Raw genomic sequence first — 142,054 nt, forward strand, 5'->3', positions numbered from 1 at the left:
TCCGCCTCTGTCAGGTGTGGTTTTCACACAAGGGATCCCCAGCACTTCCACAAACACAGGTGTGTTTGTCACCCTTTAAGACGAGCATCTTTACTGCTCCCAGTGCCAGGTCATTGGACATGCCAGGCTAGGTGAGATCGCTCTTTGACTACATGACGATTTATAGCTAAGCTAATCCTCACCCCACTCCCTGGTACCAGACTTTCTCACCCCATGTTGCCCCCAGGGGAGAGTCCTGAAAACTGCCGACCTGACCTTTGGAAACTGCCTGCCAGCCCCTTCCCAGCCGGGGTCCCACCTCAGCCTCCACGTCCCCTGACTCTTTACCCCCATGCGTAAATTCTGCCCCCACCCAAATCCTACCTCTCACTCCTCCAGGCATGTTCCCAACACGTCCGTGTCCCGTCTAAGGTACAGGGTCCAATTCCATTTTCTGATTGCCTCTGTTAGAAACTGAACTTCAGTTTCCTACCTGGCATATTATATCAATATGTACTTAGACTCCACAAATAAAGTAAAGGATAAGTAACAGAAAGAGGGAAAATTTAAGGAAGGAATTTTCTTTCTCTATAGGTTAGATGTCGGGGAGAGGGAGCTTTTCCGATATCTCATTTGAGGATGAAACGGTTGGTTCAGTGAGGCCCTCAGACTCTGGCCTGTCCCTCATCAGACATGTGTGACCTCAGACGTCATTTGAAGTCTCCGAGCCTCTCTTTGCTCGGCCGTAAACATGGATTGACGCTCCCACTTCCCTCTTGGGGTTTTGATTCAATGCTGTGAAACTTGCGGGGAGCCTAGAGCAGTGCCTCGTGCATAGAAAGCTATGTGTTGTTATTCTTAGGATGAGAATTCCATCAACCAACTAAAAAAACAACCAAGTTGAAAAAAGTGTGCAAAGATGTAAACAGGTAGTTCAGAGAAGTGAAAATGGCTCATAAACAGATGACTAATGCTCTAGGTACTAAAAAACAAAGGATGATAAATAAAAATTCTTATAGAAGGCAAAAATGTGAAAAAATAGAGACAGTCTAGTGCTGGCAAGGGTCAAGGGGACTTGTGAGCCTAAATTGGTATCAATGAAAATGATAAAGGCACATACCTGCCCTGATCCCGAAATTCACCAACTGTGGAAACACACATGTACACAAAGATACACACACACACACACACACACATATAAGGGTGTTCCCTTGCAGTGTTGTTTGCAGTTGAGAGAGCTTAAAAATGACCTCAATGTACATCAGGGACGGCGCTTTAGAAAATTATGGTGAATTTGTACTGTGGAATACTTTACGGCCATTTAAAAAGAAAGAAGTGAATCTATAGGTCCTGACATGGGAGGACATTTACAACATACTTTTAACTGGAAAAAGGTTTCTGTGCGATATGTATAATCTGATCCCATTTTTATACAGAAACAAACAGTTATATATGTGTGTGCACGTGTAGATGTGTTTCTGTGTTCATGAAAAGAGCATGGGAAAATACCAGGGAACTGTTAGTGGTAGTTTCAGCTGGGGAGTAGAAATTGGGAGGGTGAAGGGGGACTGGTCCACATTTTCCTTTAAATACTTCTGTATTTTTTAAAAAATATATTTTTAAACAAAGAAAACAAAAAAGAAAGCCCAAGGAAATGAAGAGCAAAGACTAATCTTTATAGCACAGGATTATTGAGAAGATGAAATGAGATCATGCTTGGCAAACATCTAACACAGTGCCTGATGCTTACTAAGTACCCAATAAATGCTTCTGTCCTCTTGGCCCTCCCTCCATAGACTCTGGGCCACCCTGCCCCTCTGAGTCCATCCCGGTGTTTTCCCCAGACCGCGAGCTCAGTAAACACGCAATGGTGATCACAAGCTGGACAGCACACCAGGCGCTGTGTGCACCACCCCAGTGCCTGCCCTCATGGAGCCCCTGGTCTGGGGAACCCACCCTGTTTCATCTCCCAGCCGTTCCCTGGGTCCTTTCTTCTTGGTCTCCTTGTAAAAGGCTGCCTTCCTTCACTGGTTGCTGCCGGCCACACCTCCTGTCTCCCAGAAGGAGCCTCTCACCACCTCCCAGCGTGGGGCCGGCTTTGTCACCAAGCACATTCCAAGGGTGAATCTTATCATTTGGGTCAGGTCTGCTCACTGGTTTGTTTCTTTTCTGTTTCCGCTCACGGCCAGGCTTTCCCACTCCCGGGCGGGTGTGTGGGCTTTCCTGGGTCCCTTCCCCCACTAGCTTCCACCTGGCTTTGATGAATTCCATCATGTCTGCTTAAAATCATTTCACTTCCAATTTGCTAATTTAATTCTAGTCTTACAGAATTTTGGCAACCCTGCCAAATTGGGTGCCAGATGCAGATTTAATGAGCGTATTTTCAGTTCTTTTTTTTCTTGTCTGCATGGAGATGCCGAAGAGAACGGGTTCTGGAACTAGTCCCCAGGGGGCTCCCTGGAACACCCCACCCAACGTTTGACCTTGAGGCCCCGGGCATGACCTTCCAGCCAGGTCTCTCCCAGTCTGACAGGTGGAGTTCATGTCTGCTCCCCTGGGAAGGGAGCTGTTATTGCATCATCCTCCCAGTCCTAGAAGCCTCAACCCAGTTCCCATCGTTTGGGCTTCACAGGAAGTGTATTTGGAGAAAATTACTTATTTCCTTCAGCCCATGTCTTCCAGCAGCCATGTGCAGCTCAACAGATGTTCACGGATTCGTCTCTTTTACAAACACATACTGAGCATTTTCTGGAGTGATTTCTCAAAGTGTGGTCTGTTGACAACCTGCAGTGGAATTCTGGGTGGGGGGGGGAGGGGACGGATAATGCATATTCCTGGGCCCTACCCACAGCTGTAGCATCAGCCTGGATTCCACCCCTGAGGGGATGCTAGTGCCTCCAGCAATTCCAAGTGTTACCTCATTTCAAACTCATACGGACCCCTTACGGAGACATTTTAATCTCCAAGAGAAAGAGTCAGAGAAGTCAAACGGGTGGCTCAGGATCCACAGTGGCGAGTAGCAAAGCTGGGACTTGGCGTGAGCCTTTCGGTTCTCAGTGTAGGGCTCTTGCCGTCTCTGGTCACGGTGGCTCAGGGCTGAGAGCTGTTGTTCTCGATCCCAGCGGATTCACAGCAGGCCTGTACCTGCCCTCGTGCATCCACACACACCCTGCTTCACAGACGAGGACACGGAGACCACGTTCCCACTGCCAAGCCGGCAAGTCTGCAGCGCTGTCAAAGCAGGGGCCACGACTCACACCACATCTGGTTCTAAATTCTGTGCCAAGAGATGCAAAGGGCTGAATGGTGGAAAATGGACGTTCCCTCGAGGACCAGGAGAAATGGGCAGAGCTCTCCAGTTCCGGCACTGAGGCCTGCCCTGCTGCTGGGCGAGTCATCTATTCCTGAGCCTCAGGCTGGTCGTCAGTACAGGATAGGGTTGGCTACGGTCGGTGATTTCCAAACTTCTTTGGAAAGTTCTCACTTCTTTGTGGCCCCAATAAAATCTTGTACAGTATGTACAGAGAGACAAAACTGGAGATTCCTGGAGTGGCTCAGAGCTTTCCAGGAGACAATTTGGAACATCTCATTTAGCATTAGCATGGGTCATCTGTGTGCGTCCTCCGGCCACCCCGCCCCACAACATGACAGGTGGCTACAGCCTAGCCTTGGGGTCTGGCACCTCGGGCTCCTGTCCGGGCCCTACCACTTTCTGGCTGTGTGACCCTGGCAAGTTGTTTCCCTTCTTTGAGTCTCTGTTTCTTCCCTGTGAAGTGGGGACCATAGCAGTTGAGGTGAGGATGAAATGAACTAGTGCATGCACAGTGCCTTGCATGTATCAATAGAAGGTATGGTGACTCTTGTTTTCCTTTGATGGGATAGGATGTGAAACATGAGAAGTTAACAGTCATGGCAGAGATTTCCCAGGGCCCTAGAAACACCATGTCGTATGAGTGAGTGCTGTGGACGGTGAGGCCCGGATATTTGTGGGTCTATATATTTCAGCAAATTTTTTAGCCCCTGCAGGGGGTGAGATCTTCTAAGAGAGAAACTCCCTGGTGGAGTGAGGGGCATGGTTTCGACCGAGATTCCCAGGTGGGAGTCCCAGAGTGGGAATGCCGAACAGGCTGGCAGGGCTCACCTGGAGCAGAGGCAGGGCGGGGAACAGCTGAGCTGGTGTGAGTGGGCCTCTGGCTGCTTCCTTCCGTGGGGCCTGCTGCCTCAGGGCAGGGCCCAGTCACATCCCAGAGGCCCAAGGACGGGGCAAGATCAGAGCATCATGGGCTTCAAGCCCACGGGGGTGCCCAGTGGATCCCAGTGCTGGTGGCGAGAGGTCAGAGAAGGAAAGGTTGGGACACTGCAGGGAGCGGCTGGAACCTCCCGTGCCCACAGTGCCACAGGGTTGGGGACAGAGTGAGAGAGTGAGTGGCACCGAGGAGGGGATGTTTTCCAGCTCAGTGGGACTATTTCTGGCTCTGCTCCTGTTCCCGCAGTCACTGTGGAAACTGCACGTGCCCAGTTCAGTGTGGAAACATGACGAGTTTTTCAAGAGTGATGTACACTAAGCAGCCAGCCAGGAAGCTGCCGCCACTGCTGCTGGCAGGGTGAGAGTGTGTGTCTGCCCGCCCCGGCTCCCCACCCCACCCCCATCTCCTTCTCTCTCTGCCTGGGCTGCCTTTCTCCTGGAGCTGTATTTGGGGGAGGTGTGTTCTGTGCAGCGTGGTAGGTAGGCAGAAAAACGGCCTTCAGAAGACGTCCCCATCCTCATTCGTAGAACCTGGGAATACATTACATGGCAAAGAGGAATTAAGATTGCAGACGGAATTATGGTTGCTAATTAGCTAAATTTTATTTTTAAATAAATTTATTTATTGATGGCTGTGTCAGGTCTTCGTTGCTGCGCACGGGTTTTCTCTAGTTGCAGCAAGCGGGGGCTACTCTTCGTTGCGGTGCACGGGCTTCTCATTGCGGTGGCTTCTCTTGTTGCGGGGCATGGGCTCCAGGCATGCGGGCTTCAGTAGTTGTGGCATGTGGGCTCAGTAGTTGTGGCTCGTGGGCTCTAGAGCACAGGCTCAGTAGTTGTGGCACACGGGCTCAGTTGCTCCGCGGCACGTGGGATCTTCCTGGACCAGGGCTCGAACCCATGTCCCCTGCATTGGCAGGCAGATTCTTAACCACTGTGTCACCAGGGAAGTCTCTAGCTGACTTTTAAATAGGGAGATTATCCTGGATTGTCCACTTGAGCCCTGTGCAATCACAAAGGGCTTTAGATGTGGAAGGGGAAGGAGACTCATTGTCAGGGATGTGATGTGAGGGAGGCTCCACTGCCGTGGCTGTCTTTGAGGACGGAGGAGGGGGCCGCGAGCCCAGGAATGCAGGCAGCTCCAAGAAGCTGGAAATGGTGAGGAAATGGACTCTCCCTAGAACCTCCAGAAGAAACAGAGCCCTGCCGCACCTTGATTATTGCCCAGTGACCCGTTTCGGACTTGTGACCTCCAGAACTGTAAGAGAAGGCGTTTGCGTTGTTTTAAGCCACTGCGTTTGATGGTTGTATGTTACAGCAGCAGCAGCAGGCAGTGACCGGGGAGGCTGAGACTATCATGGGGAGAGGTCCGCAGAGAGGAAAGCTGCAGCCACGATCTTTTGTTTTCCTGAGGTCTGATCATTGCCTGTTACCTCACTCTGGACACGGGTCCCCTCTGGCCAGCTTGCTCTCTGAGTGGGCAAGTGACTGTCCCCTCTGCTTCCTCCAGGCTCCCTGTCCTGTCCCCTCTAAGTGACTTCTCATTCCTCTGACACTTGGTGCCGCTCCTGGGGCTTGTCACTTGGGGACCTTGTGTTGTCTGCTTTAGCCACCAGCACGCTGCTGCCCCTACTCCCACACCCCTCCCCCCCACCAGCCACTCGCTGGGCATTGCCAGAACCTAGGGGAGGAATCAGTGACTTCTGCCTGTTGAAGCCGGTTGTGCTCCCAACTGGTCAGAGCCACGCTCTGTGCTGTGTGCTGAAAGGGCCTGGACTTGAACACAGGGTGCCTGGGGTTCGGTCCTGGCTGTGGCACCCGGTAACTCCAGCCCTCGGCTGATCACATCCCTCCTTCCTCATGGAGAGGCTGGAGGGAAACAGGATTGGTGTGAAAGCCTTTGACAACACTGCTGTCCGGGTGAGCGTGGCTGTCAGTGTTACTTTTCTCTCCCAGAGCTGAGTCCAGAAGTAATAGCTCCTCTTCCCACTGTGTCATATGTCACCACCCTGCCTGGAGCCCTTCTCCCCTTGCTTTAGACACTTCCCGCATGCCTAGACCTGGGGAAGCCTAGAGAAAATGTGGAGAACCAGTGCTGGGATGTGGGTGAGGCGAGTGAGGTGCCCAGGGTGCAAAATTTCAGGAGGTCCTCACCCTCAGCGTCACGCAAACGTGGTAGGGAAGTCTAACCCCACACTCCCTTAATAGACGAGGAAGCTGAGGCCTAGAGAGTGGAATGCCTTGCTCCAGGGCACATGGGGGGCTGGCGGTAGAGCTGGGACCAGAACCCAGGTCTCTCCCCTTCAGCTCCAGGACAGGTCCGCTCTTCTTCCAATTAGATGCATGAGTGAGTGGCTGAATGACTTTATTACTCCAGCATATATTTATGGAGTGCTTATTCTGTGTTAATAGTGTGCTAGGGGCTGGGCTTCAGTTTGGGAACAAGGCAAGCAGGGTCTGGTCCTCCCCTGAGAATTTATATTCTGTGAGGAAAGAATAAGTAATGAGGCAGTTAGTTCTTTAATTACAACGATGATGAATGCTATCCAGGGGTTGGAAGTCATGGGCTGTGAATGGTTGTGCAGGTTGTGCACTGCACAAGTGCATGTAGCAGTCCTATCGTGGGGCCTCCATTAAGGAGGTTACAGTATAATTTGGAAGACAGGACTAGTATATCTGTAAAGTACCAGTACAAAATCATGAGTACTGGTTTTAACCACCATCATTGTGTTTAAAACAACAGGCTGGAAGGAGGGCCCAGAATTGCAGCCCTTGTTCCTTCTTCTCCAGGGCTCTGGGCCCTCACCTTCTTTCCCTCCCTGTTTGATAGTCAGATCACATGCAGTCAGCCCTCACTGGGAGTCTCAGAGGAGGAGCCCTGCAGCCAGAAGGGCCTGGGAGACCAGGAGGAATGAGGCATTGCCCTCTCTTGCGGGGCAGAGCTCCTGTTGTCCTGGACAGGGTTCAAAGGCAAGGAGTCCTGTGATGGCAGAATAGGCTGGAATCTTCAGAAGTAAAAGCTTCTCTGCCTGGACAAAGTCCAGCTCTCAGCATCATCTATTTTCTAGAATGGTGGGCCTGGAAGGAGTCTGGCTTCTAGGAATTAGGTGTCTCCCTGCCACCAGCGCACTGCATGGCTTTGCACCCCGCGCATCTCCGGATGTTTCCACAGGCATGGAGAAAGCGCGTGGAAAAGCATGGGGAGGTGGATGTTGCTTTACTAAAGTATCTTGCCTGTCTGTCAGGCAAGCCAGCTCCTGAGCAGCCGTGGTGTGATGTCCTGGGGGCCAGCAGCACCCCTCCCACACACTAGTTGGGGGACTTCAACAAGCCCCTCACCTCCCTGAACCTCACTTTATCTGTAAGACAAGAGTGAGAAAGATCTATCTCACCCAACTGTTAAATTTGAAAAGAAGGTCCAATGTGTGCAAGGGCGTTTTAAGTCTCTGGTTTATGAGGACACAGAAATTGCCACCAAATGAGGGCATTCCTTCAAGAATCAAAAGGCCATCTAACTGAATAGATAAAGAAGATGTGGCATATATATACAATGGAATATTACTCAGCCATAAAAAGAAACGAAATTGAGTTATTTGTGAGGTGGATGGACCTAGAGTCTGTCATACAGAGTGAAGTCAGAAAGAGAAAAACAAATACCGTATGCTAGCACATATATATGGAATCTAAAAAAAAAAAAAAGGTTCTGAAGAACCTAGGGGCAGGACAGGAATAAAGACGCAGATGTAGAGAATGGACTTGAGGACATGGGGAAGGGGAAGGGGAAGGTTAAGCTGGGACGAAGTGAGAGAGTGGCATGGACATATATACACTACCAAATGTAAAACAGATAGCTAGTGGGAAGCAGCTGCATAGCACAGGGAGATCAGCTCGGTGCTTTGTGATCACCTACAGGAGAGGGATAGGGAGGGTGGGAGGGAGATGCAAGAGGGAGGGGATATGGGGATATATGTGTATGTATAGCGGATTCACTTTGTTATACAGCAGAAACTAACACAACATTGTAAAGCAATTATACTCCAATAAAGATGTTAAAAAAAAAAAGAATGCATTGTAGAGTTGCAGTAAGTTGAAAACTTAATTATAAAGATTTAAATTATTCTTGAAAAAAAAAAAAAAAAGGCCATCTAACATATTTCCTGAGTGAGAGATCCATCCTGGCTTTCAGGAGGAGCAGAGAAAGACACGTGGTACTCTGTTTTTTTTAAAATAAGGAAGAATTATTCTGACTGGTAAATAAATCAACTCCTTGGCAGGGAGTTAAAAGAGAAGGGGTCCTTAGAGATGGGCTTGTTCTAGTCTCTGGTTTGACAGAAGGGGAAACTGAGGGCTAGAGGAGAACATGATTTGTCTTCGGTCACACGGCTGGTTAATGGCAGAGCTGGGGTCCTGCCCACCTCCTGTGCCACCCCACACCCTGCCCCATATTCTGGGAATTTAGCTATTTAAAGAACAGTAGGAAGAGACAACCTGTCAGGGAAACAGGAGGGTGACCCCGGTGAGAGTAAGAGGATAGGAAGGTGGGCACAGTCCGGACAGGGGGTGAGCAGGATGGGCAGGAGGGAGGCAACAGCATGGAAGGTCTTGGTTCCGAGTGGCCAGAGGCGGAACGCCCTTCAGATTCCCCTCCTCCTGGAACCGCCCGAAGCCTCAGCCCATCTCGGGGTTCCCAGGATGTACAGCCGCCACAAAGGTAAGCCTCAGGCTGTTTGGGGTCCTAGGCTGCTGCACAAAGGGCGATGTTGGGGACCATGGACCTGCTGGTTTGGCAGAGTGACATGTTGCTTGTCCTGGAAAGTGAGTTCCTGAATGTGGTGATGTCAGGGGCAACACCCTGGAAGGCAGGCCAGTGGGGGTGTGTTTACTGGCTGTTACTCATCACTCATTCACTCCGCACACCAAGCGCTGTGCTAACAAGCACCGGAGGTACACAGACAGTACACGTTGTTCTTGCCCCAAAGGCGCTCGCCGTCTGTGGGGAAGACCGACACACAGGAAGATAACTATCACAGTGTGGTGGGGTCGGTGTTGCAGCAGAGCTCTGGCTGGAGGGTCAGGAGCAAGAGAGAAGGGGGTTCCAGCCCGGTCCCTGGATGGTGGAGGGGCTGGGGGAGAAGGAGGAACTACCAGGACCGAGCTTTCAAAGGATGGGTGGGATTTCGCCTGGCAGAGAGGGGAGGGAGGATCTTCCTGAAGAAGGGTTTGGAACCTGGGAAGAAGGTGGCGTGTCCAGGTATTAGGTAGCTGAAGAGCAAGGAGTAAGGAAGAGTGTCAGGTGATGGGTGAATCTGGAAGGTCACGGTGGCCGTATGGGGAAGAGGCTCTGACACCCACTAAAGGAACCTGGATTTCTAAGGGCGGTCAGCAAGCACTGGAAGTGGTTATGGCGCACCGTGATACTTGCTTACTCTGAGATGCAGAAACATCGCTCTGCGTGGCGGCGAGAGTGGGCCCAGTGGCAGTGGGTTGACAGGAGTCCAGGGGCTTGAGAGACTCTTACGGAGCCAATTCACTGAGAACCTGGGGACACGTGGAATGTAGGGGGCGCAGGAAAGGGAGCAATCAGCCACAGCTCCTGGACTTCTCAGGATGCCTCGGATGCTTTGCAAGGCCCCTGTGCTGAGGTTCAGGGTTCCACCCTGGGCGGTGGGCTGCTTACCTGGGACAGCAGTGGAGCCAGGACTGGGCTGGGGCTGTGAGCCCCTTGAGGTCCTGACTGACACCCCATCTGCTGGTTCCCTCAAGGAGAGCTGATAATATATGGATGCTCTGGGGCTGTTGACTCATCTTCACCAACATACCTACACTCAGGTGTGGTCAACTGAGAGAACTCAGAGTTTATCCCCTCGTTCATTGTCGTGAATTATGCTCAAAGCTCTGTGAGTGATACAGAGATGTGTCACACACATCCTAGTCCTGTCCTCAAAGGTCATGTGGTTTGTCTGTGATGCTGACAAACATTTGCATAAGTATTATGTTCCACATATACAGGGGAGAAAAGGCAAAGGCCACAATAAAGAGACCACGTGCTGTAAATGAGAGATCATTTCTGGCCAGAGAGGGGAGGGCATGGAGGGCTTCATGGAGGAGGTGGCATATGAGCTGGGCTCACATGGGTGGATGTGGTTGGATTTGGCCACAGTGAAATGGAGAAGAGCATTCCAGACAGGCAAAACTGCACAGAAGCAGGCCAACTGTGAGCATGGTAGTTTGGCAGGAGCAGGGGTTCTATAGGGGAGCATTGATGTCAGGGGCAGCCTGGCTATTAGTAGAGGAGATCTCAAGTGTAGACTTTACTCTCCAGGAAGAACCACTGAAGAATTGGGTACAGGGAGGGGCGTGGTGAGAGCTGAGTGTCAGTTTATCTGGCCTAGTGGAGAGGGTGACCTTTCAGACGCTGCTACGTACTGGTCCAGAGGAGAGGATGACTACTGAGGTCTTAGCAAGGGTGATGGAAAAAGAGGCCTCTATCCATATTTATTGACGTTTATTGAGGCTTTAGGCCAGCCACTGTTCTAAGCACTTTATGTGGATGAACTGAGTCTCCCCAAGTCCAGCCATGCGGTTGCTACTGTTATTCCCATTTTACAAATTAGTTTACCGCAACCAGAGATGTTAGGTAAATAACCTGCCTAGGCAGGTCACATAGCTAGGAAGTGGAAGAGGCAGAGATTCGAACCCAGGGGCCTGTCCTCTTAACTTCCACCCTAGAAATGGCTTCCCAAGGGGACAGAGCAGATGAAAGGTGGCCCTGCCAAGGTTGGAACGGTTTCTCCCACCTGTCAGACCCCCCCGGAATGGTGGGGCTGTCTGGCTCTGAGGGCTGACCCTGGTGCTCTTCACCCCAATAAGCAGTGGGGGCCCCTCTGGGCCTGATTGGTTCACCGATTCGAAACAGCCTACATATAGGAGGTGACAATGTAAATAACTGATGCAATGGAAACTTTCTATGGAAAAAGGTACCCACTCAAACAGCTACAAAGTCCAAAAAAAGGAAGAACAGCAGAGCAGACCCAGAGGGCTCTGTAGCAAACAGTTTCCTTTGGCACAGCCTTTTCTGTCTGCCTGAGGCTCTGAGCTGGTGGGGGAGGAAGCCAGCAGCACTGGACAGGTGGCGATCTAGACCAGAAGCTTGGCTGGATCCCTGGAGGGCCCGGGGTCATCAGGCTTCCCCTCTTAGCTAAGGAGGTAGCCATGTGGGTGCAGAAAGCAATTCTTCCTCCGAACACACACCCTGGTTCTCAGTCTCCTCCGAAGGCCTTGATTGGGGCCCCTCCCCTCTGCGGACCAGTGGTTGAGGTTTTGCAGTCCCCAGTGTCTCCCAGGGCTTCAACCTGCTTTTTTTTTCCCCCGTGCCCTCCCTGTCAATAAGTTGCATCAGTCTTGTTATGGGATCTGAAATCTTCTTATTTTAGCACACAAAATCATTGTAAATATAAGTAAAGCTAAAAGATCAGAAATAACCAAAAGAGGAAGAGGAGAAGGCCATTTTCTGGAAAGTTGACTCTATTATTTAATTCTTACACCGACCCGAGCTCTGCACTGTTGCTCCCATTTTAGAGACGAGAAGACTGAGACTTGAAGTGTTAAGTGACTTGCCTGAAGCCACACAGCAACAGAGACCAGTGGTGCCTGGTTTTATCTAACACTGAAGCCTGGGGCTCTCCTTCTGCTGTGCAAGGCTGTCCACATCTCTCTGTTTCCTCAGCTGTCAGATGGTAGCATCAGTGTGACAATGAGATGATAGAAGGACGACACTGGCACATGGTAGGCACTCAACAAATGTGGGTTACCTTCCCTACCCCTCCCTTATGCCTCTACAAACTGGGGAGATGTGATGAGCCTTCTTGTGGGGAAACAGCCCGAGTTTGGGGATCCTTGGGAGGAAGGGAGGTAACCACTGATTTTCTGGCCCGTCTTCCCTACTTGATCGAGAACACCCTGTGGCAGGGGCCAGCCCTTCTTCACCTTTGCACCCTGGGGTCTAGCCCAGTGACAGGGAGTGTCTTGTCCAAGGTGGCTGGATGCAGCTGGACCTCAAAGGTGGACCAGTCCAGTGGGCTGTTTATTGCACCCGGCTGCAGGAGATTTCCGGTGAGAGGGGGCCATCACTAGGTGTGGCCTGGTATGGCAGGAAACAACTCCTCTACCCTTCTACCCGTGGCAGCTGTCAGCACCTCAACCTCACGTGCAGGCCCTGGGGTTTCATCTGCACTTTCTCTTCCTGCCACTCTTTATTCTCTTAGACTCCTGGGCTGGGCGCCCTCTATGTGCATTCAGGGCCTTCCTCCCCCCTTCCCTGCAGTGTCTTAAAACCGTGGATGTTTCTCCTGCTAATCCCCATATAGAGTTTGTGGGACCAGATATTCTTGCCTATCACTAAACGGAATCCATTACCCTGCACTTGAAGTTCCTCTTTTTCTGTCCTCAATACAAATGGAAATATATCACCATCCCCTATTTTTAAAAACTGCTTTTACTGGAAAACATTTCCCAGGTCTTCTCAAAGTATGTCCTGTCCATATCAAAGGCTCTGAGCTCCACTGCCTCTCTGCTCATTTTTCTTGTTTGGGACACCTCACTCACTACTCCACGGGAGAGAGCAGCTTCTTGTCTGGAGAATGGGGCGAGGAACCAGGAAGAATCCAGAAGTAGCCCGTGAGCTGTCCAGTGCTTGTGGCAGTGTTCTCAGACTGAAATGCAGAAACGTGAAGCAAAGGAGCGCATCCCAGGAAAGGGAGAGCCCGAAGCCTACCACAGGGAAGGAGGCGGGAAACCTTGCAGAGCCAACCCCAAAACAGGATCCAGAAAGAGGAGAAGTGGACAGAGGGAAGACGACTTGGATGGTCTCCCACTGTAACTGAAGAAGAGCACAGGCATTAACTGAGTGCCTTTTGTATGCTGGGTCCACACTGCATCTCTCACACACTTTGTCTCATCCAGTCCTCACAACAAACCCAGGGAGGGGTGATGTTCTTCACTTTTTACTCATGAGGAAAGAGGCTCAGAGAGGTTAAGTAATTTAGCTGAGGTCGCACAGCTATTAATAGGTGAAACCAGGGTCTGAAACCAAGTTCCTGTGATATCAGGGCTGTCTCTCTGTGCTTTCCTGTGCTGCTTCCCTGGTGTTAGGTAAATGAGGCAGTAATTCTCCCCATTTCCCCTCCCAATTGCTAAATAGCCCCACATGATCCCCCGAGATTATTCCATGTGATTCTGCCATGTGAGTCCCGGTGTCTTGGATTTTTGTGTTTTCTTATTGGTTTACAGACCACCGTAACAGAAATAAAAATAAAAATGAGAAAGATCCGCCCCACAATTCTCTGCCCCAAGCAGATCAGACTCAGCTTATCCGTGTGCCAACCCCATCTGCAGATGTCCCATTCACAGTGGAGGGACAGTCTGTGTGTCAGGAGGGCAGCCGTGGCCTCAGAGCGGGCCTTGTCTGCTTTCTCTGGGATCAGGGTGTGAGGCCCCTTGCTGGAAACGCAAGCCCCCAGGCTCCCCTGCCAGCCCTTAGAAAGCCACTGTGTTGTGACCCAGTGAAGCTGGCCCTTGCAGGCATCCGGGGTTTTTCTTTAACCCTTCATCAGCTGAACTTCCCCTGCAGTGACGCCAACCCCCAGTGCCCAGGCCGGATGTGAGGCGCCCTCCACCTGCCAGCGGAGGCCGTGCTGTGATGCTTTGGTTCCACAAGGAGGGTGGGGAGGGGAGAGGACGGGCCTCCCTCCTTGTGGTTTTGGGTGGGGCCTGCAGAGGAGCTGGCCCTGGTCCTTCCTGCCCTGGGTAGATGCCACCTTGCAGATGGGCCCCTCTTGCCCTAGTAGGCCTTCCATGTTCAGCTGCTTTCTAAAAAGAAGACAGTTTTATATCATTTTAAAATTGAAATTTTTAAATTCTAAAAGTGATACATGCTTATTGTAAAAAAAAAAAAAAAGAAGAACAGTATAGAAATGTATAAAGAAGAAAATGCATGCTCTGAACCCCACTCACTGCACAGTCCCACACCTAGGATGTGCTGACTACTTAATCCTGCAGGTCCTTTGTGGCATTAAAAGCTACACAGATATGTGTGTGTCTGTGATGTTGCTTTTCCCCTTTTTTCACAACATCCCATTGAGGGGAAGTGTGTGTAGCAGCTAAGTGTGTAGGCTCCGGAGTCAGACAGGAACCAAGGTTCACCACCTGTCAGGTCTCTTCGCCTCACTAAGTCTCATGTGGAAAATGGGACCAGCAATAGTGCCTTCCATCGAGCAGGCTGTGAAAAGTAAGGGAGGTCACTGTGAGAAGTGTTGAACCCAATATTCAACACATAGATAAAGTCACAACAAATCTCTATTATTGGTAGAAGTATATATTTATTTTTAATTAAGAAAAGTTATTGTCCCATTATTATACCATTGGGTGGATTTATCATCATTTACTTATTAGGCCAATTCCCTGCTGATGGGTATTAAGGTTGTTTCCATATTCACTGATAAAAATAATGCTGCAGCCATTGTGTGTGTGTGCATCTGTGCGTATGTTGTGTAAGATGTGTGTGTATTTGTGTGTGTGCACTTGTGAAGCTGCTGGTTCAACATAAGTTTTGGTCAATCCTTCTCTCCAATACTGGATGGTAGCAGTCATTTTCGTCTTTGCCAGTCAAATCGGGGAAAAGGTGATATTGACTTTTAACATATATCCTTTAATTATTAATGAGGCCAAGCATCTTTGCATCTTTATTACACATTGTAATTTCTTGAGTAATGATCTGTTTATTTCCCCTCTCCATTTCATTAGCTGTGCATCTTTTCTTACTGTTTTGTGGGTGCTTTTTACGTATTATAGATATTGACCCTGTTTTATATATGTTGCAGATATTCATATCTAGTCTGTCATTTGCTTTGTAACTGTTAATGGGGTCTTTTGTTGTATGTAGTGCTTAATTTTTTTATGTAGTCAATTTTATTAATCTTCTTCTTTAAGAGCACTGAGATCTACTTCAGGCTTTGAACGTTATTTTCCAACACTAAATTATGTAAATATTCTAGCAGTTTTGGTGTTTTCATGGATTTGCTTATATGTTTTGTTTATATCTTTAATTCAAATAAATTTTGTTGTAAGTGTGGTACATGTACTCTATTTAAAATAGAATTCTACACCCTCCCTCACTCTGTATCCCATTTTCTTGTCATGCCATTTATTTTACCTGCATGTTTGTTTCCTGCTCATCTCCCCTGGCTAGACCCTCAGCTCTACAAAGGTAGGGACCCTTTCTGTTTTGTTCATTGCTGCATATCCAGTGCCCAGAATAGTGCCTAACATATAGTAGGCACTTAGTAAATGTTTGTCAAATGAATATACAACCAGCCAGTTGTCACAGCTCTCTTTAAGTAATCCATTCTTTCTCACTAATTTGGAATTCTATCTTTGGTAGCCTTTTCTGTTTCTTCTTTTGTTATTGATCTATTCAGATTTTCTCCCTCTTCTTTAGTTTTACAATTTATGATTTTCTAGAAAATCATCAACTTTCAAATCCACTGACATCAAGTTATGTATCACATTCTCTTAAATTTAAAACAGTGTTAATATACATGATTACAATGCCTTTCTTAATGCTTATTTGTGATTTTGCTATTCACTGCTAGTCAGATTAGCCAGTGGTTTGTCCGTGTTGTTTGTCTCAGAGAACTAATTTCTTTTGTTGTGGTTGCTGTACTTTTCTCATTCATTCATTTTTGTTTTCAACTTTATTCATTTCTTCCTTCTAGATTATTCTGGTTTATTTTATTCTTTTCCAGCTTCTTAGGTTAGATGCTTATTAATTCATTTAGTTTCAATCTTTCTTCTTTTATCATAAAAGCATTTACGGTTTGTATTTTCCTCTAAATGCAGCTTTGGTTATATTCCACGGGTTTTTAAAGTAGGTTTCTCAATGTTGTACGTTTATAAATATTCTACAGTTTCAGTTTTGCTGTCCTCTTTGACTCAAGTTTATTTAGAAAAGCAGTTTTAAATTGTCCTGTGCAGAGTTTTTTTTTGGGGGGGGGGGTTGTTTGTTTCTTTGCTACTTGTTAGTTTCCAATTCTATTGTATTGAGAACTGAGCCTGTGATATCCATGTTGGAATTTGAGATTTTCTTGTTGTCTACTACAAAGACATTTGAGATAAAGGTGTTTTGTTTCTTGAGTATATATGAAGTTAAGCTTACTATCTTCAAATCCTCTATATTTTTCTTATATAAGGTTACATGTACCATCAAATTTTGAGTAACGAGCTCAAGATCTCAAGATGTTTCCTGGGTTTTTGGTTTGTTTTGCCTTCTCCTTGTGGTCCTAAAAATGTGTTATTTCGTATACTTTATGGTTCTGTCGTACAGGGTGACGGTAAAGGTTCATGATTTTTGTGTCTTCTTGGAGAAACAGACTCATTAGCAATATAAAATGCCCCATTTATTCTAACAGTTTTGCATTTTGACTGATATTAATATTGACTTTCCTGCATTCTTTTTGTTACCATTTTGTCTATTGATGTCTCTTTGCCATTTCTTTGATTTCAACCTTTATCAATTTGTGTGTTACTTCCAAACAGCATATGGCTGGATTTTTTTCCCCCAATCTAATCTGTCCTAGAGTAATTTCATTTATTCACATTCTTGTATTTATGATATGTTTGGTCTTACTTTCATCATCTTACTTTATGTCTTTTGTTTGTTATACTTTTTCCTTTCTTGTTTTCTTTTCCCTTTCCTAACTCTTGCTGAATAATTGAATTTCTTTGCTCCCCCCAACAGTTTTAAAATGTCTGTATCTTATTTTTCTTCAGAAGTGGTTACCCTTAAATAAAAAATAAAACCCATACTTCTCTGTCAATGTCAAGAATTAAATGATATCTAATTTCCAACAAGATGAGACCATTATTATCAACATTTGTTTAGATTTGACTGTGCGTTTTTCTACTCTTAGTGTTCATCATTGTTTCCTGTGTATCCTGTCTTGACCTTTCTTGAATTACTTATTCTGATACAGTTTTTATTTTGTTGGAGTAATTCCTGGAGTAATTTTTTTTAAAGAAAAGATAAGTGGGTGGCGTACTATTTTTAGTGCTTCTCTGTTTGGCTTTGAGACTTGGCTGAGTAAGGGATCTTAGGGCTTTAACTGTTTTTCCTCAGAGCTCTGTAGTCTTGGCTCTGTTGCCCTCTAGCAGTTAATGATGCAGATGTCAAGTGCAAAGTCAATTTGATTCTCAAAATTTGTATAGAGACTGTCAGAGAGGAAGCTGAGTTTATTGCTCACTGGGTAAGGGGGATCTTCACCTCCATGGAGCCTTGGCATATCTGGAGGAGCGAGGCAAGGTCAGGATTTGTTGAGGATTGGAAGTCTTTAAAATGGGTCTGTCAGCATGAGGCTTGACTAGGATTGTGTAAGAAATACAATACAGCAGTCGCAGACCGGTAGAAACAGTGAGGAGGAATTTTGAGGCAAGGCAGGGGATTCAAAGAGCTTACGGAGCCTTCAGCACATTTCAGTAATGAACAGTCAAGCCATTTGCCAGGGCTAGAGTCTCATGAAAGCACTAAGTAATACTCATGAAGACAGTAAGGTGTGTGGACAGGTGGTTTCTGCCCCCCCCCCCACTTTGGTCTCTCTGACAACCTGAAGGATTCACTCATTATCCTTGGATTTCAGGAGTTCCATCCCTCCTGCCCTGCCCCAGCTCTGCTGCCTCTGTGTGAGTTTCCTGGGTGTTTGGCAGGTGGGCCTTTCCCTTGCCCATGTTGGGTGAGGCTGGCTGAACTCTGATTAGACTCTCTGTGCCTCCCACTTGTCTGCTTTTCCTCAGACTTGCTGGCCAGCTGGTGCTACTATGGATCTGTTCTTACTTGTACATTTCTCTTTTCATTTCAGTGGTGTCTGGGGGAGAAGAGGTAGACAGATGGGCCCAGTTTGCCATATAGAACCTCAAGTGTGTGTAACGTTCCTGGTGACCCCAATGCAGGTGTGTCCGCCGGGCTCTCCCACCTGCCACCAGAGGCCAGAGTGGCATTTAGGTTACGCTGAATGAAAGAGAGGAGAGCCGTGGCTCACTCCTCCCACCTCATCCCATCTTCTCCTCTGGCCACACCCCTGGGCCTGACCACATTACCTCACTGATTAAAACGGTTTGGTGACCTCACTCCCCTACAAGATCAAGTCCAGACTATCTCATATACCAAATTCTTTTTTTTAATACTTTTTAAAATAGATTTATTTGTTTTTATTTATTTATTTTTGGCTGTGTTGGGTCTTCATTGCTGCGCACGGGCTTTCTCTAGTTGCGGCGAGCGGGGGCTACTCTTCATTGTGGTGCGCGGGCTTCTCATTGCGGTGGCTTCTCTTGTTGCGGAGCACGGGCTCTAGGCGCGCGGGCTTCAGTAGTTGTGGCACGCAGGCTCAGTAGTTGTGGCTCGCGGGCTCTAGAGCGCAGGCTCAGTAGTTGTGGCGCACGAGCTTAGTTGCTCTGCGGCATGTGGGATCTTCCCAGACCAGAGCTCGAACCCGTGTCCCCTGCATTGGCAGGCGGATTCTTCACCACTGCGCTACCAGGGAAGCCCTATACCAAGTTCTTTCCCTGCCCAGCTCTTCCCTCATGAGCTATCACTCCCGTTACCTCCAGCCATATGGACCGCGTGCAATTTCTCGAACCTTCAGTCAGTTTGGGATCTCCTGTCTATTTACACTGCTTCCTTTGTTTGAGATGCCTTCTCTCTTTCTCGCACATTCAGACACCATCAGAATTGACTGCTCTTTTCTTTACGCCTTCACCATGTAGCAGCTTAGAACCAGTGATGCTGTAATGCATTCCTTTGATTTCTTGCCCCTCACCCATCCCCACCCCAACTGTGATCCCCTTGAAGGGAGGGAATAAATCTTTGCTGTCTTTTATCTCCAGGACCTACTACCCAGCCTGGCCCCAAGTAGGCACTGAATGCACATCTGTTAAATGAATGAACAGTGGAATAAGGTTCTAAAGAGAATTGTTCTGTGCTGTATGTGACACACCATGCCTGGCTCTAGGGGTGGGGGGATGAGTCAGACCAACCTGCCCCAGGTGTAGGCTGTCTACCGAGGCTTTAAGACTCCTGGAGTCTCTGTGCACAGGGGGTGCTGTTACTTACCCTAAGAGGCCAGCAGATGTGCTCTGGGCATTCTGGGGAAGCAAGACTTAAGTCCAGTTTGGCAGGAGCTGGGTGAGCCTTCTGAGGAAGGATGGGTAGGATTTGGCCAGGTAGACATGGTTATGGGGGGAGGGGAGTAGCATGTGAGCAAAGGCTCAGAGGTGGGAAACTGTGGACTGTGTTTATAGAATAACATGTTCTGGGATATTGGTGTTTCTATACTCGGAAGGATAGAGCCAGCTGTTTTTATTAATAATTTGAGATCTGTTGGAGGACATGAGGTCAGATCTGGAGATGATGGAAAAACATGGAGTGGTGAAAAGTTTGGGTGCCTTGGACAACAGAATTGGGAAATCATAGACAGGAGCCACAGAGCAAGTTCAACCATTCTGCTGTGTGGCGGTGTGCTGCTGCCCTGGGGTGTGGGACAGGGCTGGCTGGATTTGAGAGCAGCAGGTATAGCCGGGAGGGGACAGCAGAGGGGCTTTGGTTAGCTGTGCATTTGTAGGAATCAGCAGTAGGATGTAGTTGCCAAAACATTAACTATTCCAAGGCTGTGTCAATATAAAGCATGGTGCCCAAGTGAAGGAAGGTGACAGTGCCCCAGGCCTGCGTGCAGATTACCCCAGACCTAGATCACTAGATGCACTGGAATAGTATCCATAGTATGACATGGGCTGAACCACGTGCCAGGCATGGGTCTAGGCCCTTTACATGTACTGAATCGTTAAAACCCTGGGAGGTACTTGCCATTCTTAGCCCCCCTCATCAGGCACAGCAAGGCTCAGCAACTTTCCAAAGCAGAGGTAATGAGGAGAAGGCCCAGGCTGGAACCCAGATACCCCGGCCCTAGGTGCCCTGTTCTCAGCCACCACTCCACACCACCTCCAGCAGACATACCAGAGTACAGCTCAAGGCAGCAGCATGGATGTGACACGCTGTGCTAAAATCAACTAGAACAGCTCAGGCTTTCTAGATCATGAAACATGTTCCTCTGTATTTTCTTGTTTGACTCTTACCACAGCCTGGTAAGTTGATTATTAAAAACTGGTGCAGTAAACGTTGTTGCCTCCCTTGGCCCTGAATGCTCTGTTTTGTTTGATGGTTTGGGGAATACAATGCGCACTTATGTCTATTATTGCGTTTAATTCTCACCCAGGCCCCAATAGGGGTCACTTTTGCAGGTTGTCTGGGTTTTTCTCTTGCCGTGTAACAAATTACTCCCAACACCGCGGCTTGAAACAACCCTCCTTTGTTAGCTCGCAGTCCTATAGGTCTGAAGTCGGGCACGGAGTGGCTGGGTTCTCTGCTCAGGGCTGAAATCAAGCTATCCGTAGGCTGAGTTCTCATCTGGAGGCTCAGGGGGAAATGCTGCTTTTCCAGGCTCATTCAGTTGCTGGAATCCAGGGCCTAGGGAGTTGCAGGGAGTCAGCAGGGGGTTGCTCTCAGCTCCAAGAGGCTGCCCTCAGGTCCTTTCCACACAGCCCCCTCCACCTGCAAGTCAGCAAGTGCATGTCAAATCCTCCCCTTGATTCTAAGCCCTATGACTTCCTCTTCTGTGACCAACCAGAGAGAACTCTGCTTTTAAAGGACTTTCTCAATTAGGTCAAGCCAGGGAATAATCTCCCTATTTTAAGGTCAAGTGCGCCCTATAACAGAACCTAATTGTGAGAGTAAAATCCATTATATTCACAGGCCTAAGGATCACGTGTGATGCATACACCAGGGGGTACAGGAAACCTAAGGGCCGTCTTAGAATTCTGTCTACTTACTGGTGAAGAAATAGCGGCTTATAGAAGTTAGGTGCCAGGTACACGGTAGAATATGGTAGGTGCCAGGACCACCACGCCACACCGTCTCCCCAGGGATCATGGGGCTCTGGCCTGGAACCAAGACAAGCGGCCTGGGAGGAGTTGGGGCCTGGGCTCCTGGGACCAGGCAGACACTGTTCTATGTCTAAAGAAGTTGACCAGACAAACTCTTTGACCATGTTTTTCGACCGTCCCCTGCAGGATTCGGGGTACGAACCCGGAAGCCTCAAACTAGTTCATGGAGGAGCCTCAAGCGACACTGGCCAGGAGAGCTCTCCCTTCCAGAGGGGAGAGCAGAGCGTGAGAGGAGGCAGCTGCTGCAGGAGTGGACATGAATGCTGGTTTTCAGAGAGAACAGCGTTTTAGTTTTGGTCATCGAAAGTGGTGCCTTCAGCACAGGTAGGAAACGGGCGGTCAATGAATATGCTTGCTGGGGGCTCCATGTGGTCTTTCTTGCCTGAGCTTGCTAGAGTCCTTCCTCTTTAAAATAGATGATGATGGTGATGATGATGGTGGTGATGATTGCCTTCCTTGAGCCTCTGTGAAAGTTGGACGTCCTCGGGACTTCCTTGGTCAGGAGTAGAAACCTTGAGGGCCAACACTCTTTCACTGCCCCACACTGTCTCCCCCAAAATGCAGTCCTGTCTCCCCAGCCCCTCAGTTTCCATTCTGTCCTTGGCAACAACACCGCTTAAGGAACCACGGCCTCCCTACATGCCAACCCCACCATGCCGTCCTGCTGGCCAGCTCCACCCACTTCTCTGTGCCCCACCTCTGCCTCCCAGGATGGCTCTTGCCTAAAGAGGCCCTGCCACCCCCTCCCTAGTTAGAACATCACAGTGGGTATTGAAGACAGAGCAACATCTTTCAGGGCCCTCCCAGATATGAAGAAATGAAAGGATGTTGGGTGCTCAGCCCAGGCTGCATATTAGAATCACCTGGAGTTTTTAAAAATTCCAATAGCAGGGCCCCATCTCCAGAGAGACTGCCTGAACGGCCCTGGGAGAGGGCCCCAGCATGGCTATATATATGCTTATTTAATTTGTTTTTAGCTCTTCAGGTATGAGTTGTGGTTTCAGGTTAGAAGTTCAGGCTGTGATTCAGGTTAGGTGTGTGGTGTTAGAAGCTCTTTGGGTCGGGAATATGTCTTTGGATGTTTCGTCTGGCCGTGGAGTGCATCAGAATCACCCAGGGAGAAGGAGAGGGAGGGGGAGAGTGCCTCTGTTAAAAAAAAAATAGACTCCTTGGCCCACCCAGGCATGTTCTCTGAATCAGGCTCTCAGGAGGTGGGGACACAGGCATCTGTGTTTTTATTCTAATGCAGCCAAGGTTTGGGTGCTCTGGGGCCTCTGGAGATGCTTGTCCTGTGTTTGGGTCTGTGGGCTCCGCTGTGAGTCCCAGTGGGTGCTTCCCAGCCTGGTGTGCCGTGAGCAGTGCCCATTCCCTTCCTCCAAGCAGAAGTGTTCTCACTTACAGAGAGGAGGACAGGGACCCAGGCAGCCCTCAGAGACAGCATCTCTGTAGCTGTCTGAACTGCCCGGTGGCTGGGCCTGGGCCTCTGCCCACAGCTCTGCCGTACCACGTGGACCCCCTAGACCCAGGCCATGATGAAGGTTCTCCAGAGGAGGTGGAGGAATCATCCCCTGGACTCTGATGAAGAATGACTGGGCATCTTAGCCTCAGTTTGAGGGCATGTTTGATGTGGTACCTAATAGTGGAGGCTCTGGATCTTCCCAAGTTCAAATTCCAGTTCCAGCCTTTACTGCTTTGGGAGGCAGATTGCTTAGACTCTCTGCCTCGTCTTTCTTGCTTGGAAAATGGGAGAGTCACAGCTCTTGCCTTACAGGGCTGCTGGCGAGATACAGGTGAGGCCCTGGGATGTTGCCAGACACCTAGCAAGGGCTCCCCAACATGAGCAGCCCTCTGACTCATGCAGGCAGGTCGACCGCCACTCCGCCCTCCTCATTGCAGCACTGTGACACGTCTGCCATACTCTGCCGTCTGGTCCCGGTGCATGAGTTCCTAAGAGAGAGTCAGGGTGAAGTTAAGGGCCAATGCTGCACTTGGGGCCTGGCGCTTTGCAGACAAGACTGAGTCCTGCAGAAACCACAGTGAGGCTGGTTCTATTGCCTCTTTTGTACAGGAAACTGAGAACAGAGAGGTCCAGTAATTTAAAGACAGTCACACAGCTAGTAAGGAGCAGAACCTCTGGCTACAAAAGACCCAGTACTTTCTTCTCCACTAAGCTGCTTCCAAAAGAAAGGCAGTAACAGCTTCAAGGAGGACTTCTCCCCCAAGGGTATCTACCTTTTAATAGAAATCAGTAGCACCATAATACAAACGAATGGGTCCCCCTTCCTCGGCCTCCTGGGATACCTCATTGTACCTCGATTTAGCATTTGTCTCCTTGTGCACGTATCACAGTTAGCTGTACATGGTCTCCTCCACTAGCAGTCTCAGGGCAGGGTCTGAATTTATTCAGCTAGGTGTGCAGTAGATACTTGAACTATGCTGGAAGTAGAAACTTCTGAGGGTTGCAAGCAGAGAAATGGGGACACTGTCATGGGAAATACAGATGGGGGAATCCTCCCCAGACCTGACACTTGTCCTTCCCTACTTCACTCTCAAACTCTCTTTTTTGTCCACGGGGGCCCTGGCAGCTGCATGGAAGCATCTGTAGGGGATGGGACCGGCCCAGAGGGAAAATGAGCTGTCATTTCCAGCGAGAAATCTGGTCCCCACCCCTTCCCGTGCTCCCTCTGGGGAATACAAGCACACGTGATAAATGGGGTGCTGACTCAGTGCTTCTGGAGTGTCCAGGCACTCAGGGCCCACTGCTGGCACAGCTTCCCCCAGCCACCAGCGGGGAGGCTGGAATATATGGCATCTGAACGAGGTGGAGGGCTCAGGCCCAGGCAGGCAGGGGTGCCAGGTAGGAGCTGGCCGCGTGCCGGTCTTCGGCGGCCTTGCAGAATCCCCCGTGCCAGCGGGGCCCATTAATACCATTTGAGGCTTGGGAATGGGTATGCTGGAATTATTTGAGGGCAAGGAGTTGTGGAGTCATGGCCCCTCGCCTTTAGTACAGGCCTGGACCGGGGCTCTCTCCAGAGTAAAGGTAATTTTTGAATAAGCGATTGGAGGATGAATCTAATTTGAAGATGGGTGTGAAAGCATTTTCTTAGCAGCAAAGCTTTCTGCTAGTAGTTTTCAAACTTGTATAGTTTTAGAAACCATTTTAAAAAGTCAAATCCTGCATGGAATGCGAAGTTAAAGTGGTAGTTTATTAACACACATTTATTTTCTAAGTTTAAAATGTTAACATCTATTTATTATGAGAATCCATTAACAGAGCAATGACTCAGCTTTGATGCATAAAAACATTGAAAACTCAGGGTCTAGATCAAGTGTCAGCAAACTACAGCCCGTGGGCCTAACCCAGGCTGCTGCCTAATTTTTGTAAATGAAATTTTATTGGAACGCCGCTATGCCATTCGTTTAAACATTATTTATGGCCGCTTTCCCACTCTAATGGCAGAGTTGAGTAGTTGTGACAGAGACTGTCTGTCCCACAAAGCCAAAAATATTTACTGTTTGGCCCTGTGTAGAAGAAGTTTGCTGATCTCTGTTCTAGATGATCATTGTATCGGAATATCAGCTGTAACATCCAGGATTGCTTTGTCATTTTTGTTTTGTTTGGCTTGGTTGCACGATATTAAGAAAATTCTAAATAAGACAATGTGAATTGGTAACAGATTTCTCATAGCTGATCTTGCAGCCCAGGATGGTCTTCAGTTCAATGTTATGTAGACATTTAGGGAGGAGGAGAAGGGAATTCTGGTTTGCATCACTAACAGTGTCAAACATTTTCTTGGATTCCTTCTTATTACAGCACTCAGGAAGCACACAATCATTTATGACATCTTCATGATAATCCATGTAATCCGTTCTCATATCACTGAAAGCTTTAGCATGTACTTGTTTGTGTGGTTTTACAGAAGTGTGTATAGTCCTGAATTTTAAAAACAACAACATAAGGATGGCCAGTTAGGGCTTCCCTGGTGGCGCAGTGGTTGAGAATCTGCCTGCCAATGCAGGGGACACGGGTTCGAGCCCTGGTCTGGGAAGATCCCACATGCCGCGGAGCAACTAGGTCCGTGAGCCACAATTACTGAGCCTGCGCGTCTGGAGCCTGTGCTCCGCAACAAGAGAGGCCGCGATAATGAGAGGCCCGCGCACCGCGATGTAGAGTGGCCCCCACTTTCCGCAACTAGAGAAAGCCCTCGCACAGAAACGAAGACCCAACACAGCCATAAATAAATAAATAAATAAATAAATAAACCCAAAGTTTAAAAAAAAAAAAAAAGATGCCCAGTTAGAAGCTCCAGTCTTTCTAGTTGAAGACACATCTCAATACTGAAGTTCAAGATCCACCCAGGCCTTAGTCCGAGGTCTGTACAAACCACGTTCAGCTGGCCACCCCCGTTGGCTCGACTCCGTGTTACAGTGTGCCGTAGAACATGTTTGGAAGTTCAGGTCTGTTTTCCATAACAGTTTTAATAGGAGTCAAACTATATTTTTAGAATAAAATTCTCACACGACATTTGAAGCACCTCTGAAACGCCTCTGCAGAACACAGTTTGAAAACCGCCCCTTCGGCAAATATTAGTGTTTTTCGTTTCTGTGCTGAAGGATAACGGAGGAGCCAAGGATGCTGAGTCGGGGTTGGGAGGCAGAGGAGTAGGTAGTGAAAGACGGTGGAGGAGAGAAGTGAGGGAATGCTGTCCATGGTGGAGAGGGTCACGGGGCAGGGAGCGGGGGGTGGTCAGTAGTGGGAAAAGTACTTGGGAAACACAGAGAAGCCCCAGGAGCTCCTGCCAAAGCTGGAGGTGTCTCCTAACAGTTGTTGGTGACTTAAACACAGCTCTCCGGAGCTGCTCTAATAACTTCCAGCCATGGGCTTGGGAGAAGAGGTCCAGAAGATTAAAATATGCTCAAAGACATGGTGGGGGAGAGTGTGGAAGGCTCTTACAAGTCACTTCTAATCATCATGCCAAGGACCTCTGAGGCCACTCAGCAGATCCAGGCAGGAGAGGGGGGCAGGGGAGAGAGAGAGGGATGGCAGAGGGGTCCTCTGGGTCAGCATGCCAAGCCGGTTTATGCAGGAGAAGGACACGTGAGCGTGTGCAGTGCTTGTGAGTGACCTGGATGGGGACAGATGTCAAGGCCCCTAGGAGGTGGTGACTGGTGTTGGGCAGTGGCTTTGGGCATTCGAGGCAAAGCCCACACAGCCAGGAGTAAAACCCAGAAGTCCCGGCTCCCAGGCCCCCTGCCTTCCCCTCGGAGGGTGCAAGGAATGGAGGGGCAGGCTGGTGGCTTCGGGAGGCTGTGGGCTGGAGAGGGCCTCTCGGGGATAAAAAAGCACAAGTTCTTTCTGAGGTTTTGCTGCTCATCCCCTAGAAAAAGAACATTGTTAGATTTTAAAAGGGTGACCTCATTTTTTTCTTATTTACATAGCCCTGTTTGTTTATATAGCCCTTTAGAAATAGCAAACGTGTGCTAAGCTTAGTGCTCCCCCCACCACCAGCGGCAGAGCCACTGTGTGGGGAGAAACACCTTTTCATCTAAGAGAGGGGCAGCCTTGTTTCCGAGGACAGATGGGAGCAAAACGGGACAGGTAGGAAGTTTCGTGGTTTTTCGTGTCGCTTTTCCAAAATAGCCACATGCCTGCCTCCCACTTCCTGCCTGGCTCGACTCAGGGTAGATTTTCTCCTGCAGAGGACTTGTGTTCTGTGAATTCTCAGAGATGCTTGAAGGGATCCGTCAACAAGCAAACAGGCTCGACCCCGGAGACCTTGAGCTTGGCACTTTGCGTCCCGCCTCTGCTGCTTACCAGCTGTGTGACCTTGGGCAAGCTGCTTCACCTCTCTGTACCTCATCTGTAAAATGGGGATAACAACACTCCCTGCGGTGGCTGTGCAGATTAAATGAGGGAGTGTGTGTGAAGGGCTTAGCCCAAGGCGGTCACACAGCAACTCTTAATGAATCTCTTAATCCACAACAGCAATTGTGATATCCATCCCCCACCTGGACAGTTAGTTATGGCAGCCTCCCAGCCACCTTCCCTTCCTCCCAGCTTGTCTGCTCCAGCCCATCCCTATGTTGGCCCAAAATAATAGATAAAGCACCAATCTGACCGTACTGTCTCTTCCTTAAAATCCACCCAGAGCTTTCAAAGCCTGTGGCCAGGATCCGCGAAACTTTCTTTCGAAATGGCCAGGTGTAAATCTTTTAAGCTTTGCCAGCCGTACAGTCTCTTGCAGCTACTCACCTCCATTGTTGCTACGTGAAAGCGGCCATGGACAGTGTGTAGAAGACCTGGCGTGCCTGTATTCCAGTAAAACTTCATGAACAAAAACAGGCAGAGGGCTGGATTTGCCAACCTCTGACCTACGAGTCGGGTCCAACTCCTTAGCTCAGCATTCTTAGTCCAGCCGTTCCCGTCATCTCCATCCTTCTTCCTCCTCCTCCCTGGCTCCTGTGGAACTCCTCACACTTTAATCCTTTGCGCATTCTCTCTGGACTTTCCCCCTCTGCCTCCTGTGTGCATTAGGAAACTTTGCTCTGGGATTCTGTGGTCCCCTATCTTTACTTCTACTCTGTCTTTACTGTTAGAGAGCACCCCCAGGCAGGAATTCTGCCATTCTCCTATGACACTGCAGTGCATGTGTTGGTCTTTGTAGATGTTCAGTAAGTGTTTGTGATCAAACACAAAGATCTGCGAGAAGACGGTTGCCCTCAGGGAGCTTACAGGCTGGTTAAGAAGCTAGAATGTGAGCTGGTGAAAAGCCAGCCAGCAACCCGGGTAGGAAACGAGAGTGCATGGATTTGTCAGGATACCGATGACAAGTTGGAGGAAGGAGAAGGCATTTGAGTTGGACCTTACAGGATGGAAAAAAGACTATCAGAGAGAGGGAGGTCAGGAAGGCTTTCTGTGCTGGGGAAATGGCAAGAGAAGAGCAGACTCAGTTCTGGGTTCAGGGTGATGAATGGACAGACCAGTAGGGTGAGGGTCTGATCAGGGGTTGGGTGGGTGGTGAGGGAGTTTGGACTTCATCCTGCGAGCCAGAATTTCTCTAAGTGTGATCCACAGCTCCCTCCGCTCCAACAGAATTGCCTGGGGTGTTTCTTTAAAATGCAGCTTCTGGGGCTCTGTCTCAGACTGGAGGCTAGGAGCTGCAGGGGGTTAAGGCCATGGTCTAGAAGAAGCTGCAACATTGTTGGGGGTGATGATCATGAATATTCTTCAGACTGACGTCACCTGCGGGCATCACAGCCAGGCTGGGGAGAGTTGAGGTAGGGATGCTTGATCTTCTCCCAAAGCAGATGAGGACACCCAAGCTCAGACATGGCAAATGACTTGCCCAAGGTCACACTGTGAATTACTTGCAGTTATGGGCCTGACTAGTTCTGGAACAGGGCCTAGGGTGGTCCTGGAGGTTCCACAGAGGGGGGAGGGACAGGCATGGTGACTGTCCCAGTGCCCAGAACAGCCTGGTGCACACTGGTACTTGGTCAGCAAGTGCTGAACAAATGAGGGAATGGGTGGGGTGGGTGGATGGATGGATAGTATGGGGGCAGAGGAGAGTGGAGGTAGTTTTGAGATAGTTCTGATGTTGCAAGCCTGAAGGTTTAGGAGAATAGTGATACCAGAAGCATAGGAAAAGAAAAGATGAGTTTGGTGCTAAGCATATTGAATTTGAGAGGCCAGCAGGATGGCCAAGCCAAGAGGTTGACAGCTGGAAAGGCAGGGTTGGGGAGTTCCGGGGACAAGGCAGGTGATGTGTGCAGCTGTGGAAGCTGCTAGTAAGACAAGGTGAGAAATGTAGAGAGAGACAAGTAGGGGATTAAGGACCAAAACCTGAGGAACGAGCACAGGCATCCAGGAAAAAAAAGGTTCGGGTGAAAGAGTCAGAGAAGTGCTCAGGAGGGCCAGGAGCGGAGTCGGGATGGGCCGGGGCAGACGGAGAAAAGAGAGATTTCAACAGCCAGTCACCCGGGTAACTCAGCTTGGGCCCCTCTTTAGAATAAAACCAGCCAACCTCAAAGAAATTGTGCCATAGGTAAATAAAAATGTCAATCCAAATAAAACCAAAATCACGAGTTTCTGTTTGCTTGGGATTTGTGCTCCCTGCCGGCAGATCTGCAGGTGTGGGAGAGTGAGCGAATCCTGGACCCGCCTGTCCCACCTGTCAGGACAAGCCCTGCTGTTTTGTCTCTGCCCGGTTCTGATTGGCATGCTTCCTGGGGATCACTCTGTTGCTTGGAGCCTTCGCCTTCCTCTCCTGTGCCTCACTTTCCCGCTTCCCTTCCACCTCTCTCTTTATTCATCCAACAGATATTTATTATTGGGAATAAAGCTCTGTGCAGAGGAGCTCAGCTGAGGCCCCTAAACACAGTGGGGCCTATAAGTCACCCACTGGAGAGATTTTTAAAAAACAGAGAGAGATTCCTGAACTTGCAAATTCAAGTTGCCTAAAAGCAAGGAGCCAGCGATGCCTGGGTCCTCACAGCCCCATCTGGGCTGCTTCTGTGTGGCTGCCTCTGTGAATGAGCCATTCTGGATCAGCTCTGCCTGGGCTGGGTCTGGGAGGCACTGAGGCCCAGGTGTCAGGGTGCTTCCCCCATAAGGCCCTAAAAATATAGCATCTGGGCCAGCTCTAGCCTGGCCTCCCTGGAGCTTTCAGAGTCTCTCCTTTCATTGATCCTGCTTGTGCCACCAAACTTGTCCCCTCCCCCCACCCCTAACACACACACTCACACACACTATGTCACAGTGACACCAGGACCTCCATCACCATCATCTATCCTCAAAGGGGTAGATCACCTTTAAAATCAGCCCTGCCTGGACAGATGGTGCTGCGCACCGTTTTAAGTGACAAAACACACACATTCCTGCCTCTGAATATATTGTCACCTTATCACATATTGTTTTGCGAGATATTAAAGATATGAACATATTATCTATAAAATAAATATAAAGGTATTATCTTTTACTTATATAAAGTATGTAGTAGGTGACAAGATGACATCAGGAAAGGAAAGGAATCAGGCGGTTAGGGAGGGCTCACCAGAGAAGTGGCATTTGAGCAAAGACCTGAGGGGTGAGAGAGTGAGCCCTGGGGCACCTGGGGAAGAGTGTTCGGGCAGAGGCGGGATCCTGCCAGGTGGGAACAGCAAGGAACAGCAAGGAGACCAGTGTGGTTGGAGGGGCAGGGGTGGGGGCGGAGGAGGAAGATGGTGGCAGAGGGTGAGTGTGTGCAGATAATTGAGAAGCCGCTGGAGGTCCAAGCCCTGGAGTGACCTGATCTGCCGAATGTTCTGGAAAGCCCAGCCGGCTGTGTGTGGAGACCACACTGCAGGAAGCCAGGGCAGCATGGGAGGCTAGTGCCGGCATCAGGAAGCGATAATGTCGCAGACATTACTTTCCACAGACAGCTGTGGAAAGTGGTTGGATTATGGGTATAGTCTGAAGGCAGAGCCGACATGATCCACCAGCAGATGGGATGTGTAGTGTAAGAGAAAGAGATTAGGGAGGAGAGCCCTGCTGGTGCTCACATTTGCTCACTCTGCTCTCAGGCTAGTCAACCTCTCTAAGCCTCAGTTTCCTCATCTGGAAAATGGGGCAGTTGGATCGATAACTTCCCAGATCTCTTCTGGCTTGAAAACTCACCACTTCAGCTTAGGTCACTGGTGGCTGGCTTTAAGGATGTGGGGTGGAACTTGTGCTTTAAAAAGGGGGCTTAGACTAGACACAACTGACAAAGAAAGAAAAGGGAGGCGGGCATTCTAGGCAGAGGGAACGGCAGGAGCACAGACTAAGGGGCAGGGTCAAGAGGCCCAAGAGCGATGCTGAGGAGCAGTGAGCAGACTCCATGGCTGGGGCCGAGGACCTCGAGAGGAGGATGCCGGCGGCTACAGGGATGGGCACACTACGCCCTTTGGAATAAACCAGCAGGTTCAGGGCCCGAGCATTTTTTGCAAATACTGAGGCCCTCAATTTTGAGCCTTTTCAGATGGATACACTCAGGCAGGAAGGAACAAGGCTTGGCTGCTGTCCGGGGAGAGTTAACCTCCTGGCCCAACATTGCATAACCGCAAAGCCTGCTGAGCGCAAGGAGACTCTTCTGTGTGGCAGCCAGAGTGGCAAGCCTGGTGGCTCTGGGCTCTGGCACCGTCCCGCAGCGGAACAAACAGCCCTCCCTTCCTAGATAATGGCCCTCATTGAGCATTGTGTCCATGGCCAGCACCCAGCGCAGGGCAGCTTAGCCTGGGTAAGTTTCCTCTCTTGGCTGCTTAGCAAAATGTTTACACTAAGCCTTTCTAGTAAGACGGTTCCTACAAACCAGCAGGCGGAGAAGCTAGAGAAAAGTGCCCCCCAGCGACCCTGCTCCCAGCTCAGAGAAATGCTTTTGCACGCCCCACGTGTGAACCTGGGTTGGTCATTGCTCTCCAGGACTCTTTTGTAAAATAAGGCATTGAGCTGGAAGATGCGTGAAGGTCTGTCCGGTTCCAAAATTATTGGCATTTTCTCTAAGTGAAGAATGAGTCCATTTTCTCATTGGGTGGGGGTAGAATTAGTCTGTCCTTTAATACTTCACAAAGGGCCTTTTTCTCAGGAAGGCATGTGTGTGATTAGGGGGAGCTGAAGATAAGAACTCTGAACCCTACCGACTTGGATCTCTCCAACTGCACCGTTGGCACCAGCAAAGACGCTGCCCCTCTGTGCGTGTGTCCTTCAACGGGGAGGAGGTCACCCCAGAGGATGCTGCACTTTAAGAGGTATCTGGACCAGCCGTAGGGGACACCAAACCACGTGGACAGAGGAACATTTGGGGAAACTGGAGTAGAGAGAACTGTCATCAACCATCCTAGGGGTCATCCTGGAGAAGAGGGGTCAGAGGTGTTCTGTGGGGTCCTCGGGACAGAATCAAAACCAGTGAGTGAAAATCGCATGGCTCATCCTTAGGAAGACGCCTGGAACAATAAGCCCCATAATAATCCAGCCCAAAACACACACACCCTTTGACCCATGGTCCCACTTCTGGGAATCCGGCCTATGGAACAATAGCACCAGTCCGTAAAGATATGTGTACAAAGGATGTTTCTTGCAAAATTCCAGTGGCAAAAAAATTAGAAAAAAATATGACACTCAACAGTAGGGAAGGCTCGAAGGTATTATATTCAACCTGTGGCCCATCATTCAGCTATTAAAAAAGAATGAGGGGATTCCCTGGCAGTCCAGTAGTTAGGACTCTGCACTTTCACTGTTTCACTGCTGAGGGCCTGGGTTCAATCCCTGGTTGGGGAACTAAGATCCCGTAAGCCAAGCTGTGCGGCGTGGCCAAAAAAAAAAAGAGAGAGAGACAGACCCTGTCTCTGTTTAGAAAGGCAGTGAGTGCAGTGGTTAGGAACACAGAGGCTGGAGGCAGACTGCCAGGGTTCAGATCCGGATCCTGCAAACTGTGTTCCATGACTCTCTGACCATCAGTCTTCCCTTTGGTGAAGCAGGAATTATAATAGTGCCTGCCCTATAGGCTTGATGCAGGTGCCTGGTATATAGGAACTGCTCAAAAAATGTTGGCCTTTGACCTAGAAAGATTGTCCGTGAGAAAAGCAAGGTATGGAGAAGTGTACACAGGGTGATTCCATTTTTACAGAAACAGAAAAAATGCTTCCCCCACCCCCCTTGCAAAAAGAGGAGAGCAATGGCTGCCACCCCAGGTCTTGAGCAGCCTCCTGAGAGCAGTCCCTAAGGGAGGCTTGCGTCGTGGGCAGGAGCGTGCACCAGTGCTCTTGAAGGTCCCTTCCAGCCCTGAGACTCTGAGACGTTGTAGGCCCATCTTGGCAATCTCAGCGTACATCCTTGCCTGGCATTTGACCCAACCAAATAGTCTGCTGTTCACCATATTTATGCCAGGAAAGACTTGCCATTTTCACAGACGAGGAGCAAGGACATTGTTGGTGGCTTGGTTTTATAAAAATGCTCATTGCCCCAGTGTGGTGCTCCATCAGTGGGGCCCATGTGGATCCAGCTGGGACTCTCCAAGTGCAGCCCAGACCCCACTTGGCTTGTGTGAGCCACACCAAGGATGCCATGGCCTAGGCTTGAGATGGACTCTGCCTCGGTCGGCCTCAGTCACGCTCAGATTCACCCCTCAAGTGCCACAGGCTTCGGGAGTCGAGGGAGAGGTGGCAGGCTGAGAAGACCCTCAGCTGCGGTGTACCTGACATGGAAATCAGAACCATTTCCTCCTCTCCAGTTAGAGCCGCTTGAGATGGGCACAGAGCGTTATATTAGCAGAGAGAAAGCACACTTGTTTAAAGGGCTAGTACTAGATTTATTCATGTATTTAACAAATACATTTAAATTTTTAAAAATATTTCAACCAAACAACGACAGCAAAATACACAATAATAGAACAAACAGTGGTAAACCCACCAACCCGCTTAAAAAAGACTTCAGCAAACACAGCAGAAGCTGCTGCATAGCCTTCCATAATCGCAGGTCCCTCCCCGTGCCCCCCAGAGGTGACCATCCTCCAGAACTTGCTGTGAACATCTCAGGGTTGTTCTCTGAACACCTACTATGTGCCAGGCAGAGTGCTGGGTGCTGATTCACCCTGGGGAACAAAACAGACACGGTTCCCACCCTCATGGGGCTTGTGGAGTTGGGTGAGACCCCGGTCCCTCTATTAGAGGCTTTCGGTGAGTGCCAGTCTTTGGTTACATCGTAAATGGTCACCTGTCCATCTGGGGCAATGACAAAGGCGAGCCTGGAAGAAGTCCTGACACCTGCCCTGTCACCAGCCTTGTGACTGGGGGCAAGTCTCCTGAGTGTCGGTCTGTCACACCTGAGCTTTGAACTAGATGACATTCAAGGGCCTTCCAGCTCCACGATTATGGGGGGCATGGGGGAGCCTAAACCACATCTGCCCAGGGACCCGCTCCATCACTCTGGCAGGTGGAGGGGGTGAGGGGGAACTTGGCTGCTCATGAAAGGGGGGCGCACCCTCGTGCATCCGAAGTGAAATGGTGGCGGGGGGGGGGGCTTTTGTGCAGGACACAAACCACTAGTAGAACATGAGGTGGTTTTAGGGGAACATGGGTGAAATCCATTATTTTAAGAGTAATTTCTTACTATTAAAACAGTTAAATAAAAACCTAGAGTTGGCAGTTACACCCATGATCCCTACTGCTAAGATGAGGCTATGTTTTAACAAGTCAAATTCAAGTCAATGTAAATTAAAGTTTTATATAAATAACCGTACAGATGGTATGTGTTTCTGGCGAAACGTGACATGGTGGTCACCAAATGGCACAGCATTTCCCAAACAAGAGCTAATGATGTAAAGGGTGGGGCCCACCTGGCATCTTTAGAGACCAGCAGAGCCAGCCTGGAACTGGCACGTCACAGCCCAAGAAGTATTGGAGGAATGACTTCATGAATGGCTCCCTCTTTGAAACAGCAGGAGAGAAATTCCCTTCAGATCTTAGTGCCAAGAAGAGCTGCGCTTTTTCTGAGAAACTGCTGTGCTTATCGTCAGGACACTGAGAAGGTACGACTAACTGTGTTGTCCTTCCTTCTTTTACTGCCAGGAAGCCCTACCCTGAACCTAGGACCCAAACAGAGCCACCATGTGGGGCTCCTAAGCTACTTATCCATGTGCGTTTACCCCTTCTGCTGTAGACCTTACGTCTTCCATTTCCCCTGGGTTGATGCATAATTTTTAACCCAAGCTCCGATTTTGTTTGTGTAAACCACCTCAGGTCCTCTGTGGAATAAAGCAATTTAAAATTGGAAAAAAAAAAAAAAGGAAATTAATTAATTAATCAATTCCTGTACAAACTGCCTAAGACCAAAGCATTCTTGGCTCTACTTAGCCTGTTGGGATTTCCTGCCAGGAGGTGCTGCTTCCTGGCTAATGTCTGGGTTAGACAGAGACGGTGGCCACTGTCGGTTCTGCACCCCTAGATCTGAACCAGCCAAGCGCTGGGGACCCACTCCTCCAGGAGTTGAACTTTGAGGCCACCTCAGAAATGGGACTCTCTCTCCAGACTCAGGGCTGGGCATGGCTCTCTCCCTACCAGAGAATCGGGTTTGCAGGCAGCTGTTCCCTTGGGCATTCCTGAGGGCACTGCAGGGCTCTCAGTCCCCCTGTGTGATTGGTTCCTACCAGCTGGTTCTGCTGCTGGCCCCAGACTGTCCAGACTGTGACAACATCTCCTGTCTGACTCCCATACTGCCCAGTCCCGTACATCTGCTGCCAGACCCTATGCTGTCCTGAGGGCTCATAGCGCCCACTCCAAACTGTATGATCTCCCTGGCATTATGGCCTCAGAACCTCTGGGGGCCAGGGTGCTCTTAGAAGCACCATGAAATACTAATATTTTTAAAGCAAATGAGTAAAAACATTATGCTAAGTGAAAGAAGCCAGACACAGAAGACCATGTATTGTATGGTTCCATTTATATGAAAATGTCCAGAATAGGCAAATTCATAGAGACAGAAAGTAGATAAATTAACAGTTGCCAGGGGCTGGCGGGGAGGGGAATGTGGATTGACTGCTAAGGGGTATGGGGTTTCTTTTTGGAATGATGAAAATGTTCTGGAATTACATAATGATGGTTGCATAATCTTGTGACTATACTAAAAACCACTTAATCATATATTTAAAAGAGTGAAATTTATGGTATGTGAATTATACTAGATACCGTCTAATAGAGCAGGTTCCAAAAAGTTATGTTCATGAGAGAGACACTCAAAGTTTAGAAAATTCTATTTATTAATAGATTAATAAAGTCACTAGTCTTGAAAATGAATACACCCCCTTTTCCAGAAAGGAATCAAGGTGACTTCTGTAAACTATCCGTTAGCTAAGGTTTTCCACAATTATAACTTCATTCATTCATTCGTTCTTTCACTCACAGACACCCATGAGTGCCTACCATGGGGCAGGCACAGAGAACGTCAAGGGAGTTAAAACACAGTTCTGGGGACTTCCCTGGTGGTCCAGTGGTTAAGACTTTGCCTTCCAATGCAGGGGGTGCGGGTTCGATCCCTGGTTGGGGAGCTGGGATCCCGCATGCCTCAGGGCCAGAAGGCCAAAACACAAAACAGAAGCAATATTGTAACAAGTTCAATAAAGACTTTAAAAATGGTCCACATCAAAAAAAAAAAAAAAAAATCTTAAAAAAACAAAAAAACAGCCCTGCTCTATAAAATCTGTAGCTGGAGATACGATATGTGAAACCATCAGTACGGTGAGGGGTACAATAGAAACTGTCTTGAGCCCAGCATGTAATAGTAAGCATTCAAAAATTGGCAGCGGTCTTTGCCACAGGAGAGGGGAGCTATGAGTGACCTAGACGGGGAGATGGGTGTGATCCTGTTTGGGAAAGAGAAATCGCTCACTTGGGCCAAAACCCATTAGGAAACCCACTTGGAGAGGTTTGTGGCATGTTAGAAGGACTTGGAGTTCTTGGGAAGGGAGTGGGGAGTCCCTGCAGGCCAGTGAGCAGGGCTCTGCCTTGCCTGGCACCCAGGGAGGTGACTCAGCAGCCAGCGGTCCTGGCTGCCCTCCACCACTCCCTCCCCGGGGCATCCCTGTAGTTCCCACTTCTAGGTGCCCCAGAGCCTCCCGGTCCGTGCCCTGGAAGGGGGCACTGTATTAATCCTGCCAGACTCGTGAGGACAACATCTAGCAGAGGCCACCCCCTTTCTGCATCACAAACAAGAAACACCATTGGGTCTCCTGAGTTTCTGGGTGAAGGAAAAGAGACCAGGATTTCAGGCTCTCAAGGTCCCACCCCTGCCCATCTTCCAACCCCTGCCCATGTGTCTTTTTGAATTATGGTTTTCTCTGGGTATATGCCCAGTAGTGGGATTGCTGGGTCACATGGTAGTTCTATTTTTAGTTTTTTAAGGAACCTCCATACTGTTCTCCATAGTGGCTGTATCAATTTACATTCCCACCAACAGTGCAAGAGGTTTCCCTCTTCTCCACACCCTCTCCAGCATTTATTGTTTGCAGATTTTGTGATGATGGCCATTCTGACAGGTGTGAGGTGATATCTCATTGTAGCTTTGATTTGCATTTCTCAAATAATTAGTGATGTTGAGCATCTTTTCCCAGAGAAAACCATAATTCAAAAAGACACATGCACCCCAATGTTCATTGCAGCACTATTTACAATAACCAGGACATGGAAACAACCTAAATGTCCATCCGCAGAGGAATGGATAAAGAAGATTGGTACATATATACAATGGAATATTACTCAGCCATAAAAAGGAACAAAATTGGGTCATTTGTAGAGACGTGGATGGACCTAGAGACTGTCATACAGAGTGAAGTAAGTCAGAAAGAGAAAAACAAATATCGTATATTAATGCATATATGAAGAATCTGAAAAAATTGGTATGAACGATCTTATTTACAAAGCAAAACTAGAGACACAGACATAGAGAACAAACGTATGGATACCAAGGGGGAAAGGGGTGGGTGGGATGAATTGGGTGATTGGGATTGACATATATACACTATTGATACTATGTACAAAATAGGTAACTAATGAGAACCTACTGTATAGCACAGGGAACTCTACTCAGTGCTCTGTGGTGAATGCTCTGTGGTGACCTAAATGGGAGGGAAATCCAAAAAAGAGGGGATATATGTATACGTATAGCGGATTCACTTTGCTGTACGGTAGAAACTAACACAACATTGTAAAGCAACTATACTCCGATAAAAATTAAAAAAAAAAAGATGAAAAGTGGGGATGGTGCTGGCCTCGTAGGGCTCTGGACGGGGGCACTTAGGAAGATGATTCTAGGCCCTGATGAATTAATTTTTCACATCAACATACCGCTCCTGGTTCCTGAGTTCAGGATACCATGTTTGTCAGGGCTAAGGATGGGCCAGGAACACAGAGTCAGATCCTGGGTGCAGATCAGGGAGCAAGGTACCCTCGAAGAACATTGGTCTGAGAATGAGAGGCCTGGGCTGTGGATCCCGCCTGGTTACGTTGCAGCCCTTTGTCTGGGGAGTCCTTCAGCCTCACTGAGCCTCTGTCTCCTCATCTGCAAAATGAGATGATAAGGCCCTAACCAGAGGGTGGTCTTGAGGAACTTTTCAATTGTGAAGTGATGTTCAGACCTTGTGATTACAATCTAAGGGGGGAGAGGGAACATAAACGGTAGGCCGTCTCTGCAGGGAAGAACCTGGTACAATTAGATGAGAGGATGACTATGAAAGCCTTTACTGAGCTGTAATCATGGCACCCATACAAGGCAGCATTATTCATATTATTGTTATTATTTGAAATAGAGGTGTAAGCACAACCCAGAGGAAGGGGGAAATTGGTTCTGTCTGGGACACTGGAGGAGACCCCAGGGAGGGGCTGGCAGCATTGACAAGTAGGATTTAACCAGACAAAACAAAAGGGAAGAAAGGGGGACCAGGCAGCAGAGCCAAGGGAGGGGCTTGAACCCTGGCCAGGAGGCAGAAAGGGTCGGGGGAGTGGGGCACAGGTGAGAGGGAGTGGGAGTAGGGGGCTGGGAAGCTGGAGAGGTGGCGGGCATGGGGCCCAGGGTAGAGCGTCACAGCCAGCAGGAGGGTCAGGTACTGTACAAGAAGCCTGGAACGTCCTGGCGGCGGGGTGGTCTGTATCCACATAGGCCTCATCAGAAGGCTTGTTTGAGGGCCAGACTGAGGCCTTCTGGGGGAGTGGGCCTCAGGGCAGCTGGTAAGACCCAGGCCAGGGAGTAGGAGCATCCAGGGCGGTAAAGTCCTTAGAGCCCAACTATGGTCAATACCCTCTTTTTCAAATATGGGAACAGGCAGCACAGATGGGGGACGACTCGCTCAGGGAGCCCAGTGAGGCGGGGCAAAGCCAAGTCTCTAGATCTCCAGGCCTGAGCAAAATTCACGCCTTAAGCAAAACTCCCTTTTTTCCTATTTCCTTGATTAAATGTGCCGGTGCCATGCGTGGAGGTTATATGGGGAGGTGGCTGCAAGCAGAGCACACACTCGGGAGCCACCTGCTTGCCTGGACTCCCAGTCTTTATTGAATGTGTGCCCCTGGGCAAGTCACGTGACCTTGTGTGCCTTACTTGCCTCATCTGTCAAATGGACTTAGGGACATTACCTACCTCGTGGGGCTGTGTGTTTCAAATGCTTAGCAGAGTGCCCGGCATGTAGTCAGCGCTCAGTAACATCAGCAGCCCTTGAAGTTATCCCAGTTGATTCCCAGTTTGTCTCTTTGTCACAAAATCCGCTTCATCCTTCTCAAACCACCAGTCCCTTTATCAGTCTCCAGCTTATCTTTGCTTCTGGCTCTTTTCCTTTTTCCTGAGTTAAATGCTCTTGGCCTGAGCTTGTTTTATAGGGAGGAACTTGGAGCATGTTATAATCCATTCAATTTAGCATCTGTCTGTTCTATTCATTCACTCATTCGTTCGTGCCTGATTCCCTGGGCAGCCAGTGACCTGTGCTTAGAGCTTTGGGAAACACAGAGCCCTGATTCCCAAAGGGTTCACCTCCTGCCCTACACCCCCAGCCCATGACCTTCTGCCAGGTGGAATTTTCAAAATCATCTGGTTTGGATGGAGAAAAGGTTGTGTGGATTGCAAGAGCCTTTTTTTTTTTTCCCTGTAATGCAGTCTTAGAAAATTATGCCTGACTATGTCTTCTTGCTTGATGAGGACAGAGCACAAGAGATTTAGGGGGTGGGGGTTAGAGAAGGCTGAGAGTCGCTCCCCTCAAGGACACAACAGTGCCCCCCAAGTGCTTGCAGAGTTCAGTTGTCATCAAAAAAGGAAGACCCAGATCAGGACCCAAAGTGAGACTTCCTAACAAGAAATTGAGGTTAGAATTCAGTGAGTATTAAATTAAACCCAGCTCCCTGGGGCCCGAGAAGCTGGGCTGATTGTACACTGGCATGCGGGTTAACCTCCCCTAGGTTAAACTCACAGAGGCCCCCCCACCCTTCAGTGACCTGTATTTAAGAGTGGGGCTGTGAGCCTGGTTTTCAGGAATTAGTTATCTTGTCCCTCTCTGGCCTATCTTACAGGGTCTCTTTCAAGAGCCTGCCCTGATCCCTTTATCCAGTAAGACTCCCCTAGCCCACCTGCCTTGACCCTCTCTTGTTGTCACTAATTTACCCACCCTTTGGCCAACATTAATTGTTAAGCACCATTTATTTGTATGCCTGCTACTGTGCTAGGGATATAATGGTGAATGAGTGAGGACCTTGGCCTAGAAGAAATCTGTCTCTTAGGGGGAGAGAAGCCCATAAAGAAATAAATTACAGCATGGTGTGAGATGTACAGAAGTGTTTGACTGAATGCAAGAGGGTTGCAGAAAGCTTGCTGGAGGGTTTGATGCTTGGGGTGATGTATTAGTCGGGCCTCTCCAGAGAAACAGAACCAGCAGGACTTAAATATATATAGAAAGAGATTTATTTTAAGAAATCAGCTCACACGATTGTGGAGGCTTGGTAAGTCCCAAACCTGCAGGGTGGCTGGGAGGCTGCAGACTCAGGGGAGTTGCACTCGGAGTCCTAAGGCTGTCTGCTGGCAGAGTTCCTTCTCTCTGGGGGAGGTCAGTCTTTGTTCTGTTAGGCCTTCAACTGATTGGATGAGGCTCACCCACATTATGGAGGGTAATCTGCTTGACTCAAAGTCTACAGCTCTAAATGTTAATCTCATCTAAAGAATACCTGCATCTAGAACAATGTTTGACCCTACATCTGGGTACCATGGCCCAGCCAAGGTGCCATGACAGGTGGGTTTGGAGGACATTGAGACATTTGCCACATGTCTAGGAAGGACAGGGCATTTGGGGCAATGGGAACGGCATGTGTTCTGAGAACTCTTCAGCTCCCTGTGGCTAGAACACACAGATTGGAGGGAGAAGGGAGAGAAGAGGCTGGAGATGCAGGCAGGAGCCCACTGAAAAGACCTTTAAAGCCACACCCTGGAGCCGAAACTATGTGGGGAGCCTAGAGGGTCTTGGGAAGGGGAGTAACTACGGACTAGAACAGCCTCTGGAGCCCCTTCTCCCAGCACACTTAGTGTCGACAGCTCCATGGCCCTCAGCTCCTGGGCGACAGTGGGTGGCAGGGTACAAGGGTTGGCTAATTAGCTACCTCCAAAGGCTCTCCCCAGAATCTGAGAGAAAGCAAAAGAGCATGCCAGGTGCCCATGCAATGGCTTGCAGGCCTCTCAGACAGTCAGGTCATTGACACTACCTGGTGGGCCACCAGGCTGCCCAGGTGAACAGGACCAGCTGTTCCTGCCCTTCATGGAACCTCAGTGGGGAGGCTGGAGTTGGGAGCATTGAATGTGCTCTCTGCAAGAGTGGACACTGTGGGACCCTCAGCTGGAAGGGCCCATCTTCTCCTGGTGTGTCAGTCTCCTAGAAGGGCCATTGGCCTCTCTGCCAATGAGTCACAGCCCAAAGATTTCCTCACAGCTGGAGCACAAGTGTCCACCTCCACATGTACCCTGAGAATTATTAGATGACAGAGAAAGCCATATTTGAAAGGATGACATCATAATATTGGAAAACAAGATAGAATGCCTTCCATGAACCAAAAATGTTGATATGTCTTAGGAAGATAGGAAGCCCATGAGATGGGGTAGATGGAGAAATCAGAGCAGAAGACACTATAGCCAAGACTCTAGAAGCCTGAGTGATTTTTATCCCAGAGAAGCCAAGTATAGGTCAAGCCAAGAGCCAACAAAACAAAGAACAGGAATGGGCTGCCAGGGTTGCAGAGTCCCTTGAAGAGCTTTTCAGAAGAGGAATTCCAGTGCAACCCCTCTCACTTTCTACATGCGGAGGCAGGCAGCCAACGACAGGCCAAATCCCAAGAAATGCTCTCTAAGGAAAGTAACGGGGCCAGGATCTAAGAGACAAGCCCAGCTGAGGGAGTTCCAGAACTCCCCAGCCAACTCAGTGTTGTGGTCAGGGACAAGCAGGGAAATATGGCAGCTCTGCCTTGGAGTGAAGGATATCACTGTGCCCAGTGTGGAGTAAAGCCCTTCTTTTGGCAATTGCAGGAGTCCACTGGCCAGCTTCCCCTCCACAGTCCTTACAGGGAGACTTGCCATCATAATGCTTTACTCTTTTATAAAGAACCCTAAATAGGATGGGTTCATGATTCCATCGTCACATTCAAGGGCAAACCTGTCAGAAAAATAGACCAAAGACCTCATAGGAAGCTCTATCCAGTTTACTGTTTCACCAGTATCCTTTTTCGCTTCTTCTGCAGTAATGAAAATTTTATCAGGGTACATGGCCACCCAGCTAAAGACTACATTTCCTAGGCTTCCTTGCAGCTAGGTGTGGCTCTGTGGCGGCTGTGAACCCAAATCACAAGTACAACTCCCAGGCTTGCCCTCTCCTGTCTCTTTCCCTCTGAATAGGGTGTGGACAAAGGAGATGGAAAGCAAATGCTGTGGGTCACAGAAGAGATAGATCAAAGAAAGCCGCACTGTGAAGCCACCATATTAGCCCACAGCCACTTACACTCAGACTGTTACACAAGACACAAGTAAACTTCTCTCTTGTCTAAGCCACTCTTACAGTTGGGTCCTTGTTACAGGGGCTAGAACCTGTATCCTAACATGTATACTATCTTCACAACATAGTTCTTCATTTATAAATATGTATGGACAACTGGGGTCACCAAACATTAGAAGAAAACCAATAGCAGAAAAAGAAGGCCCAAAATGGAAAAAAAGAAAAAAAGAAGAGCTCACTCCAAAGGAAGGGAGTTCAAATATAAGTGAACCCTCAAATAAATTACCATTAGTATCCTTGGCAATAATTGAGAGATTATCTCATTTAATAGAAAGGAATCAGTAGCTATGAAGATGGAGCAATCAGAGAAAAGGAAATAATTATTGAAAATTTAAAATATGACTCCTAAAAAAATGCAGTGGGTGAACTGAATAACACAGTGAATATAGAGGAATACCAAATTGGTAATCTAGAAGTTCAAACTAAGAAAATATCCCAGAATGTAGAGCAAAACATCAAGGAGAAAAAGTTGGTGGATAGATCCAGGAGGTTCACTATCCATCAAATAGGAGATCTGGAAGCAGTGATGACAGACAGTGGCAGAGGGGGAGGGAGGCATGGAAATAGTCAAAGATGTAACAAAAGAAAATTTCCCTGGGTTGAAGAAACATGCCCAGATTTTAAAATTGAAAAACCACACTGAATTCAGGACAAGAATCAGTGAAAAGGAACATTTAGACATTCAATCTTACTGAAACTTCAGAACATCAAGGATAAAAAATGAAAAGCTTCCAGAGAGAATCAAAACTTACATCAGAGTCTCTCATCAGTAACACAAGGTGCCCAAGGACAGTGGACCAGTGCTTTCAAAATTCTGGAGGACAATGATTTTGAACTAAGAATTCTATCTCCTCAAACTTTGAAAGCAAAATAAAGACTTTTTATGTGTAAGAGTTTAGAAAGTTCAGAAATTCCCTGGTGGTCCTGTGGTTAGGACTTGGCGCTTTCACTGCTGGGGCCCGGGTTTAGTCCCTGGTTGGGGAACTAAGATCCCACAAGTTGCGTGGACAAAAAAAAGAAAGAAAGAAAGTTTATCATTCAGTCAGTCGTTCATATTTCTGGAAAAAAAAGAAAAACCCTGGAGTTATTTCTATCAATACAAAAAGGAATCCAAAAAGATGATGACATAGAATTCAAGAAGTGAAAGAAGCCATAAATACTGTGTAGGAGCATTGCTTGGTTCTTAACTTGTGGAAGACTTTTCTTCTTGCGACAAAGTCTTAGTCATGTGGAATTACATTTCTTTCTCTTGGGTCTATTCATACGAAGTGGTTCCCCAGGAAATGATCTCTTTACAATCATATTGTTTATTAACTTCAATTTTTAGAATTAACCTATAGACTAGACTTAATTATAATATGGAAGAAAATGTAAATGTTATGAAACTTGACAATATAAGAATACTGTAATAAACGTATAACAGGAATTTAAAGGTGGACAGAAGAAAGGAGGTGGAAAGGTGGGAGAGTGCACGAATTTCTTCATTGTTCATAGAAATGAGTAGATCCTGTCTAAAGTTGACAGACCAGGAAATAGCAATTTAAGTATATTATTGGAAGATGTTAAAGGCAACTGCCAGAACAACCAAAAATATATAATTGTGAGATGGTGTGGAAGGAAGTTGGGAGAGAGGGTAAATACAAAAAACAAAAAAAAAACAAAAAAAAACCCTCAGCGTTCATGGGAGAGTCAGTACTGTAACTGAGTGAGAATGGTTTCTAATTCTGGAGCCTGGAAGACATTGAACCAAAATTCAAAGGGAAATTAACAATTTTAGAAGAAACGGGCTGCACAGCCACACCGGGGCTATATCTCATCAGTACGTGTTGCCATGCAAACATGCCGTGCCTGTGACTCCAAACATCAGATGTGTCGTGACTGTGGGAAGGTTCATTCATTCACTCAGCCAGTGTTATAGGGAGCTCATTTAAATAAACAGATCTGAAGACTGACTTGATTCATATCTTCAGCTTCATGTCCCACCACTAAGCTCTACACCCCCGACCCTCTAACCACACTGACCTACCTTCTCACACACTCAGGGTTTCCCCCAGCATCATCCTGCCTTTGCTTACACTGGTCCCCTTTTCTGGTTGGTGAAATCCCGAGCGTCCTTCAGAGCCCAGTGTACCTTCTCTAAAGCCTCCCCTTCCTCCCCACCCCCAGCCTGTACTCAGAGCAGCCTCTTTCTATCATGGCATCTACCACACCTTATAATCTATTTTTGTTTGTGTCTCTCTTCTCATAGGCTTTGTATTTTTCAAGTGCAAAGTCCATGTCTTTTTTAAAATTGTGGCATAACATACATATAATTCTGAACACACATCATAAGGTTACAACTCAAATAGTTTTTACATATATACACTCATGTAATATATATGTAACCAAATCAAGATGTAGAACATTTCTATCACCCCAGAAACTCCTACGTGCCCCTTCCTAGCCAATACCTACCTGCCCCACCAGAGCTAACCACCATTCTGATTTCTAATACAATAATTAGTTTTGCTAAACTTTAATTAAATGGAATCATACAGTATTTAGCCTACTGTGTCTGAACTCCTTTGCTTATTATTTTACCTGTGAGATCCATCTGTATTTTTGTCTGTAGCAGTATTTTGTTCTTTTTAATTACTGTGTGATAATCCTTGTATGAATATACCACAACTTATTTATCTATTCTGTTTGTTGTTGGCATTTGGGTTGTTTCCAGTTTTTTGCTGTTTCATAACATAAAGCTACTATGAACATTCTTGTTTGCATTTTTTGGCAGACATTTACATGCATTTCTGTAGGAAACATTCTTAACAGTGGAATTTTTAGGTCATGGGATAGGTGTGGGTTTGGCTTTGAAGATTTTGCCAATCAACTGTCCAGATGGTTGTGTCTATTTACTTTCCCACCAACAATGTACAAGAAGAGTTCCAGTTGCTCCACATTCTTGCGTTTGGTATCATTTTGTTTGTTTCACCTTAGCCATTCTGGTGAACGTGTGGTGGATTTAATTTGTATTTCCCTAATGAATAATGGTGTTGAACACCTTTTCATATGCTTGTTGACCATTTAGATAACCTCTTTTTTAAAGTACCTGTTCAAATCTTTTGCCATTTTAACAAAATCATGGTAAAATACACAAAACATAAAATTTACCATCTTAAACCTTTTTAAGTTCAGTAGTATTATTTTCACATGGTTGTGCAATATCGGTGACTCTCCAGAACTCTTTTCATCTCGCAAAACTGAAACTCTATACTCATTAAACAACAAATCTCCATTCCCCTTTCCCTGCCAGCCCCTGGTAACCACCATTCTTTTCTGTCTCTATGAAGTCAACTCTTCTAGGTACTTTGTATAAGTGGAATCATATAGTATTTGTCTTTTTGTGACTGGTTTATTTCACTTAGCATAATGTCCTTGGGGTTCAACCATATTGTAGATGTGTCAAAATTTCCTTCCTTTTTAAGACTGGATAATATTCTATGCATGTATATACCACATTTTGTTTATTCATTCATCCGTCAGTGGACACTTGGATTATTTCTACATTTGGGCTATTGTGAATAATGCTGCTTTGAACATGGGTGTACAAATATCTCTTTGAGACTCTGCTTTCAATTCTTTGGAGTATATACCCAGAAGTGGAATTGCTGGATCATATGGTAATTCTATTTTAATTTTTTTTGAGGAACCACCATACTGTTTTCCAAAGAGGCTGAACCATTTTGGATTCCCACCAACAGTGCATAAGGTTTCTCTACATACTTGCCAATTCATGTTATTTTCTGGGTTTTTTTCTTTTTTTTTTTTTAGTAGCCCTTCTAATGTGCGTGAGGTGGTTTCTTGTAGTTTTGATTTGTATTTCCCTAATGATCAGTGATGTTAAGCATCTTTTCATGTGTTTTTTGGCCATTTGTATATCTTCTTCAGAGAAATTCAAGTCTTTTGCTCATTTTTTAATCTGGTTGTTTGGTTTTTGTTCTTGAGTTGTAGGAGTTCTTTATATATTCTTCATATGACCCCTTATCACATATATGATTTGAAAACATTTTCTCCCATTCTGTAGACTGCCTTTTCACTCTGTGGATTGTGTCCTTTGGTACACAAAAGTGTTAAATTTTGATGAAGTCCAGTTTATCTATTTTTACATTGGTTTCCTGTGCTTTAATCTCATATCCAAGAAATCATTGCTAAGTCCAACGTCATGAAGCTTTTCCCCTATGTTTTCCTCTAAGAGTTGTATAGTTTAGCTCTTATGTTTAGATCTTTGACTCATTTTAACTCTGGCCATTTTTAATTGGGTTGTGTGCCTTCTTAAAATTTATTTTTAGGAATTTTTTATATTCTGGATGAGTCCTTTGTTGAATATGTATTGCAAATATCTTCTCCCAGTCTGTGGTTTGTCTTTTTACTCTATTATTGGTATCTTCTGATGAGCAGAAGTTTTTCATTTTAATGAAGCCCAATTTATCAACCCTTTCCTTTAAGACTATGTGATTTTGTTTTTTGTGAACGGTGTAAGAAGTCTTTGCTGGCCCCAAGTTTACGAAGATATGTTCTTTTGTTTTTTTCTACAAACTTTATTGTTTAATCTTTTGTATTCAGGCCAGTCATCCTTTTCACATTAATTTTTGTGTATGCTGTAGACAAGGTTCATTCTTTTCCATATGGATATCCAGTTACATCAGTACCATTTGTTGAAAAGGCTAACATTTCCCCCACCAAATGCAATCACACCTTAGTTATAAATCAGGTGACTGTATATGTGGGGGTCTGTTTTCTTACTCTGTTGTTTCCACTGATTTTTGTTGTTGTTGTTCTCTCCCTTGTGTTGATGCCACACTATCTTGATTACTGTTGCTTTTTATAGTAAGATCTATCATTTATGTCTGTTTTCATATTACTGGCCTGGCATTGAGAAGGCCCACGTAATACTTGCAGACTGAGTGAATAAATGAAGAAATGAGTTGCAAAGCAATCATTGTAACTGCTGTATCATTACTAGTATAGTTTATAGCCATCTTGCCACATGGGCAAGAATGGTGGAGATCATAGGTATTCTCTACTTTTGTCATTGCCCACTTTGGAATACACTTTGTATGTCACCCAGTCTCTCTGGTCATTTGTCCTTATAGAGTTTATGATGTGTGCATATGTGTGTTATAGTGTGTTCTATATATTACCCTTTAGAGTGGACCAAAGGACCTTAACTACCTAGGAAGCTTGTAGGCAGGTGTGACTTTTGTACCATGGGCATTTGTATAGAAACAAAATGACATCAAAGGAACAGCTAGACCTGCTGGACACCCATGAGAGAGCAGGCCATTGGGACAAACGTGGAGGGCAGGTGTTTCTTAGGACTGGCAGAATGCGAATGGCTGGAAGACAAGTCTGCCTGACTGTGCCCGGCTTTCATTTCAGGCCTTGTTCTTCCTTAGGCTCTTTTACCCACAAGTACTTCCTGGCCCATTTAAGATAAGCAGGTCGAGTTAAGTTCAGATGCTCACCAAGTTCTTACAGGTGTCCAGAAGCCTCTTTTAATCCTTACCGGAACAAGGCGGTTATAAATAAATAACGAGATAGGTGGGTGGATAGATAACTAGATTTATAACAGTAGGTAACTTCATAAATTAATTAACTACAAGCATCTGGGTTTCACTGGGCCCTTGTTGAGTTCAGGCTACAGTTCCTGATCTTAGTTCATTTTCAGTCTCAGTGGGAACAAGACTTAAACACAGTAGCTACCTTTTTTGGTGAAAGAGGGAGAAAAGAACTCTTCACAAGGCCAGTCCACAGGATGGGAAGGAATGCTGCTAGGAACAGTATTTGGTTACCTGAAGCGTTAGGACTGTGATTCATATCTGAGTCTTGTCTGCAAGGCTGGCATGACTCCAGCTGCCTTGAGGGTCTCCACGGCAGAAGTCACCCGATGGCCCACGTTTAGGTTCCAGCTCTCCCATTACCAGCTTTGTGATTTTGTGTCTCAGTTTCCTCATCTGTAAAATGCAGATGATAATGGTCCCTGCCTGATAGAATTATTGTGTAAAACACTAAGAATGGCCCTGACACATACTAAGAGTTCAGTTGTTTGGTCTAGACACAAGGCATTGGTTAGGACCATCTTTGCCTTACTTATCACAACCACAAATAATCAGGCTAAGTCTGGGCTGCCAAAGGTCTGGCGGAGTGGAGTTCTGGCTGCATTGTTGTTTGGTCTTGACTATAAAACCTGTTCCTGCTCTCCTGGAGATGTCTCTGGAGATGGCCCCTTCCCTGTGATGTCAATTCCACCTCTATCCCTGGGCTTTCTAACAGGAAGACAAACACCAGCCAGTTATAACTCACCCGGGATTACCTAGATTTCTCTTTGCTATGAATAGAATTTGCTTCTCGACCAGTGTGTACAAATTCCAAGCCTTGTCTGGGTCTTGGGGTTGGAAGGGAGGAGGAGAAGGGAAAGTAGGAACACAGAGACAAACATCTAAGGGAAATGATTTGGGAGCTGCCCAGACAGTGAATAATCTATCACTCATTGCTGATAGAAAGCATTTATCAAGAAACTCAGCCCTGAGGTTAACAGGGTCATGCAGAGTGATTGCACATAGGGAGGCGAGTGGTGTAAGCGGAGATGGCTGTGGTTAACTGGAAAGACTTCCTGGAGGAGCTGGATGCTGGGAAAACAGGCAGAATCCACCCAGGGCCCTTCTGACCAAGGTCAATGCTCTTGGGGGTTTTCTAGGCAGTGGCCTGAACTCAGGGTTCAAATCCTACCTCTGCCCTTCCTTGTATCATCTGAAGCAATTAGCTTCACCTCTTTGAGCCTCAGTCCTCTCAAAAGGGCATCTGTATGAGGATCAATATGTCAATGTTTAGTATAGTTTGGGCACAGAGTAGACGCTCATTTAAGTAATTTTAAAATATTTTTAATATTTTACTCAGTGCTGGGTCCAGTGCCCGGCACTGAAATACAAAGGTGAATAAGGCCCAGCCACTGCCCAGTTCAGGGAGAGACAAGTTTCCCAGGAAGATACTGATGAACTGGTTAAGCCACAGGTCTGACCCAAGGCAGACATCTCAGGCTTCTCAGGGAAGCAGCACTATTTGACCTGTTGGACTAGTGGAAAACTTCTTCTTCCCAGCATAGGCAATCCATCAGACCAGAGGGTGTGAGGGGCTGGTCACCCTGGAAACCTGATCCAGCCCAGCAGCACACCCTGGGCCACCCAATAGGACCAGACTGTGCCTTCTACCTGCTTTCTGAGGGTCAGTACTGACCCCAGCTCAGTTGGAAGATCTGTTTGGCAGAACTGAGCCTTCACAGTTTGGGGCTTTTTCTTGTCGTTCTAGGACCTAGGAGGGAACTTTTGAAATCTTCTGCCCACACCCTGAACGGCCTGCACATGGGGCTCGGGAGCCCCAAAGCCCTGGAGGGGAGAGAGGCAGCAAACTCACCGTTCTCTGTGACCACATTCCGGCCTCCTGAGCACTGCATGTGTTGAACCTCCCCGCTAGACTACAATCCTTTTCTTTCAAGTCTAACCATCAAGATTTTCCCCATATTTCAAGGCCTACTTGAAGCACATGTGCTTTCAGGAAGCATTCCCTGACTCCTCTGTGAAATCAACCTCCAGACTCCTTTCTCTGTCTGTTCCCTGGGGAACATCACTGTGTTCAAGCAGAGAGGTCAAGAGCCTGTAGGTTAGAGTTAATGCAAAGTGAAAGCGCTGGGTGGAGAGAGGAGGCTGGACAGGCTGGGCGGGGCCTGATTGGGACGAAGCTGAAACACCATTGGCTGCATCTCCCTGCATTTGGGAGCTATTAAGAGTTCTTGACAGGGGGAGGGGCCTGGTGAAGTTGGCAATTGAAGAGATTTCACTTTCCACAGTAAATGGTGGGGTGGGGTGGAGGAACATTGGGGGCCTAGAGGTAAGGTGATTAGTTACAGGAGGCAATTAGAGGAGTTTCATCAGTTTCCCCAAAAATGGGGCTGTAGAAAAGTTTATGTCAGATTTTTACAAAGGGAGTTTTGTAAAACTATAGATTCTGAGGCCGTTTTCCCAGAGATTCTGTTTCAATGGATCTGGATGGGGCTGGAACCTGTGCTTTTAGAAGATGCCCCAGGACATTTCAATGGAGTGAGGGCGGACTATTCAATAATGATGTTAGGACAACTGACTAGCTATATTGAAAAGACACTAAGCTTTATCTCTACCTCACTCCTTACACAAAAATAAATGCCAGATGGAGCCAAGCTAGAAATGGAAAGGAAAGGAGGGAGGGAAGGATGGAAGGAGGAACAGAGGGGTGGAGGGACAGAGACAGGGAAGAAAAAAATAAATCATAAAGGGACTAGAAGAAAAGTGGGCGACATTCTAAAAAATAATCTTGGACACGAAACCTAAAAGTCATAAAAGGAAAGATTGATGATGCATTTGACCACATAGAAACAAAATTTGTCTGTTCAGCAAAGTTAAAGATTAATAATAAATAGAGAAATATTTGCAGTTCATATAGAAAGGATTAATATCCCCAGTATCGAAAGAGTTTGTATAAACAAATAAATATATAATTCATTAGAAACATACGCAAAGGATATGAAAAATAATTCCCTGAATGAAATAATTGTTTGATAAGCTTATGCACAGTTCTAAGCCTTGTTCTAGAGAAGAAGAAATACAGATTTAAAAAATAATAAGGTATCTCTGTGGTAAGCAGACTAATGATTACCAAAGATGTCCACATCCTAATCCCTGGAACCTGTGAATTTGTTGCCTTGCATGACAGAAGGAATGTTGTAGATGAGATTAAATCAAGGATGTGGAGGTGGGAAGATTATTCCAGATTATCCAGGTGGGGACCAACATAATCACAAGAGCCCTTATAGGTGAAAGAGAGGCAGAGCAGTCAGTGTTGGAGTGAGTCGATGTGAGAAAGATGTGGCCAGCCACTGCTGGCTTTGAAGGTGGCAGGGGCCAGGAGCCAAGGAGTGTAGGCGACCTCTAGCAGGTGGACAAAACAAGAAAATGTTGAGGATCACACAACAGAGCTGTGTCAGGGGCTTCCTGCTACAGGTAACTGGGTCCCATGCAGTCAGAGTGACTCCAGGCCTATCCCACTGCCCTTGCTGGAGGAGACACACAGAGCCTGAGAAACAGGGTAGCCGACTATGGTGAGGAGTCCAGGTACTCTGCCCCCTGGCTCTCTTCAGGTGCCCTACCTGCCATCCTACCTGCAGCCCAGATCTGTCTTCTCCTGAGGAGCTCACAGGGAAGCTGAATCAGAGTCAGGCAGTCCCTGCCATTCAGGGGAAATGGCCCCAAACAGAGAATTGGAGGACTCAGGAATTTTCTTCCGTTTGGCCTGAACACCTCCTAGCTGGCTCTCCATGGGCAGGTCATGCCTCTCCTCTGGGCCTCAGTATCCTCCCAGAAGCAAATTAAGATGATGGGTACAAAGTGCTGTGAGTCTGAGGACAGGATATTCTCATGCAATTCATCCATTTGGCTGTAATGGAGGCCAGGATTCAGGCCCCTCTGAGAGCTGTCCTGCCCTGGGTCTCACTGACCAGTCACCATTTCACAGGAACCCAGTGACCAAGAGGTACACTGGAGGCTCCAAAATCTCCAGCCTCAGTAGGAGAACCACCTAGTACAGCTTTCATGGAGGCAGCGGGATGGACCAGCCCATCTGGGAAAGCTGTGTGCCAAGATTGCAATGACTTAATCCATGAGTATCTTCAGTTCTAGCTTGAGCCCTGGGTTGGTATGAAGCATTCAATCTGAAAAGTGTCCCAGAAAGTCAGGTCCATAAGACCTGTCACCACCTGATCACTTGCCTATGCTTTTGTCCCCACTGCTGTTACCACTTGGCCCTGCCCAGCTTGGGAACCAATACCTCTCTTGTCTGGGGGACTTAGAAAGGCTATACCACTAGCTGAGTGGTTCAGCATTGTGTTGGCTTCTTTGGAGGCCCTGCTTTGACCTACAGATTCAACATCTGCTCTCATTTTTCGAGCACCAGCTGTGTACCAGACACAGGCATACCTTGAAGATGTTGTGGGTTTGGTTCCAGACCACCGCAGTAAAGCGAGTCACACAAATGTACCGGTTTCCTAGTGCATATAAAAGTTATGTTTACACTATACTGTAGTCTACTAAGTATGCAATAGCATTATGTCTAAAAAAAGCAATGTACATACCTTAATTAAAAAATACTTTATTGCTAAAAAATGCTAACCCTCTTCTGAGGCTTTAGTGAGTCATAATCTTTTTGCTGGCGGAGGGTCTTGCCTCAGTGCTGACGGCTGCTGACTGATCAGGGTGGTGATTGCTGAAGGCTGGGGCAGCTGTGGCAGTTTATTAAAATAAGACAACAGTGCAGTTTGCTGCATTAATTGACTGCTTCCTTTCACGAACAGTTTCTCTGTAGCGTGCAATGCTGTTTGGTAACAATTTACCCTCAGTAGAACTTATTTCAAAATTGGAGTCAATCTCTCAGACCCTGCTGCTGCTTTATCAACTAAGTTTGTGTAATATTTTAAATCTTTTGCCATTGTTTCACAAAATCTTTTCGATTTTGTCTTCACAATCTTCACTAAGAGTAGATTCCATCTCAAGAAACCACTTTCTTTACTCATCCCTAGGAAGCAACTCCTCATCTGTTAAAATTTTATCATGAGATTGCAGCAATTCAGTCACATCTTCAGGCTTCACTTTTAATTCTCTTGCTATTTCTACCACATCTGCAGTTACTTCCTCCACTAAAGTCTTAAACCTCTCAAAGCCATCCATGAGGGTTGGAATCAACTTCTTCCAAACTCCTATTAACGTTGGTACTTCGACCTCTTCCCATGAAATCACACATGTTCTTAATGGTATTATAATGGTGAATCCTTTCCAGAAGGTTTTCAATTTACTTTGCCCAGATCCATCAGAGGAATCACTGTCTATGGCAGCTAAAGCCTTATGAGATATATTTCTTAAATAATAAGACTTGAAAGTTGAAATTACTCCTTGACCTATGGACTGGAGAATGGATGCTGTGTTACCGGCATGAAAACAAGATTAATCTTGAACATCTCCATCAGAGCTCTTGGGTGACCAGGTTCATTGTCAATGAGCAGTAATAGTTTGGAAGGAATCTGTTTTTCTGAGCAGTAAATCTCAACACTGGGCTTAAAATATTCAGTAAACCATGTTGTAAACAGATGTGCTGTCGTCTAGGCTTTGTTGTTCCATTTATAGAGCCCAGGCAGAGTAAGATTCAGCATAATCCTTAAGAACCCTGGGATTTTTCAGAATGGGTAAATGAGCATTGGCTTCAACTTGAAGTCACCAGCTGCATTGACCCCTAACAAGAGAGTCAGCCTGTCCTTTGAAGCTTTGCAGCCAGGCACTGACTTCTCCTCTTTAGCTATGAAAGTCCTAGATGGCATCTTCTTCCAAATGAGGCTGTTTCATCTACATTGAAAATCTGTTGTTTAGTGTTGCCACCATAATGAATTATCTTAGCTAGATCTTCTGGATAACTTGCTGCAGCTTCTACATCAGCACTCGCTGCTTCGCCTTGCACTTTGATGTTATGGAGACGGCTTCTTTCCTTAGACCTCTGCTAACTTCAAAATTTTCTTCTGTAGCTTCCTCACCTCTCTCAGCCTTCATAGAATTGAAGAGAGTTAGGGCCTTGCCCTGGATTAGGCTTCAGTTTAAGGGAATATTATGGCTGGTTTGATCTTCTATCCAGACCACTCAAACTTTCTCCTTATCAGCAGTAGACTGTTTCGCTTTCTTATTCGTGTTTTCACTGAAGTAGCTCTTTTAATTTCCTTCAAAAACTTTTCCTTTGCAGTCACAGCTTGGCTAACTCTTTGGCACAAGAAGCCTAGCTTTTGACCTGTCTCAGCTTTCAACATGCCTTCCTCACTAAGCTTAATCATTTCTACCTTTTGATTTAAAGTGAGAGACGTGTGACTATTCCTGTCACTTGAACACTTAAGAGGCCACTGTAGGGCTATTAATTGGCCTAATTTCAACATTGTTGTTGTCTCAGGGGATAAGGAGGCCCAAAAAGAGGGAGAGAGATGGTGAATGGCCTGTTGGGACAGTCAGAAAGAACACACAGAACTTTTATCCATTAAGTCTGCCATCTTATACGGGCATGGTTCATGGAGCCACAAAACAATTGCAGTAGTAACATCAAAGATCACTGATCACAGATCATCATAACAAATGTAATAATAATAAAAAAGTTTGAAATATTATGAGAACTACTAAAATGTGACACATAGACAGGAAGTGAGGAAATGGTGTTGGAAAAATGGCGCTGATAGACGTGCTCGATGCAGGGTTGCCACAAACCTTCAATTTGTAAAAAATGCATTATCTGCAAAGTGCAGTAAAGCGAAGCACAGTTAAATGAGTTATGCCTGTACTTTCTATACGTGATAATCACATTGAGTGCTCACAACAGTCTGCGGCCTAAAAGCAGCAGAGCCAGGATTGGCATCCAGGCCAGTGCTCTTTCCACAAGGCCAGGGCAGCCTCTCAAACAGAAAGACTTCCCCTGATAACAGTGATGGCCATTATTTCTTGACTATTTACTACATTCCAGGAGGTACTATACTAAGCGTTGCATATGAATTAACTCAATTTAAACCACATGTGGTACTTTTATTGTCCCCATTTTATAGGTAGGGAGACTGAGGCTTAGAGAGGGTCCCAAAATTTCCAGTTAGGAGGTGGAGAAACCAGGATTCAAACACAAGCTGAGTTGCAAAGCTGCCTTTGGGGTCGCATGCTGTGTTGCCGTGTGTGGGCTTGGTGTCTGGACACCTACCCCTTCGCAAGAGCCCATCACGTCCTTTAGGCCTGGACCCCGGTCTGTGTTGCTGCATTTCCCTGTATCCCAATGTTCCCAGGCCTGGGCTCTGTCAAGCTCTTATTAGACTCCCCAGGACTAATATTGCACTGCAACCGCCTGTGTGAGTTAGTGTGTTTGTTTGACTGCTCTAAAAGGGACTGAGTAGATGTGGCTTAAGACGAGCTAGACGGTGTCATTCTCTCATGGGGGCAGGTGACCTTGCTTCACGCCATCCCTTGAGGTCAGGTTCCCTTCCATGTGGTCAGAGTTGGCTCACCACCACTACTACTTCCATGTTCCTTCCTGAGAAAATGAGGACGTGGAGGGCAGACACCTTTCTTTCTGGCCATGACCTACGAGCTACATCTGTTGGCCAGAACTAGTTGCAAGGGAAGCTGGTAGATACAGTCCAACTGGGTGACAACAGATCCAGCTGATACTCCGGGGCTTCAATTACGAAAAGAAAGGGGAGCGGCTAGTGGGAGACATTTTCAGTCTCTGCCACGTTCCCCATTCCCAGCCAGAGCCCCACCATTGGCCTTGGCCACTCTCTGTCCAGACTTCCTTCGGTGGCTCTCTGACGACCTCTTCCATTAGTCTCCAGACCCACATCTTCACACTCACCCTCTTGCCACCAGCTGAGCCCCCAGCCACTTTTACTTTTCTTTGCAGCAAAAGAATTCTGCCCCGTCTTGTACACACATACATGCACACAGAGTGTCACACACAGAGATTCTCAGAAGGGGCACTGGTTTTGGTGTTGGGTCCTTAAATAAAAACACTTACTGTTTGCCTCCTGTCCAGCCTGTGGCCTTCTGTGCTGGGTTGCAGCTTTTGAAAATAAGGGGAAGGCTTGCTTTCCTGGTGTTTTTAACATCGGTATGTTTTATTATTTATGGTCAGTAAAATTTTGACCAGATGTTGGCATATTGGGGTGCATGCATGCATGTATATGTGTAACTAAATTATAAGAACTTTATGCCCCAAGTCTGGGGCAGATTGACCTAATAGCCCCTGGACATCAGGCTCCTGTCCCTGTCTTGCCTCAGTCTTCTCTAACTTGGCCGGTGACCCAAGCTCCCTAGTCTAAAGCCCATGCAGATTCAAGTTGGCCCCCTGCCAGGACTGGTGGAATTGACCACCTGACAGAACCCACCTCCCACCTCCCCTTTGGTAGAGCCCTCTGGGAGTCCACTCTGGGCTATGGCCACATCGTCCCTGCACCTTGGATACGAAAGTGGTTTCCAGTTTGGTTTCAGAGCTTCAGGCCCCCTTGCCTCGGCCCTGTTGGCTCCTCCCTCACTTCCCACTCCCCTGAGGCCTTTTGACTCCAGCCCCAGCATCCTGCTCTCTTCCTTGTTGGGCTGTCCTAATAGCTAGGCCTATGGAAGCTTCCAGAAGTGGGAGCCAAGTTGTCTGATATGCTAACCAACTTGATCTTGAAACTCAGGTTCTCTTCATGGTTCTAAGCTGGCTTCTAAGCCAGAGCTCTGAAGGCTGTGGCCTCAGAGGCAGGCAATGTGGACCCCAGAGCCATTCTGCCACCATCAGCAGAGGACATCCATCCTCCCTCTGGCCTAAGGCTCGGGCCCCTGTTGGCCCAGCTTCTGGGCCCTGTCAAGAAAACCCTCTACCTCTGACCTCATGTCACTGGTGACTTTTACAGGTGTGCTCACCAGTTCTCTGCAGAGGCGGCTTTTTCTTCTGTTACTTCAAGTTTATATTAAAACTTTACACATACCTTCAGAAGCACAGAAGATAGAAAAGAGCCATTTTCTTAGTGTCACTTGGTCACAGTGATTGGAAACAGTCTTTCTAAAGGGATTAAAGAGTTAAGTAAACAAGTGATGATGCCAGTGTGAACTGTAATCCATTCCAAGGCTGAAGCCTTCTTAGCCCTCCTAGGTTTGCCCCAGGTCTGCACCCAGTTCTGCTGCCCCCTCCCATTGCCTCTCGTATGAAGGACCTCTGGCCTGTCATGAGGTGTGGAGCAGGGCAGCAGAGAGCACTGGCCCAGGAGCCCGAGGACCTGTGTGGCCTGAAATAGTCATTGCCCCCTGCAGCTCAGGTGCCCTCTATGCAGAACGAAGGGGTGGGCCTTTCGGCTCTCGGGCCTCACTGACCCGCTCCTTCTGGGTCGCCGATGGTGCTGACATGTCCTGGCTGCTCCTGCCCCAGAGGGTGCTGGCAGGAGGGCCCTCTTGGGAAGAGCCCTGAGCCCGGCTCACAGGTGCAGCCTGGATGCTGACCCCAGGCAGGTGGTGCTGGCCCAGTGAGTCACCTGATGACACAATAGTCACCTGTCTCCCTCATCCACCCCACCCCTCCTACCTGGCCTGGGAATCTCCAAACCCCAGCCTCTGGGCACTTCCCCACCTGCCCCTGGAGAGCCTGTGGCTCGGTGAAGGGAGAACCACAGGACTCGACGATGTAGAGTCCTCCTTGGCCAACTGACCCTCACCCAGACTGATCATTCACCACCCAGTCATGTGGAGGTTCCCTTCCATCCACTGGAAGAAGCAGAGCTTACCACTAGCTAGTATTTTGGGGGTGCTTTGAGATCCTTGCATGAAAGGGTCACTAGAAATAGTAGGTAGCGTCAACCCTTTATTATCTATACAGAGCACCCAGGGGCCTCCCCCTCCATGCCCCCCTACAGGTACAGCCAAGCCCGGGAGTTGCAGACCAGTCCGGAGCACAGTTCTGCATCTACACGGCAGATGCTGGCTGCCTCATCTGACTTTTCCATGACTCAGCACTTCTGCCCACATTAGCTTGGATAAAGGAGGCCTGGGGGTAATGCCACCAGGATGGACTCCCCAACCTCAGTCTGCTCCCCATTTCTCCTGTCCGGCAGCCACAGTGAGGTTAGGACGTACGTTAAAAGGCCCCCTTGATTGTTAAGCCTCTGGACACCCACTGATGCTCATTGCCAGGGATACAGCCACGTCCTGTAGGGCCAAGCCGGTGCCTCCATAGAACAGGGAGCCATAGACTGCAGTGCCCATTGTGCCACAGTGGTCCTAGGGGGCATTTATTCGCCGAGGTGGAGATGAGCCCTGGCTAGAGGGTGGGAGGCGGAGGGTGGTCTGCCTCAGCTACCATCACTGTGCAATTTTTGGGGAAAATCGCATCATCCTTCTAGGCCTCAGTCTCCTCATCTGTCAAGTGAGGGGATGAGACTAGGCAACCAGTCTCTAGGAATCGACAGGAGACCATGGTGTCATTTCAGTCCTCACAGCAAAGACCAAAAGTTTGTACCAGACCCCCAGACATGGTACTTGTGCCTGGTTTGGGTCACAAGGTAAATATTGACTGTAAGGGTAACCATTTGTTCTGATTTGCCTGGGACAGCCCTGGTTTATTGCTGTTGCGCCTCCATAATTATTAGTTGTACCTCTTTCCCTCTCAAAAGTGTCCTAGTTTGGATGATATCTTACATGGCCCCCCTATTGACAGTAATATGATGAAATGAGATTTCCCTGCTTTGGGAGAATGCTCTCTGCCTGAGTCAAAGGAGGGCTTTGACTGCTCAAAGAATAGCCTTTGCTGAGTTGTGACCTTCCATTGACAAAAATCAATCACTGCATTTGCTTGGAGGGATGTCATTTGAAGACATAGATGATCTCATGCATCATTCACTGCCCCTGTCTGAAGTACCACATGAAAAAGTTCTTTTCAATCAATCCTCTGCTTCCTGCAAGGAACTTATATATTTCTTCCTCTCTGGATATAAAGACCCTGTAATGGACCATATCTCTCTTTTCTCCTTGACTGCCAGGAAACTCAGTATAGCTGAACTATAGAAGCACTGTAACCCGTTATGATTGTTATACCAATATCCTTTCCATCCCACCAATCCTGACCTCCTGCCTTATTTACATTTTCCTTTGTTCTGATTTGTTATTCTTATTTACAACTTTCTTATATTTATTTATAGCTTGTCATTCTTTTAAAAATATTTATAAAATTTTGTTAGAGTTACATTGAAGTCTCTATAGAACCAAGGTGGAAAGGAAACAAAAAAGGAATAAATTTATAGAATATAATTTTTAGTTAGTTATTGAACTACCTGCCCTTCCATGGCATGTCACTATGTCCGAGGTCCTGCCATTTGAGCGAAAATTATTTGAGTCTTTCAGACTTGTTAATTTTCTGAGCACTCTGTGAAAGTAGAAGAAGGAAACTTTTCAACACTGCATCAGCAAACACCCAATGAAAATAAAGGTGAGGTCATGAAGGGAGCCTGAGATCAGGATGCCATGGGCAGAGCAAGCCTGCAGGAGAGGGACAAGGCTGCAGAGACACGGTCACCCCCACCCAGACCCTCACCCAGGGGACAGACACCTGCAAGGTGACTGGGGAATAAAATCTGGCCGTGGGGAGCCTGAGTTCAAGTGCTGGCCCTGCCTCTTAGGAACGTAGGACCTTAGCAGGCCACCCTCCCTCTGCAGTCCTTAGTTTTGTCCACTGGAAAGTAAGGTGGCTGGCGAGACAAAGTTCACAGTGACTTCCAGCTTTGAAATTCTCACCATGCTCCTGGGGAGAATGGCTCTGCAATGCCCTTGCAGCCCAGGAAGCCTAGGCTGCCCGACTTTTGGCTGGCCCTGGCAGGGCACACACACTTGGGGCTCTGCTCTGATCAGCTTTGCCCCTCAGTTTGGCAAGGACCCCCATTCTGAACTACTTCCAGGGTATCCCTGGGGCACTGACTGGACAAGGAAAGGTTGAATACCTGGAGGAAACTTCCAGAATGACCCTCCAGCTATTGCTTGGCAGATCTGGTGGTCACGCTGTGTTAGACTGTGAGCTCCCACAGGCTGGGGCAGTGGTTTTAGCTTTTCTATGAAACATTGGTTTGGGAGGTGGGTTAGCAAGGGTTAGCAAAGCCATGATTGATGCCCTTTCTGGACACCCTCAGAACCCAGGGCCAGAGAGAAATACTAACCCAAGAACAGTCCCCCTCTTAGAAAGCTCATCTCCAAATAACCCACCGGCCCCAACTCTTGCACCAGCCATGGGACCGGCCGGGGTTCATCCTACAGCATCCACATCCATTTTCATGTTGGACCCCACCGCAGCCCGAGATGCAGTTGAGGCAGGAATTGCTGTTATCCCATTTCATAGATGAGGCAACTGAGGCTTAGGGAGCTGAAACCCACTTGGAGTCACTCTCTGAGCAGAGACTGGAGCCCAAGCCTCCCATCGCTAAGTGCCCTGAGGTTCCCAGAGCCCACGCTGCCTCCTGCTCCCAACGCTCCACACAGCCACGGTCCTCAGAACCACAGTGGGCATCACTGGGAATGCAGACAAGGGAGGTACCAGCAGTGCTTCAATGCACAGAGCCTGGAGCTCTGGGTTCGGGTCGGGTCTCCCTGGTTAACCTGTAGGGATCTCACCAGGTCGGAGCTGCCCGAGCTGTGGATGAGTCGCGGTAACTCTCTCTTCTCTTCTCTTCTATTTCTGTGTGTGTTTCTGTGTGTGTGCTCTTGTCAAGTAGAAGAGCGTGACTTCCCCTCCGCGGCCGTTCATCTCCAACACGGGACAAAAGGGGAGAAGAGGCAGGACGGAGCTGCCCGCGGCGTCCAGCGTGGCTTCTCTCGTGCGGGGACCGGGGATGCCTGGACCATGCACACAGCCGTCTCCAGCCGTCAGCGGTTCACATAGCACACAGGGGACTTGTGGGGGGCCACTTGCCACTGCCAACTGAAACAATACAATGGCGACACTGACATCCTTCATGACGTTTCCACGACAGACATTCAGGCAGAAAGTGCTGGCGCGTTTTCTGTCTGCAAAGTAGAGGGCCATGCCTCACTGACGTGAACAGTCTGGGCCCTGATGACCTGCCCTGAGTCCACTTGCACCCAGTGACACTTGCAAAAAAACTCCCAAAACCATCTTGGGTTTGGCTTCCATAGCTCTTGACCAATGTGGCCCAAGCCAGACGCCTCCTTGGGACGCTTGGATTATTCGTAAATGCGGCCTGCCCCGACCTTCCCTGAATAGCATCTGAAGTCCCGTGGAGGTCATGGATCCTGAACAAAGTGTCAAGGGCACCAAGAAGGCTGAGGGAAGTCCCCGGAAGCGGCTGACCAAAGGAGAGGCCATTCAGACCAGTGTCTCATCCAGCGCCCCGTACCCAGGCAGCAGCACGGCTGCCACCCAAGAGGGCCCCTTCCAAGAGCTCCTAGCCCCACAGCCCTTCCCAGGCCCCTCATCGGTTCTTAGGGAAGGCTCTCAGGAGAAAACAGGCCAGCCGCAGAATCCCCCCAAGAGGTCCTCCATCGAAGCCTCGGTCCACATCTCGCAGATTCCGCAGCACCCTCTGACACCAGCATTCATGTCGCCCGGCAAACCCGAGCATCTCCTGGAGGGGTCCACGTGGCAGCTGGTTGACCCCATGAGACCCGGACCCTCAGGCTCTTTCGTGAGCCCTGGGCTCCATCCTCAGAGCCAACTCCTGCCTTCCCATGCTTCCGTCATTCCTCCCGAGGACCTGCCTGGCATCCCCAAAGTCTTTGTGCCCCGTCCCTCGCAGGTCTCCTTGAAGCCCACAGAAGAGGCACACAAGAAGGAGAGGAAGCCACAGAAGCCGGGCAAGTACATATGCCAATACTGCAGCCGCCCCTGTGCCAAGCCCAGCGTGCTCCAGAAACACATCCGCTCGCACACGGGTGAGAGGCCCTACCCCTGTGGCCCCTGCGGCTTCTCCTTCAAGACCAAGAGTAACCTCTACAAGCACAGGAAGTCCCATGCCCACCGCATCAAAGCCGGCCTGGCCTCGGGAATGGGCGGAGAGATGTACCCCCCAGGGCTGGAGATGGAGAGGATCCCTGGGGAAGAGTTTGAGGAGCCCACTGAGGGGGAAAGCACAGATTCGGAAGAGGAAACGGGCAGCACGTCCACTCACCCCGCAGAGCTGTCCCCGAGGCCCAAGCACCCCCTCCTGTCCAGCGGTTTGTACAGCTCTGGGAGCCAGGGTTCCAGCCACGAACGCTGTTCCTTGTCCCAGTGCAGCTCAGCCCCGTCGCTCGAGGACCCTGCCCCCTTCGCAGAGGCCTCATCCGAACACCCCCTGAGCCATAAACCCGAAGACACCCACACGATAAAGCAGAAGCTGGCCCTCCGCTTGAGTGAGAGGAAGAAGGTGATCGACGAGCAGGCGTTCCTGAGCCCGGGCAGCAAAGGCAGCACCGAATCTGGGTATTTCTCACGCTCCGAGAGCGCCGAGCAGCAGGTCAGCCCCCCAAACACCAACGCCAGGTCCTACGCCGAGATCATCTTCGGCAAGTGCGGGCGGATCGGGCAGCGGACCGCCATGCTGACGGCCACCTCCACCCAGCCCCTCCTGCCCCTGCCCACCGAAGACAAGCCCAGCCTGGTGCCTCTGTCTGTGCCCCGGACGCAGGTGATCGAGCACATCACCAAGCTCATCACCATCAACGAGGCCGTGGTGGACACCAGCGAGATAGACAGCGTGAAGCCGAGGAGGAGCTCCCTGTCACGGCGGAGCAGCATGGAGTCGCCCAAATCCAGCCTCTACCGGGAGCCCCTGTCCTCCCACAGCGAGAAAACGAAGCCTGAACAATCACTGCTGAGCCTCCAGCACCCGCCCAGCACCACCCCCCCTGTGCCTCTGCTGAGAAGCCACTCAATGCCTTCTGCCACCTGCACCCTCAGTACCCCCCCACACACCTTCCGAGGCAGCTACTCCTTCGACGACCACGTCGCCGACTCGGAAGCCCTGAGCCGCAGCAGTCAACTGTTTACCTCCCACCCCCGGATGCTCAAGCGTCAGCCGGCCATCGAACTACCTTTGGGCGGGGAGTACAGTTCCGAGGAGGCGGGGCCGAGCAGCAAAGAGGCAGCCTCCAAACCCGCAGATGAACCGGAACCCAGGGAAAGCGACCTCACCAAAAAGACCAAGAAGGGTTTGAAAACGAAAGGGGTGATCTATGAATGTAACATATGTGGTGCTCGGTACAAGAAAAGGGACAACTACGAAGCGCATAAAAAGTACTACTGCTCGGAGCTGCAGATGGCAAAGCCCGTCACCGCAGGTGCTCACGCGTCTCCGGAAGCCGAAAAGAGCCAGGCGGAGCACGAGCCCTGGTCCCAGATGATGCATTACAAACTGGGGACCACCTTGGAGCTCACTCCACTGAGAAAGAGGAGGAAAGAGAAGAGCCTCGGGGACGAGGAGGAGCCACCCGCCTTTGAGTCCACAGAGAGTCAGTTCAGCAGCCCCGGGCCATCTGAGGCTGCTCGGAACCTTCCCTTGGAATCCACCAAGTCACCAGCAGAGCCGAGTAAGTCAGTGCCCTCCCTGGAGGGATCCGCCGGCTTCCAGCCAAGGACTCCCAAGCCAGGGTCCAGTTCAGAATCAGGGAAGGAGAGGAGAACCACGTCCAAAGAAATTTCTGTCATCCAGCACACCAGCTCCTTTGAGAAATCCGACTCTCTGGAGCAGCCCAGCGGCTTGGAAGGGGAAGACAAGTCTGCGGCCCCGTTCTCATCACCCCCGCCCACCCCGCATGGACGCTCGGCTCACTCCCTGCAGCCCAGGTTGGTCCGTCAGCCCAACATTCAGGTTCCCGAGATCCTGGTGACCGAGGAGCCCAACCGGCCAGACACAGAGCCGGAGCCGCCCCCTAAGGAGCCCGAGAAGACGGAGGAGTTCCAGTGGCCCCAGCGCAGCCAGACACTTGCCCAGCTCCCAGCAGAGAAGCTGCCACCCAAGAAGAAGAGACTGCGCCTGGCGGAGATGGCCCAGTCATCCGGGGAGTCCAGCTTCGAGTCCTCCATGCCTCTGTCTCGCAGCCCGAGCCAGGAGAGCAGTGTCTCTCTGAGCGGGTCCAGCCGCTCTGCCTCCTTCGAGAGGGACGACCACGGAAAAGCCGAGGCTGCCGGGCGCTCGTCCGACACACGCTCCAAACCCTTGGGCACCCACATGCTAACTGTCCCCAGCCACCACCCGCACACCCGCGAGATGCGGAGGTCAGCCTCAGAGCAGAGCCCCAATGTTTCCCACTCCACCCATATGACTGAGACACGCAGCAAATCCTTCGACTACGGCAGCTTGTCCTTGACAGGCCCTTCTGCACCAGCCCCAGCAGCTCCAGCGGCCCCAGCAGCCTCAGCAGCCCCACCAGAGAGAAGAAAATGCTTTTTGGTGAGACAGGCCTCTCTGAGCAGGCCTCCCGAAACCGAGCCAGAGGCCACCCACAAGGGAAGACAGGAGAGTGAGGAACCAAAGCCCTCATCCAGTAAATCTTCAGCCAAAAGCCCATTGCCCCCGATTTCCTCTGCAGCCACCTCACACAGCGGGCACCCGGGAGGCAAGAGCCAGGTGCAGGACAGACCCACGCTGGGAGCCACTCCACCCTACACAGAAGCACTGCAGGTGTTCCCCCACCCCATTGCTCAGCTCCCCTTGCAGGAGAAGCCGTACCTGCCCCCGCCTGTCTCCCTTTTCTCCTTCCAGCACCTCCTACAGCATGAGCCAGGGCAGTCTTCAGAGTTCTTCTCCACCCAAGCCATGTCCAGCCTGCTCTCCACACCGTACTCCATGCCCCCGCTTCCTCCCTCCTTATTTCAAGCCCCCCCACTTCCTCTCCAACCGACTGTTCTGCACCCAGGCCAACTCCACCTCCCCCAGCTCATGCCTCACCCAGCCAACATCCCCTTCCGGCAGCCCCCTTCGTTTCTCCCCATGCCTTATCCTGCCTCCTCAGCACTTTCTTCTGGGTTTTTCCTGCCTCTGCAATCCCAGTTCGCCCTTCAGCTCCCTGGTGATGTGGAAAGCCATGTACCCCAGATCAAAACCAGCCTGGCCACACTGGCAACAGGAACCCCTGGCCTCTCCCCCAGCACAGAATACAGCAGTGACATCCAGCTGCCCCCCGTGGCTCTCCCATCCAGCTGCTCAGCGCCCACGTCAGCCCCTCCACTGGCCCTGCCTGCCTGTCCAGACACCATGGTGTCTCTGGTTGTGCCTGTCCGCATCCAGACCAACATGCCGTCCTATGGGAGCGCCATGTACACCACTCTTTCCCAGATCCTGGTCACCCAGTCCCAGGGCAGCTCAGCAACTGTGGCTCTTCCCAAGTTTGAGGAGCCCTCATGCAAGGGGACGACTGTGTGTGGGGCAGATGTGTACGAGGTTGGGCCCAGACTGGCGGGGGTAAGTGAAGAGCAAAGCAGAGGTTTCCCGACTCCATACCTGAGAGTGCCTGTGACATTACCTGAAAGAAAAGGCACTTCCCTGTCATCAGAGAGTGTCTTGAGCCTGGAGGGGAGTTCATCAACAGTGGGGGGAAGCAAACGTGTCCTTTCACCAGCTGGCAGCCTTGAACTTACCATGGAAACCCAGCAGCAAAAAAGAGTAAAGGAAGAGGAGGCTTCCAAGGCAGATGAAAAACTCGAGCTGGTGAAACCATGCAGTGTGGTGCTTAGCGGCACCGAGGATAGCAAGAGACTAGAGAAGTCCCACTTGGGCAGCCAGGGCCAGGGCAGGAGGGAAGTAGAAACACTGTCCAGCCTGTCCTCAGATCCATCCAACCCAAAGGAAATTCCTCCCCTTCCTCAGCCCTCATTGCCCCGTGTGACAACCCCGGGCTCAGAGGCTTTGAAGGAATATGCCCAGCCGTCTGGTAAACCTCACCGAAGAGGGTTGCTCCCACTGAGTGTGAAGAAAGAAGATTCCAAGGAACAACCTGACCTCCCTCCACTGGCACCTCTCAGCTCACAGCCTCTGTCAGAAACGTCCCCCAGGCCAGCCAAGTTGCAAGAAGGTACGGACTCAAAGAAGGTACTGCAGTTCCCCAGCCTCCACACGACCACTAATGTCAGTTGGTGCTATTTAAACTACATTAAGCCAAATCACATCCAGCATGCAGATAGGAGGTCCTCTGTTTACGCTGGTTGGTGCATAAGTTTGTACAACCCCAACCTTCCGGGGGTTTCCACTAAAGCTGCTTTGTCCCTCCTGAGGTCTAAGCAGAAGGTGAGCAAAGAGACATACACCATGGCCACAGCTCCGCATCCTGAGACAGGAAGGCTTGTGCCATCCAGCTCCCGCAAGCCCCGCATGACAGAGGTGAGTTCAGCCTTGTTTTTCTTCTCCCCACTGATTTTAAAAGTCTTTGCTGAGCTTTTAAAGCCACATTCTCCTCAAGTTCCATTTGCAAAATGAGAGCCAACTGAGTGGGCAGATTTCCTCTTTATCAGCTGTGACTGATCACCTTATTTATTGGGTTTCTTTGTCAGTGTCCCTCATATCATTGGACTAGATACATTTCAATAAAGTGAGCTTTAAAGTGATCCACCTTCCCATTAGCTTCTATTGAGAAATCAAAGACACAATCTCAGCCAAAAGACAGTTGGAAAACTGCCACTCCAACATACATTTCTCCCTTATCTGGTTAGTCTTTTCCTATTCTCCACATCTACTATTTCTGTTCTCTGGTGCCACTTGAAATCTTCCCATTGTCAGAGAGTCTAGAATTTGATGCAAATGACTCCTGAAATAGTCCTTCTTTCTTTTCTGTGAGTAGGAGAGCAAATAGAGCTTGGCTGCAGTATCCCTCTTTACCAGTAGGTGGCAAGGTCACAGCTTGACTCATCTATGCTGGTGGTAGCGCACAGCCCTGACTAAGGGCTCATGTTTACTCCTCCACTGCCTCTGACTTGAGGCTGCATCAGGAGGCATAAAATGAACTGATCCCTGCAAGTTCAGGAAGATTGACATTTGATAATTCCAGGTTTGCTTCAGACCAGTGACACCTCCGTATCCTGACAAGGCCAGCGTAAGGATTTAGGCCATGATGTGCTATGCTGACTTGATATTTGTGGAATAACAATTGGTCTTATTGGTTGAGTAGCCTCACTGTGCCAGGCATTGCTCTGTGCCCATGAATCCAGTTGATGCTCATTTCCACCTGTGAGGTAGCAGTATCATCTTCATTCTGTAGATGAGGGAACTGAAGGTCAGAGGGTGAGAGAGGTCCAGGTCACATGGCAAATATTTGGCAAACCCAGAATTTGAACCCAAACCTGTCTGACTCCAGAGAGTCTATTTTTATTCTTTCAATTGAGGAAAGGAAACCTTAAAAGTGACTGCAAATTTAGAGATGTTCATTAGTGTGTCTTCAGACCAGATTCTTTGACCAAATAAGTCCCCTAAATTCCTATTGTAGATAAATGAACAAAACTATGTTCGATAACTTCTCCTACATTTGTATCCTGCTCTTTTATTGAGTGACTTTTGTGCATTGAATTTGTCCTTAGCTCTACTGGATATTCTTCACCAAACTGTTTCCCAAATTTATTCTCTAAATATCCTTGTCAGTCTACAGAAATCCTTAACTGAGGTTTCCACTTTCGCCATAAACATCATGACTGATTTTCTCTCCAGTGTCTCTTACTGGCGATGACTACTCCCAAGATGCTGTTGTAATTATATTCACACTTAGGACTTATAGTGCACTTACTATGTACCAGGTACTGTGCTCAGTGTTACTTTTATCCTCACAACCACCTTGACAGGGTTCTATATCACTATATGATTGATAAAGAGACTAAAGCATAAAGAAGTCAGGTAACTTGCACAAGGCCCCACACACAGTAAATATCCTGGATTCAAAACTAGATCTCACTCCAAAGTTCTTTTGGATGCTCAGGACTGCTCCTCTGTTTTAATGATTGAACACTGAAAGGTGGTTTAAGAAAAACAAAGAGTTAATTTGGCTTAACTGGGTTTGACAATCATTTGTTTAAAATGCTCCTTTCCTAAAATGAGCTGAACCGTGCACACTTTTTCCTGGAATATTCCATTTGATTCACTGGCATGTTTCCTACCAGAAGCTCACCAGTCTGGTCCGTTAATGTAACTGCATGGCCCACTGATTGATGCCTTTCTATAATTACACCTCTCTCTGGTCTCAGCTTGCATATCTCCAGTGAGTGGGCACTCACCACCTCTTAGTACAACCCAGCCCATCTTGGGACAGTGCTTTAAGAAAGTTCCCTATTATACTGAGCTGACATTTGTCATCCCATAGCGTCCATTCCCTGTTAGTAGCTCTGAAAAGGCCCTTTGGGCTATATCAGCATTTCAAAGCTCTTCCTAACCATCTTTGTGCAGGTCTAGGCCACCCAATCAGGTTTGAGTTTGGTCACATACATTTTTTTTCAATTTTAAGCCCTGGAGAAACCCAAGCTTATACAAGAGTTTACTTTGCAGCCACATTTCATCCCCCAGGTTTCTCCTTCCTTTTTTCTCTTTGGGGATCATTTTGACAACCACATGCACTATTGCAAAGAGATTAAGAGCAAGGGCTTCAGTGCCAAGTTGCCCGAATTTGAATCCCACTGTCTCACTTACTAATTGACCTTGGGCCAATTACTTAACCTCTCTGCACCTTGGTTTCCTCATCTATAAAATAGAGACAATAATAATACTTGGCTCATAGGACTGTAGAGGTAATTAAATGAGTTAAAATATGCAAAGTGTGTTTAGAACAGTGGCTGGCACATTGGCACTTGATCATCATTATCTGCAGTTATTCACATTATTATCATTAAAAGCTAAAGTGGATCCCTGGTCCGCTGCTCAATTCCAACAGTGTTTCCTGGTAGAGTGGCTCCTGCCACCAAAACCAGCCTCCTCTAGTTTGGCCCTGACATCACAGCTGGTTGTGAGACAGAAGTCATTCATCAGCCTGGGGGAGGCCTCTTGTTCCTTCCATGGATGGCCCAGATGGCAGGCTGAGATGGAAGTGAAAACAGCATGCTCTGGAAATCCCTGGGTATTGCATAAAATCGCCTGCCTTCTGCCAAAGCAGCAGTCCATAGCCTCTCTTGGTTTCCACTCCCCATCTCCAATTCTGAAGAGATTTTTTTGGGGGGGGGTCACTGAGTCATAGAAGTTGACCCTGGAATGAATCTCCAAGATGGTCTAATCCCCTCAGACTCTGAGGCCCAGAGAGGTGAAGTAATTCACCCAAGGGTGGCTCAGCATGCAGTGGCCTATGTGGTGCTAGAACTCAGATTCCCTGATTCCCAACCAGCTACCTTTCTGCTGAGCCCCAGCCCATCCTTGTAGGGGCAGGTGTGGTGACTGGCACAGGGACTTCTGTCCTTAGATTGTCCCAGCACCGGGAGACAGGGTTGCTCCTCCTGCCGGCTATCAACAGTGCAGTTCCTCATGACCTTAATGACAGTGGCATGAAGTAGGATAAGGATCTCACTGCTGGACCCAGCCCCCAGCCCAACATCGCTGCTCCCTATTAAAGGGTGCACCCACCCCTGCCACCATCAGAGGATCTAGGGGATGTGTTATCCAGCCAGCTGTCACCACCGAGGCCTGTATCTCTTGAAGAGAACAGGTTCCCTGAGATGCACGCCCGCCAGGCCCATGCCCATCAGTGGGCGGCACAGCTTCTCTGTGTCCGGCTCGGGGGCGGGGGACTGGGTGGGGTGCTATTGGTCAGGGCCTTCAGGAGACCTGCGTTCTGCTCCCAGCAATGCCCTTAACTTGCTGTGTGACCTTGACTTTCTCATCTATAAAAGAGAATTGGGCTGGTTAATCTCCAAAGGTGGAGCCTTCATTTATATATTCAGCATTCCTCAAATACCTTCTCTGAGGCTGGTGTGACCGAGGAGACCAAGATGAGGACCTGTCCCCAGAAACCCCTAGACTAGTGTGAAAAAGAGAGCAAACGCAGCTCTCATGGGAAGGCCTGGTCTTCCCCTGAAAAAGACCTGGTCAGAGTCCCAGTTCTGACTTCACCTCTCTGAGGATCCATTTCCCTCCTTCTGTAAAGTGGGGCTAATAGCATCTCTTCACTGGGTAGAGGGAAGATGAAGTGTAGGTGTGCGATGCCATCAAAGGCATCATTCCATGACCACCCGTTAACCAGTCATGATTTTGTCATTCCTGCGGTGGGCCAGGTTCGCCTCCCTTCGCTGGTTTCCCCGGAAGGCCAGAAAGAGATAGCTAGAGTGGAGAAGGAAGAGGAGAAGCGAGGGAAGCCGGAGGAGGACGCTCCTGCCTCCAAGAGAGGGGAGCCGGCGAGGATCAAAATCTTCGAAGGAGGGTAAGAATCACCTTTGGTTTGCAATGTCTGCTTCCCATGCAGTAAGAGCTCGCGCCCGCCCGAGGGCTGGGGGTGGTGTCATCTGCGTTCAGAGGTGGTGAGCATCTCAACGGGCAGGGCTGTGCCCACAGGAGCCCTGGGCTTCCGGCCTTCCAGGAGGTGCCATCTTTGTGGGACTCGCTGACCACCTCTGTTAAGGAATGCGGGCTCCCTGGTTGGGGATGGGGTACGCCAGGTATGTGCTGTGGACTGGAGCCGCCTGGGTCTTCCCCCAGCCTCTCTTTCCTCACATGCTGGCTGGGTTCCTAGACCCCGCATTGGGATTGATAGTGATTCTCCCAGGTCCTGTCCAGACTGCTGTTAACCTTGGTGTACGTTCCCCAAAAGTCACCTCTGTCCTGCCTAAGCAGCCACCATGGCAGGCCTGGTGTCCCACAGGGGGACTCGGGCTCTGCTGACAAAGCTGTTTACAGGGCTGATAGCGCACTGCACATACCAGCTGTGTACACCGGTCTCTGTTCTGACTGGCCGGAGTCCAGGACTCATTGGTTGGTAAATATTTAGAATAATACCCCTGGTTTTTCACCGTTGGTGCTTTGTCTTTGTAAACCTAATGATAGAAACATCTCAGAACTCTCAACTGTGGGGCTCCCCGGGCTCCAGCAGGCTGCCTGGTTTCAGACCTGCTTTGTGGAAGTGTTGTGCAAGCTGTGTTCTTTGTGACCACGTGTGTGCTTCTTGGGACGTGGGTGTCTGTACGCAGGTCCCGTGGTGTCTGTCTCAGGGTCCTGTGTCTGTGTCCCCAGTGTGATCAATGCAGCCCTCGTCCTACCCAGTCCTGAGGGATAACAGCACGGAGGAAAACCTACCTCCCAAGGAGGATGGTCCCCGTGAGCCCCAGCCAACACGGAATGTTATGGGACCTACGATTCTCCAGCACCTGCAGGTGCCTAACTCACAAGGTCAAAGTGGGAGGTGCTGGATTCCTCTGTAGCGCTGGGAGAGCAGACACTACCCAGCTCCCCAAGGCCACCAGTGGGCATCCTCCGGTGGCACTGACCAGCAGGGGCTCTCAGGAGAGGGAGTGTTTGGAAACTGAACTTGGGGGGTTGGGTTGTCATAGTGACAGGGAGGGGGTCAGGGAGGGCAAACATCCTGCAGTGGCAGGGACACGTCCCCCGGGGGGGAGAAATATCCTTTTCAGAGTTCCAGTAACTGCTCCATTGAGAAACACTAGACCAGAGGTTTTTCGAAATATTTGCCCTCTTTCCATCTGGGGACTGACGGGTATCCTCTTCTGCTACTTGGTTAGAGCGCCCCCGTGTGTCTCTGTGTTCTCACATCATTGGGGTCCTCCAAAGGCCACATAAGACTTCATCCTGGGATTGGTGCATCGGTCACAGCCTTCTCCCAGCAGTTTCAAGGACCATCTGTGGGGCCCCAGGGGATGGCTGAGTGTCAGCGGCCATGAAGGAGGGGGTTTGCTTCTGCCCTGAGAGGCAACTGTCCCCAGACTGGAGATCTGGTTCCAGGCGGCTCCCTGCTGCCCTCATCCCCCCCTGGGAAGCCTGAGCCCCGAAAGGGCAGTTGGCAGGAGCCTCTCCCCACCCCAGTTAGTTCACAGCTTCAGCCACCAGAGTCTCTGCCATGCGGTCTACCTTCAGCTGAAAGGTGAAGGCCACACCTGAGTCCCCTTCTCCTCTCCCTACAGCCTAGGCAGGGGTCCTCACTGTAACCTATCCCCACCGTCCCACCCAGGTCATCATTTAATCCTACCTGCTCTGTTCAGAATCTCCCTCTCTTTCCAGGTCCAGCATCCCTGCCCCCGAGCAGCTCTCCCACTTACCTGTTCCACTCAGACAATCCCCTCACCTCTCCAGCTCTGCTTCCTATCTGTAAAAGGCAATAATTACATACTTTGTGGATTGTCAGGGGATCCTGTTGCCGCCCCGTGTAAAGGCTGCAGTTCATGGTGCTGACAAATGGGCATCGGAGCATTTTTTCACCATTGTGTCCATCGCTTTTATCCCTTCCAGGATAATCTCACTCTGTCTGTCAGCTGCGAAGAACGTCATCCTCACTCTCTCTACTTGTCACATCTAATTTGAGCACTTTGGTGGGGGGGTTATGTAATGCCGCCGGTCAGGTCATCTTCTCCTGCAGCCCCGCTGTCCCATCTGGGCCCCCGCTGTACCTCCCACCCTCCCTTCTGGTGACCCCTCAACATTTACAGCTCTCTTGGGGCTGGTGGCACCCCCAGGAGCGTTTGCAAATGTGGGCATGAGAGTTTGGGTTGTCACAGAACTGGGGGCACCTCTGGCATTTCATGGACAGGGCTGGGTATGTGACCATCCTATCACCAACCACAGAACCACCTGTCCCACCCAAAATGCCAAGGGTGCCCCCACCCAGAAACACTGAATAGACCCTTCAGGCACACCCACCTGAGGTCACCAGGGCTTTGCCTTAGGCCCATTTCTTCCTTCCTTCCTTCCTTCCTTCCTTCCTTCCTCCCTCCCTCCCTCCCCTCCCCCCTCCCTTTTTTTCTTTCTTTCTTTTGTGTTTTTTTTTTAACACAGCAAGTATTTGTACTTCACTCCAATACCTGTTTGACAAGGGTCTGCAATGGGGTTCTGTTCCTGGGAGTCACTCAGAGATCCAGGCCAGCCAAGGCCGAGAGGGTAAGATGGGACAGTGGTGCCTTGTGCACTGACTCTTCAGGCTTCCACCCAGAAGCTTCTGCTCCCATCTCATCTGCCACAGCAAACCGCAGGCCTCACCCAGCTCCCTGAGAGTGGGGAAGCACAGCCCTGCCATGCACAGGGGAGGACCAGGGCTCTTTGGTAGACAGCACTGACTACTCCAGAGGATTTACGATACATCTGCAACTTGTTGTTTCTACTCAGTGATGTTCTGAGATGTAGTCAGGTTGATCCATATAGATCTAATTCATGGCCATGAGTCAAGAGACCAGACAGCAAGAGTAGACGCTGGATGAGTCCAACAGGCAGGAGTCTTCTCATCACTAGTCTCCTTACTATTCTTCTTGACATCCAACCCAGCAGTTGATCAATCACTCAGTCCATCCAGGAGGAGCTATTTATTCAGTGCCTTATGGGTGCTCTGTGCCAGAAGATGCCCAGAGCCAAGGGGGTAAACTGTGATTCTCCTCTCAAGGAGCTTGGTTCAGGTGCAGCACAAGGCCCGGTGCTGAGGTGTAGACCCCCAATATTGAGATGATCACAGCAGGCAAGGACTCCCGAGGCTGGAGTAGCCAGAGATGGCTTCCTGGAGGGGGAGGGCTAGGCCTGGAGGGTGCATGAGACTGGGACAGGCAGAGAGGAAAGGTGGGTCGGTCGGCAGTCTGGGTATAATGGTGACTCACGCACCTGGTCAGTCGGATTGGTTTCTTCTGGCCTTGAGTGGTCTCCCTGGTCACCGTCATCCACCTCCTTGGCTTCAAACCTCACTGTGCCAAGGACACTAAATGTGAGTCTCCAGCTAGGACCTCACGCCTGAACTATAGACCATTGCTTCTGATGCCTCACAGGCACCTCTGCCTGGGAGACTAGGGCACCTCGAACTCAGCATGAGTTGGACCAAGCCCTCCAATTGCCACCAACGACATCTCATTCCACATCCGGAGCCCGGATGATGCGCCCAGCCCTTCACACTCAAAACCTTAGTATCATCTTGGACACCTTCTTCTCCCCCAACCCTCCCCCTTCCAATTAGTCCCCAAAGTCTGGTGTCCACACCAAGTGGTCCATGACTCAGAGGTGGTCTCTCTGCACTCCCTGTACCACGGCTCTTAACCCCCTCTCTCCAGGCCCCCATGTTGGTGCTATTGGGTGTTTTTGATCATGGTTCTGCCTGTGTCACACCTCTGCTCCAGAGCCTTCTGTGGCCGCCTTACCTGCAGGATCCAGTTGAAACTCAGGCTGGTCTTCCCGGCCCCACAGTCTCACTCACCCCTGTTGTGCTTCACCTTCTGTGCCTGCTGGGCTCTGCCCATTGCCAAATCCTAACCACCTCCAAAGGGCGGTACTCAGCCCTCTCCTCTAACTAACCTCTCAGATACCTCCATACTCCCTAGTTCTCTGTGTTACTTCTGGAATAACTGGTACTGAAATCCATTCCTGTCTCCCCTGCAAGTCCCCTCTTGGCTTGGGTCCTAGGGCCATGCTTTGTCCACGCTATACATCCGTTCCTATTTACCACATTGATTTCCGGCACACAGCCCCCGCCCTGCATTCCCCATCCCTTCCACACCCGAACGCAGTCTGCATCTTCCAGGCAGCCTCCGGGAGTGCCCATCAGGAGCGTGTTGACTTTCTCACCCAGCATCCCTGCATTTGCCTCGGTTGTTTTAGAAAGGCTCCTTTGTTACGAGAATGTTGATTTTACACCTACAAAGTTATACGGTTCATTGAGGGTAATGCCTGTGTTGTCCTAACTCAAGTTCACTTGTTGCAAGGAAAGCTGAGAGCTCAGCCCAAAGGGCTGGTGTGGAAGAAGAGGCTAGAATTGATAGGAGCTACCTGGATACCATAAGTGATCATCCAGGCCCAGCTGGGGGGGAGGGGGAGGGGTCGATGCTTAGGCCTGAAGGGAATGATGAGATCAGAGGGTGAAACCATGGAGGCCAGGCCCAGCTGGGGTGGGGAGTCCTCAGAAAGGTGGCCATTGTCAAGGGGCAAGGGGTGGGCTGGGTTTAGAGGGGCAGCCCAGCCTCAACTTGGAACTGGAATACAGGGCAGGGGACAGAAGCCCAGCTGTGGGCTGGGCCAGTAAGTGTGGGTATGGTGACTCACAGGCATGGGGCTGTCCGGGGCTGCCTCCCAAGCCCTTCAGGCCTTCAGCAGAAGGCATCCACGCCAGACCCTGCCACCACCAATGGCAGGACTCAGCCGTTGAGGGAGAACCATCTGTGCTCCTGTCCAAGGGTACTGACCCCCATCTCTTCCCAGCTCCCCAGTACCGCCAAATACATCCCTCCAGCCACTGCCTCTCTCCTAGCCCATTCAATTCAGCACATCCAAACTTAAAGTTTCCCACCTTAAAAACATTCCTTTTACTAAAGGGCTTATTTGCCAGATTTTTCTGTTTTCCTCAAAAGGAAAACTCCGGAAAGCGATGATTATACTTGCTCATGTCTCATCTTTCCTCCCATCCTCTCTCAGACTCATGCCAGTGGGATGCTGGTCTCATCACACCTCACAAGCTGCACTTATCAAGGTCAACAGTGACCTCCAATGCTGAAGAATTCCGTGGTCAGTTCTCATTTCTCTTTTTTCCTGACCTGCTGGCAGCATTTGACACAGGTGACCCCGCCACCCTCCTCGAAACACTTTGTCCCCTGGTTTCCAGGTGGCCATCTTTCTTGACCCTCCTCTTCTTTGCCAGCAGCACTTTCTCGTCATCTTTGGTGATTTCCCACCATCTCCTGATCTCTGAACATTAGGGCCCCCAGGGCTCAGCCCCTGGGCTTCCCCTTTTCTCTGTGTAAACTCACTCCCAAGGTGGCTCTGTGTACCATCTATAGGCTGATGACTCCCAGACTCGCATTTCCCGCCGGACTTCTCCCCGGAGCTCCGTGTCAGGTCTCAGCCATCTGTGTGATGGTCACCTGGGCGTCCAATGAACTCATCCTTAGAACACAGCACAGCAGATGCTGAAGAACCACTGTAACTCCTGGGGCTCTTGGTATATTTGTTAAAGAAATTATTTTGAAAGTTTGCTTAATTTGGTACAGTTCCACTTGAAGGAGTTATATTTTTAACAGGTGTGCTTTTCTAGCTCATGTATTTTCATTTCTAATAGCTGAATTTATTTTTATTGAGGTCTGAGAGTTTATGCAGTATATCCACATGTGGTTTATTGTGTACCTATATTTTTAAAAGCAAGCACGGGTGCGCACGCATATGTGTGTGTGTATTTATGAAATAGTAGCTTGGAGAGAATAGTTTTAATTTTTAAAAATTTAAAGTTTGTTTGCTAATAATTTTTCACAAACCCATTTTTTCTTGGACTTTGAAACCTAAAAGTGCAGCATATTTTCTATCCTAAATTTCTAAATTTCTACTCCGTGTAGCCCCATCTTACTGTGAACTCCAGATTAAGGATGTTGTTGAATTATGCCTTGGGAATATTTGTTACCTCTGTATATTTATTGGGGACCAAATTGATTAAACTATGAATTAAATACATAATAATAAGTTGGAGGTTTTCGGATAGGTGTAAAGAATAAACTCCGCAGGTAAACCACTCAAAAAATCCAAACTGGAACAAAAAAAGCTTGCTACCGATGTGTTCATAACGTAAAGGTTGTGAAATGTAAACATAGGCAGAGAAACTGTGTGCATTTGCTCATTCGCTGAATGTCTTTTTGAAGTTTTTTGAGTGGCCAAAGAAAAAAAGATATACTTTGAAAGAAGGAAGCAAAATCACTTGTTCAAACTCTGCACAGGCAACTTCATTTTTCCTGTCTTCAGGCCCCAAACGGCTCTGTCTCACCTCCATTAACAAATCCTGTCAACTCACCCTGTGAAACCATATCCAGAATCTGCCCATTTTTCCCACCTCCTGGGTCAAACCACTGCCAAGATTCATCTGGTTTGTCACAGTGTCCTGCTGTAATCTCCTGCTTCCACCCTTACCCACTACAGTGTATTCTTAACCCGGCAACCAGAATGATCCTGTTTAACATCAGCAGACCCTGTCACTCCCACTCTGCACCCTCCACAGCCCACAAGTGGCCTGCGTGTGCTGGCCCCAGGTCCTCCCTGACCTCTGCCTACCCCTCTACCCCTTGCTTCCTGTGCTCCAGCCGAGGATCTCTTTGTCAGACATGCTTCTGCCTCAGGGCCTTTGCACTTGCTGTGCCCGCTGCCTTGAACACTTTTTTAAAAATAAATTTATTTATTTATTTTTGGCTGCGTTGGGTCTTCGTTGCTGCACACGGGCTTTCTCTAGTTGGGGGTAGCGGGGGCTACTCTTCACTGCAGTGTGCAGGCTTCTCATTGTGGTGGCTTCTCTTGTTGTGGAGCACGGGCTCTAGGCACGTGGGCTTCAGTAGTTGTGGCACGTGGACTCAGTAGTTGTGACTCGTGGGCTCTAGAGCGCAGGCTCAGTAGCTGTGGCGTACGGGCTTAGCTGCTCTGTGGCATGTGGGATCTTCCCGGACCAGGGCTCGAACCTGTGTCCCCTACATTGGCAGGCGGATTCTTAACCACTGCGCCACCAGGGAAGCCTCTGCCTTGAACACTTTTTCCAGGGTCCCGCAGCTCCCTCACTTCCTTCAGTCACACTTTGGTGAAGCCTTCCCAGGCCACCCTCCCACGTGTACCCTCCTCTAGCATTTCTTATCCCCCTTCCCTTCCCTGCTTTATTTTTCCCCAGAAAGTCACTAGTTTGTTCTGTTTCCTCCACCAGAATGTACACCCTGTGAGAGGACAGGAATTGTGCTTTATTCATTGCTGTATCCCCAGTGCTGAAAATGGTGCCCAGCAGTGCTAGAGAATGTTTATTAAATGAAGGAATCTCACTTTACCTGAGACCTCAGGTGAGGGGCCGGATCCCTGAACTCAGCAGCTCTCAGAATCCGTGACAGGGTGGACACTCTGGGTCTCAGGAAGGAGCAAGGACACAGAATGAGGGCCGAACCAGGCCGGACAGGACCAACCCATCTACCTGGAGTCAGGCTTGCTCTGGGATGGTGAAGTCCGGTGGCCTCAGCTATGGGGCAAGCACCTGGGGCTGGGAGCCAAGGTCGTTTGCTTGCTGACCTGCCTTGCAAGTGTTACAGGTAAAAATGAAACATGATTCCAAAAGGGACCAGCTCATGGGCTGCCAGCTCCTAGGCCAGTGCCTGCTCTGAGCTGATCCCTTGTGTCTCGGGGGCCGGAGAGAAGTGGTCTTGGGCACCCAACTCTGGATAGAGGCTGCTGTCCTTCCTGGGTGAGTCCAGGCTGCCAGGGCCCTGTCTTCTTCCTGATCCAGTGCCTTGGTTTCTCTTTAATTCTCAGACTTCTCCCTGGAAGTGTAGACATGCAGCTCTGAGTGTGGCCCCAGTGGGCCGGGAGTGAGTTGTCCAACCTCCATCACATGCGCCCACACTGGTTTTATTCTCTTTCTGTTTCCCCCAAGTCCTGTTGTTTCATCTCTCCTAGGGAATGTGACCTGAGCTTTGAGAAGGGGGTGGGGGTAGGAGAGGGTGGGATATTGCAGAGTCCAGGTGCGACATCCAGTGGCTCAGACCAGGGAGACCACATTGGAGATGGGGGTGGAGCTAGAGGACTTCTGGTGAATTGAATATGAAGGGTGAGGACGAGAAGCTTGGAATGAAGAATGACTGCCATGTTCCTGGCTCGAGTAACAGCTGGATGGATGGTGCTGCCATTTACCGAGATGGGCAGGGATGGGGAAGAGAGTAAGAAAGGGGCTCGGGGAAGGGGAGATCAAAGCTTGGTGGACATGTTCACTTTGAGATGCCAGTCAGACATCCAAGTGTTCAGGAAGGCGTGTGGCAATTGGATATGTGAGGCTGGCCTTCAGAGGACAGGAAATACACATTTGGGACATGCGTTTGTCAATGCGTAGATGCTGTTTAGGAGGATGGAACTGGATGGGGTCACTTGGGGAGAGGGGAGGAGAAAAAAGAATAGGGCATCCGGGGCTGAGCCGGAATATGCCAGCAGTCAGAGGGCAGGTAGAGATGAAGCTGCAAGAGTCTGAGAAGGAGAAGCCAGAGGAGTGGCGGAGACCTGGCAGAGTGAGAAGTCATGGAAGCCAAGGGCAGAGGGAGTTCAAGGTCATCTGTGCTGAGGGCCGCTTAGAGGCCCAGGGCAGGGAGGCCAGGCAAGTGTCCACGGGATGTGGCCACATGTGGGTCACTGATGGGACCTTGATGGGAGCTGTTTTGGGAGATGGAGTCCTGAAGGCAGCACGTGTAAGTAAACCTGTCCCAAGAGGCTGGCTATGGAGGGAAGGAGGAAAAAACGAGGGGGTGAGGGGTGGGACCTGGGTGAGTGTGTATGAGGCTGAGCAGGTGGGTGTTTTTACCCAGAGAGACGCGCGGTGTGCTTGAGCTGCTGGGGGTGTGGAGGTGGTAGGTGCAGATGACAGTGCCGGGAGAGAAGGGGCCGAGCGCAGGGCGGAGTTCTAGAAGAGGTGCAAGGGGTGGGGCTGAGCTGATGAGGAGGGGGTGCTTCTCCTAGAGTAACAGGAGGAAAGACAGATGCGGGTGCGCTGCAGGCAGACTGATGGTTGGGGGTGGGGAGTGGGAAGGGTTCTCTCAGCCCCCATCCAGACCTCTTCTCACTGTTCCTAGACAGCTACATTCCCAGCAATAGATTTGTGAATGGCTGTTTTGAAAACAAAAGCAGGAAATGTCTGTTCCTAGGAAACCACTTAGATTCTTGGAAAAGTTATTCCTTTGTAAAGATTATCCTCCAAATAAATCTCTCAGAGGTTAAATTGTCTAGTTAGATTGACTCTTTGTACTGGCCTAGCATCTTTCTCCTGAGCACTCAAAAGGCTTCCCAGGGAACACTGGCTCCAGGCATTAGAGAAAGCTGATTATGTCACTATGAAACCTAAGTCACCGACAGTGGAAAAAAAAAAAAAAATGAAAAAGAAAAGACATATTGATCACGGGGGCAGACTGAGTGTCTGAGTATGCTGGGGCCAGAGTCCCCAGAGCCCTGAGGATGGTCAGGGAAGACCTAAATGCATCCTATTAAAATTTAAAGGAGAATCCATTTCTCAAGCAGACACTGCCTCTGGTTGCTGTAGGGGGTCTAAGGCAGCAAGGGGCTCAGCCTGAGGGTTTGGGGGTGCGGGAAGTGGAGTCCCCATGCCAGCAGGTGGTGGCCCCTGGCGGCTACAGCGAGGACCAGGCATCCCCTGGGCCTGGACAGCATCTGCCTGAGTCCCAGCCTCCTTCCTGTCCTGGGGAATCAGCCTGGGCGCCCAGGAGGAAGCTGGCTTCTCCCCTTCTCTTCTGTAGGCGAAGCAGCCTCTTAGCCAACAGTGGCACGTACTCTCTCTCTCTCTTTCAGTTTTTATTTTTATCAAAATTGCACAGAGTTGAAAAAGCCTAATACTTTTACAAATTTCATTATGGAAAACAGCAGCACCCTTCTTTCCCCCACATTTTCTGCCCAGCCCCCCACCCCCAGAAGCAATAACTTTCATCTCTTTTAGCTGATTATCTTGGTTGACCTCCATATCTCTAAATAATGTGTCTGGGTTGCTACTACCAGGCGCTTCAGCTTAGGTATTAGCTAGTGACTCAAGAGCCTTTCCTGGTCCACATATGCCCCCTCATCCCCCATCCTCTCGTTAGACTGTACCATTTATGCTTCATAGCTCTGTCACGTAATGAACTGTAGTTACTTTGGCTTTCCTATACGGCTTTCATTTTCTCTAGGAATAAAAATTGTGTATGTGTTAACTTCATTAGTTTTCTATATATGTATTGCTAATTCAACCCCCCCCCCCAATTCTCACCTCACCAACTCTCCCCTGCAGATGTTCAGATGCAGCGGGTCCTCTGTAAACTCATCTTGCTGACACAGTCCCTCCCTGAGGGGTCCAGCTGGCTCCTGGCCACACGGGCTGCTCCCTTTGCCTGGGGCACAGCTGCCATCCCAGGGCTGCCTTCACTCTCGCCCTGGAGATTCTCTTACCAGACTGCTGGATCTCCTCATCGACTTACGTCTTCCTTTTCCCCGGTTTACTTCCTCATTGTCACAGAGACCATCCTTCAGCATGGTCTTCTTGAGAAATGGCCCATGAGAGGTGAGCTTTTTGATGCATCACATGACTGAGAATACTGGAATATTCAATTCCTCAGTTGATTGAAGTGTCAAATTCCGGGTTGAAAGAGTTTTGAGAGCATTGCTCCCTTGTCCTCAAGCTTCCAGGTTGCTCTCAAGAGTTCCCGATCCATTCTGATTTCTGTTCCATCCTCTGCAACTGTCTAAGGCTCTTCTCTTCCTCCTTAGAGCAGTGACATTTCACAGGCGTGAATCTCGGTGTGGGGTGCTTTTCATCACTTAGCGACTCTTTTAATCTGGCAAGTCAGGGACTTCTGCTTTAGAAAATCTTGCTGAATGGTTTCCTTGATGATTTCCTCTTCTCCATTTTTCTCTCTCCTCTCTTTGGAACTCCTGTTATTCAGGTGTTGGACCTCCTGGCGTTTTTTGGGTTTTTTTTGGCTGCATTGGGTCTTCGTTGCTGTGCGCGGGCCTTCTCTAGTTGAGGCGAGCGGGGGCTACTCTTCGTTCCTGGCTTGTTCCTCTAATTTTCACACCTCTCTGTCAGAATCCCCATCTCTTCGTATTTTTGCTCTACTTTCTGGGTACTTCTCTCCATTTTGTCTTCCAGCCACTCATGTTTTCATTTTTCAAGAGTGCTTTCTTTTCTCTGAACATTCCTTGTAATAATATCCTATTCGTATTTGGTTGATTTCAGTATCTTCTCTCTCAGAGGCTATTAACTTTAGTTGGTTTTGTTTTGTTTTTAGTGTTCTTTTCCACTTGGTTTCTGTTTCCCTCAGGTTCCCTTCATCCTTGTGTTTGTTTAGTCTCTTCTCTCAGGTGTCTGATAACCTCTGCTGTCTTCCCATGTTAAGAGTGGGAGGCTCAGAGACGGCTGGGCGCCTGGGTGTGAGAGCGAGGCTTCCCCGTGACTGCCCATCTGGGCTGTTCCACTGGGGAGGCTGCAGTGGCAGAGTCTTAGGTCGTTCTTCTTGGGCGAAGACTCCAGTCTCACGCCTAAAGATGGCAGGGTTCATTTCCCATAGCCTGGGAGCCACAGAAAGGAAAAAGGTGGGAGGGGAAAGGGAGAGGAGTCTCAGCCTCCAGTGATGCATTCACTCCATCCCTTCATTTCTTTGTGATTCCCCTGCCCTGCCCTTACCTGGCCTGATGTCCCCCTCAAATGCCTTCCATCTCCCCCTTTGCAGAGAAGAAACCTCCAGGCTTTCTCAGGGGTGGTCTCCTGGCTGCTGGAGTTGAGGAAGGGATGGGGTCTGACTGCTTCTAACAAGACTTTCCACTAGTCATCCTTATCTTGGTTCCCCCCATCCCCACCTGCAGAGTCCTTGGGGGGCCCTGTGGTGTAAATCGGGTTGATTCTCATATTCCCTGCTGTCAACTTAGATTCCATTGTCTTGAGTCTGCAAAGTCTTTTTCGCCCATCCATCTCTTTCCAGCTTCCACAATTTTATTGTCAGTCTCCTCTCCTGCTCTTTTCTTCTTTGTGGGTTTATTATGCCAAAAGAGAGAGAGAGAGAAAGAGAGAGAGGGAAAGAAAAGAAAAGAAAAGAAAAGAAAGAAAGAAAGAAAGAAAGAAAGAAAGAGAAAGAAGGCAGGAAGGGAAGAAAGGAAGAAAGAAAGAAAGAAAGAAAAAGAAAAGGAAAGAAAGGAAAGAAAGAAAGAAAAAGAAAGAAGGAAGGAAGGAAGGGAAGAAAGAAAGAAAGAAAAGAAAGAAGGAAAGGGAAGGGAAGGGAAAAGAAAGGTAAATAAAGAATGTTTCCCCACCATCTTCAATAACAGACTCCTAGTAGGGTTGTTTTTAAATACGTTTTAGGCACAGAACTCATTCTTCCAAAGAACTCTTCAGGGAAGGTCACCCTCTCAACCTACCCCACAGGTTCCTGGGGCCCCTGTGGCACCTTCCTGAACTTCTAGGACTCAGAGGAGCACAGGGGAAAGGGCCAGTGTTGTAGAAAGTCTGGAAAGTCCTTGGGCATTGGCCTGAGACAGAATCAGATTCTAGGCCCACCTCCAACAATTACTGGCCAGTCCCTAAAATAGGACAGTGGAATCTACTTTACAGGCTCCTTGTTAGAATTGAATGGTAAGATACTATGGGCTGTTTTCCCAGGCCTGGCATAGAGGAAGTACTCAGCAAAGAGACCACTTCCTTCCTTGCTTCCTTTCTTCACTGTCTTTACTTCCTTCCATCTTCCTTTCCTCCCACCCCCTTCCCTCCGCCAGCATGATTGTGATCTTCCCCAGGCTCAGGTGGCCTTTCTTCCCAGTCAGTAGAAAGCCACTGAAGGTGTAAGCCAGGCTATGTCTCTGATGGCTGTGTGTGGACAGCACATCAGGAGGGCAAGAGTTGGAGTTTGATCTATGGACAATAAAAATGAAATCAAAAAATAAAAATGACACATGGGTTGGGCAGATGGAGAGTCTGACACTAGGGTCCACCTGAATTTTATTAGCTGCAAATCACAGGAAACTTTACCTTTTCCATCTTTGGGTGTTGTTTGAAATGAGGCCTCACATGGAGGGAGGTAAGTGGGGTGAGTCCTGGAGCTGGAGACTTTGGGCAAATCATGTTTCCTCTCTGGATTGCAGTCTCTCCATTGGTAATTGGAGGATGTGGGAAAGGGCTTGGGTCTTGGGAGTCCAGGGCTAGGGACTGTGTCCTGACTCTACCTTTACTAGAGCTGAGGCCTTGGACAGGCCTTTGCTTCTTGTGAACCCAGGTGTCTCATCTGTAGCATGAATGATGGCCATGTGGCTTGGGTGAACCATCTCTGGCTCTTGTGATGTGCTGTGTAGGATCTTTCCAGCTGTTGTCAGTCGATGAGCCATTTCAGCTCTGCACTCAATACTTGAGGAAGACGTTGCTCAGAGGCAGCTTACAGGGGAAGGTCTGGGCGAGGGGGCTATGTGGGCTGGTTGCAAGCCCTTGTCTCTGCCTCAGAGAAGCTGCCTTTTCTAAAGGTCAGAGAATCTAAGCCAAGCTCATCTGCAGGGTACCCCTTCCTGGGCAGGAGACCTTGACAGTGTGCTCCGGCCTGAGATAAGACATCTGTGGGGAAGAATTTCCTCTTGGAGCCCAGAGTTGGGTGTTGGGTATTGCTTGCCTGGACACACACAGGTGAGGAGATGAGGGGGTCAAAAGACATACCAAATCTCCAGAACCCACTAGAAAAATGAGGAGCTTAAAAAAATGAGGAGAGAGTCGGTCTGGAGTCTCTTGGTCTCTTGGAGGAGGGGTCCCTGCTGTGGTCTGTCCCCCAAGCATCAGCTGCACCTTGCTGCCCAAGGGGTGAAGGCCCAGTCCCGGGAGACACTGACACCCTCCAGCGGCCACATCCCACCTGCGCCTGCCCACCTGGGTGCCTTCAATCATGCTCTTCGGTGCCTCTCTGGAGGTGGAGATACCTCTCGGTGCTGTTGCGAATGTTCAATAGAATCAGACGCGTGAATCAGCTGTCCAGGGTCTGGCCCTCTCCATCCCACCACCCTGCCAATCAGAGGGGATGAGTGGCATCCTTCACTCCCGCCTTCTGAGCAGGGCTCGTGTCTCAGTTCAGCAGCAGCACATGGTGACAAAAGCACGGCTTTGGCACCAGCCAGACCTGAGTTCAAATCCTGGCTGTGCTACTGATTAGAAAGTCACTTAACCTCTCTATGGCTCAGGTTTCTCCTCTGAAAAATGGGAATAATAATAGTAACCTATCGATCAAAGTTGTTGAGAAGTAAAGGAAACGATGATGTTGGTGTATAATGTACCCGGCACAGTGTCTTATTCTGCCATGAATGATCAATATTTCCTTACATGATTGCCTTTTCAAGTAAGGGGTCAACTAATGTCTCCCCCTTCTGCAAGCACATTGTGGCAGAGTGTAAACACTGAAGCCAAACCACCCGCGTGGGAATCCTGGCTCTGTCACGGCGACCGGCTGATCTTAAGTGAGTTATGTAATTGCTCTGTGCCTCAGTTTCCTCATCTGTAGGATGGAGATGATAATAGTAATTACATCTCAAAGAGTTCATATGAGGCTTAACTCATGTAAAGAATTTACAGTGCATGATGAATAATAAGCACTTAATAAAAGTCCACTGGTATCATTATTATGAAAGCGTCCCTAGAAATCATTTGATCCAAATTCCTCACTTTGCCAATGAGGAAACCATGGCCCAGGGAGGCGTTAACACAGCATAGGAATGATAGAAGCCAGTCTCTTGGCCTTCACTCAAAACACACCAACAGGAGGAAGGGAGGAAGGCTGTGTGGTGAGTGTGTATGAGGGTACAGGACGACCTGTGCCATCTCACTGTGACTGTGGTGATGGCAGGGAGGTGGCATTGTGGTGAATCAGGCTGGGATTCTGAAGCACTTTCAGCTCCCGTGAAAAGAGACGTTCAGCTCCAGAGGATTCCTTGGGTTCAAGAGATACCAGGGTGGCCTGGTTGGGGAGCCAAAACCAAGCAGGTTAAGGAGGGCCTCCCCTCAGGGGGCAGACCCTGCACGGGGAGTTAGAGCCTGACCAGGCAGGGAGACCTGGCATGGCCTTGGATGGAAGCAACATACCCTGGAGAATTCAGGGGTGATGCTTCATGGGGTTGGCAATTTATGCTTAAACAGTTCAGGAAAAAGAATTTTTTTTTAACTATACTTTCAACTTTTCTGTATGTTTGTGATTGTTTCAAAATAAAAACTTAAAATAAAAAAGAGAGAGAACCAGTTTGGCTCAGAAGAAAGGAGACCAGGGGAGCCAGGAATTGAGGAGAGTTTAAAAGGGCAGAGGCTGCCAGGGACCGCCAGGCAGATCTCTGAACAAGTGGAGTCAGCCAAGGCCAAGAGAGGAAGCTAAAGGCATCAGACCAAGGAAGGAGCAGGGCCTGAACTCCAAGCAGAATTTTGGATCTGTGCTGTGAACAGGCGTCATCTGTCACCATGGGTGGCTTGCAGACCAAAGAAGGACAGCCCAGCTGGCGGGAGAGTTTGGGCCCCCAGGAGAGTGTGTCCCAGGGCACAGCAGCCAGCAGAAGGCAGATTGGGCTGGAGCCCGGGCAGCAGGGGGCGGGCGTGCTGGGCAGGCAGGCTCCCAGGAACATAGTGGCAGCAGACAGGGCGGACACAGGAGCCAAAGTGAACCTAAGGCAGCCAGGGAGAAGCCAGGCTCTGAGCAAGTTCTTATAACCCGCTGGCGAGTGTGGCTGGCAGACTGGGGCCAGGAGGCCACCAGCCAGGGGCGAGGCTGGGCTTCTGGGGACTGAAGCCAGGAGCAGCCAGGGTACCTCCCCAGGGAAGACGGCAAGGAGTGGAGGCGGCCGGTGGGCCCGAGGGCAGGGAGGCTTGTCCACAGGCTGTGCTCTTCAGCCGGGGGCCGGAACTTTAGGGGCCAGGGAGGAAAGTGTGCTCGCCCAGGGGGGCCAGGTTGGATGCAGTCTGATTCAGGAGGAAGGGGAGCCATCCCCTAGTAAAGAGGAGGAAACCAGTTCCCGTAGACTTTCAAAGCGTCAGCAGATCTAGCAGCTGGGCTGCCTCAAATCCGTCTCTCGGAAGTTTCTGGGACTGCTTAGCTCGGGAGCTCAGGTCCAGACTCTATAAACCATGATTTTCCTGAGCTTTGTAACCTCCTAGTGGCTGCCCTCTGGCGCCTCTGGTTTCACCGTCAAGCGGTAAACCCTTCCCGTGAGGAGGGCAGCTGGGGACTTGTGTCCCCCTCCTTCATGGTCAGGGGTGAGGAGGGAGGAGCCCGTGGGGCAGAGTGGAGGTGGGGACTTGAATGGGTCTGGACCAGGGGAACAAAGTGTCCCCAGGGAGCCAGCCACGGGCTGAGCAGTGACCCAGGGGCTCCAGCTGGAGGTGAAGGAGGCAGCTGTGCCATGGATTCATACTGGGCAGGGGGCCGTCCCCCGCCCGGACTCCAGCGCGGTGCCCGTGGGGTCCGGTTGCTGCAGGAAAGGGCAGAGCAGTGACCACGGCTATCCGCACGCTGGTCCAGGCTCTCTTCCTTCCCCCTTCTAGGGGCCAGAGTGCCTTCAGTCAGCCCGCCCTTACCTGAGGCGGGGGAGAGGCTACTGTGAACGCAGTGGGGCTTTGCCTGGGGTCTGACAGCACTGGGCATCCATTGTGCTTGCTCAGATCCTCACAAAGCGTCCTCACCCTTCACCCTCTTCCTTGGGTCTCCTCTGCTCAGTGTGCCTGGAAGGGCCCTCCCAGCAGGGACAACACACTGAAAGCAGCCAGCAGGGCTCCCCCAGATGTCGGGCCAGCCCTGGCAGGAGCCCGACCTCCTCACTTTTCTCCCTAGTACAGCCATGAGATGCCCGGATGAGGGTCAAGCACCGGGTCCCCGAAGGAAGGAGTGAGGAGGCGGTCTGGTTTTCAGCAGGCTCTGCACACAGGCCTGACCGTCCACCGTGGGGCCGGGCACCCTCTCAGCACCCCACCTGCTGGCTGGGCCTGGGTGCTATCCCTCTGCTGGCGAGGAACCAGGGTGATCGCGCGCATATCATGCTGCGAAGGTTGCTTCCGTCCTTGCAGGAATCCCTCATGTGTCTTGTCCCCTCCCTGGACTCCTGGGCCTTTGGCTCCCATCCTCCCTGGCCCACTTCATACCAGGTGCATCATGCACCTGCTTACTCAGATGAGAGCCTCCTGCGGGCTGTGATGCAAACCGTCAGGTTGATTTCAGGCGGCACCTGGACAAATGCTCCTTATTACATTTGTCATGTTTTATTTTAATGTCTGTTAGGAATTTGTAACCTGCGCGTGAACCTGAGATTTTGTGACTGTGAGCCCTCGGGGTGAAGCTTCGCTGGGGCAGGAACCTCAGGCTTCTGCTCGGGCAAGCCCGTCTCTGAGCTCAGACTCCTGGAAGGCCCGAGATGTGGGTCCCTGGTGTGGGTTTCGAAACATGACTCTGAGGAGCATCACCGCAGGCCTTTATGCAGTTCACGGGAAGCTCACTTCCTGCGGGTCAGGTGTGGCGCTCATCGGGAGGGAGACTGGGCACGCTGGCCTGGGCTGTCTCCTGCGGTCTCAGGGAAGATCACTGCATCTGGAGTCTGGCAGACCTGGGAGCCACCCTGGCTCTGCCCTGATGGGCTGTGTGATGTGGGGCGGACTGTTAGCCCACCTGTGCATCTGCTCCTCACCTGGAGGGTGATAGGAGCAGCGCCACCTCCTGGGGTTGAGGTGAGGACTAAATGAGAAGACGGCCTCGAACGCACCGCCCCAGCAGCTTGGAGCCAGCATGTGTCTGGAGATGGAGCCTGGCATGCCTGGAAGGAAGCTGGCAGGGCAGGACAGAGGCAGGGATGGGTGGGGATCAGGAGCATGGCCTCTGGGGCCGGGCCACCTGGGTTGAGTCCTCACGCCATCACTGCTGGGTATGTGACCTGGAGCAGGTTGTTCAGCCCCTCTGTGCCTCCCTTTCTCGTCTGCAAAGTGGGGAGAGTACTGATGACACAGCCAAGGGCTGTTCTGGGGACTGAACGCTCAAAAACGGCAGCTTGGCAAGTCCCGCAGCTGCGCTTCTGGCACCTCCTGGCTGGCTTTGCACCTGTGTGCATTGACCAGGAGGGCTGGGCAGTGCTCAGGAAACACCTCTGAGGACATAGCGGTGAGTTGAGCCTGAGGACGAGGGGCAGTTAACAAAGGCAGAAGGCGGGGGAGGGAAGATTGTTCCATATGGACGAACTGGCCCAAGGCTGGAGGACCAGGGTGCTGGTGAGGCTGAGGCTGGAGGGGGAAAGGGGTGGCAGTGAGTGGAGGGCAGCCTGAGAGGACGAGAGAGATGGGTAGGCTGGGAAGGGGCCTGGGATGGGGTCACAGGTGTCAGTGGGGGATGGGGAAGGACCACTGTCCCTTTTCCATCAAATAGAAGAAGCTATATCATTCATCTCATTTTTTTCGATGGGAAAGTGGGAATGCACAAATGAAAATAACTATAAATTGTAAACACTCCATGCATTTGGGGCTATTTTTAAATCCCCAAAGCCTGGTATTCCTGTAACTCCACCAGACAGTTGGCCTTAAAGCCGGCTCAGAAAGAGCCCTTACTAGCTCCCCAGGTCCTTCCAAAGCACGCTGTGATTGATTAGGCCCCAGACTATCTCCCTAGGCTCCTCTCTCGGCCCCAGCCCGACCCTCCATACATCCCAGGCTCCTCTGCCTCTGCTCCTCTGCTCTTGCTGTTCCCTCCACCTGGAGGGACCTCTCCTCCTCTCCAGCTCCCAATCCCCACAGTGGACTGTCCTTAGAGCCCAGGTCAAATGTCCCCATTCCACGGAGTCTCCCAGACCTTTCCCCACCCTGCCACTGCCTGCCAGATATCGCCTCTCCTTCCGAAGCCCCCGGACCTGTTATCTCACCTTGTCTTGACATTTATTATTTTCTGTTTGGTTCAGACAAATGGATGTTTCCCCTGATGGCCAACGTTAGAGCCCACGGGCAGGGGAAATCCATTTCATGCAATGCGTGTACCGTTTACGTGTAAATTTTAAAATGTAGACGGTGGGCCGATCAGAACGATCTGTGGCATGCTGTGGTGCCACTTGCTAGCTGTGTGGCTGAGGGCAGGTCTCTGTGCATCTCTGGGCTCAGTTTCTCCATCTCTGGAGCAGAGGCAGCTGTCTCCGCCTCCCAGGCTGTTGTGAGGCTGGAGGACACGTACGGCACCTGCCTCCACTCCCAGCAAACACCAAGGAGATCTGCAGGAAGCCTTAGCAGGCTCTGTTCTCATTCAGCTGCTCCGAGCTGATTCTGCATCTCATCTGAACTTCATTCTAGCCACGGGGTCGCCTTCTTGCCGACGGTTGCTCTGAAAGGCCCTTCACATGCTATAGATAGCGGTTGTAAGTGATGCCCCAGCCAGGCAGGGCCAGCGCTGCTGGAGAGCTGCCCTCGGGCTTTCTGGAGACACGGTGTGCTGACTCAGTTCTCTACTGACACCGGGCCTGGTGCAGGGAGGTGCGTGGGGATGGAGTGGTCCTTTGTGAGGAGGTCACACCCAGAACCATCAGACCCGGACCCAGTTTGGGGACAGCAGACTCTGGCCGTCGTAGTCCTGGCTCTACTGTCAATGCCTGTGTACGTTTGAGGGGGGACCTCAGGCAACTTACTGACCTCTGGTGACCACTGATTGAGATGCAGCACATGGCCTCCTAGACAGAGCCCTGTCCCACCTGGCAGTCCCCTCGCCCTGCTGCCCCTCCCCTTCCACCAACCTCCCCTACCCTCCTTTGTAGTAACAGCAGCCGTTGTCTGTTGAGGGCCTGCTGTGCCCCAGGTACAGAACTCAGCACTAAGCACTTCACAAATATAATTTCTAATCCTCATCATCCCCTGCTGAATAGTACTTATATGTATATACACACACACCCCCATTCTCCAGATGAGGGGTTGAGGCTCAGGGAGACGAAGGAACTTGACCATGGTCACTCAGGTAGTGAGAAACAGAGCAGGGATGCAAACCCAGACCTCTGTGGCTCCAAATCCTGTGTTCTTTCCTTCACAGCCCCCTGCCACTAACTGGGCACCCTGCTTTCTGCATCCTCTGACCCTCAGCCACCTGCGGGGCAAACCCCAGCTGAACCCTGTTCTTGCCCCTCCATGTGCCCATGGCCAGGCCCTGAGTGGACCCCAGTGAATGCTTATGGATACAGATGATGATGATGATGGTCCTTCCCCAGGGCCCATGGTGGAGGACGGAGTTGGCAGGGGGAAGCGTCCCCTCCCCTCTCCCACTATCTCTCCACGTGCTGGAGAACATTCCTCCCATCAGCAGCATCTTCTCCAGCCAGAAGAGCCAGAAGGGTGCGTAATCCAAAAAGGAACCTTGAGAGATTGGTGCTCACTGGCTGTGTGACCTTGGGCAAGTTACTTTACCTCTCTGAGCCTCTATGTCCTCATCTGAAAAAGAGGAATGCCATTACCCACCTCACCAATTTCTAGTAAGGGATAAGTGAGGTCCTATAATTTGGAAGATGTCCAGTAAGTGCTGAAGGATCACAGATGTTTGGTTTGTATTATCACTGCTGCTCTGTCCAGTGCAGAAAAGGGCTGAGCAGTAGCGTCAAGTCCAGTAGCCACAGGCAGAGGCATCACGGGCAACTCTGTCAGACTGGAGACCTGATCATAAAGGTGACATGGAGCTCTGACCAATGAGAGTGTTGCTTCATACTCAGGCAGACCATAAAGAAGACCCTTTTGAGACTGTGTCAGAAGCTGTAATCTTTTGAGACTTGCAGCCCCAGGGTGAGCACTGGAATTAACAGAAGTGAAGAAACCGGCTCCCAGAGGTGAAGGCTGTTAGGGGACTGAGGAGAGCAAAGCGTGACAAAGGCCACACAGGAGATGGCCCACTATGTGAGGTGTAGTTCCCAGTCCATGAAAAATGTCTTCAAGGAGGTTCAGAAGCTTCTACTTGCCCTGTACATCAGATGATTCCAAAAGGGCCATGTCCCTGGTGACCAGCACCTCATTTTCGTACTCTGGGTTTGCTTTCTCACGTCCGGCGCCTGGTCACGTCAGGTTCACTGTGCTGGGAACAGATGAAATGTTCTCTGCTAAGTGGTCAGCACATCTGCTAACCTCTGACAAGACTTCATAGACATGGCATTTCTGAAAGCTAACCCAGCCAGCAGTGGCGACAGTCTGATCTCAACGTACGCGCTCTGGAAGCTTTCGACAGCCATGCCTCTCACCCTGTCTCCCTCTGTGCAAAGTATCCAGCCCTTCTGTCATGCTAAGAACTGTCCAAAGCATAGAAAGCTTTAAACTGAAGGGGAGATGAGATATGATCGGTCGGCAGGAGCTCACGTCGTCCATGGACCATTCCTGCTTGTGTCTGTGCCGTGACCTCAACCCCACATTCCAGTGGTGAGGACACTAATTTGGCTGCAGCTTTGGTCAGTCATTTAAGGTGAGGGGTTGGTGAAAGGCTACCTGTAAACATAAAGCTCATATGGTCCAGTCTACCAGCCCTCCCTGGGAAATCTTGTTTCCTGTTTTTCAAATGCAAGTAACCAAATCCCTTTATTCTTAAACTCGGAATTTCTTCTAAAGCTGCTCCCCATCTTGCACCTCTGTCATCCTGATATAAATCTGACAGTTTGGTTAACTTCACTGAGGCTTTCATGATCCCTGCATTTTCTTTATTGGGCCCTGATCCCTTATCGTACTGATTTCCATTTCAGTGACTGTGCTGTGTCCATTTAGATTCCAACTAGACCCATCTACCTCAAGTCCAGCCTCCCTCCCAGCATAGGAATCTATTGATATTTTGCCCCAAATCTGAGAGGTCATTTAGTCTTTGCTTGCACACTGTCCATGGCCGGGAGCTCACTACCACTCAAGCTTGCTTTGTTCCAAGTTTGTTGCTCTGGGGTTGGAAAATTCTTTTTTAAAATGAGCCCATGTCTTTTTTTTTTTTTTTTGGCTGTGTTGGGTCTTCGTTTTCTATGCAAGGGCTTCCTCTAGTTGTGGCGAGCGGGGGCCACTCTTCATCGCGGTGCGCGGGCATCTCACTGTCGCGGCTGCTCCCTGTCGCGGCCTCTCCTGTGGCGAAGCACAAGCTCCAGACGCGCAGGCTCAGTAGCTGTGGCTCACGGGCCCAGTTGCTCCGCGGCATGTGGGATCGTCCCAGACCAGGGCTCGAACCCGTGTCCCCTGCATTGGCAGGCAGACTCTCAACCACTGTGCCACCAGGGAAGCCCTTCCTCCCTGTCTTGGTTCTGCTTGTGGACTGAGCTACCTCCCAGGAGGCTGGCAGTGGTTGCACCTGTGACCTAAGGTATCTGTGGGCAGATTTTCCATGAGCCCGGTTTCTCTTCTGCTCCCAGCTGGTGGGGAGCAGATCTACTCAGAGCAAGGGCCAAGAAGGTGCCTGCCATCATGGGACAATTAGAATGGCCTCTCTTTCCTTCTCCCGTAAGATTTGAGTCTGTAAGTCTGTGGCCTGAACACACAGCCCACTTGTGTGTTCTGCAGGTTGAAGCAGCCAATGATGCCAGCCAGCCCCTTCTTGAGAAAGGGTCTGATGTGCCTCACAGTAGCTACCCCAGTGCCTTCAGTTGTTTGGGACAGCCTTGCCACGGTCATTACCTCACAGGTATTCCCCAGCACAGAAATGATGCCTTGCATTTATTATGGGAATTTAATACAGTTCACAGCCTTTTCTCATCTTATTTGCATCTCAAGGCACATGAATCTCTGAGCATTGAGGAAACACTGAGGTTTCCCAGGGCGTGGTGACACAGCAACTCATAGCCATTGGCCCACAGGCATTGATCAGGCACCCAGTGTCTACACATATTTCATCAGCTGCTACCACAGATGGCCTCGGTCAGGGTCCCCTCAAGCTGCTGTTGCACGCAGCCCCAGAGGGCTGCTTCCAGAGCAGGGCTGTAACTGAACACCTTCCCCATCCCCCTCCGCCCACAAGATACAGGCCAGGCTTTTGCGCCAGCCCCTGAGGTTTTTCTAAGCCAGCCTCCATTCTTGCTTCTTGCCATATAGAATCATGCCAAGGCTTCCACAGTATAATTCCTGTAACACACGCCTACCACAGAGTAAACACTCCACAAATGCTAGCTGTTTCTTTTTCCATGACAAAAGAAACACCTCTGACCCTGGCTGACTTTCTTTTTAGTGTTTTTTTAGTAAAGAATAAGACATGCATTCTATCTCCAGGATCTGGTCACTTCCCCATTCTGGGCCTGTTTCCTGTCTGGGGAACAAGGAAGTGAAGCTGGGAAACTAGCTGACCATAGTCCTGCATCAGGCCAGGCTGGCTCCAGCCACAGTGTGTGTGGGCGGGTGGTCTCTGGGTGCTCTGGGCCATCCCATCTTAAGAAGAACAAGCAGGAGAGGTTGGGAAAGTCTGGGGAGGAACCTGGAATCCATCTTGAGCATGGCTGTTTGAGGCCTGGAGCAGAGAAATCTTGGGTAGAACAGCATCCTTTGGAGACTGTCGTGTGCAAAGAGGGGTTGCACTAAACAGAGCTCAGACTACAGAAAGTCATCAACTTTAGCTTAATAGGGGGAGAGCTGCCCAGAGGTGGAAGGTGCTGCCTGGGACACCGAGGGACCGCAGGTGCCAGAGGTAGATGCACCCGTGGTGGGGTGTGGATGGGCTGCCCTGAGAATGACCACATCAGAGGATGCACGAGGCCCCTCCCACCCAGGAAGTCAGAGGTTTTAAGGTCCTTCTGAGCATGGATGTGCTTTAACAGTAATTTCAAATTGATTTTAAATTCACAGAACCCTTTTTCACGAAGTTCGGTTTACAGAGATGCCTATTCTGAAAAGCAGCTCAGCGTGGTGGGGCAGGTGAGGGCCCAGAGCCCTGCTGCTCTGTCTCCCCCTCCGTGAATCCTGAGCACAGTGTGAAAGTCATTGTTCTAGACCCTGCAGGTCAGGGCCTGCTGAAGGCTGGGGCACCCCCACGTAATGGGCACCTTTAAGAAGTCCACTCCTCCTCGGTAGTTTCATTTCTCTGAACACGACAGGCCCAGCTTCTGGCATCCTGTCTCCCTCCCTAATCTCGCCGTCTGGTCGGAAACGGGGCCTTGGCTGCATTCTTTGGACCTGAGCCGGCTTCAGCGCAGGTTGGCTGCCTGCTCGGTGGTTCTTAGGCTTCTGCACTTGGTCATTCACTGCACAGCGTCTCAGCTTATCGTATCAATTTCTTTAGAATAAAAGTCACCTCCTCTCCTTAGACCGGTGCTGGGCGTCAGACCCCCGAGCTACTGTCTTCCGGGTAGTTGATACCGATTGCTGATGTCCCCCTAGAATGAAAACTCACACCAGGAAAAGCGAGGAAAGGGCCCAGATGGCACAAACGCAAACCTGCAGAATGGACGAAGGCTGGCCTCCGTGGTGGGAGTCCTGGAAGCTGTAAAAGAAGGCTCCTGACCGGCTCTCCCCTCCTGCCTCTGTCAGACAGCCCCAACTTCTCAAATCTGTGTCCTCTTTCCTCTCGCCCTTGCCTCTGCCCCGGCTGGGGGCTCCAGACAACTACAACACCACTCCCCAGCTTCCAGGCCTGTCAGCCCACACCATCCTCCACCCTGCACCAGACGGGGGCTCCCAAAGCAGGAGTCTCACCAGTCAGACCCGACTCACCCAGAAAGACCGGGATGAAAAGCACTTCTTCTGCAAAAGCCACCTAAGACCCACCCTGCTGGTCCTCCTCTGATCCTCCATGGCACTTTGTGCGTTGTCTGGGTTACGGATTCTACCTCTTTGTTTTACAGTCTTTTAAGTACCTGTTATTCACACTCAAGACTGAGGTCAGAGTCTTATTTAGCTTTGCGTTTCTGGGCCAGGCTCAGACCAGGCCTTAGTAAGTATTGTTGAGTAAATACAAAGAATACTGCTTAAAATAGACCCTCCGCTGGTGGGCTCTGAGCCCGTGCTTGTGTTACATATGTGCTGTGGAATTCCAGGCACAGCAGGCCTGTCCCTGGACAGCACATTAAATACCCCCCATCCCGGATGTAGTGATGTGATACGATTTCTGCAGAACCTTGACAAAACGAGAGTCTGGGATGTGCCCAGAACCCGGTGTGAATTTCCCCCATGACCCACAGCTCAGCCTCCCCAGTACATTTGTCACCAAGGGGTGTGTTCCCGACCTCTTGGCAACTGAATATTTTTAGCAAATACACAGCTCAGTGCCAACTGGCACTTGCTCCTCTTCCCACAGATATCCCTTCCTTTTTGAGCTTCACCCGGAGCGCAGCACGTCACTGTAGACAAGCTGGTGGGCTCGCTGTGGCCGGACCTCCTGGGGGCCAGTGACCGCCAGGAGCCGACCCTGAGCCTCACTTCATGGGACACAGGCTGCCCGCAAAAGTGGGCCTCCGAGCAACAGTGTGGACATTTCTGGTTGCATCTTCCTCTCACTTTGCATGATTATATCCAAGCTGTATGCCCCTGGGGGAAAGCATATTTGGCCACAAGATCATAATAAAAACAGAAATTTGACAAGACTTTAAAATATCCAAATTTGGAGAAGAGGTGACAGTTTTATGATAAAATATTGATATATGAAAACGTCAGTAATATACATACAGAACAGCCTCCTAGGAGCTCAGATTAGGAAGGTCACTCAGAGGTCATTGAGTTTATCCCCTCATTTAAGAGAAACATGAAGCTTGGTGGAAAGAGAAGTCATGGGTTTGAAGGTCAGACAGGCATCTACTAGCCGCATGACCTCGGGGAAATTTCTTTCAGCCAGAAGTTTAGCTCTGGGCTATTTCTGCCTCTCCTATTTTATTTGCCTTAAACTGTGTTTTTAAAAGAGGAGATTTTTTTTTTAATATTTATTTATTTATTTTTGGCTGCGTCAGATCTTAGTTGCGGCATGCGGGATTTTCGTTGCAGCTTGCGGGCTCTTCGTTGCAGCGCGCGGGCTTAGTTGTCCCGCGGCATGCGGGATCTTAGTTCCCCAACCAGGGATCGAACCCACGTCCCCCTGCATTGGAAGGTGGATTCTTAACCACTGGACCACCAGGGAAGTTCCAAAAGAGGAGATTTTAAGTCTTAGAATTTCATAGCAATTAAGCACCTGAACTTTGTAACACGTGACCTGGTTTCAAATTCTGACTCTGTTAACTTACCGGCTGTGTGACCTTTGGCAGGTTACTTAACCTCTCTGTGACTCCATTTTCTTATGTGTACATTGGGATGATTAGAATCCCTGCATCATGGGGCTGCCTTGTGGTTTAAATGAGGAAAGGTATGCAAAGCATTTAAAATACTGGTTGGCACCCAGTAAGAGCTATATAAGTGTATGCTAATATTATTAGTTTTTTAAAAATCTGGATTTGTGGTTTTCTTGAAAACCTGGAAGATCTGACAGCCTCATACAACACTTGGCTGGAAAGGTGTATCCACTGTTCCTTTAGAGAGGGACTGTGCGCTGCCTTCCAGCTCACTTCAATCCCGACCTCTCCCCCCTCCTTATACCTCCTCTGTTTTGCGCAGTCATGTGGCCAGCTGACCCCCCCCCCCATCTAGTGCCCTGAGGCTCCATTTGGTCAGGAATGAATATATCTATTTATATTTTTTGGATAAATATGGAATATTTGAAGGATAAATATATGCATTTTACAGCATTGTTACAGGAGCAAACAGGCTAATCCACTGAAAGCTGCCTCTATCAGTGAGCTGCCATAACCACTCATTCCCTCCTGCTCTAGGGCCTCCCAGCCTGGCCTCTGGGTGAACAGCACTAGTGATGGGGAGCTCACTACCTCATAGAGCAGCTTCATCGCTGAGTCTTCGTCGTATGCAGAGTCCAAGAACAACAACTCACCCATCATCTTGCCTGAAATGCCATTTAATTTCCACCGCATCCCCTCTTCTGGAATCTGGAGCAGAGGGATGTGCCACCTCCTTTGGGAGCTGTGCTCTGAGTTCCCAAGTGCTTGGTGGAAGCTTCAGGTTTCAGAAATGCCTGCCAAGAGTCTAGAGCCACAACCCAAGGGGTCACGTGTTGAATGATCAAGAGTCAGGCAGCTCAGCATCTCCAGTTGCAGGATTGGAAGAGACGTGGCTGAAGGCAGGAGGGCAGACTGTGTCACGCATAAGAGCGCTGGGGTCAGACCTGGGTTCCAGCGTCTGCTTTGCCACTTTCTAGCTGCCTTGTGACTTTGGGCAAGACACACAACCTCTCTCTTTCTGTTTCCTTCTCCGTTAGATGAAAATAATAAGACCCTCCTGATTAAGGGGTTGTGCAAGCTTCTTTTTTTTTCCTTTGAGTCCGTGAGTCTTAGACCTGCAGCATAAGAATGAAAAGAGACCCAGAAGATTCTGGCAGCTCCACACCCCTCGTGGCAGCCTCACTTACCTCCTGACCCAAGGCAGTGGAACAGAAAGCTGCCTCCATGGGAGGGTCCAGGACCCCTGGTGCTGCGTGACCTCAGGCCCTCACAGCCCTGGGCCTCAGGCAGTCAAGCTCAGGGCCCCTTTAACTAAGACATTCTGGAATCCACAGAAACAGCTCTTTTTTTTTTTTTTTTTTTTTTTTTTTAAGAACAAAACCAAGCATTTTCCAGACTGGCTGCCATCCCTGGCTTGTCAGATCAGCAGAAGACAGGCAGGTGGTGGGGCTCAAAGAGCCATGAGTCAGCTGTACCCAGGCGGTGAACTGTCTTGCAGGCTCAGAACAGGCAGGAGGCTGGGCGGGCGCTTCTTCACCGGGTGAAGGGCAACCTGTGGCACAGGCCTCCAAAGGGCAGCCTTGGGTGGAGGGTGGAGGGGCCAGCAGACCTAGGAGACACGACCATGCCCCTGGGGGTCCCACCATGCTTTTCTGGCTTCCTTCCCTGGCTCTTTGCATGGCATTTTTCTGCAGCTGTCAACACCCTCGGTCCCACCCAGAGCTGGTGGCCTTTCAGGAAGGGCTGCGGGGGGAGTGATGCCGTTCTCATCTGTCTGCAGTGTTACAGGCCCCTGAGAATCTCCATGAAGGAAGGTGCTAAGGAAACTTGGTCAGCATCACCTAAAAGCATTCGTGCAGTGTCTGTGCGGGGACGGGGATAAGTGGAAAGATCGCTGATGGTGTGATCTTGGCCATGTCACTTGAACTCTTTGGGCCTTGGTTCACATTTCTATAAAATGGGGACAATGGCAAAGGGCTGATGGGAGGACTGAATGACGTCAGGCATGTGGCGGTGGTTGGTGTATCTAAGGGCAAAGTTTGACTATTCCCAAGTGAGGGGAAGTGACTTACCCAAGGTCACCCAGCAAGTTCACGCAGGAGCCAGAACTCAGACCCAGGTCTCATGCTGACTTCTACCCTATGAGCACAGTGGTTCCTACCAGAAAGTGGGGAGTGTTCAGCCAGCCAGTCTACCGTGGTTACGGGGGTACTGGCTGTGTGCCGCGTCCATGGGGAGCCCACAGTGTCAGGCTGAACTTGTGCTCAGGGACTCTTGGAGTGGGAGCGTCTCAGCTGAGAGTCTCTAGCAGACACGAGGAAAGAAGGCCTTGGCTTGGCTTTCCTCTGTGCAGCGATGAGTACCGAGCACTTGCTGGGTATCAGGCACTGAGCTAGGCCCTGGGGATGCGCTAGTGAATGAGGCAGATGTGCCCTCCGCGTGGGGTTAATGGGGACTACATTGTGAGAGGCCACACAGTACACACAGCTTGACAGGCACCGTGAAGGAGGAGTGGCAGGACCCCCAGGCCCAGGGGTGTGGGAGAGGGCTCTGAAGGAAGGGGCCTTTTGGCAAAGCCCTGAAGGAAAGAGGAGCTGGTCAGACAGTAGCAGGCGGTGGGAGTGGGGGGCGGGGGAGGGAGAAGGCCAGAGGAAAGGGACTCGGAGGCACTGGATGATGTTCAGTGTTGTTGATGGGGAAGTGCAGTTAAGAGAAGAGCTGGAGAGGTAGCTGGGCCAGGTGGTGCCCGGGGCCTTCTGCACCCGTTGAGTGAGGGGCAGGGCTTTATCCTGAGAGCAGTGGGAGGAGCATTGAATGGGCCCCTGGGCTGGGAGGAGTGGCAGGACCGGATGTATTTGGGGAGAGCCTGCTCTGGATGTTTTGTGAGGAAAGGATGCTGCGGGTTAGGAGAGGGGATGGTGGCCTGGGCTAGTGGTGGCAAGGAGGTGGGCCTCCCTGGAGCATATGTGGGATGCGGCATTGACGGGCTGTGGTGGTGGATTGACAATGAAGACTGAAGGAAGTAGAGGCACCAGGGACGCTGGCCTGGCCACCGTCCAGGCATGGACGGCATGGGATGTGCATGCCGTTCACTGACGCGGGGACCCAGGAGGCGGTAGTACAGGTGGGGGGACATGGAAACATGGTTCAGGGCACGTGGGCTGTGAGGTGCCTAAAGACCACCAGGGAGATGCCGAGGGGGCAGTTGGATGTAGAGCAGAGGGGTCAGAGCTGGAGATAGAGACAGGGAAGCCATCAACATCCAGGCGGAAAGTCAGGCGTGTGCGGGGAAGCTCACCTGGGGGAAGGTGTGAGGGGAGAAGAGTGCAGGTTGGTGCCTGGGGAGCACCAGCATGGGAGGCGGGGGTCAAAGAAGGAACTTGCGGAGAAGACCCGGTCACCAAGCCAACAGGTGTCTCCAGAGGGCGGGCAACAGGGCAATAATGCCTCTGCCACTTGGATTTAGCAGCCTGTGTTGTTGGCAGGAACAGTCAGCAGGGGAGCTGGGCTGGGGCGGTGAGGAGGCGTGACTCTGCCAGCGTGATGGCCCTTTCCAGACTCGGGCTGAGAAGGGAAGCAGACAGAGCGGTCGCTGGAGCGGGCTGAGGTCCAGGGGGACTTTGGGATTGGTTGGTACCGAGAGGATTGAGCTTGCGTCCGTGATGGTGGGATGTGTCCGAAGGCAGAGGCCTGAATCTGCTGGGGCAGGGGTGGGACCTTATAGAGAGGGGCCTTGCACAGGCTGGAGGGGCTGACCGTGAGCTGGGAAGGGGAAGAGGGTCCAGCTCACACTGGACAGCTGCCCCATACCTGTCCCTGGACTTGGCCCTTTGGGAACCACAAAGCTGTACAACCCCAGTGGCCTTCAAGGAGCAGAGAAGTCAACAGGCTCCAGGCTGGCCAACCAGGACTGCCCTCTTCAAGTCTCAGGACCCCCAGTGGCCACCCTCCTCCAGATATCCACAACCTGGACCCTCCTGGCTGCCTCTTCCTCTAACCTCTTTTCTCTGGCTCCCAAATCACATTCTCTCCTGGTTCTCTACCAGGAGATCTCTGCTTGGGGGTGGCTTTTAGTGCCATCTTTCTCCCCGCCCTTACATTTGGGTGCCTCCTGGGCCCTCTCACTGCCCTCTTCCTGTTTTCATACTCTCTTGATCTGAGCCTGCCTGCCCCAAAGCCCGTCCATCCCCCACGAGGGGTGACACGCGCTAAAACAGTCTGCTAGGAGGCCACCCAGACATGCGTGTGAGGGGAGGGACGAGGGCTTCATCATTTCCCAGTCCTCAGAGTCTGGAAACCAGGGGCCCTGCACTCTCTCCCCCCGTCCCATCTCCAGCCGAGCTAGAAGCTCTCAGGACCCAGATTCCAGCCACCTGGCCTCTCACACGGCCTCCAGGGATCAGTTGGGGTCATAGCGGGAAGTACCAATAGCTTTCAGGAGCCTCCTGGGGTGGCTGGCCCACCCGCTGCGCCTCAGCGCAAATCTACATGTCCCATCCTGAGTCCCATGGATTTCCAGCTGTGTACTGGACATTTCCTCAACTCACTCTCAGGAGCATCTCACACTCAGCAGTTAAGGACAAGGGTCCTGTATCGCTTCTCTCTAAGCCCGCGGATGGTACCACTTGAGCTGGCCAAGTTGAAAACTTTCGATCTTTGTTACTCCTTCATGGTGGCCCCTGCGTCATCCAGATGGCCACCAAGGCCTGTAGATTCTACATCCAGAAGGACTTGAATCTCTGTCCTAGAACACGTGCCTTGTACCCAGATTCTAGGTCTCTCTTCTTCCAGACCATTCCCCATCGTGCCAAGGAAGCATCTTCTCTTTAGACTTTATCTTTAATAAAACTTCGATCAAGTCTCAGCTTCTTAGCGTGGCATTCAAGGCCGGTGGTGATCCAGCCTGTCCTGCCCACCAAACACTCCAGGCCTCTTAGCACCCGTGCCTTTGCTTCTGGGGTCCCTGCCTCGGGTCCTCCCTTCCTGCCTCCGTCTCTCAGCATCCTCTCTGGCCCCTTCCAGCCCAGGCTCCTCCTTTGTGCTACCCAGCAGGTTGTGCACCTTCCATGGAATGTGACAAAGTGGTGTCTGGGGTTACATACATACCTCCCAACCCCACCCCCAAGTCAAGGCACCACCCTTGGAGGGTCAAGCAGAGTCCTTTCTCTGTGTGTGTGTGTGTCTCCATTCAGGTGACTGCAGGTGGTTTAAGCTCGCTATGGAAGGAGAACGAAGGGGCTGAGAACAGCCAAGGTAGACGGACTCTAATGCCTTCTTCTGAATTGGCTTAAGCACAGGGGGAATCCCACATGTGGTAGAAGTCAGGGCGGCTGTGGGCCTGGGTAGGAGGGGGTAAAGGAAAGGGGACCCCGACGGCGCCATCATCGTTGGAAGGGGGGAGCTGTCATGGACCCGCCAAGCAGAGCCAAGTGGAGGCTGGTGTCCAGTGCCAAGGGGAAACCAAGCCATTCTCGCTTCTTTCTTCTCCAGATGGGAAAAGGGCACCCCAGCTCAGACTGGGTCCCAGGGGGACAAAGGGACCTAGGAATTAAAACCCAGGTAGCTGGTTGAGGTCTGGGGGGCGTGCTGCGTGAGGGTGAACTGCTGGCACGGGGAGGCAGACACCCCCTGCTTGCCCCCAGGGTGCTCTCCCTAAGAGCAAAATGAGTCCCTCTCCCCTTAGCCCCCCATGGCCTTCCATGCCTCCCCTTGAAAGCAAGATGGTGCTTTGCCCTGGATCAGGGCAAGAGTTGGCCCCCAGCCTGAGGACTGGGTGCCTAAAAGTGGCCCATCGGGACCCGTAATAGGAAGAAAGGGTGGTTTTAGACAACTTGAGAGGCACCGGTTGGCCAAAGCTGAGGCGATCTACTTGTACTCTTGGACAGCAGTCCGTGCGTGAGTGCGCACGCGCACGTGTGTGGGTGTGTGTGTGTGTGTGTGAGAGAGTGTGTGTCACTGCGTGGGTGGGGTGAGTGTGCCAGGGTGTGTGTCAGTGTGTGAGTGTGAGTGCATGTGTTTGCGTGTGAGAGTGGGGAGGTGATGTGAGAGTGTGTGTGTGTGTGTGTGTTGGTGATCGCTATGCCGCTGCCTGCCGGCTCCCTCCCTCAGAGTTCCCTCCTGCAAGCCCATCCTTGTGGCGTCCTCTCAGCTGTAAGCTGATGGCCCCAGCGGAGCAGGACTGAGTCCCAGCCGCCGTCACGGCCTCACCTCCCCCTGAGCCCCTTCCTGCCTCTCTGCACCACTCCACCCCCGAGTTTGGGTGCCAACTCCTGGGCAGGGGGTGATGTGTGGGGTGAGTGTGGGCACAGGCAGGCCTCCTGCAGGCCAAGAGACCACACCTCTCCCAAGGCACCCGCGCCTTCAGATCCCCAGGCGTCATGAGTCAGAAAGCTCTTCTCCTGGAATTATGCCAGGATCCCCTCCCTGGACCCCGTCGCAGCCTTCCACGTCCCCATCGAGACACTCACACATCCATAGCATTAGACCAGCACGGCATTTTGACAAGGAGGGTATCAAGTGAGCCTGTGAGACTCGTGGGTTCCTTCCGAGTGGAAATAAGAACATTCTGATTCTGGGCCAAGAGCGCAGTGGCGCTGAGGCCCAGCGGGTGGGCCAGCCGCCTCAGGAGGCGCCTGAAAGCTATTGGCACTTCCCACTATGACCCCAACTGATCCCTGGAGGCCGTGTGAGAGGCCAGGTGGCTGGAATCTGGGTCCTGAGAGCTTCCGGCTCGGCTGGAGATCAGACGGGGGAGAGAGTGCAGGGCCCCTGGCTTCCAGACTCTGAGGACAGAGAAACGATGGAGCCCTCGTCCCTCCCCTCACACGCGTGTCTGGGTGGCCTCCTAGCAGACTGTTTCAGCATGTGTCGCCCTTTGTGGGGGATGCACGGGCTTTGGGGCAGGCAGGTTCAGCTCAAGTTCTGTCCCTTTCTGGCTGTGGGAGCCTCAGGCTCTTAAGGGCTCTTTGTGGAGATTGTGATTGAATTCGGGCAAAGCGCCCAACACAGAGTGATCACTCCGTCAGTGGTGGCTGCCAGAGCTGTGGTCGTTATCTGTTTCACTCTCTTTGTCACATGGTGGCCCAGAGCGGCTGCTCTTTGGGAGCAGAAGCTGGCACCGAGGCCGGGTCTGGACCGGAGGCCCTCTGTGCCCCTGTGGCTTCCCTCCTGGCAGGGAGCACCAGGGTCTGCCGCCTCCGAGGGAGAGAAGAGGGCAGCCCCCCTGTGTGAGGGCAGGGCAGGTGCAGGGCTCCATGGCGGATCCCCCCACCCGTGGTTCTCTGCTCCGCGTCCTCCTCTCCCGATGCCCCTAAGGGCTGGATGCAGCCAGGAAGCGCGTGCATCTTCTGAGGTGGGAACCTGCCTCTTCTCCTACTTTTTTGTTCCTTTACCATGACGCCTGTTGCTCATAGGTACAAATCAAACGAAGAGTATGTATATGTGCGAGGCCGCGGCCGAGGGAAATATGTTTGTGAGGAGTGTGGAATTCGCTGCAAGAAGCCCAGCATGCTGAAGAAACACATCCGCACCCACACTGACGTCCGGCCCTATGTGTGCAAGCACTGTCACTTTGCTTTTAAAACCAAAGGTAAGAGACGGTCAGCGGGGCACTGGCCCTGCCCGCTGCAGGGAGCTCCCCTCTGGGAGCCCCAGCACAGAGCCCGGGGCCCGGACCTCTCTGCCTGGGGCCTGGGCACCCCCGATTCCTGGGCTCCCCAGTGACAGAGCAGCTGCCTCCAGACTGGGCAGTGGCACCCCTCGGCTGCCCTGCCCGTGCTCTTGGATCTCACGCCGGCCCCTCCGCCCTCCACCCATGCGATTCCCACCACGGCCAGGTGGTGGCACTCTCGCACACAGTTCCTGGTCTTGTATTTGATCTCATCACCCCTTCCTTTTGCATGTCTCCTTAGCCCTTTATCCACCGACCTGATGAGCTCCAGCATCCACACTGGTCACTGCCGCTCTTGAGTTTGGAAATCCATTCCACCCCGAGCCACTTAACACACTCACATGGTCACCTCTCATGCCAGACTTTGCCCCTGCCTCCACCACGCCTCACCACTCAGACCACGTTCCCGCTCCGTCCAGCTTCTCTGCAGCTCTTGACACAGGGCCGGGCTCTCCCCGACCCCCGAACGGCAGCCCTGTCATTCCTGCCCCCCAACACTGCACAGCAGGGTCAGCTCAGGCTCTGGCAGTCACTGTGAAAGGACGGAAGACTGGCCGGTGAGGGTACGCAACCAGAGCACTGTGATGGGTGATGGGAGGTGGCCGGGGCCACTGCAGCCACCCAGGACCCGGGTGTGGACCAGTGAGGTTGTGTCCACAAAACTTGGACCGAGCTCTTCTCTGCTCCTTCCGTTGGCTGCTCCCACAGGGCAGGCAGGAAAGGCATCGCAACCCGCTTCTTCCTTCCTGGTAGCTGAGCAGACTGAGGTGCCTCAGGGGGAAGCCTGGGGCTCTCGAACCCCTGGTGGCTTCAGCCTCTCGTGCTTCGCAGTTTCCTGGCTCAGGGTTGGGCATGAGGGTCCTGCCTTCTCCTTTGGGCAAGTTGGGGGCCTCCACACCAGCCCCCACCAGAGCCACATGGTTTTTCAGTAGATGGAACTGGAGAGCTTTGACGCCTGTTGACCTTCCTTTTGTTGGTAAAGCTGCTCCCAGAAAGAGCAGTGGGCAGTGGCTCTGAGGAGGGCCCCTCGGGTCTTTGAGCCTTCCTTACTTCCTCCTCCTCTTGCTGGCCCCTTCCATTCTCTTGGTGCTAGGGCAGGGGGCAGTTTATCTCATCCCCTCGCTCATGGCCCCCTCTCTGACCGGGTGCCCATCTCTGGTCTCCTGACCCCGTTAGGCTGCCCTCCTCTGTCCTCTCACCATCATTCTCAACTGGAGCTCAAACCTTCCCACCAAGGTTTTGGTTTGAATAGAGGTGATCATCCTCCTTCCTCACCCTGACCCTCTTCTTTCTTGGTGTCTCATCAGCAACATTCCAAAGGGCATTCAGAGAGAACTGATAGGCCTGGAGCCCTGCCATGTCCAGGACAGCTCACCTAGCAAGCCTCGGTCCTGGTCGTGGGCTCTGTCCCACACACGCCCCCTACAACCCCAGTTTCTCTGGCCTTAGGCTGCCAGTTGGGACTTTATGATGGAGAGAGATGGGAATAATCCACCAACAGTTCAAATAATGGCCTTTGACTCTGAACGCCAAAAACCTTTTTGTCCAAGCCCCCCTTGACAGTGCAGAAGATGGGTCCCTCGAAACAGAAATGACTGTTAAAGCCGGAGCTGTAACTATAAGCCAGGACCCCTGCCTCCTGGGCATTACCCCCACCACCTTCCTCTCTGTGAGCAGTTGCCCCCTTGTCTGGAAGGAGTGGCAAAATCAGGTGACCAACCAGGTGGCCTCCAGAGTGGATCACAAGTGCTGGCCCTGTTCCCAGGGTGTGTCCAGGGGACCCCACCATTCTGTTCTCAGCATGAGGAGCCCAGTCCTGAGAGTGTCTCCCAGCCCAGGGCCATGAAGAGCTGCCCACCACCGTGGAGAACCGTCATCCTGCCACGTGACACTGGAAGGACCCATGGGGCTGAGTTCCCAGCCAGAGCAGTCTCCCAGAGCAATCCCTATTCAATTCCCTCTGACTTTATTGAGAGGAAAGGCCTGGTCTTTTTCTGTCAGGTCTGAGAGAGGCCTGGGTCCCTGGCAGGGACACCCCTTTTCCAGGAGATTCCTGCATTAGAAGCCACACGCCTAGCTATCTGCCGTCCCTTCCCGGGTCCCTCTGAGCCAGCACACAGCCCTGGAGGGTCCAGAGCTCCTAACCTGAGGGGAGGGTCTGCAGGCCCTCTGAGTGCCCTGGGGGTGGAGCCTGGGGTGGAGCCCTGAAGGCCCCGCCCAGGAGGGTTTGCTCTCACCCTGTGATGGGGGGAGGGCTGAGCTCTCTGCAAATGCTCCTAGAGGCTTCTGGAAGATGACACCTTCCAGAGCCGGAGCAGTGAGCACATCCGAAATCATGGAATGTCAACCTCTGGGACTTAGAGAGGGGCCAGTAAGGGTGGTGGCAGGTGGAAGCAGAGCCAGCTCCCTCTTGGCTCTCTCTGAACGAGGCGGGGAGCGAAGGAAGCCGCAGGACACTGACACTCCTGTTTCTCCCTGGAGTCATGGACCCTTCAGCCACCAGCCCAGATGCCAAAGGCCCCCTCCTCTCAGGGCTCCTGCCTCCATACAGCTGCCTCCATCTCCTCCCTCCCCTCATCCTCGGGCTCGGGCCCAGCCAGGCTGCGTGAGAGATGAGGCTGGGTCAGGTGGTCCTCAGGGCCCTCCGTCACCACCACCTGGCTGCACCCAGCCCGGGAGCCCTTCCTGTCTGTCTCCGTCTGCCTGTCTGTGTCTCCGTCTCTGTGTTAGACATCGTGGCAGCAGCTCCGGCCCCTGGGCGCTAGCAAGGGGTTGTCTCAGTGGGTGCGGCCAGGAAAGGCCCACTGGGATGTCCCTGTGGGGGTCTGGGGTCCCATGTCATCTTCTCAGAAGGTTCCCAGAGGCCAGCAGAGTGGCTGTGCTGGGTACAGGCCGTTGCACCGATCGCCTCGGGACAGAGCTGGCAGTTTGGGGCAGGCCTCAGGGACCGAGGGAGGGCGGTTGGTCAAAGCCCAAAGCTGAATGGGGCAGACAGGGTCACCGGCTGATGCCCTCAGTGGAGGGTCCGCCTCTGTTCCAGATGCCCATCATTTTCCATCCACTTGCCTTTCCTCCTTCATTCCAGGATTGTCGGGGTTTTGGTGGGGGGCTGGGACGACGGTGAGAAGCTGTGGACTCTGCTTGGCAAGCCCAGGCTCTGACCCTTGACAAGGAAATGGTGTCCAGGCCAAAGAAAGACACCTGAGGTCATTTGGTACACCTCCCTCAATTCACAGAGGGGGAGGTAGGCCCATGGAGGGGAAACCAAAGAGGGTGCCGGATAACACTCAGGGCTGCGCATCCGGTCCTGTAACCCCGTGGCCTATCTGGGCAGCCACTCAGACTCCCACCTCCTCCCTGCAGCCTCCAAGGGCAGGGGCAGAGGAGAAGCTGGCGTCCAGGGACTGCCCGGTGCCTTCTCCTGCGGGTTCCTGAGCCCAGACTGACTGGTAAAGCCAGCTACAACACAAGCATCACCTCAGTATCTCTCTCCTCCACACCCCCGTGACTGTGGCAGAGTCCCCGGGGTGCTCAATAAAAAGCGATTACTTGGTGGGGGGGGCACACAGTATGGGAAGGAAGGAGGTTCCACGTGGTGGGCATCTGCTGTCTGCCAGGCACTCTCTGCTGTCACTCTACATGTTTCCTTATCAGCTCCTCCCAGCGTCCCCGAGAGGTAGGTATTACTTTACAGTTGCAGAAACTGGGGCTCAGAAGGTTAAGAAACTTGCCCAAGAGCACACAGCTAGCAGGTGGAAGAGCCCAGACTCAAACCCAAGGCCATCAAGCTCCTACACATGCTGGTTCTGTTCTGCCAGAGTGGAGCAAGCAAGGTCTCTGGAGTCCTGAGACCTGGTTCCACGTGGGGCTCTGCACTAGCTAGCAATGTGGCTTTGACGGGTTGGTTCGCCGTGTTGGTGAATGGGAGCCCTCCCACAGCATCCCATCACCTGATAATCTCGTCTAATGGCATCATCAGCACCAGGGCCGGGAGTTAGAACAGAAGCAGGAAGACCCTGGGCCTGGTGGGCGTGGATTACATGGTCTGTGAGGTTCCTTCCAATACTTTGCTTCTGTGATGAGAAGAGCATTTCCCACTCACGGTTATTACGCACCCATTGTGTGCTCAGCATCTAACTTGGTTGAGTAGAGACCCGAACCTTCCAGGCAGAACAGGTACAACAATAATGTCATAGCCAGAATGAGCAGTGTGCATAGTCCCCTGGGGTCTGGGATAGTCAGGGGATGGCGGGCTGGTCTCAGAACCTCAGAGGATATTCCGTTTCTCTGGCCCGTGGAAGACCCCAGCTGCCTTTACCACCCCCTTGACGTCCTGCTCAGGCTTTGCCTGCTCACAACAGTGAGGGCAGAGGCCCACGATGTTGGACAGGGAACACTGGGGACCCTCCGGCCCTGGAATGACTCTGGAAGTTATGGCTCTGCTCTCCATTTGGCCAGGAGTAGAAGATCCAGGTTTCTGTCTAGTTAAAGGAAGAAAATCTGACTTGGGAAGGATGGAGTCACAGACTAGGACTAAGGGAAGGAAAGAGGAAAGAAACAGCTTCTCTCCATCCTTGCCACCCTAGACCTGCACACCTCAGGCAATCTCAGCTTAAGGTTCCTTTTACCCTCTCAGCAAAAGCCTAAGGTTCCTTAAAATTCTCAGAATGATTAAGAAGCACCTTTTGGTTCATCCATGGCCCTCTCTCCCTATTCACCCATCTATCCACCCATCTATCCTCCTGTTTATCCATTTCTCCCATCCTCTCATCCGAATAGTTGGTCTTCCTATCCATTTATCTTCCCATTTATTTTCTCATCTTATCTGTTCCTCCACCTCTCCCACTTGTCCTCCCACCAATCCATCCTTCCATTCACCTGCCCATTCTTTTATCCTCCTGTCTGTTTGTCCTCCCATTCATTTGTGTGTGCTGCATCCAGCCAGCCAGCCAGCCAGCTATTCTCCCACTCACCCATGTCTCCTCCTCTCCCATTCTCCATCCTCTCATATGTTTATTGATCCATTTTCCATCTATCCTTCCATTTATTTTTATCCTCCATCTGTCTATCCATCTGCTTATCTACTCATCCAGTATCCCATCCATCTGTCCAGCTCCTTCCCACTCATCCTGTTCATCACTCCGTATTTCCTCTTACCCACTTATCCATCCATCCATCCATCCATCCATCTCTCTTGTGTCTGTTCTTGGAGTCCGTTCTTCTCTCTTCCGTCTATCTGCTCAAACTTGCTAACTGATAAGATTAGTGAGACAGAGCACCTGACTCAAGGAATTTACAATTTGTTGTATGAACTACCATATGGAAACTCAGCAATCTACAGAGCCAACAGTGAGCACATCACAGTGTGGAGGTGGCTGCTGAGCCCAAAGGAACACCCCAAGGCATCTGGCCTGCATCCTTCCGGGTCAGGCTGGGGGTCCTCCGCTGCTCCTTCACAGAGCGTGCCTGCCCCCAGGGCTTTGCGGCCTGTGAAGTGCTGTGCGCACATGCGGGGGAATTGGTGTCACTGTCTTTCCCCTGATTCCACAGAGCGGCCACCTCTGCTCTTCAGCCCACTGGGGACAGAGTCAGCCGCGCCCCGAGGGCTTCGTAGGCTTGGGGAGGGGCAGAGCCTTAGTTCAGCCTTCCCTGCACGCACCACCACCCCCGGCCATGTCTGCACGGCAGTGACCTTGGAGGCCCAGGAAGGGGACATGACTCTCTAAGGAAGTCAGGACTTGGGCCCCAGCCTTGTGGCGCCCAGGTCCGGGTCTAGCAGATTTCTCTACACCTTCTGCCCTCTCTCCATTTCTAACAGTAACTTAGTCCTGATTCCTCTTCCCAAACCCTAAGATTCTTCCCTGGGGGCTGCCCTAACCAGTCTGCCCTAACAGCCAGAAAGGCATCCTCAGTACCCATCCCCCATGCTGGGTTAATGGGAGCCCTGATCTCATCCCGGTATTTGAGATGGCCGGTAATCCTGTTTGATGAGTGTCACCAGCTCCTGGGCCCAGAGTTAAAGGCAGGAAAAACTTATTGCACATGATTTGTCTTTTAATTTCTTTTTTGTTTGTTTTTTTAATCAGCATCTCACTTCTTCATTATACCCTTTGTCCCCTCACACCCCTCACCCACCCTACCCCAGCTCCTCTGTACCATCCTGCACGGGGTCTGTGGCTGCACATCCCACCTGAACACCTGGGCGGAGGGACGTCCCAGCACCTGCCAGCCAGGCACCGCTCTGGGCCCCTGCTCTCCAGCCGAACCTGAGTCTATTCTCATTCCTTTCCAGGGAATCTGACTAAGCATATGAAGTCGAAGGCCCACAGCAAAAAGTGCCAAGAGACGGGGGTGCTGGAGGAGCTGGAAGCCGAAGAAGGTAATGAATTGCCAACTCCCGCCTCCCCCTTCTCCCTCCTCCCCATCTCCCCCTTCTCCTCCTGTCCCCCTTGCCCTCCCCTTGCTTTCTGTCCTCCTCTCCTCTGCTCCGCCTCCTCCTCTCTCTCTTCTGTGCCCTCTCCTCTAGTTTTCCCAACTGCAGGGAGACAGAGGTTAAATTCACAGGATGACCGCCCCCCCTAGACTTTTACAGCGCGTGCTGGGAGCCATAGCTGTGGTGCATTAAGGTCTGCCAGGCAGGTGGCAGGTGGAGCGCCCGGCACCCCGTGGGTGCTCAGTGAATGTATGGTGAATACATTAACACATGAGTAATTACAGTCAACATTGATTGAGCACCCACTCTGTGTCAGGCATGCTCTAGACACGTGCCATGATTATCTTGGCAAATCCTCACGGTGACGCTGTGAGGTACACACCCACACTCACACTTACACACTCTGGGCATGAGCCTGACGCCCGGGCCTTTTAGAGCTAGAGGTTTTCAGACAGACCTGACAGCCCCATGTCACCTCCCAATCCCATCCCCTATCCCAGCACCGCACCCTGACCTCAGTCCCCCACTAGCAAGATTAGAGCCACATTAGAGCCAGTTTCTGAGAAGACAAGGCAGTGTGTGTGGCTGGGCCCTGCCCAGCCTCAGCATCCAGGGAGGAGGCCAGAGGGGCTTTTTTGGCAGGTAGATGAGCGGCCAGAGGTACTCCTCCTGCACTGGGCAAACCTTTGACCAGATTCCCTAAAATCAGAATCAAGAACTACAGTGTGACAGAGGTGTGTGTGCCTGTGTCTCGTTTGTTTTTGTTTTTCCGATTTGGAAACGTGTCTACAGTCTTACAAAAGAGTTAGGTCACATTTCCTTTTAGGTGAAATAAATCACCTTTATTAAACAGAACACAGTGAACTTGGGGCTGTACCCCCGAAAATGAGGATGTGGATGTGTGCTCAAAAAAGCACATCAGGCCATTTACAGATGTCTCACTGAGTCCTCGTAACTGTGGTAGAAACTTGTGTTGCCCCGTTTTCAGTTGAAGACATTTAGTAAAGCTCAAACAGGTAAAGGCAGTTGCCCGAGGTCAGACAAAAACGCTGGCTGCAGTGCCTGGTGGGCCGGATGGGGCAGCTGCACCCAAGCCCAGAGCCCTTCCTGGGTGGGAGGCGGGCGTTCCGACTAGCACTGCACCGGGGGTCCACTGAGGGACCCTGAGCGGTCCCTGCCCCTCTCCCAGCTTCATTTTCCCAATGAGGCCAAAAAGGATGACCTTATTTGAGGATGAAATCAATGCATTCGTTCCAGAAATAATTACTGAGCACCAGACCCGTTCTAAGCCCTGTTCTAGGTGCTAGAGATTCTGCAATGAATAAAACCTAGTTCCTGTCCTGGGGAAGCCTGCATTCTAGAGGGGAGCTGGGCAATGAACAAATGTGGAATAGGGCAAGGGTGATGAGTCTGAAGCAAAGCATCCGTGAGGGGCTGGGAAACGTGGGGAGTGGCCTCTCTGTTCGGGTGGTGTGAACAGGGAACAGGAGGCGAGGTGTCAGGAAGCCAAGTGGGGCCTGGAGAAGGGCTCTCCCTGCAAAGGGAACAGCAGGAGCAGAGCCCCTGAGGGCCGGAGTCGGGGGGAGATGAAGTCTGAGAGAGCCGTGGCTGTGAAGGCCAAGGGATGGACTTGGCCGCCTGGTGGAGCAACGCCCTCTGCCGTTCCCTGACTCTGTATGCAGAGGATGGCCGGTAGGGGGCGCGGCTGGAGGCAGTGATCCAGGCTGAGCACGTGTTGGACTTGGGTGGGCCGAGGGAGGTGGGGAGACGTGGTCGGACTCTGGATACGTTCCGCAAGCAGAGCCGAAGGGGTTTGCTGACGTAGTGGGGCGGGGGGCGGGGAAGCAGGAGGGAAAAAAATAGCCAAGGATGACTCCGAGGTTCATGGCCTAAGAAACTGGAAGGATGGAGTTGCCACTTCCTGCGATGAGGAAGGCTCGGGGAGGAGCTTGCCTGTTAGTCGCGAAGTGACGGTTGGGAGCACAGCTTAGGAACGACTGCCTATGGGTGGCCGGTCGGGCGCCGCAGCCCCGCCCCTGAGGTTGAGGAGGTTGAGCACCAGCGCCACCGTGTGGCCGGACCCCCTCGGCGCCCCAGCGCGCTTCAGTCCTCCGGTCCCAGGCCACAGAAAGGCGGAGCTTTGTGGAGCCTTGACAGTGAGGGGCGTTGGGAATGGGCCGTCCGGCTGGGGCATCCCTTAGAGCCCTGAGCGAGTCCAGATGTGGGGGGCTTTGCGAACCCTGTGCTGGGCAAGGGACCCTTGGCTTCCATCACTCCTGCTGGGTGCCTGGGGCAGGCCACCGGCCCTCTCTGCCCGTCAACTTCCTCATCTGTAAAAAGGGACTTTAGGATCCTTCCTGGTGAATATCAGGAGCCGCTGGTCCTGACTCGGACTAGTAGCACTACCCCTCTGACCTTCAACTGCAAGATGAGATGCTCTCATTGCTGCTTGTCTGCTGAGGTTGTGAGGTACTTGGGATGAGAATAGCTAAGGTTTATTGGGTACTTACTAGGTGTCAGACCCTCACGGTCCTCCCGGCAGCTTCATGAGGTGGCTTTTATTAGTCTTACATTTTACAGACAAGGAAACAATACAGAGAGAAAAACTAAATTATTCAACATTATACAGCAAGGAAGGGGTGGAACTAAGGTTCAAACCCAGACCATTTCCTGCTTCTCAATGCATAAAAACATTTTTAAACTGGCAGTGTCATAATGCAAGGGTTGTAAACCTTAGTCCTGGACTCTCTGGGTGATCTTGGGGAAGCACTTGCCTGCTCTGGGCCTGGATTTCTCCACATGTAAATGAGAGGTGAGGCGAGGTGAGCTCCGGGGCCCCCTCTAAACTCTTAGGCGGGAAAGTAAATGCGTGGGGCAAAACTTAGAGATGTTTTGCATCCCCTCGCCATCGCTACTCCTTTACCAATCCCCAGTCCCTACCCCACTCTCACTGCTCTGCTCCTGGCTGCCAGGAGGCCATGCCCTTGGCCCCATGGCCCTCCCTTCACCTGCCAGCTCCAGCTCCACCCCATAGTTTTTGACCTACATCCTCTTGAATGCCGACTGTCATCCATTGCAGGCATCTTACTGCTGTGTGTTGAGCTGTTTGGAAGCACAAGTGCTGGGCTTTCTACCCCCAGGGCATGGTGGGGTCCAGAAGCCTGGTTGCACCAGTGGCCTGAGTCAGCTTGTGTGTCCAGCTCTCTTGGTCAGTAGTTGAGTGGGTACTGACATGAGCTTAGGGTTGGGCCAGCGGGACCCAAACCCTCAGGAGCCTGCCAGGTGGGCTAGATGTTAGCGGAGCTCCCCCTGGAGTCCTGATTGCTGCCGATTTCATAGATCCCCTAACTAGGCCTGTGTCCTGTTAGCGGTGACCCAGCTGGTTGGGCTGCCCCACCAAAAGCCAGACCAGGAGGCTGGTATTTCAGAGCTCCATTACCCCACAGCTGGGAGCACCAGGGGTTCTGCAAAGACAGTACCTTCTCTGGACATGAGTGGCTGGGATGAGGCCCTGCTCTGCAGCCAGCCTGAGGCCAGTTTAGCCAAACCCCCAGAGAGGCCAGGGCCTGCCACCTGCCAGATACCATTGTATCAGCCGGCAGCAGCCTGGCCGCAGTGGCAGACGTGTATGTAAACTGACCATGCCCAGTGCTGCTGGACTGGCCAGCAAGGCTGCTGTGTCCCAGAGTAATAGATTTCTTCATGGATGTATTGAGAGTGACTGTAATTATTTGAGCCCTTGCTGTGTGTCAGGAGTGTGTTTCCTCCGCCTAGCAAACCCTGTGAGGTGAGACTGTCAAGTTCATTTGACAAAGGGGGAGACTGAGGCACAACAGGGTGACTTAACTTGCTCATGGTGGAGCCAGCACTGAAATACTAATGAAAAAAAAACAAAGAAAAGACCTATCTTGTTTGCTATGGTTCAGTCCCAGCCCTACTACTTACCTTACCTGGACAAGTGACTTCAACTCTCTCACCTTGGTTCCCCGTCTGTAACGTGGAGATAAGAATAGTGCCAACCTGGCGGGATTATTTGAGGACTAAGTGAACTAACACACGCAGGCCCTAGAACTGAACCTGGCACATGGTAGATACAAGGTAATTTTTGCTGTGGTTATTTACAAAGCGTTCCCATCCTCTCAACGATCTTGTGCCATTGCCGTGGCTGTCAGGCCCAGTTTGCAGACTGGGACTCTGGGGCTTAGAGCAGAGCAGCCTGGGGCTGGCTCTGACCTCGGGTCTCCTGTGTCTGCCCCTCAGGAACAAGCGATGACCCGTTCCAGGACTCGGAAGGGCGAGAGGGCACAGAGGCCGTGGCGGAGCACCAGTTTTCAGACCTGGACGACTCGGACTCAGACTCGGACCTGGACGAAGATGAGGATGAGGACGAGGAGGAGAGCCAGGACGAGCCATCAGGACCGTCCTCGGAGGCACCCCCGCCCGGCCCGCCAGCCACGCTGCCGGCAGACTCCTCACCCGTTCAGGGCCCCCAGCCCCCAGATGCCACCTCTGGCAACGAGGCCACCAGGAGCAGCTCAGTCTCAGAAGCCGAGCGCTTGGCAGCCGGCAGCTGCTCCATGTCCAGCCAAAGCATCCTGTGCCTCCCCCGGCTGGGACCGGCCCCACCGGGCCCCATGGAGAAGGACACAGGCTCGGCCCTGAGCTCCAAGGCCGTGTCCCCAAGAAGGCCGTGGTCCCCGAGCAAAGAAGCAGGCAGCCGCCCACCACTCGCCCAAAAACACTCACTAACCAAAAGCGACTCGTCTCCCCAGCGACATTCACCGGCCCGAGAGCCACTGGCCTCGGCCCCGAGCCCACCTGGCCCCCAGACGGGCCCTCTCCCCCGTGGGTCTCCGAGACTCGAGCTGTCTCCTCTCACCCCCCACCCCCTGGGTAGGGAACTGCCCCCCGAACGCGAGGGCGCCACAGACCCAGGCCCGCACAGACACTCGCCCACGAGGAGATGGTCTCCAGGCCAGGCCGAGTCACCGCCACAGTCAGCGCTGCCAGGGAAGTGGGCCTTGGTGGGGCCGGGCAGCCCCTCGGCGGGCGAGCGCGGCCCAGGCTCAGGGCTGGCCCCAAGGGCTCTCTACCCACCCGCGCCTCTACCTCACAAGCTTCTCGGCAGAAGCCCAGCGGAGACCTGCACCTCCACGTGGGTGAGTTCCCGTCTCCGGGGTGGCTGGGCCGCTTCTCGCCGGCAGGTGGGGGGCTGTAAGCTCACACCTCCGTGAGGCCTCAGACCTGGAGCTACACCCCTGCCAGCTCAGCCGTTACCAAGAAGATGTGTACTGGGCACCTCTTATGCCAGGCACTGTGCTGGGTGCCTGAAACCAGTTAGTTTAGTGTCCGAAGCAGCAGAGCGTGGACTCTGGAGCTGGACTACCCAGGATTAAAACCAGGTTCTGCCACTTACGAGCTGTGTGGCCTTGGATGTGAGTGTACATACGTGTGCCATTTCCTCCCCCTGCACCCCCATCCCCACGTATTCTTTGAGCAGATGGCAGAGCTCAACCAAAATCATCACATCTCCAGCATGACTGCCACCAGCACCCTCAGAGTCACTGCAGCCAACACCATCCCTGTCATACCATCAGCACTGTCACTGTCACATCACCACTGCCATCTGCCATCATTACACTCCAGCCACCCCATCAGCTTGATCACTGTTGTCACGGCATCACTATCACCACCGCTGTCATGATCGCCAGCACTGATATCATTATCATCCTGATATCATTATCACCGTCAACTTACCTTTCCCCTCCCAACACCTTTTCTGTCACCAGATTGTCATAACCCAACACCGCTGCTCACCACCAGCAGAGATTCAAGCTCCAGGGGGAACATGATGTAGGAATCTTAACTTGATTTTTAATTTTGGGGTCGTGTGAACATTCCTGGAGGTGGGAGAAGGCCAAGAGCCTGGAGTGGGAACTCATGTTCTGGGGTTAAGTTGGGTCAGTACCATTTGGGGAACAAGAGAAGCCGCAGAACCGAGACAGAGGGTCAGGTGCATAGGGGCCAACCAGGCAGCCCCATCCTCTGAAGACAGACAAGCTGGCTGGAGGCGTGGGACCGTGTCCTGAGTGTACCCACGGTCACCGTTCCAGAGAGGGCGCCCACACAGGGCAACACCGTAGGCAGGGGTTGGGACTCAGTTCTGGGCCAGCTCAGCCAGGACTTGCTCTGTGATCTCAGCAAGTCCCCTCCTCACTCTAGGCCTTCGGGTCTCCGTGTGCCCAGCACATAATCCTCGCCTTACTCTGTCTTATTTTCTGACCCCAGCAGAAGGCCGAGTCGCCAAGTCCCTCCTGTTCACCTGGCCCTGCTCATCCTCTCTTCTCCCGACCCTTCTCTGCCCCCCATGACTTCCATGGCCACACGCCAGCCCGGACAGAGGAGAACATCTTCAGCCACCTGCCTCTGCACTCCCAGCACTTGACCCGCACCCCGTGCCCCCTGATTCCCATCGGCGGGATCCAGATGGTACAGGCCCGGCCGGGGGCCCACCCCACCCTGCTCCCCGGGCCCAGCACAGCCTGGGTCAGCGGCTTCTCAGGGGGTGGCAGCGACCTGACGGGGGCCCGGGAGGCCCAGGAGAGAGCCCGCTGGAGTCCCACCGAGAGCTCATCGGCCTCCGTGTCCCCCGTGGCTAAGGTCTCCAAATTCACACTCTCCTCAGAGCTGGAGGCCAGGGACTACCCCAAGGAGAGGGGGAGGACGAGCAGGGGCCTGGGCAGACCTCCCGACTGGGAGCCCCGCGCAGCCGAGGTGCCCGCAGAGCCCGTGCCCACGCACAGTCCCCGCACCCCACCCGAGGCCTCGCCCCGGCCACCCCAGGGCCGCTGGGCAGGGTCCCGGAGCCCCCGCCTGGAGTCACCGCGTGCGCTGGCCAACCCCTCAGCCTCCGCCACCCCGCCGCTGGACCGCAGCAGTTCCGTGGGCTGCCTGGCCGAGGCCTCCGCTCACTTCCCAGCCCGGAGGAGGAACCTCTCCGGGGAACCCAGGACCAGTCAGGGCTCCCCCGAGCCCTCGGGAAGTGGGGGGCCCGGGGCACCTCCACACCCTCCCGAGGACCGGGGGCCCCGGAGCACTTAGCCTCTCCCCGACCGCTTCAGCATCTGGCTTCCGGTGTTTGGCAACAGACGTTTCCAGCCGACTTCCTCGAATCATCTTGCTGTCACGGGCTCCCTGTCCCATCTGTTGTTCTGTCCAAGAAGCTTCTGCTCAGCCCCTGTCTGTCTTATCTTCCCACCATGTATGCAGTTACCTGTGCCTTTTTCTGTGACCTTTTGTTGCTTGAAAAGATACAAACAACACACACACACAAACATTAAAAAACCCCACGAGGTATTTGAGGCTGTGAATATTTAGGTGGGGCTTCACCTTGGGCCACTGTGGTCAGCAGCCACCCCCCAAGGCTGGCAAGAGGCGGTCAGTTGCTAAGAGAAAGGGGAATGCACTGAAGCAGAGAGAGAGAAAAAAAGAAACTTTAAAAAATATATAATTAAATGTAAAAGCAAGCACTCCTATGTACAGTTGTTTATGGTTCCTATTTATTGCTGCTTTATCCCACCCCAGCTAGTGGCCTCCCCCGGCTGCCAGCAGAAGGGCCAGCAGCCCGAGGCAGAGGGACAGGCAGGGAGACTCCACGGGCAGGCCCAGAAAACTCCGACTTTCTTTTTCCTAGGACTTCAACACAAAATATTTGGAACGGGTAGAAGGTAGGAGCTGGTTGGTTCCCCAGGACTCCCAGACGTCCAGGTGGTCTGAGTCGTGATCCCATCCTGGCATCTGACCGGTAGACAAATCCCCCTGCCCCCCGCCCCAGCACCTCTGCTCCTTACCCTCACCCTCAACCTCCGGGCTGGGAAAGGAGTCCTGACCATCCATCTCCTGGTTCCTGAGCACCTGGCCTCGGCCTTGCTCTCAGGGCCCCAGCCACTGGCTGCCGTCCTTGTTCTAGAAACTACCCACAAGGCTGAAGTGACAGGGCCCAACCCCTGGGGGTCAAGATCCAAGGTGCGCTGCCTTGCCATTCCTGAGGCCAGGCTTGGGCTTCATTTTACATTTGGTCCCTGGGGTACAAAGGGCCCTATTTCCTCCATGGCTGGGCTTTTCCAGTGCTCAGCACTGGAAGTTTGCAAGGACACATTTCTGGACCACTTTGCAGCAGGACTGGTCCCCCTGTCCCCGTCCCACACACCGTCAGGCCTCCACTAACCCCAGGAAGTACCCAAAACCATGACTGGTGGGAACTGCCCAGGCCTCCTATTGGTTGGCTTAAATCTCTTTTAAAAAATAAAATTAAATACATATATGTAAACCTGGAAAGACAATGGTGTTTGATATTTCCCCTAGCCTCCTATTGTCCAAGGTCATTTGAATTCTTCTCCAAAGCAATCAGTAATAGTTAGTGCCTCCTTCCTCATCCCCATCTCCTCCCTGTGTTTCCTGGTGCAAAAGCCTGCTTTGTTTAAAAAAAAAAAAAAAAAAAAAGACTAGAAATTAAAATCCCAAGTTGAAATATGGAACTTGAACTCTAGCATGTTTACCCAGCCCTGGGATGGGTGGGGTTTTCCACAACATCCAGAAATCATTTTCTTTAGTTTCTACCAGGGGGAGAAAGCACAGGGACCACGGTCATGGCCCAGCCAGGCTAGGTGCTAATGCTGCAGAGCAGAGACCTCCTTGGCCAGTCCCATTCCTCAGGCAGGCTGCATGAATCGTGTGGCCATAAGGGGCTCCTGAGCTGTTGTTTCGACAGGACACCATAAGGTGCATAGGGCTGGGGCACTTCTGTGAGCTCCCCGCCCTCCGGCATAATTCCCTCTTCTGCCCGTTCAGGACCTTTCCCTGCTTGGCCTCTGCTGCCAGGACAAACCAGCCACAGGTCAGCCTCCAGCCAGACCACCTAGTTCATTTCCCTTTGGCTAAGACAAAAAGGGGACAATAGGGAAGGGCCTACCTGGGGGTCTGCTGGGTTCCAGGGTACAGGGGCTGGGGTTAGCCAGCACTTCCTGGCTGTCTGACCCAGAGTCTGGGGCTCTTGGCCCCCCCCAGGAAGAAGGCCAACAAGCCCAGCCTTGGCTGTACTGGCAATGGTCAGGTCTGACAGGAGGTGGGAAGGCGCCTGAGCCCCAGTCACAGCCTAGGCCAGAGGCCAGGGCTTTCCTCATCATTACCTTCCGGCCCCACCCCAGGGGGCTGCCCAAGGACTGGAGACTTCAAGCTCTGAGGCCTGGGAGCTGGATAAAGGGCATTGCTTCAGCCCAGGCTTGAAATATTCCTGGGCAAGATCTTCCAGCCCCAGACCTACAAAGCAGCAGACTGGGCTCTGCTAGACTAGCCCGTGACCTTGGGGGTGGCCGGGCCCCTCCCCCAAGCCCTGCGCCCCAGCTGTCCTGGGCATCATTTCCCCTGTATTCAGACAGCCCAGCTGCCAAGGTTTCCTTCCTGGAGGCCTAGTCATGGCTGGTGTGGCCAGCAGGGGTCAGTCCTCACGGCCACTCGGGCTCACAGGCACAGGCAGAGGGGATGGGGGCGGGGAGTCACTGGAGAGCCATTTCTCAATGACAGAGACACACTGTGCAAGCAATCTGGCCAAAGGTGCCCAGAGAAATGGAATTGATGCCACCAGCCTGGGCCGTGTGTCACTGAGCATGGCTCTAAGCCCCTCTGCCAGCCTCTCTTCCAGCTCCCCCAAGCACAGAGCTCCCAGCCCACACACCCACCCTCATAATGTAGAAAAGACTCTCACCCCACCCTCTCTCCCACCCCCCACCCCGGGACCCACTGCCCTGCTCCCAACCACTTGCACATTTACAGCTTGCCTGTGACCCTGTTGTCCCTGTTAAGGGACACGGTAGAGAAAGCAGTGCTGATTTGTTGCCACGGACACCTGTCACGTGCTCTGCTGAAATGTGCCGGATGGCCATTCCTTGGTACAGGCCTGCTGTGGTCCTCGGGTGTCGGGTGTCGGCAGGGTTGGGGGGTGTGGGCCAACTTGCCGAGGTTTCAGAGCCAGCCCTTGCCTTGGGGATTCCAAGCCACCTGCCCCCCCAGGGCTACCCTCCAGGATGCCCTTCACCCTCAGCAAGCTCAGGGCCATTTTGGGTACTAACCTTGCTCCTCTCCAAGGCGCCTTTTTACAAGCCTACTCCCCCTCCCCCCGCCAAAGCCCCGACCACTGTGACCCTCCAGGAGGCTGACAGCAGTGAACTTCCCACTCTCCCACCTCCAGCAACTCCAACTTCCAGACCCAGCAGTCCCTCCTCGAAAAAGTCTGAAAGAGTTAGTTTCCGGACCCCTCTAACTCCTGCTCCATCCTCACCCGGCCCTTTTGAATAGGAACAAGCAAGATAACAGAGCTGAGTTGCTCTCTAGTCCTTTCTCCAGGCAAATCTTCTTTAAAGCAAAAGTCCTCCCTGGGCAGCCATCCATGGAGACAGAGCCACAGCACTGACCAAGGGGAGAAAGTTCCTAAAGACCTGTTCCACCAATCCTGCTTCTGCATTGCGAATCCCGTCCGCTTTCCATTGGAAAACCGCTTCGGCACTTATGATCACTTTACTAAACCTAGTGTTAAAAAAGGAAGAAAAAAGAAACCGAAAAAAGAAACGTGTAGGCAAATGTAAGATACACGCTCTCTGTAAGATAAAAATTTGCCTTTTTTTTTCTAAAAGGTGTATGTATTCTGTATGTGAAACTGTCTGTAGAGAGTTTCTATGTTCTTAAATGGCAATACATTCCAAAAATCGTACTGTAGATATGTACAGCAACCACACTGGGATGGGGTAGTTTTGCCTGTAATTTTATTTAAACTCCAGTTTCTCCACTTGCATCTTGCAATGTTGGTATGGTATATATCAGTGCAAAAGAAAAAAAAAAATCTCAACAAAAAATCCTGCAGGTCTAAAGCACAGAGTCTGATGTACAAAAGGAAAAAACTGCTCAGTATTGATGTGTGTGACCTTTGTTGTAAATTACATCTGTACTGTGAATGAGAAGTTTTTACAAGTATAATAATTGCCTTTATTACAGCTCTGGCTGAGTGTTCAGCCTGAGGATATTTTTTAAAAAAAACAGCACGTTGGAATAAATTTGAAAATCCCAACAGAGGCTTGCTTGCCTGGCTCATGGTTTTTCTTAGGGTTGTAGAATGGAGGGACACTTGGAGTCCCAAGTGCTTCTTTTGCTACAGAGAATCAGGCCCAGAGAAGGCAAGTGAGCAGGCCACAGTCACACAGCCTGGGATTCAAGGGGCCCCTCCCTTCCAGGCTTTGCAGGAGGCACAGGTACATTGCCATGTGGTTTGGGGTCTATATTCATTTCCTAGGGCTGCCGTAACAAATTAACAAACTAAGTGGCTTAAAACAGCAGAAAGTTATTCTCTCACATTTCTGGAGGCCAGAAGTCTGAAGCCAAGGTGTTAGTTCCTTCTGGAGGCTCTGAAGGAGAATCCGTTTTATGCCTCCCTCCTAGCTTCTGGTGGCTGCAGGCGATCTTTGGCCTTTGGTTTGTAGCCGCATCACTCTCATCTCTGCCTCTGCCTTCGTATTGCTGCCTTCTCTGTGTGTCTCTTCTAAGGATACTCGTCATTGGATTTGGGGCCCACCCTAATTCAGTATGATCGCATCTTGATCTAAATAAGGTCACACTCGCAGGTTCCAGGGGTTAAGATATAGCTGTGAGCCAGGGTATATCAGTCACACTTAATTTTGAGGGGTCACCATTCAGCTCACTACAAGGTAAGACCTGGAAACTGATCATGACACAGCTATTTACTGCCTGTGTGACATTGGGCAAGTTACACAACCTCTCTGGGCTTCTGTTTCCTAATCTGTAAAGTGGAGGGTTGTTGTGAGGATTAACTGAGATAGTGTCTACAGCATGGCTAACAGAACCTTGAACATAGTAAGCCTTCGACAAATATCCTCTGAGCGGACCTTGCACAGGGTGCTGGGGTTACAGAGATGGAAAAGACAGGTATGGGTCCCCACCTTTTGTATTCAACAATGGCTTGCTGAGCACCAGTGAGGGACTAATCATCGGATATAACAGTGAGCAAAACAGACGGTCCTGCCCTCAAAGAGCTTACATTCTAACAAGAGAGGCCATCCTTAAGCAAATAATGACATCATGAATTACTCAATCGCAGTGGCCATAATTGCTGCTTCGGGAGAGAACAAAGCTCTAGTCCAGAGTGAGTCTGAGTCATCTGGAGACCTTTCTTGGAAAACTCCTGAGGGCCTGAGGGTGGGGGGGTGGGGGCGGGGGTGGTGGGGGGATGGTGCGGGGTGGGGGTGGGGGTGGGGGGATGGTGGGGGGTGGGGGTGGCAGGGGTGGAGGGGATGGTTGGGGGGTGGGGGGATGGTGGGGCAGTGAGGGTGCGGGTGGGGGTGGCAGGGGTGGGGGGATGGTGGGGGCGGGGGTGGGGGTGGGGGGATGGTGGGGGTGGGGGCGGGGGTGGGGGTGGCAGGGGTGGGGGTATGGTGCGGGGTGGGGGTGGGGGTCGGGGGATGGTGGGGGGGATGGTGGGGGATGGTGGGGGTGGGGGCAGGGGTGGGGGAGGGGGGATGGTGGGGATGGGGGTGGGGGGATGGTGGGGAGGTGGGGGTGGGAGTGGGGGATGGTGGGGGTGGGGGGAGTCCAGGAGAAGGAGCAGAGGAAGAGGTAGATGGACAATCAAGAGAGGTCCTCAGGGTAAAATGCCACCCACAAGTTCAGCACTAAGAACCTAAGAGGGCCTGCTTGTTTCAGCAGCAGGGAGATCATTGCTGACTTAGGGAAAAGTTGGCCTAGCCCAGTGCCTGGCCCACGGGAGGCCCTTGGTAGACACTGCCGAGTGTTGAATGAATGGTGGAGGCTGGGGGTGGTGGCTGGGGAGTGAGGAGAAGGGGGCAGTGGGGACAGCAGATCCAGACACCCTCCCAGGGGCCTGCAGTGGAGGGCAGGGGACAGCTGGAGCAGCAGCTGGAGGGGTGTATGGGGTCCAGGAAAGAAAGACGCTGAGTGTGGGAAGGAGATGGTGAAACCCCAGCCTGCTTGATTAGGAGGAGATGCAGACACCTCTCCCAGTCTGACCCAAGGGAAGAGGCGCAAGCGACGTCAGTGACAGAAGTTGAGGACATTCTCTCTGTGCAATGGAGTGAGGTCATCTGCTGAGAGGGGAGGAGGAAGCTGCAGGTGGGGGAAGATTGGAGACTTGAGAAGGTGTGAATGGCCTTTGAGGGGAGTGGGAGAAAGCTGGCCAGGGAACGGTGTGGCACCACTCCTGCTCAACATGTGGTTTGTCCAGCAGTGCTCAGAGGCCACGCTGTGAGCGTGGAGAAGGTGGCCAGGTAGATTCATTCCAGGGTGGGGGGGGGGGGGTTTTTTGCCCAGCCACGGGACAGAAGGAGTGGGGTACAGGAGGTAAGAGAGTTGGCCAATGAAGAGGTGACGTTATGGACCCCTGAAGTCACGGGCTCGGAAGGAAGCAAACAGGTGGCTTCCACAGAGCAAGTCCAGTGGTCAAGTGACTGAGGATTTGGATGAGAACAGAGAAGAAAAGGCTGGGAATTGTCTTAGCTCGTTTTTCCAGAGGCAGGAGAGTTGTGGATGAAGGTGGTGTGGACCACAGGTGTGGGTGCTGAGCTGGAAGGAAAGAGGACACGACTGGAGATGAAGAAGCTGGGAAGCGAGTGTCCAGGATGCCAAGTAGGTCGTGCACGTGGCCTGTGCAGTCATCTCTGATGATTGCAGGGCTGGGCTGGAGACCTGAGCTGTGAGCCAGGCTATATCAGTCAGGATGGGGGCTGTCACGCTGCAGAAACAAGCAACCCAGAAGCTCAGGAGCTGAAAACAATGAAAGTTGAGGTTTTCCCTTCTGCTATATGTCTGATGTGGGTCAGCAGCAGAATTGCACTCGGCCTCATCGCTTGGAGACCTAGGCTGACGGAGGCTTTATCCCGTGCTCCCATGACGTCAGAGGCAGAAAAAAGGAGACAGCTGTGAAACATTGCATTGACAACTAAATGCTCTACCTGGGAACAAACATTCCTCCTTTCACATTTCATCAGCCAAAGCAAGTCACATGGCTGTGCCTAGCGGAAGAGACGAGGAATATATGAATACAGCACTAGTGACAATCACACGAGGCTAGGACATAGTGTCAGAAGTGCCTAAGAGCTGAGCAGATGTCAGCAATGGGACAGGGGAGGGGCAGGGCCTGATGGCATTGGCCTCAAAGGTGCTGGGTTTTTACAGGGAGTGAAAAAAATAATGGCGTGGAAGGAGGCCTGGAAGCGAAGATGGCACCTGGCGTTGGAATCATGGGATGTGGAAGGCGAGGAGCAGCTGCCTGGAAGCAAGTCCTGGGGGAGAGCCCAGGTCTCAGTCGAGACCAGTGGGAAAGTGGAATCCCAAACAGGCCCAGAAGGAGAGCATAGTACCAGCCAGGCCCTGCGTTCAGCATTTACAAGCCCCATTTGCAGTCCTCACAACAACCCAGGGAGGTGAGAGGTACAGTCCCCATTTCTACCGAAGAAAACAGGAGTTCCAAAAGGCCCCCACCAGCCAAAGGTGCAGGGCTAGTCAGAGGCAGTGTGAAGACTGACTCTAGTCCGACTCCAGTGCGGCGCCTCCGAGGACCCCAAGTTCCTCCCTCCAGCCTGCGCTCTGGCCCCAGGGGAGCCCTGGATCTCGGACTCCTCACCTCCTTCTGCCCAGGCACCAGTGGGACAAGGCGGGCCCTGGCCAGAGCTTCTTCCCAGCGGCTGCCTAGCTGCTCAGCAGTGCCATCTGGTAGCCACGTGGATCCCCGTGTCTGAGGCTGCAGGCACAAGGATGGACTTAGCAGACCCCGGGGCTGCGAATCCAGTGCTCGAGAGCGTGGAAAGTGAGTGTGAATTCTCTGAAGGACCAGACTCCCCAGCAAGCTGCAGGGCCCAGGGCCCACCAGTCACTCACACCAGGCCTCCCACGGCCGCTCTGGAGTTCACGAAGCCGTTTCCCTTTCGGAGCGAGGCAGGTTGGGGCACACATCCCCACTTCACAGAGGGAGAGAGCCCAAGATCATACCCTGGCGAGTGGCAGGGCCACCAACCCGGTTACACCTGACCCAGAGCCTCAGGAAGGCTCGGGCTGCCGCCTGTTGCTGCTGAGGCCTGAGCTGAGCCTTGCTGCTCCCCCTTGGGCCCTCACCCTAGGCCTGGACGCTCTCTGGGCTCAGGACGTGGAGGTCACACTCGGTCCTAGAGACTCCCAGGGACAGACCGTTGCCGGCAGGGTGGGCTCAGAAGGCAGGCCAGTCTGAGATGGGCATGAGCAGAGAGAAACGGGAAGCAGGAAGAGTCCGGCGAGGACGGGGGACGACTGAGGAGGGAGCAGCAGGGGGCTACACCGCATGAGGCTCATCATGGCCCCTGGTCCACGGACAGACTTATCACCTCATCACCTTGCAGAGGAGGAAGACAGGGGCTCAGACGGGTCACACTGCTCCCAAGGTCGCAGTGGTAAGGGGCAGGGCAGAGACTTAAAACCAGGCCCCCACATTCAGGAAGTGGTTGGTTTCCTATGGAAAGAGAACCTGGGCCTCTTTTCTACCTAGTAGTCCTCAAACCCGCGTTGGGGGACCCCAGCGGACATATCCCGCAATCTTATCATAGCATCAGCCGCTTTAGGGAGACCCAGCTACTAACCTCCCCTTTTTAGAAATGAGAAAACTGATGTCCGGAGCCAGGAAGATCTTGGCCCAAGGCCAGGGCCAGGATTCCTGAATCCTCAGCAGAGGCACCTGCACCACTCCGCCCACCCCTCCTCTACCCCAGGCCCAAGTTCACCTGCCCGGCTCTGCCTTTTTAGGAAAGGAAAAGAGCAGCCCTGGCGGTGGGCAGGTGGGCAGGCAGGTGGCCATGCTAATCCACCGGCTCCCGGCGGCTCTGGTTACCGTAGTTTGGGGCCCGGGCAGCCCTGGCTGGGAGTGCCAGCCCAGCCAATGGGTGCTGCCGCTGAGTTTCTCTGCCAGAGCCATACAAGGCTTTGCTGTAGCCCAGTCCCGAGCCAGCACAGGGCAGCCCCAGCGCCGGCACCCGCCCCACCCGTGAGCCTGCCAGGCCGGCACGTCCTCGGACTCTGCCTAATCCAACCTGGGAGCAGGCAGGGCTGCAGTGCACGTGCACCAGGCCCAGGGTTCCCCAAGGTCAGGGAGGTAGCACTGCCAGGGCAGAGGCCCAGAATCAGGGCAAAGACCTAGCCAGCCATGGTGATCCCAGCTGGGTTCAGGGGTGGTGGAGCCCAGGGCTGGTCCAGGCTGAGCCATCTCTCAATAAGATGACCTTCTGTTCCCATCACCCCTTGGCCTGAATGGCCACTTGTCCTTCCCCATTCACCTCTGGGAAGGGTCTCAGCAAAGTGAGTATCTGGTCCCTTCTGGGGTCTTCTCAGGGTCTAAGCTTCAACTCATCTCATCTATCCTGGGTCTAAGGCTGCATGCACCTCTCGGAATTGGGGTGTCCATTACTGAGTGCACGTTGTGAGAGTCAGGTATGCATAGGTCCCCATGCGGGCCTTTTGTGGGCCCACTGTCCCTGCCATGGGTCTGGGCCTGGGATTGTGGAAGCAGGTGGGGACAGGCAGCCCCTGCCCACCAAAGCCCATCCCATCTGTCAACTCATAACACCTCTGACTTAATGCTCACAAGATCCCTGGGGAGTGGGAACTATTGGCCCCATTTGACAAGCAAGGAAACCAAGTCACGGAGAGGTTATTTGCCCAAGGTCAGGGTGCCAGGATTCAATCCCAGAGTGGTCTGACTCTAGACCTCTGTAGCTTGCAGACTTCCTCCTCTAGGAATTTCAGATCCTGGAGGGACAGGGGACTGCCATTTAGACCAAAGTGTGAATGGAGGAACGAAAATCATTGTCCGAGATAAGAGGGTCCTTTGTTCCTGAGTGGGGTAGGGCTTTTCCCAGGCCCCCAGTGCACCGCCATTGCCCAGGCCGTGGTCACGGCTGCGCACGTGTGCAGCAGCCCCTGTGGAGCTTCCCAGGCCACCACTGACAATTAGGTTTGTCATGGAAGTCACTGGGTTCAAGCATCCTTGTGTGTCCTATGTGGGCCAAGCTGAGCTCAGGAACATGACTGCGGTACTCCCCAGGGCCACCCAGCAGGTGAGGGAAACGTGCTGGCACTGGGGGGTGGCAGGCCAGGCTGGCACCGGGCTCTGTTTGCTCACCCAAGAAAGGAGGAGATAAATATAGACACAGGATTACTCAGACACAGCCAGGGAAAACCGGCTCTGAGCCTCAACTTCAGCCCTGGCCCAGTCTCACCTTCACCTGCCTGCCCACTTGGTGCCTGCTGCCAGGCCTGCCCTGCCTGCTCCCAGGACTCCCTGCCTGCAAACTTTGGGACAGCCTTTCCTACCTGCTCTCTGGCGGCGGGGCAGAAACTGAAACCCAGAGAGAGTAGGGCCCTTGCCTCAAATCTCACAGTAAGTTTGGAGTGGGTGAAGCTAGGGCTGCACCTGGCATCAGGAGTCAACTTTTCAGGCCCAGGCACTACAGCAGCCCAGACTCAGTTTCCCCATCTGTGAGATGGGGGCCTGGTACACCCAGCCCTCAACTTCCTTGAGCCTGCATGGAGGATAGAGCTGGAGACCACCCAGCAGAAAGGGGATGAGACTGGAGTCTCAAGCACTAGGAGATACTGGCCCGAGCGGCATGTGTAGGGCTTGGGCACTGGGACTCTGGAGCCAGACAGCACGGGTTCAAATCCCCGCTCTGCCATTTTCAGCTATGAGATTTTGGGGAAGTTACTTAACACATTGGTGCCGTAGTTTCCTAATCTCTAATTTGAGAATAATAAGAATTATTATTCTATACTATGATACAAATATTATATATAGTATTATTTACATATAGTATAATAATAATAGCCTAACAATAGCACCGGCCTCCAGAGTGTTGGTGAGGATTAAATGAGATGAGATTGGTGCAAAGCACTTACCCAGGGCCTGGCACAGAGCAACTACTCCATGCACGTTTATTATGATATATCCAGCCAGAGTAGGTTGAGGGCCAGGTACAAGAGGCCTGGGTGGGTAGCTCGAAGTCTCCCATCCTCCAAGGGAACAGCCCAGCCCTGAGCTGTACGGTGCACTGGTCTCTTCTGTGCTGTGGCCCCTGCAGCAGCTCCCTGCCCTCCCTGCCTGGCCTGAAAGCTTCAAGAGTCAGGCAGACATGGATTTGAACACTGGCTCCACCACTTACAGGCTGTGTGACCTTGGGCTAGTGACTGGCCCTCTCCAAGCCTCAAATCCCACTTTTATCCCTCCTGGGATTGGTGTGAGGGTTAAATAGGGGAACCTGTGGGAAACACATAGCTCAGTCAGGCAAATGGACTCTCCACACTTGAGCTCATCCTGAGCCCCTTCTCTTGTTTCCTCCGTCTTCTTTCACTGGCTATGAGCTCAGCCCGGGAGAGGCCACCTCTAGGTGCATGACCCTCACACATGCAAGGCCCTCGGGTATGGGAAACATGCACCACTCCCCACATCATGCATGAGTGCAGGTCCCTCCCCATGGGTCCCTGGGACCCCCAGGGATCCATAAGTTCCCCCTGCACCCCTCATGCACTTATGCATGTCCACACAGGTGTCTGTGCCCCTTCCCCACATACCTGCACACACACACATGCATGCATATATGGACACACAGGGCACAGCTGTGCACAAGCTCAGAGAAGCAGGTGCGCACAGGTGTGTCCCTGCACACCTCGCCAGCACGCACGCTCCCACAGTCAGGGGTATCCCAGCCAGGCCCGGCCCTGAAGTGGCCGTCTTCACAACAGAGGAATGCAGACAGCTGGGGATGCTCTGCCAGCGGACGTGAGGGAGAGGCCCAGGGGAAACCACACGGGCAGGAATCCAGGCAGGTGTGCCAAGCCGAGGCGGGGCCTTAGGGTGCCAGGAAGTGTGTCAGGGGGCGGGGCATGTGCAGACACTGGCTCACTCTAGTCTCCTCTCTCATCAACCCCTGTCCTTAGCCTCTGGGACTTGGAGGCCAAAGGGTCTCACAGACCACCATCCTCTACCCAAGGCAGCGAGCAGATTCTACCTGCACAGCCTCGCTGCATGGCAGGGCACTGTGTCTCTGGGCTGCAGTGGCCTGGTCTAGGCTGTGAGGGGCCATACCGGGGAGTCTTACTCACTGGGGACCCAGAAGAATCTATGACCACAGAGATAGACAAGAGGAGGAGTGTTGTCATTGACTCAAGTCAGAGATGACAGAGACAATGTGGAAGTCACTAGAACGCTTCAGGTAGGATTCATGCTGACTCAACAGCCACTGTGTGCTAGGTAATGCACTTGCATCTATCAACTCCCTGAATGCTTACAAAGGGACCCTGCTCCCATTTACAGATGGGGAATCTGAGGAGCAGAGGTGGCATAACCTACTCAGGTCCCAGAAGTGGCTGATTCCAGATACCAGTCTCTAACCACTGTGCTGTGTGACCTCTGCTGCAGGGCACATCTCACACCCTGGTGGAGTGGTTTGCAAGTGAGGCCTAAACACTGCAGGCAGCATGAAAGTCACTGTCCCAAATGTAGGGATCTCTGGCCCAGGTGGCAGCGAGGCCTTCTCAGGCCCCTGCAGCATCAACCTTCTCCAGGTCACAGCTACATGCAGGGGAGGGGGGCAGGCTGAGAGCCATCTGGGGGTTTTGGCCTCTTCTGCCAGCATCTGTCCCTGGGGACCAGCTGAGGCTGGGTGGGGGCCGTGTCAGGGTTCCAAGAGAGGGCAGGCACTAAGGTGGGGACATGGCCTCTGCAAGTTCAGCCCTGGGGTGAAGAGAGGTCATCCTCCATCTTCTTTGTACAGGAAATATGGCCGAAGAGGGACAGAAGCCAAAGAGTTCCCGAGGAGACTGAGCGGGGGAGGGGCTAGCGAGGGCCCCAAGGAGGACCTGCCCAATTGCTGAGTCTCTGAGGTCAGGGCTGATGCTGGTGGCCTCCTGTGAAAGGCCCCCAGGCCAACTAGGAACCCCACACTCCAGATCTGTCTATTTGCTGGGTGGGACTATGGGGGAAGGGCGGGCTATGCCCTGATCTCCAGGACCTCAGGATGAGGAAAGTAAGAAAGGAGTCAGTGCATGAAAAAAATCCATCTGGGGACCTTCCCTACACCCCAGCAGCCACTCTGCTTGCCCCCTGCAGGTTCTATTCACGGACTTGGCCATTTACTTCCTAGGGGAGCTAAAATGGGGAAATGACAGTGCAGTCATGGGAGGACCAGGAGGCAAGTGACATGCCCAAGGCCACACAGGGCAGAAGGATTCTGACTCCAGTCACGACTGCTCCTTCTGGGGACAACCAGACAGACAGCCTCAAGGCTTCATGCTACACTCACCAGGGCTGGCCACATCAGCAGCTCCTGGAAGCCTGGGGAGCCCCGCCTGGCCCTCCAGCCCAGGAAGAGAGTCTCACTCTCAGGAATAAGGGTGGCGGAGTCACACTGCCTCGGGTTCCCACCCTCTCTGCAGTACCAGAGTGTGGCCTGGGGCAGATGACTTCACTTCTCTGAGCCTCCAATTCTTATAAACAGCAATGCCTACCACTCAAGGTTGCTCTGATCGTTAGATGGCATCGCACTTAGAACGGTCAAAGCATGGCCCGGCACGGCACACAAAAGGCCTCACTGTAGCCACCTGTAGTTTCCAAAGATTTCTCAAGGCCCCTGCACTCCTTTCCAAAGCACATCTAGACTTGAGACCTCATTACCCAGCACAGGACTTTGGGGAAAAGCAAGACAGACAGTGTCATCCCACTTGTCAGCTGGACAGACCCAGGCCCAGAGAAGGGGAGTGACTTGGGGGAGACACACAGCAAGAAGGAGTCAGGGCTTGGAGGCCTCCTGCCCTGCTTCCTTCTCCCACACCAGCCTCATGTAGAGAACGGGCCCCGGACCCCAAATAGTGCCCCCAGGGCACCCTGAGGGTCTTGCTGTGGCTAAGCGACCTCTCTGTTCCACCCACTGGCGCTTCCCCCCGGTGGTTGCTGCCCTGTGACCCACACAGGGCGCTTGGGCTGCCAGGACCTTTTAGAGCCAGAGCCGCTGAGACCTGGGGAAGGGACCGGCCTCCCCCAGGTCTCCTGGGGTCCCCAGCGGGGGAGCTGAGACCCAGGTCCCAGGCAGCACGTGGCGGCGCTGCCCGCGCGGTGCAGTCAAGACCCGCCGCGCCCCGGCCCGGCACGTTTGTTGGCAGAGCCGGGAACAAACCGTCCTGCGCATTCCTGCGCGCTGACTCATCGCCTGCACGTAGCGCCTGCCGCCGCCGCTGCTTTGCCCAAAATTGGTCGGGAGGCGAGGGCGGGCCGAGCGCAGCCGCTGCAGGTCCTCCGCTCGCTTGCCTGCTCCGCGCTGGCCGCGGGGGCCCCCAGTCCTAGGATTTCCTGAAACAGGCAGGAGAGCGAGAGATACCGGAGCCACCGCTGGTCCCCGCGATGGCCGGGCAGAGTCAGGCAGTGGGACCACCTCGTGGGAGTGAGGAGGGTGATAGGGCGCAGGCGGCGGGCTGGGGATGAATTCCGGCCCGAGGGCACTGCTTACCTTTGAGCCTCAATTTCCCCATCTGCCAAATGGGGATGTGCCAGGCATGGTTGCAAGCACTTGGTATGAGTTATCTTCCGGAATTCTTACATCAACCCAGTGAGGAGGTACTATTATTATCAGCGTTTTACAGGTAGGGAACCTGAGGCATGGACACTGATTTACACGAGGTCAGGTGCCAGTGAGCTGCAAAGCTAGGATTTGAACCCGGATTGTAAGGTTTCGGAATCTGCATGTATCCCCTTTATGCTAAAGTGCAGATCACAGTGTCTGGCGCGCAGCGGGTGTCCTCCCCGCCCCCTGTCCCTTGGTGGTTGAGACCAGGTCCCTCACTTCACCTCACTAAACCTTCATTCCCTCACCTGTAAAGTGGGTGCCTGCGGAAGGGCGCCCTCAAGGGGTTGTCAGGGAAATTACAAGTGAAGATCCAAGTGTGTTCTGCGAAAGAAAAGACAGATTTGGCTCCACAAGACTTCCAACCACCGGTTCCTGTGGTCATCTGAGCCAACACCAAAGTACAGAGAGGAGCCGAGCTATGCCTGGGGTCACGAGCCAGGCCAGGCTATACTGGGCTGGGCCTCCTTAGGGCGCCCAGGAGGCTGGGGAGCACAGAGTTGCCTGTACCCCTCGGGAAAATTAGGCAGTGGGAGGATCCCTGCCATGATCCCTCTGCCATCCTGACCTCTTTCCCCATTGCAACCTGGTTTCAGAGAAAGTGGAGCTCTTTGGACCTGTGGGGTGTCGGTGTCAGAGGCCTGCCCAGATTTTGCAGGAATGAGGTGGCCACCAGGTGGCTTTGTTCTCAGGTGCAGAAATAGACTGGGCAGCTCTTCCCCCGGCTGTGATGTCCCCCACCTGAGGCTTGTCTGATAGTCCAGGGAAGGCCCTAGAAGGAAGTCCCCCCCCAAGCCAGGACTGGTTTGAGTCCCAGCGGGCCTGGGCCACCACGGCGCAGATGTGTGCTGACTCCACTTTGAACTCAGAAAGAGGTCGGCTCCAGCGGGACGTGCAAAGCCTATAGGCAGGCCTCCAAGCTCCTCTCATCCCTGGGTCCCTTACAGTGTTTGCAGCAGCTCCTAGGACATGCCATGCTCTTTCAGACCTCCCAGCCTTTCCCCATGCCGTTCCCCTTGCCTGGAATGCTTTCTCTGCCTTCAAAGCCTCACTCGGATGTCTCTTCTACTGGAAAGCCGTCCTGACCCTCCCGGCAGAGGCAGACACTCACTCCTCTGGGGTCTGGTAGCTTCTTGTCTGTCCTTCCCTTTTGGCCAACACAAAGCCAGACACAGAGCACACACTGGCGCTTAGGGCCACGGCCTTCATCACAGACGCTCCCAGGGAAATGGGATTCCCTATTCCAGGGAAATGCCTTTGGGGCCCCTTTCCCCAAATCCCAGCTGGGCCACAAACCCACAGACCCAGCCCAGGTCTGGCAGAGCAGGCTCAGCCTGTCTACTGCATGATGGCAGAGGGCACGGCCTTGGGACCTGAAGACGCTTCTCTTCTGCTCCTGGCTGTGTGACCTTGGGCAGCTCATGCAGCTTCTCTGAACCTCACTCCCTGGCCCTGCCCTGCCTGCTTCCCAGGTCTGTTTGGAAGATCAAATGAATGAAGGCAGAGAGAATGCTTGGCATGTGGGCACAGCTTCCCACACAGCTGTCATTATTACGGACCTGCCTTGTGCCTGGGGCCTGGGTTCCAAGGCTGGGTGGCAGGCGGGCAGGCAGGCAATGAACTCAGAAGCAGCAGCGGCCCCGGGCTGACTCAGGCTGAGGAGGCACTGGGAGAAGTGGTCGCTTTATGGTCAGCCTGAGCCAGCCCAGCTCTGGCCCTCCCTCTGGCCACCCCCAGGCGTCACCCAAATCTGAGGCCGCAAGGCCTTCCAGGCCCATTCAGGGCCTCTTATCTGGGGAGATAAAGGCCCCTTCGCCTTGGATGGTGGATCCATTCAGCTGGCTTCTGTGTGACCTTGGCAACCCTCACCCTCTCTGGACCAGCTTTGGGGAGTTCAAGGCTGGGGGCAAGCAGTGGCCTCCCAAGGCTCCCAGGCGTGTCTTCTAGGCAGGCATGGTGGGGGGACTCCCCACTGCTTCTGGGCCCCAGAGAAATGGCTCCTGCTCCTTCCCTCCCTGATACCTGGCCCAAGATGGTGATGGGAGCTCCCAGCATCCTCCTGAGAGTCTGGGGTGATTATTTGTATTTGACACATGAGGAAACTGAGTCCCAGAGATCAGAAGGCCCTCACCCAAGGCCCCACAGCCAATAGCCAGGACACTGGTGTGTGGCTCTGCAGCCAGAGTCATCAGGGACCATCTACTACAATCCTCCATTCTCTTGTGGGCTCCTGGCTGGTGATGGCTGCCTCCCTCCCTCCCCATCCCCCAACACCCTAGGACAACAGCTCTGTGCCAGGGTTTGGACAACAATCACCAGCTTATGAGATCCACACATGAATATAAAACAAAGGAGGAGGTAAAACCTCAGAGAGCTGGAATTGCTTGGCCCAGGTCACACAGCACAGTGGTGGAGTGAGACTCAGTTTCCCATAACTCTGCTCTGTGGCCTATACCAGCTGCTTTCCCAGTCTGGCAGGGGTTCAGGGTTCCAGCAACACCAGACCTCAGGGAGCCTGCAGGGAAGCCCTCTGGTCTCCAGACACCCCCGGGCTATGGGAGGCCAAAGAGGGGTTGTGCCTGTCCTGCCAGGGTGGGCCCACCAGGCCCACCTGGGTCTGAGGCTCCTTGCCAGGCTCAGATGAAAGCGTGAGGTCATTGGGCCATCTCAGCTCCCTGTTGGATCTCGCTGCTGTGACTCGGCCCTGCCTTCCCCAAACCTCCTCCTCCAGGGAACTCCAGCAATGGTCTGGCCTGGCCTGGGCTGCTCCCACTGCCTGCCCACCCGCTCAGGGCCTCCCACCCTGAGCCACCGCTCACCTCACCACCCAGCACAATGCTCACTGCGTAAACAGACTACTCTCCTCCTCCAAGCTCCCAGAGTTCCGCTGCCTACAGCCCAGGAGCTAAGCTGAGGGATGGGGGCACTTCTCCTGCTGCCCTCCGACTCAGGCCCTGAGGTCAACCCCCAGGACCTGCTTTTGGGGACTCTCTGGCCTTGACAGGAAAATCTAGAATTGAGATTGAGGCCTCAGGCCAAGGGCTCAGACTGACCTGAATTCAAATCCCAGCTCCTTCCTTGCTAGATGTGTGACCTCCGACAAGACACCTCAGTTTACCCATCTGAAGAAGGAGGGCAAAGATAATCAGCTGCATCCCATGAAGATTCCATATGGGATCCCGATGCCAGGAGGGTGTTTAAATATGCAGGCAGATCTAGATAAACAGTAGCTGTAATTAATTCTTAAAGTGCCAGGCACTAGTGATCCCAGGATGGTTTCAGTGAATGATGGGGAGATGGAGAGAGAAGGTCTGGCTCTTCCTTTGATGATGGAGTAGCATCAGGAAAGGGCTTCCTGGGTTCAAAAGCTCCAGAGTCCCTTCTGCAGGCTGAGCACCCAACTTCCCTCAGTGGGTCCAGAAGGCTCTCCGAAGAGGTCTTTCTGGACTGTGGCTGGCCTCACACTTTACAGTCTCCAGGGCACCCAAGAAGCACCTCATTTCATGGAGGGCGAAGCTGATGCTCAGACAAGAGAAGGGGCTTGTCTGCAGCCACCCAGCTGGAAGCTGAGCCCCAGCCAGCAGCTCCATGTCCCCCTCTTCCCAGCCCAGGAGCCGCCTCCTGGACCAGGGACACCCTCACCTCCCAGTCTCAGAGAGCACTCTGGGAGATTCACAGAGCTCATCTGTGCACTGGGGACTCTTAGTGGCCCTGCTGGAAACCCAGTTTCCCAAACTCATTCGGTAATAGAGTCCTACCTGCTACCAGTGTTTTCCTTGGAACGCATGGCAGGAAACTGAGTTCTGCAGCCACCAGCCCAGGAAGCCTTTGCCTTTATCTTCTCCCATTATGCTTGAGAGGCAGCTGCCCGAGCCACGGGGAGCCAGCAAGCCTGGGCTGCGGACAGTGGAAGAAGAGTGGACCCAGGAAAAACTTCTCTAGCCTCCTCATTTCCAATTCAATGGGTATCTATTGAGCATGCAATCTGAAGGAGGGGACACGAGGCTAGGGAGGTCACATAAGTGAAGGGCAGGGGGAGTAGAAATAGCACTGACCCTGGGGTCAGACCTGGATTTGAACCCTGACCACTACAGGTCAAGCTTTCCAACTTCTCAGAGGCTGAAGTTGTGTCTGAAAATGGACACACTGACATACCTGGAAAGGTTATAGTGTAAGGATGAAGTGAGAGCAAGAGCGTGACCAGGTTATGTAAAAAGCTGTGGTCAATAATAATTATGATGACCACTGATGGAGCTCTTCCTCATTTAATCATTACACAGCCATGGTACCGTGATTATACCCATTTTACAGGTGAGGAAACTGGGGTTCAAAGAAGGAGGGAAGGCACATGCGATGAGAGGCAGACCTGACACCAGAATCAGAGCCCTTAGCCATTAGCCTGTCCTCGGAGACACAAGATAAGGCCTAGCCAAAGGTGGCTATAGATGAGAATAATGTGGGTGTTCAAAGGTGGGTTAGAGCTCATGTCTTGGATGGAGTTGGGAAGGCTTCCTGGGGGAGGCAACATTTGTGATGGGCCTTGAGGATGGGCAGAATAAATCAAGTAAGACTGGAAGGAGGAGAGGAGGCCCCACCTTGCACAGAGGCAGGGAGGCAAGAAAGTGTGCAGCGTATCCAGGGAGTGACAAGCCCAGTGGGCTGGTAGGCCAAAGCCGTGGATACCCAGGTCAGCACTGGTGGGAGAAGGAAGGCAAGATACCTCCAAGTCAGATCCCAAGCAGGCCTGATGCCAGGGTGGGCATTTGGGCTTAACAAGATGCTTCACCCTGATGCCAGGTCCTGGCTGCAGAAGCCTGGTTTTCATAGGAAGGCAGCACTGATCCAAATCTCAACACACCTCATGTCTGGTGTGGTGCCACGTGGTGTGCCAAAGCAAACATGGGTGAGTGGAGCAAGCCAGGCTGGCCTCAGGTGCTTGGAGGGACTGTGTGACCCAGGGCAGAGTAAGGGCCACTCATGGTGCATCTGGCCCATGGCGTGAAGATGGCACAATTTCTACTAACGTCCCCCCAACACAGTCACGCACACACCACTCCTTTCCAGGAGTGTGTCCGCACCAAGAGGCCCCACACGCCCTGCAGCCCGGGGTGAGGATGGGAGGGCAGAGGCTGGCCAAGAGAACCCCCCGCGCCAGGCAACGGGCCCAGCCTTCCATGGGCTCTGCCACAAAGCCTCCCAGCAGCTGGAAGATAGGATTTTTCTACTTAGATGTCTCTGATGGATGTGGCCTCTGACACTCAGGAAGATTAAACAGTGGTGTGCCCTCGGTCACACGGTTGGTGAGCAACGAAACCAGAGCCCAGACTGGCCGCCCCTGCCCTGCGCTACTTCTGGCCTGACACAGTGCTGGGCACTTGTCCACGGGGGGAAGGGGGGAGATTGGAGCCTGAGTCACAGGGCTTTGGAGCTGGCAGCCAGATCCACCGAACCTCAGAGATTCCAGAGTGGGCTGGCCCCTGACTCACCCCCATACCCTGAGCCGGCCCCAGGCAGCGGCTTCAGCTCCTGGCCGCCCTCCTGCCTGCCAGAGCCCAGCTGTGCCCCTCCTGGGTCGTTCATGGCTCAGGATTCCCAAGAGCTGGGCGGGCAGGCCGAGGCCTTTAGGCAAGGAGGTATCCCAGGCCCATCTCTGCTCAGGAATGTCGGCCTAGAATCACAGCGGGAACCCCGGGCCTTGCCAGCCTGATGATAGAGGCACTAGGCACTTATATTTAGCTAACATTTAAACGAAGAACAAAATACTGTATTTCTGCGTGGACCAGCCTCCTGGTGGCTCACCCCTTCCCAGAGGGAAGACAGCCTCCTGGTGGGGCACTGGGTGTGCCCTGGAAAATATGGGTTCCAGGCAACGGGGTGGGTGTGACTCTAAAAAACTATTAGCTGCATGTCTTGGCTGGTGGTGGTGGATGGAGGAGAAGACTGGGGTTCCAGCCCCTCCAAGTGCAGGGGCTAGGCCTCAGAGAGAAGAGTCCAGGCATCCTGGGTTCCCAGGATGCAGGTCTGGTAGGGTGACCTCTGGCAGGCTGTTCCTCCTCCCTGGACCTCAGTTTCCTCGCCTAGGTATAGGCCAAGGGCCTTTCCCTCTCTGGCTGCCTGTCTTTTTCTCTTAAAGATTATGTCAAGTCTTCATCCTTAGAGCATTTTGAAGATGGTATCAGGCAGAAAAAGGGACCTAAATCTTCTTCATCAGAAGGGGTGTCTCTGCAAGAGCAGAGGTTTGTCTGGTGAGATAAAGTCATCTTGTACATTCACTCCAGCGTTGGGCACAGACCATGTGCCCAAGCCTGTGTGCTAGGCCCTGGGGTGGGGATTCCAGAGAAGACTATGTCTCAGTGAGCTCATCGGCTCAGTGAGGTGACACGTCTCCCCAGGAAATAACCAGATGTTTCCAGGACAAGTTTAACACACCATTCAAAGCTCTTTGACCTTTCTAATTTCTCTAACCACATCTGTCATGAAGGAAGATGGATGCGTGGGAGATTGGTTGTATAGATGGATGGATGGAAGGATGTCTAAAAGGTTAGATAATGGATAAACGGATAGATCAATACAAGGAAGGATGGGTGGAAGGATGGGTGGGTGGATGGATGGATGGATGGATGGGTGGGTAGGTGAATAGATGGGAGGATCATTGGATATGTGTGATATAGGCTGTTGGTCCCATAGCAGACGAGTATAAGGGAAAAAGTTCTAGCCCTGCCTCTTGTTCATTGCGTGACCCTAAGTCACTTCTTTATCTGTAAAGTGAGAATCTTATCTGGAAAGACCTCATCTGTCAAGTGAGAGTCATGAGCCCAGCCTGCCTCCCAGTTCTGTATTGGGTATCCAGTGAAATAGGTGGGGACTGCCCATGCCTACCTGGCGGCTGTGACCAGGCCTCGGCCACTGGCCTCGCAGGCACAGGCAACATGCTGTGTTTTAGCTGTGGGAGTGATGCACCCCTCACCCCCCATGGATGCAGGCCTGTTCCTGGGTTTCCCACTTCCCCAGGCTGCACAGGGCGCTCTGCCGGGTTAGGAGAAAAGAGGTGACCTCTGGAGAAGAGTTGCTGCCGGGGGGCTCCTCATGGGCCGTATCTTTAAAGGAATAGTTGATGTGTCCTGTTTGTTATTAATCTAAGTGTAAACAGAATAGGGTCCACAAGGGAAGCACACAGGCCTGAGGGTTAGGGCTTTGGAGTTACACAGTGTTGGCTCTGCCACTTCCTAGCTGTCTGACATTGGGCAAGGCATGAGCCTCAGGTTCCTCATTTATAAAATAGGAACAAATGATAGTACCCACCCCTTAGGTATGTTATGACAATTAATGGAGATAAATGTATGTAAATCCCCTAACACAGAGCCTGGAATATATATATTTTTTTAACATCTTTATTGGAGTACAATTGCTTTCCATTGTTGTGTTAGTTTCTGCTGTACAACAAAGTGAATCAGCTATACGTATACATAAATCCCCATATCTCCTCCCTCTTGCATCTCCCTCCCACCCTCCTTATCCCACCCCTCTAGGTGGTCACAAAGCACCGAGCTGATCTCCCTGTGCTATGTGCAGAGCCTGGAATATATTAAATGCTCACGAAATGCACACGTACCCCAGTGGGGAATTGGACCCTTAGCACTTTGGAGGTAACTCCAAAACTTCAAGTGCAAAGATTTCAACCTGGATGCTGAGTCCCTGGGTTGGTTTTCTTATTGCAGAAAGTCCAGCGGGACTCACATGCCTCTTGACAAGGGAGCCCTTACTGAACAGTGTCTGTTTTTAGCTGAAATTCCAGCAGTTCCATGGGCCTCGCTGACCCTGTTCTGATTACCCTTAGATTAATAACAGACAGGGCACATGAATTATTCCTTTAAAAGCAGTTTATGTGGGACCTATAAATCTTTCCAATGGGCTGAGCTGGAGGGAGGAGGAGAATTAGGAAGGGGGTGTCCTCTGAGGGAAGAGGCAGAGACCAGGGGAGCTGGCCCCGCAGGGCCGAGGCCGCGCTTGCAGGGACCCAGCATGGGGACGATGCTGTGGGTGGTGGCAGGCCCTGCTGGCTCAGGGTGAGCTCTGGCTGATGGCAGGAGGCCCAGACCACCCAGCAGAAGGACGCCCTGAGGCTGAGTGGCCCCAGGCTTAAGTGGGGGCAGTCCTGACCCGCAGCCATGGGGACATAGCTTGGGGACAAGTCATGATGGGAATGTCTTACTTCCCTCAGTCCCCAAATCCCCAACTCAGGTTGGCTCCAGAGCCAAACCCTCCCCAGCCCCCTATTCCCTGTAGGCTCCAGACATCTCCCCCTGGCCAGCCCATCTGCCCCGCTGCTCTCTCTGCTAAGCTGCCTGCACGGTATGTGCCTGCAGCTGAGACTCTGTGTCCCTTCTGCTGGGGCTGCAGACAGAACTTCCTGAAACCTGGTGGGACCAGGTGGCAACAGGAGAGTGACTGGTTTTCCAGAAGGTGAGAGAGCAAAGGGTTCCAAGCTGGGAGCAAGAGCGATAGTGATGCAGTTACAGAGTCTGCAGGGCTTGCATTTGGGGAGCTGGAAACTCAGGGCAGGTTGATTCTGCCTGTTGTAGGCTGTCAGAGCTGAGAACGCCCCCCACGGTCAATGGGAAGGGAGGAAAGCTGTCCAGGGAAGCCAGGGAAGGGACAGGACTTGCCCAAGCCCACACAGCATGAATAGCAAAGCTGGGGCCGCTCCTGCAACACCAGGCACCTGCTCCAGCCCTTTCCTGCCCTGTTGGACATCACCACAAGGACGTTTAATGCTCACTCCTGTGCATCCTCCATCCCACTCAGCTGGACAGCTATTCGATGGGACCAAATTTACTACTAGTGCAGGGGTGACCGAGGGAACTTTGGGGTCCACAGGAAGGTAGCCTAGACCCGTCCCAGTGCCCCAGCCTTCCTGAGATCCCAGTGGGATCCTTCTCGACAGTCCTTCTCAAAGGGACCCAGGGTCTTGGGCTCAGCTTGGACCCCTGGGAGCTTCACTGCTGTGCAGGAAA

At 51.7% G+C, this 142,054-nt stretch overlaps 1 protein-coding gene across 2 annotated transcripts; it reads left to right on the forward strand.

Moving 5' to 3' along the window:
• Nucleotides 1-21,412: 21,412 nt before the first annotated feature.
• On the forward strand, nt 21,413-119,727 carry HIVEP3 (HIVEP zinc finger 3). Of its 2 annotated transcripts, none has more exons than XM_061184396.1 (7): nt 21,413-21,589; nt 61,193-66,793; nt 70,648-70,793; nt 104,641-104,816; nt 111,190-111,276; nt 115,591-116,489; nt 117,619-119,727. In XM_061184396.1, exons 2-7 carry the CDS (start codon nt 61,724-61,726, stop codon nt 118,429-118,431), a joined length of 7,191 nt encoding a protein of 2,396 aa, XP_061040379.1. In that variant the 5' UTR covers nt 21,413-21,589; nt 61,193-61,723; the 3' UTR covers nt 118,432-119,727. The 2 variants fall into 2 exon arrangements, with proteins under 2 accessions (XP_061040379.1, XP_061040380.1); XM_061184397.1 differs by having other exon boundaries at nt 117,622-119,727.
• Nucleotides 119,728-142,054: the final 22,327 nt, after the last annotated feature.

This window comes from Eubalaena glacialis, chromosome 3, assembly GCF_028564815.1.
Source record: "Eubalaena glacialis isolate mEubGla1 chromosome 3, mEubGla1.1.hap2.+ XY, whole genome shotgun sequence".
Classification (NCBI taxonomy): domain Eukaryota; kingdom Metazoa; phylum Chordata; class Mammalia; order Artiodactyla; family Balaenidae; genus Eubalaena; species Eubalaena glacialis.

Excerpts from the sequence above, each read along its gene's own strand:
- HIVEP3 (XM_061184396.1), top strand. The coding sequence starts at position 61,724 with ATGGATCCTGAACAAAGTGTCAAGGGCACCAAGAAGGCTGAGGGAAGT. Across the intron at positions 66,794-70,647 it reads GCAAGCCCCGCATGACAGAG|GTTCGCCTCCCTTCGCTGGT; the intron begins GTGAGTTCAGCC and ends GCGGTGGGCCAG. Across the intron at positions 111,277-115,590 it reads GGAGCTGGAAGCCGAAGAAG|GAACAAGCGATGACCCGTTC; the intron begins GTAATGAATTGC and ends TCTGCCCCTCAG.